Genomic DNA, 124510 nt, shown 5'->3' with positions numbered 1-124510 from the left:
CTTTCGTCGTAGCTAAAGGTGAATTTGCATTTTCTGGAGTTTTATATAAGTGCAACCACATAATATATACACTTCCGTACAATTTGTACTTTTTGGGGAATACAGGTCTGGCTTCTTTCATTCAGCATGACTTCGAGATTAATCTGAATTGTTGTGTGAATCAGTAATTCATTTCTTTTTATTGCTGAGTAGTATCCCATTGTGTAGATGTACTATAATTTGTTGATTTATTCATCTGCTGATGGTCAGTGGGCTGTTTTCAAGTTTTGGCTATTACAAATAGGGTGCTATGACCATTCAAGTACAAGTCTTTGTTTGGAGAAGTATATCTTCTCTCTTGGAAAAATAACTATGAGTAGAATGGCTGCGTCAAAGGGTAAGTGTATGTTAACTTTTCAAGGTTTTAAATATTTTATTTTATTTATTTATTTATTTATTTATTTATTTATTTATTTTTTTTTTTAAAGATTTTATTTATTTATTTGACAGACAGAGATCACAAGTAGGCAGAGAGGCAGGCAGAGAGAGAGGAAGGGAAGCAGGCTCCCTGCTGAGCAGAGAGCCCGATGCGGGACTCGATCCCAGGACCCTGAGATCATGACCTGAGCCGAAGGCAGCGGCTCAACCCACTGAGCCACCCAGGCGCCCTCAAGGTTTTAAATATTTTAAATATTGCTTGCATCATTTTACATTTTACATTTCTGGCAGGGAGGTATGAGAGTTCGGTTTTGTCTACACCCTCATCACAGCTTTGTATGTTCAGTTTTGTTTTTTAATTTCATGTTAGCCATTATAATAGATGCATGTCGTCTCTCATGGTGTGTGTATGTTTACACTTTTATGTATTCACTTAGAGAGAACACGCAAGCATGTGTGCAAGTGGCAGGAGGGGCAAAGGGAGAGTGAGAAAGAGAATCTCAAGTAGACTCCATGTGGAGTGTGGACTCTGACAAGGGGCTTGATCCCACCACCCAGGGTCACGACCTGAAGCAAAATTAAGAATCAGTGGCTTAACCGAATGAGCAACCTAGGCACCCCTCATTGTGGTTTTATTTTATTTAGTTTTTTTTTTTTTTTAAAGATTTTATTTACTTGACAGACAGAGATCACAAGTAGGCAGAGAGGCAGACAGATAGAGAGGGGGAAGCAGGCTCCCTGCAGAGCACAGAGCCCGATGTGGGGCTCGATCCCAGGACCCTGAGATCATGACCTGAGCCGAAGGCAGCGGCTCAACCCACTGAGCCACCCAGGCGCCCTCAAGGTTTTAAATATTTTAAATATTGCTTGCACCATTTTACATTTTACATTTCTGGCAGGGAGGTATGAGAGTTCGGTTTTGTCTACACCCTCATCACAGCTTTGTATGTTCAGTTTTGTTTTTTAATTTCATGTTAGCCATTATAATAGATGCATGTCGTCTCTCATGGTGTGTGTATGTTTACACTTTTATGTATTCACTTAGAGAGAACACGCAAGCATGTGTGCAAGTGGCAGGAGGGGCAAAGGGAGAGTGAGAAAGAGAATCTCAAGTAGACTCCATGTGGAGTGTGGACTCTGACAAGGGGCTTGATCCCACCACCCAGGGTCACGACCTGAAGCAAAATTAAGAATCAGTGGCTTAACCGAATGAGCAACCTAGGCACCCCTCATTGTGGTTTTATTTTATTTAGTTTTTTTTTTTAAGATTTTATTTATTTGACAGAGAGAAAGACAGTGAGAAAGGAAACACAAGAAGGGGAGTGGGAGAGGGAGAAGCAGGCTTCCCACAGAGGAGGGAGTCTGATTAGGGGCTTGATCCCAGGACCCTGGGACCATGACCTGAGGTAAAGGCAGACCTTAACTGACTGAGCCATACCAGGTGCCCCATTCTCTTTTGTGTTAATTATAAATTTATGAAATCCAATGTATTAAGTTTATTGATTTATTCTTTTATGGATTGTGCTTTTGATGATCTAAAAAAATCTTTCTCTAGGCCTTGTTTTCCTTTTCTATAAAATTGGGGTAAAGATAGATTCTAGCTTTCTGGATGACGAAGAAGATTAAATGAGATAATGCTTTAAAAGTATTTAGCTCATGGGGTGCCTGGGTGGCTCAGTCTGTTGGACATCGACTCTTGGTTTCGGCTCAGGTCATGATCTCATCAGGGTCGCAGGATTGAGCTCCATGTTGGGCTCCATGCTCAGCCTGAAGTCCACTTGTCCCTCTCTCTGCTCCTCCCCCCCCCCCCACATGCTTACTTTTTCTCTCTCAAATAAGTAGATAAATAAAATCTTTTAAAAAATAATAGTAAAGAGCACGTGGGTGGCTCAATTGGGTAAGCATCTGCCTTTGGCTTGGGTCATGATCTCAGGGTCCTGGGATCAAGCCCCACATCGGGGTCCTCCTCAGGGGGAGCCTGCTTCCATCTCCCTCACACTGCCTCCTGCTCATCTCTCTCGCTATCTCTGTCTCTCAAATAAATAAAATCTTTAAAAAGTAATAATAATTAAATTTAAAAAAATATTTAGCTCAGAGCCTGGTACATAGAAAAGCTCAGAAAATTATGTGATGTATGCTATTTATACTGCTAATCATACTTTTTCTCCCTAAGCACTTTGATGCTATATCATCTGAAACGTCCTTACCCTCTACATCATCCATCCAAATGCACCTGTCCTATAAAGGTTCACTTAGAGTCCACTGCTTTTCCATAACCTCGGGTCATAAGTCATTTCTCCACCCTGCCACCTCCTACGCTCACTGCACTTTGGCTGTTCAATCTGTTCTGATATTTACCATGTTCTCCCATTGGAAGGCATCGTAGGAATTGTGGTTCCTGTGCTGTCCGTGCCTCCCTGTGCTCATGTCGTCTGATAGTACCCTCTCACAAAGACTGGGCACAGCCATATCATTTGCTTCGATTAATAGGACAGTAGCAAACATGACATAAGTAGAAACCTGAAAGTATCTGAGCTTTGGAAGCTTAGCTCTCTTGCTGCTCTTGAACCCCTGTGACCACTTAGGAGGCCCAGGTACCCCCTTTAGCCCTGGGATGGCTGGCCTCCAACAGACTCGTGAGTGAGGCTGTGCAGGAACAGCCAACCTCCAGCCTACCTGCCAACTGACCAGCAGACTGACTAATCCAAGTGAACACAGGGAGGGAATGAGGTACCAGGTGAATTCCCTTAATGCATATTTACTGAGCGCCTACTATGTGCCAGACTTTGGGAATGCCCCTAGAAGGAGGAGACAGACAGATTACATATGAATGAAGGTAGAGTGCATTTCTTTTCATGATTAGTGCTTCAAGTCAAAACTGGGTCAGGGAACAGAGAGGGAAGGGGGTGATTTCTTCACAGGCTGGATAAGAGAAAGACAAAAAGAAGTAGAAGTGGGGGATGACTCCAGAGTTTTTGGCCTGAGCAGCTGGATAACCAGTGATACTGGGGGTTGAATTGGTTTATGCTGGTACTAGTACCAAAGGGATTGTGCAGTTTATGGGAAGGACAAAAAAAAATCATTCCTGGATAGATCCTGCCAAGGCTCCCTGTGGGCCTGTGCGCCCTCAGACCTGTTCTCGCCCTTCCCAGCTTGGTTTGTGTCCCAGAGTGCAGATGCTGATCCTGGCTATACTCTCCAGGTTCCAGAGTCAGTTCCTTTTTGGCTAGGTTTGTTCAGGAAGAGGCTGCTAGGGGAAAGGCAAACAGGAGGGTACTACTTCTCCCCTTCTCCTCCCCCACCCCCTGGGTAGCAACTCATCTCCAGCAGTGACTGCCTCTCTTCTGGGACTCCAGCTTTGGGCCTGTTGTGGTTTCAACTTCCAGCAGGTGACCCCTTACCTCTGACCCTCCAGCAAGAAGTGGCAGCAGCTTCCTGCTCCAGCTGACCTTTGGGTCGCATCGCCTGTCCAACCAAATCTCTCCATGAAATTCCCTCTTATAAATATGTAAAGTCACGCTGTTTTCCTGGGTTGCCCCTGACGGGGGTGGAGGGTGGGGTGGGGGTGGGGTGGGGGCTAGGCTGAGTACTGACATGAAAACACGCAGGCCCAGGTGAGAAGCAAACACCTTGCACAACCCCACCTGGGCAGACTCATGGGCTCCAGGTGTTTACCAGTCCTCACCTTGGGATTTGCTCGTTCTTGACCTCTGTGCTTTTGTACCAGACACTCCCTGCGTCTGTGTATAATCGTTTTCACACACCCATGGCAATCTCCTCTTCAAATCCCAGCTCAGAAACCCTGACCTCCTCTAAGCCTTTCAACAGTGACTCAGCGGTCCAGCCTCTGGCCCTTGCCTCTGCTCCGCGTGCACTTGCTAAAACGTTACTGGGGAGTGGCACGCTGTCTCTGGCCTCTGGGCTTGGCCAACTGCCCCTCTACTTCTACTCAGTCTTCAAAACTGACTTTAAGAGGCGCCTGGGTGGCTCAGTGGGTTAGGCCGCTGCCTTCGGCTCAGGTCATGATCTCAGGGTCCTGGGATCGAGTCCCGCATCGGGCTCTCTGCTCAGCGGGGAGCCTGCTTCCCTCTCTCTCTCTGCCTGCCTCTCTGTCTACCTGTGATCTCTCTCTGTCAAATAAATAAATAAAATCTTTTTTTTTTTTTTTTAAAGATTTTATTTATTTATTTGACAGAGAGAGATCACAAGCAGGCAGAGAGGCAGGCAGAGAGACAGGAGGAAGCAGGCTCCCCGCTGAGCAGAGAGCCCGATGCGGGACTCGATCCCAGGACTCCGAGATCATGACCTGAGCCGAAGGCAGCGGCTTAACCCACTGAGCCACCCAGGCGCCCCAAATAAATAAAATCTTAAAAAAAAAAAAAAAAAACTGACTTTAAGGGCCACCAGGGGGGCTCGGTTGATTAAGCATCTGCCTTTGGCTAAGGTCATGACCCGGGGTCCTGGGATTGAGCCCCGCATCGGGCTCCCTGCTCCTTTCCCTTTATTGCTCCTGCTGCTTGTGTTCTCTCTCTCTCTCTCTCTAGAGCTCTCTCTCAAATAAAAAATAATAATAATAATAAAATCCTTAAATCTTAAAAAAAAAAAAAGACTTTAAGTGTCCACCTGGGGAGTAAGTCATTTATGGCAGGTTTCCTCCCCAGACCTAGACACAAACTCCCACATTCATGCTGTCATAGGTTTCTGTCAAACCACACTGCAATAATTGTATGCATGTTTGTCTCCATATAAAACGGCCAGCTCCCCGGGGTGGGGGCAGGGGCTAAATCACAAGCTCTGGTCTGGACACCAGTGGTCCTGGTGACTCTTCATAGAACGCATGCCGCTGGCTGCAGGAATGAGCATGGGTTCTCAGTAACTGCTGTAAGCGAGTGCCTTAGGTCTTCCCAGCCTGGTCATAGGCCTCTCTTGGGGGGATTCCTAATTCCTGTGCAGACAGTTGGCACCTCCTGAGGGTCTTATTAGGCAGGAGGAAAGCAGTAAATGTTGTCTTCAGATATGAGTATTTTGTTCATTTCCCTATATGCCACCCTCTTTCTTTCTCTTTCTTTTTTTAGCTTTTATCTCTTCTTCTTTTTTAAAGAGAATTTTTTTTTTTAATTTGTCAGAGAGAGAGAGAGAGCACAAGCAGGGGAGAAGCAGGCAGAGGGAGAAGCGGGCCCCCTGCTGAGCAAGGAGCCAGATGTGGGACTCAATCCCAGAACCCTGGGATCTTGACCTGAGCCAAAGGCAGATGCTTAACTAACTGAGCCAGCCACCCAGGCATCCTTAGGTTTTATTTCTTCTTCTTAATTTTTAGTTTTACTTATTTTTATTTTTGTTTACTTTGCATTTTGAAATAATTGTAAATGTAGAGAATAATTACAATAATAATCCAAAGAATTCCCATATAGCCTCACCCAGAGTTAACTTTCCCCTTATTTGCATTCTCTCTCTCTCTCTCTCTGCCTCCTCTATGTGTCTATATATAGATTTTTTTTTTTTTTAAGATTTTATTTGAGGGGCGCCTGGGTGGCTCAGTGGGTTGAAGCCTCTGCCTTCAGCTCAGGTCATGATCTCAGAGTCCTGGGATCGAGCCCCACATCGGGCTCTCTGCTCCGTGGGGAGCCTGCTTCCTCCTCTCTCTCTCTGCCTGCCTCTCTGCCTAGTTCTGATCTCTGTCTGTCAAATAAATAAATAAATTAATTAATTTATTTTTTTTTTTTTTTTTTTTTTTTAAGATTTTATTTATTTATTTGTCAGAGAGAGAGAGGGAGAGAGAGCAAGCACAGGCAGACAGAATGGCAGGCAGAGGCAGAGGGAGGAGCAGGCTCCCTGATGAGCAAGGAGCCCGATGTGGGACTCGATCCCAGGACGCTGGGATCATGACCTGAGCCGAAGGCAGCTGCTTAACCAACTGAGCCACCCAGGTGTCCCAAATTAATTAATTTAAAAAAAAAAGATTTTATTTGAGAGAGTGAGAGAGATCACAAGCAGGGTGTTGGGTAGAGGGAAAAGCAGACTCTGCTGAGCAGGACCCTGTGATCATGACCTGAGCTGAAGGCAGCCGCTGAACCACTGAACTGAATGAGCCACCCAGGTGCCCAAATGATTATTATTTTTTTTAAGTAATCTCTAGACTCAGTATGGGGCTCGAACTCACAACCCTGAGATCAAGAATCATGTGCCCCACTGACTGAGCTGCCCATGAGCCTCTATACATTAATATTAATATGTTACATGTACATCGTATGTATTATACACATCTTTGAACAACATGGGGGTTAAGGGTATCACCCCCTGTGCAGTCAAAACTCCACATATAATATTTGATTCCCCCAGAACATAACTTCTCATAGTCTACTATTTATCAGAAGCCTTACCGATAATATACACAGTTGATTAACACATATTTGTACGTTATATGGATTACAAACTGTATTCTTACAATAAAGTAAGCTAGAGAGAAGAAAATGTCATTAAGAAGAGAAATACAGGGGCGCCTGGGTGGCTCAGTGGGTTAAAGCCTCTGCCTTCTGCTCAGGTCATGATCCCATGGTCCTGGGATCAAGCCCCGCATCAGGCTCTCTGCTCAGCGGGGAGCCTGCTTCCTCCTCTCTCTCTGCCTGCCTCTCTGCCTACTTGTGATCTCTGTCTGTCAAATAAATAAAATAAAATCTTTATTAAAAAAAAAAAAAAAGAGAAATACAGGGCGCCTGGATGGCTCATTGGTTTAAGCCTCTGCCTTCAGCTCAGATCATGATCTCAGGGTCCTGGGATCGAGGCCCGCATTGGGCTCTCTGCTCAGCAGGGAGCCTGCTTCCTCCTCTCTCTGCCTACTTGTGATCTCTCTCTCTCTCTCTCTCTCTTTCTCTGTCAAATAAATAAATAAAATCTTAAAAAAAAAAAGAAGAGAAATACATAATAAAATAGAAGAGAAAATACATTTGCAATACCGTACCACATTAATTGGAAAAAATCCGCACATAGGTTAAGTGGACCAATGCAGTTCAAACTTGTTTTGTTCGAGGGCCAACTGTGTATGTGTGTATAATGTGTGTGTGTGTGTGTGTGTATATATATATATATATATATATATATTTTTTTTTTTTTTTTTTTTTAAGTAGGCAGAGAGGCAGGCAGAGAGAGAGAGGAGGAAGCAGGCTTCCTGCTGAGCAGAGAGCCCGATGTGGGGCTCTATCCCAGGACCCCGATATATATATATGTATACATATATATATATGTGTATATATATATATATATATACACACACACACATAAAATAATTTTTTATATATGTTAACTGTTTTTCTGAACCATTTGGGAGGAGATAGGATACCCTTCTATTTCTGATCACTTTCTTGTGCATTTCCTAAACATACAAATATTATCTAACTAACAGAACCAAAGTACAGTTACCAAAATCAGGAAATTTAGCATTGATCCAATCCGATTACCTAATTTGCAGACTATATCCACATTTCACTGGTTCTCCTAATAATGTCCTTTCTAGGCACATTTGTTTTTGCCTACCGGGGCTCCATCAGGGCACGTGCTGCCTTCAGTGTCCCTGGCTTTCCTGTCCCCGTTAACCTGGGACAGATGCCCCCTGCCCTTTGTCTTTCAGGCCAGTAGTTTTGTTTCTTCAGAGGGTTCAAATGCCAAACCCCCCCCCCCATGATCCTACCTCTCACCACGCCTACCAAACTCTTCTCATCCAGACCCAGGGGAGGGGCTCGTTTCAGGGTCTCGTAAAACCTTAAATAAACGACGTGAACAAATTCCACTTTGACCACTATCTTGTTAAAATTCCTTAAAAAGTTAACTCGTTGGCCCCAAAGTACCTTAACAAAAGCCAGGCTATATTTCTCCTGACTATTCACTGTTCCTCAAAGGGTTTTATGTGCTGTTTAATGATTTTTCACAAATAGTTTTTCTTGCCCTTAAAGTTGGATTAATTGAATTTTAATTCAGTAGGATCACCCTCTAAAAAAAGAAACACTGGCTAGTCAGGTTAAGGCCTCTAGACTAATTAAGACCTTTTCTAAGCAGAGTAGGATTTTGAGGGGTGGAAAATCCAGCCACACAGCACCTTGAACTCACCTCTGCTTTGGACTATAATGAAAACATCCCCTTCTCCTTCTCAGAAAGGAAACCCACCACTGAGGCCCTCTTGGCTACCTCTACTCATCCAAAGTAGGTAGGCCTAAACCACTCCTGTGGCCTAAGTCAGCCACTTGTGACCCTTTCAGAAAGTTACTCTCATTTAAAGCAAGCAAAAAGGGGCCCCTGGGTGCCTCAGTCATTGAGCATCTGCCTTGGGCTCAGGTCATGATCCCAGGGTTCTGGGATCGAGCCCTGCATTGTGCTCCCTGCTTGGTGGGAAGCCTGCTTCTCCCTCTCCCACTCCCCCTGCTTGTGTTCCTTCTCTCGCTGTCTCTGTCAAATAAACAAATAAAATCTTAAAAAATAATAATAATAAAGCAAAGAAACAAACCCTTTTTATTTTGATTTAAAAAAATGTTTGAACAGGGGTACCTGGGTGGCTCAGTCGGTTGAGCATCTACCTTTGGCTCAGGTCATGATCCTAGCATCCTGGGATCGAGCCCCACTTCTGGCTCCCTGCTCATCAGAGAGCCTGCTTCTCCCTCTCCCTGCTGCTCCCCCTGCTTGTACTCTCTCTCTCTCTCACTGTCAAATAAATAAATAAAATCTTTGAATAGCTAAAACATAGTTGAAATTCCCCAAATACAAAAGACCATAGTTAGAAAAGTCCAGACCACCCTTGGCTGTTTCTGAGGCTCAGGCAGGTTTCCAGGGGGCCTTGAATCCCTTTGTGGGTATGAATTTTACATAACCAATCAGAGGATGAGGTACCAAACTTTGTCATTTCCTCCCAGAATCCTGCTCTCTGTCCTCATGATAAGCCTGGCCTGGACTTGAGTTGAAGATGGCAACTAGATGGACAGACAGACAGACAGATAAATAGATAAAATAACCCGTACTCAGAGCTCTATAAAACATTCCGGCTTCTCTGGCCTCCGAGGGGATGACAGGGGTCGAATGTGGGGCCGCTAGTGACTTCTGATTCCTGATCCATGAGACCACTGTTGGTTTTTGTTTTTTTTTTTTAAAGATTTTTTATTTATTTATCAGAGAGAGAGGGAGAGAGAGCAAGCACAGGCAGACAGAATGGCAGGCAGAGGCAGAGGGAGAAGCAGGCTCCCCGCCGAGCAAGGAGCCCGATGTGGGACTCGATCCCAGGACGCTGGGATCATGACCTGAGCCGAAGGCAGCTGCTTAACCAACTGAGCCACCCAGGCGTCCCCCACTGTTGGGTTTTTCAGGGGTTTTCACTGTTTTTATGAAAGGCCAGAAAGGAAGAAAAAGCCCATTTCCCTCTCTAAGAGAGAAAACTTGGAAAAGTCAGAGGCTCCAGGCCAGGATCAGGCCAGGGGAGGCCCCTTCAGACTATTCCTTCCAGCAGAGCAGACTGAATTTTTTTTTTTTTTTTTTTTTAATTTGACAGAGAAAGATCACAAGTAGGCAGAGAGGCAGGCAGAGAGAGATGGGGAAGCAGGCTCCCTGCCAAGCAGAGAGCCCAGTGCAGGGCTTGATCCCATGACCCTGAGATCATGACCTGAGCAGAAGGCAGAGGCTCAACCCGCTGAGCCACCCAGTTGCCCCCAGACTGAATTTTTTTTTTTTAAGATTTTATTTATTTGATAGAGAGAGAGAGAGAGATCACAAGTAGGCAGAGAGGCAGGCAGAGGCGGGGGTGCGGGGGGAGGGGAAGCAGGCTCCCTGCTGAGCAGAGATTGATGCGGGGCTCGATCCCAGGACCCTGAGATCATGACCTGAGCTGAAGGCAGAGGCTTAACCCACTGAGCCACCCAGGCGCCCCCCAGACTGAATTTTTTAACAGGCAGAAATCAGAAACTCAAAGAACCATTCCTAAAATGACTAGAGGCCATTTACTGAGCCAATTTTTCTAGGGTTGCTAGGGAAGCACTCCTTAACACCACCCTACACGGCAAGCCTTCTTTCATGTTATAGATGTGGAAGCTGATGTCCAGAGAGGGCAAGAAGCCTGCACACAACCACACAGCCAGGAAGTGGCAGAGCTGGGATTTGAACCCAAGAGTGTCTGGTTCCAAAGCTCGAGACTTTCCCATGAACTCATCCTTCTTCCTTTACCACACTGTCGGGGAGGGCTGGACTCAGGATCTCCGTGTGGTGTGGTAGCAGCCCTGCATAGACTTCCTTAACCTTCAATGACCTGGTGCTTCAGAAATGCTCAGCACTGCTCCCAGAGCTTTACAAGTATTACCCAAGTAAGCTTCCAAAGAGGCCTTTGAAGTTCCTGTTATTATGATTCCATTTTACAAAGAAGGAAACTGTAGCAAGAGAGGAGAGTAAGTTTCCCGAAGTTACACAGGAAGTAGCGCACCTGGGACTTGGACCCGGGTAATTGGGCTCTGGAATCTGTGTTTCCTATCTTCCCTGAAGCCAGCTCCAGGAAGAGAGAGCAGACAAGTGGATGCATCATATACAAATTAGGAAGAAAGCAGAGTGGGACACCTCCCCCAAAAAACTGTCTCTTGCCCAGTTTGAGTGATGAGAGTCTCACTGGGAGTCATGCCTGGGCAATGTCTTCACTGGGCCCTTCCCACGGGGACACCCAGCACTGCCCTTCCCAGGGAGCCCTTTCCCACGGGGACAGCGAGAATCCCATCCAAGCAGGCTCCTTGGTCCTACTACTGACTGTGGCAATGGGAGCCATGGGGTCCAAGGACTGGAGGGAGGCTTCTTTCTTTATATAATATATAAATAAGATATATATCTTCTTTTTTATATCCCCTCCCATCCATGCCCATCTGCAGACTTGGAAAGCCTTAACGGAGCTAGAGGCCCCCGAAGATCTGATCTGCCCCCACCTGCAGATGGGGTAATCCTAACTCAAGACTGCTGTCCACCCAGCCTTTCACCAGACATGGGTCAGGCATGAGGAGCCATACCTAGTGGCTTCTCACTGTTGTGGTACTTTCCCATCCCAGCAGCATTTCGGCTGTTGCCTGGGTCCACCTTGCCATATCTCCCAGACTGTTCCCTTGCCAGCATTCCATGCTAATGAAAGCCACAGTAATTAATGGGCAATAGAAAACTGAGTTTCTCAACCTGGAAAATGTGCCAGTTTCAGACACGGAAATCTAGTCATCTTAGTGCTTTCCTACTGGGTTGGAATCTAGACAGGAAAGCAAGAACAGAAAGCTCTGTAAGAAATCATAGCCTTTGCTTCTGAGCAGAGGTACCCCAGCTTGGCGGACGGGGTATCAGGAATGAAAACAGTGCCTTTCAACTCATAAAAATGCGTGTCTGATCATCAAGAAAAATCAGAGGAATCTAGGCAGAAAAAACTTCTCCAAGATCACTGGCCTGGAGCCCTCAAAACTATTAATGTCATGAGTGACTGAAAAGGCTTGAGGAATGTCCTGAATTAAAGAGGACCTATGAAAGGCACGCCTGGGTAGCTCAGTGGGTTAAGCCTCTGCCTTCGGCTCAGGTAGTGATCCCAGGGTCCGGGTCCGGGTCCGGGTCCTGGTCCTGGGATAGAACCCCGAATCGGGTTCCCTGCTCAGCAGAGAGTCTGTTCTCCCCTCCCCTCTCTGCCTACTTGCGATCTCTGTCAGTTAAATAAATAAATAAAATCTTAAAAAAAAAAAAAGGAGGACCTATGACAACCAAATGCAGTACAGGATCCTGGAGTAGATTCTGGACAGAGAGGGAAAAGGTCAATAAAGGGCATTGTGGGGGCAACTGAGAAAATTTAAATATGGATTGTGTATTACTAAATAAAATCATCATATTGTTAAATTTCTTGGGAGCTATAATTCCATTTTGTTACATAGTGAATGGCCCTGTTCTTAGAGATACAGGCTGAGGCATTCAGTGGTGAAGTATCATTGTGTCTGCAACTTAATCTTAAAAGTTCACTAGGCAGATAGTTAAATAGACAACTGGAGGTATGTGTGTGTTGAAGAGAGAGGGGAAGCATGCTAAACCAAATGTTAGCCAAGTGTTAATTGGCGGATCTAGGACATAAGGGTGTTCATTTTTTCCATTTTTTTCTACTCAAATGTTTAATCTTTCTTAAAATAAAAGGGGGTAGGTGAAATTTTAGAAATGCAACTCATAAAGCCTTCTAGAGAATCAATAGCAAATAAAGACCGTTCCCCAGAATAACACAGGCCACACACTGTAATATACATGGTCTTTCAGGGGACTCACAAGCACTAAGGCCTTCTATGGAACCCCCAGGAGCACAGGGCCTGAGAACTGACACTTCCCTGATGAAAGACCCCTGGACAACCTCCTAATACAAACCACTCTCCCTCCAGCACCTGACACCCTCTGCCTTGTGACAGAGACCCTCTTTCCTGGTATTATTTATCTGGAATGTGCCCCCTATGATCCAGTCACCTGCAGCAGTCTCCTGGCCCTCCCCATCAGACCACCTGAAATGAGACTTTCTCCAGGATGCCTTGTTTGAATTCTTGGGTCCTTGTCTCCATCCTCTATTTGGCTTGGGCCTCTTGAGGCTAGGACTTTGTGCTCTGAACTTGACTCCCCACCCCCCATACTTGGCAGTTTCTCTTGCTCAGAATGGGTGCCTTGGAGTTTAGAAATCAGATTGACAGGACCCACAATGAGTGTTTTACACTATGCCAAAGGGAGAAATATGTATTAATGACTTTCAGCCAATGAACGTATTTCCCTGGCCCAATTATGATATTAAACCTTGCCTCAGACTTTTAGGTGTTTCAGGATCGGTTGTGGAGATGAGACAAACACCCTGAGTAGTTAGCTAAGGTAGTATTTTTTTTCACTATTTCTCAAAATTCAGATTCAAGAGACTACATAAACCTCAAAAGAGGATGAAAAAAGGATCCACCTTTTTCCTTCACCCGCAAATAAAGAAATGAGATTAAATGACATATAATGTATAAATTTAAATTTAAATTAAATTTAAATTTAAATTAAATTTAAATTTAAATTTAAATAATGGGCTAAAGAGAAATTAAAACACGGAATTAATGAAATACAATTAGTAAATTAGTAAAATGAAATGAATGTGAATAATAAACCAAAGAAAAGAACGAAATGGGATAAACGAAATAAAATTAAGGAAATAAAGTAAAACAAACAAAACTAAAAAAAGAAACTAAATGAAAAACCAAATAAATATAAGAAAGTGAAAAAAAAATTAATCAGATGAACACCGCAATCATTGAAGGAAACTGTTCGGCAGGATCCCGTTCCGCCGCCCGCATCTTCGGGCTCCCGGGCTGTCCGCCAGAGGTAAAGCTCGGCTCCGGGAAATGCGGGGTCGTCTCGGGTGGGGCGTGACTTTCGAGCCGGGGAACGCGGTTGCGCCGCGTGGAGGAGAAGGGGCCCTCGGGGTGTGACAGCATCCCCGCTCTTCTGGAGCTCGCTCGCTGCGGTGACCGCGTCGCCGGTAGGTGGCGCCCTGGGCCCCGAGGATCGAGTCCGCCTGGCGCTGGCTCTGGGATAGCGTCTGCGCCGGGTGCTCCCGTGCTGCGGAACCCTCGGTCTCCTCTCCAACCGGTGGGCTGTGTCCCCTCCGTAAAAACACACGCACGCACGCACGCATACACACACACACGCAGCCCACCCCGCCCCGCGGGGTCTCTACCTGAGGTCTCTCGGCTCCTCAAAGGAGGAAACGCGAAATGGAGCCCTCGCAAAGCGTCACAGGGAACACTGGGCTCCTGCCGCAAGGGCACAGATGTGGATGCTTCATTCATCCAACGCCTTCGTCTTCCTCGATGCACTAAGTTGTTTTATATGAAATTACTGAAAGCGCTAAATAAAATGGATATTGCAGTAGAAAAAAAAATGTTAACCTGCCTGGTGGCAAGGAAAAGGATATTCGTTCAGAAAGTTCCAGAAGAGCTACCTGTGGCCTGACCGGGGGATTAGGGGGTGGCAGAAGACATTTGCAGGCGGCCTTTCCAGCAGTCCCAGAAGTCTTCGGCCCAGCCGTGCTGGGGGGAGGGGAGGGATGGGGGTGGGGACGGGAACAAGGGGCCGCTCACATGCAAATGCAGCTGTGACAATACGGCTGGGCGCCTCCGCGCCTCCGGGAGGCCGAGGCTGGAACAAAGCATTAGCATTTTCTACATGTGAAAAGCCCGCATTCCTGGGCGGGGAGGCCGCGAGGGCGCCGGCCCCCCTCCCCATTCACACTCCAGACCACACAGAGAGCCTCTCGCGCCAAATGCTCGAAGGTTCGTTTCAGCTTTTCTTTTGACCCGAGCGATGCATACGAAATGTAGATATTTCCCTAAACGCCGGCTTTGACATTTAATGCAATCCTAAGTAGTCTGAAATGTGGACGGGATTAGAAGGAGGCTTGGGGCCCACAGGGACACTTGGCCAAATCCTCCTAAATCCTCCAGGACAATTGTTTGTCACCACACGGATCCCCTTTGCCCCAAATGAGGGGGCTAATGAACTTCGCTACCTCCTCCCGTGGCACCCCACTCATACCAGAGCCTGTATTTCTGCCTTGCTCTTCCTGGGGAGAAAAAGAAGCCAAATGTGTAAATTGCTTGCTTTGTGTAAGTCTGGGTTTGCTTACTCTAGGCTGGGCCAGTTGAATTTCACCACTAACCCACCCATCCTGGGCCACTATTTAAATCTCACTTGATAAGGCTCAGGAGGTCAAGGATGCGGAGGCCCTGTGAACCTTGGGGGTTATGTTAATAGGCCACCCCCACCTTGAAAGAAGTGGGTCTTTTGACACCGCCAGGCCTAAAAAGAAAAAACGTCGCCAAAAATTCTGTTCAGTGGACTTTGTTCATCTAGCACAATCCACACACTGTATAATGTACAGTTCTGTCTTCAAAGTACTCGCAGTCCCAGAGCAGGAAGAAAATCGCTGACAAAAAACAGAACATCCAGTCTGAAGATTTGTTACTATGGGGCTCAACAAAAAAGCTCACCAGCCCAGAACACACCCCAGGTAAGCATGGCTGGCATGAATGAAGAGTTGGGGTGTAGGAGAAATGAATCTCCTTGGGGGTTAGGGCTGCGGACAGGTAGTGTGGGATGGCTAGGATGTTGACATGTTGAAACTGGAAGAGGAATATCTAGGGAATGGGAAATGGAGACTCCTTGGGTCCATGGCAGAGAATCGTTTGGGTGACACCTGGGGCGTAAGGGAGAGGTCAACAGAACTAGGGAGAGCCAACGAGGCTCTCCCCAACTAGGGAAGACCTTCAGGTCTGCCTGAACCCTGGGCAGCACTCAGCACTGCCCTGTAGGCAGTTACCCGCTCGGCTGAGGAGGGTTGTGAGGCAGTGATATTTGGGAGCTCTTCTCATTGGAGGGCAAGGGCCTGGGCAAGGTTGGAAAGAATGGGATGAGAGGGGCGCCTGGGTGGCTCAGTTGTTAAGCCTCTGGCTTTGGCTCAGGTCTTGATCTCAGGGTCCCTGGGATTGAGCCCCACATCAGGCTCCCTGCTAGGTGGGAAGCCTGCTTCTCCCTCTCCCGCTCCCCCTGCTTGTATTCCCTCCCTTGCTGTCAAATAAATAAAATCTTAAAAAAAAAAAAAAAAAAAAAAAAAGAATGGGATGGGAACACAACTACTACACCTCAGATACTGGTATTAAAACCAAGACAACAGGCTCCAAATAGAGTCACTTGTGCTAAGCCCCTCATCACCAAACTGAGCCTCAACCTACTTAGTTTTGTGTTTTCCAGAAATGGAATCTTAAACCAGTTAATCAGGAATCACCTGATCAGCCTTAGTTAAGTAATCTGCCTGATAGATCCCTAGCATCCCTAAAATACTTTGCAATAACATTTTTTGCCAGCATAACTTCCTTGTTCCTATTTCCTTCTGGCATAAGTCTTTCATTTTGTACAGCTCTTCGGGGTTTATCTTTTAACTTTAAAAAAGATTATCTTTTAATATTGGACATATCCAAAGTGAAGATAGTTTACCTAAAGAGCCCTCCTGCTCCTACCAGCCACCTGCAGAGCTATGTCAATAATGGGATAATATATAACGTTTCCTTAATAAAGCAGAAAACTGTTTCTGCTTTGATATCCTATATTGCACAGTGAAAATCATGGAGCTCCCATTTGGAAGTTCAAGGCACTTCCAGAAGTAACAAGGGTCAGGCCCTTAAAACCTCATTCCAGCCCTGTGAGGAGGTACTATCAGTATCCTCATTTTACAGATGGAAATACTGAGGCACGAAGAAGCAAAACAGCTTATTCCAGATCAGGCTTGTCCTAGTATGTGAGAGAACGAAGATTTGAAGCCAGTCAGAGTCTGGCTTTGGGTCCATGAAGTCATTAGTCACTTTTCTCCAGAAGGCTTCCAAGAAGGGGAATGGATGGGAGATTCAAGGGGTGACAGTCACGGGAAGAAGTGTGAAGGATGGCCGGGCTGAGCAGGGTGTAGGCACCAGGAAGGGCATGTGAACTCACTGGTATTGAATGTCCACCAGGTGTAATTTGCAATCCTCACACCGGGTGCTGAGGAAAGCCCCCCTCATTTTGCAAATTGGTTAAAAAGCTCAAGAGATCAAGTCATTGGTCACTTGGGTTGAGTAAGGGGCAGAGCTTCAGCTAACTATCAGACAGTGGAGTGTGAGTGGTAGAAATATCAGGGTATGTTGTTGTGAAAGAATGACACGGTAACAGGCTGGCGGACGGTGTGTGGTGTCCATGCACAGGCAGGCGGAAGTGGGCTAGGACGCCCATCAAGGACTTGGCAGTGTGGAGCTCAGCAGGAGGCCATCCTATGGCATGAGGGCCAGGGGCATAATGCTCCAGCTCTTCTGAGGGTGAGTGCCTTATAGTTTGGGAAACACTTACAATCACATTCTCATCAGGTCTGTAAATTTCTCCCTTTTCAAAGCTGAATGGGTAGTGGAGTTTGAACAGAAGCTGATGAGGCTCTTCTCAAAATTTGCCACCTGAAAGGCACCTAGCTGGCTCTGTCAGTAGAGTGCATGACTCTTGATCTCAGACTTGTGAGTTCGAGCCCCATGTTGGGTGTAGAGATTATTTAAAAGTAAGATCTTGGGGCACCTGGGTGGCTTAGTTGGTTAAGCATCTGCTTCAACTCAGGTCATGATCCTAGGGTCCTGGGATCAAGTTCCATGTCGGGCTCTCTGCTCATTGATATCATGAACCGATTGTTTACTACTAGCAGCCAAATTTTTTTTTTTTTTAAGAATTTATTTATTTGACAGAGAGAGATCACAGGTAGGCAGAGAGGCAGGCAGAGAGAGAAGGGGGGTGCGGGAAGCAGGCTCCCTGCTGAGCAGAGAGCCTGACTCAGGGCTCTATCCCAGGACCCTGAGATCATGACCTGAGCTGAAGGTAGAGGCTTAACAACTGAGCCACCTAAGTGCCCCAAATGTATTTGTTTAAAAAATATTTGGGAGAAAGCATGCCAGTGAGTGGGGGTGGGGTGGGGAGAAAAGGGAGTTGCGGGAGAGCGTCCCAAGCAGACTGTGTGTGGAGGGCTCTGTGTGGAGCCCAATGTGGGGCTTGATCCCATGGCCCTGAGATTATGACCTGAGCCTAAACCAAGAGTCAGAAGCTTAACCAACTGCACCACCCAGGTGCCCCAAATGTATTCTTATTTAACACAGCAACATGGGGCCTGACCGGCCTCATAGCTGTTCCTATTTTCCCAGAAAGTAACCAGCAAACAAGGAAAGTTCTCATTTCTTGAGATTTCTCCAAAGATGTCTTGTCCTCAAGTACAACACCTTTTCCTACTTCACACTACCAAGACCCTGTGGGGTCCTAACCAATTTATGAGGTCCGTGGACTCATTCTCCAAAAAATGTCCAGGCCAAGCAATTCTGTTACTACCCTACAGCATATGAGTGGGTCCCACCATGCTGCTGCTTGTCTGGATGTGGGAAAGCAAAGGCTACAGACTTGGACCAACACCAGTGAAGCTTAAGCACCCTCCTCTCATCTGGAAATGGTTTTGAGAGGCCCACGGAAGCTAGGGCACTGTTTTCAGTATCTACCTGGAAAGAATTTAGACTGTAAAGACAAATTTTAAGAGCAGTGTGGTTATTTATTTTTATTTTTTAAAGATTTTATTTATTTGACAGAGATCACAAGTAGGCAGAGAGGCAGGCAGAACGAGAGATGGGAAGCAGGCTTCCTGCTGAGCAGAGAGCCTGATTTGGGGCTCGATCCCAGAACCCTGGGATCATGACCTGAGCTGAAGGCAGAGGCTTTATCCCACTGAGCCACCCAGGCGCCCCAAGAGCAGTGTGGCTCTTAAAAGAACAGAATCCCTCTGTGCCAACCCATCCCAGTGTTTAATTGGAAAAAGAGGGCACATGGGTGGTTCGGTTGGTTAAGTGTCTTCGACTTGGGCCATGATCTCAGGGCCTGGGATCCAGCCCCGCACTGGGTTCCCTGGTCAGTGGGGAGTCTGCTTCTACTCTCCCTCCTCCTGCTCTACTTGTGCTTTGTCTGTCAAACAAAATCTTAAAAAAAAAAAAGAAGAAGAAGAAGGGACACCTGCATGGCTCAGTCCTTAAGAGTCTGCCTTCTGCTCAGGTCATGATCCCAGGGTCCTGGGATCGAGTCCCACATCAGCCTGCTTCTCCCTCTCCCTCTACTTGCTGCTCCCCCTACTTGTTCTCTGTCGAATAAATAAATAAAACCTTAAAAAAAGTGGAAAAAGAAACTCACCCCTTCTCTGAGTCCTTTATGTGCAATTTCTATTACATCACAGATACCCTGTTCTAGTAGATATCCCTATCTAAAGTGATTGCAGCAACAGAGTAAGATCAAGTTTTGGGTAAATTATATGCTTTGTTATCAAACATTTTCCTCTCCAGGTGTGCAAGTGAGGAAGCATCAGAGTCAGCAGGTGTGTCGTACTTCCCTATCTGAACTTGGTCTCCAAACCAGGGAACTGAAGAGATGTAGACAGCAAGGGACACTTCTAAATAGCAAGCTTTGATGAACCTACCAAACATGATCTCAACCAGGTCACCAATTTTTCTTTCTTTCCTTTCTTAAAGATTTATTTACCGGTGCCTGGGTGGCTGAGTTGGTTAAGCATCTGCCTTCAGCTTTGGTCATGATCTGGGGTCCTGGGATCAAGCCTTCCATTGCGCTCCCTCCTTTGCAGGGAGCCAGCTTCTCCCTCTGCCTCTGTACCCCTCCTCATGCTCTCTCCCCAATAAATAAATAAATAAATAAATAAATAAATAAATAAATAAATAAATAAAAAAAAATCCTTTTAAAAAATGAAATAAAATTTGAGAGTGAGGGAGAACCTCAAGTAGATTCCCTGCTGAACACGGGTCCTGACCTCAAGACCATCATGACCTGAGCTCGGACACCTAATCAAGTGAGCCAGGTGCCCCACATTTTTTTCTAAAAATTTTATTTTTGGCGGTACCTGAGTGGCTCAGTCGGTTAAGTGTCTGCCTTTGGATTGGGTCATGATCCCAGAGTCATAGGACTGGGCCCTGTGAAGCTCCCTGCTCACCAGGGAGTCTGCTTCTCCCTCTCCCACTGCCCCTCCCCCCAACTCATGCTCTCTCCCTAATAAATAAAATCTTAAAAAAAAAAAAAGATTTTATTTTTTAAGGAATCTGTACACCCAACTTGGGGCCTGAAATGAAAACCCTGAGATCAAGAGTTGTATGCTCCTTCAACTGAGCTAGCCAGGTGCCCTGACCCAATTTTTTTTAAAGAACGTCTGTATTATGGCTTTTCCTTCCTGAAGTTAATATACCAATCCTCTGGTCAAATTTTGGCCATGTTAATCCCATAACAGATCTGTCTCTTCGAAAGAAGCTTTTTTTTTTTTTTTTTTAAATTCTTTAAGTAATCTCTACATCCAACATGGGGCTCAAAGTCACAACCCCAAGGTCAAGAGTCATGTGTTCTACTAACTGAGTCAGCCAAGCACCCAGGAAAGAAGCAATTTAAAATTTTTGTTTATATCTGCAAAGGCGTTAGCAATGAACCTTGAGCTCCTTGCTAACAGACTCTAGAACCATTGCCTCTGCCTAGCGGTACAGGAGGAGCATGATCAGTGCCCTGAACCTGGTTTGTAATCTTGAAGCAAGTGATTCCTATCAGACCAGTCATCTCTTCTTAAGCCAATGTTACTGGCCCTATTATACATTTTCTGGTCCTTTTAGTCTTAACCAGGCAGAAAACACATCAACTTCCCCTCCTCTCTGCCCCCAGATCAGCTTCTGGATTGGCTACTCATTTACTGCTGACAGGTATCTCAAGTTTTAAAACTTTAACCTCAGATCTAAAATTGTCCAACAGTTGTGAGAAAGACAAAATGTATTTATTATACAAGACCGTTTTGATAAGACCATGTTTTAATTGCCTATGACATGGATACATCACATAATGGCACAAAATGTAAGATTAAAGAAAAACAGATGAAAATGAGTTTGTGAATCCTTAATTTTAAGTAAGCTTCTGGCAAAAACAAAACAAAACAAAAAACCCCCAAAAGCCAGGGATTAGAATCATTTCAAAATTGTGTCTTCAAAACTAGCACCTTTCACCATTTGCTTTTATTCATTTTGCTGTGATACAACTAAAAAGGCCCATAAGTACTCCCCTGGGTCTCAAGTAACAGTTTTCCAAGAGCAAAAATGTCACTTTCTCTGTGCAGTGAAAGCTGGCATTTGGATGGGCTGGATCGGGTGGACAGGCTGGAACACGGGCTTCTTTCTCATCTCAGACAGTGTTTTCACTGCAGGAAGCAGCTGATTCCTTTTGATGATCTGTAAGGCCAGCTGAGTATTACCTACAAAAACACTTCCCATTAAAAAAAGCATAAACAATACCACCATGTAAAAAGAATGCCATTAACATCATGCAAAGGAAATAAAAGACGGTCTGGGAGAGCAGTGGTCTGCAACATTTCCTGTACACTGCGGCCTCCCATGTCTCCATCCCATCCCCAGAAATTCTGATTTAAGGGACTGGGGGTGCGACCTGGGCAAAAGGATTTTTAAAAGCCCTAAGGTTTTTCTAAGGTATAACCCAGCTTGCAAACTTGTCTCCAGGTAGACTGCATGGAAGAAGCCACTAGGACCAATGCACTAACTCCAAACACACTTTTTTCAGGAGGCCAAGGCCAGGTGGGTGCCAAGCACTTAATGCTATAAACAAGCTCTCAAAAGAGGGAACCAAGTAAGGATTCCCATGGTCAAAAGGAGGCATGACTTAGAACTCTTTATGTTTTTGCTTAATTTCTTCAATTAATGTCTCTTCTCTACTTCATGCTGTTACATAGGGCTCACAGTCTTTTCTCAGAAGCCCCATCCTTAAAGGTTATATGTGCCCCAGAGGTATGACCTGGGTTTAGGTTTGGATAACTGTCAGCAAGAAATGGTTTACTGTAAAATTCATTAATGACATCTATGTTCAAAATATTACAGTGTACAACTCTTAGCAACTGGCATTCTGACTCATGTTCTCAATGCAAGTCATTTGGCTGCCTAAAAGAAAGGTTAATAAGTAGGGATTAATTATAATTGTCAGAAGTTATGCTTTCCTGCATTTTCACAGATAAAAGGAAATATGGTTAAGTCATAAGAAGCAGGAATTTATAAGACACCAAAAACTCCCTAGCTATGTTTTTTTCTAGAAGAACTTGATGGGTAATATCTTCAAGGAAGGCAAAGTTTCAAAAAAAATTTTTTTTTTAAAGATTTTATTTATTTATTTGACAGAGAGAGATCACAAGTAGACGGAGAGGCAGGCAGAGAGAGAGAGAGAGAGGGAAGCAGGCTTCTTGCTGAGCAGAGAGCCCGATGTGGGACTCAATCCCAGGACCCTCAGATCATGACCTGAGCCGAAGGCAGCGGCCCAACCCACTGAGCCACCCAGGCACCCCAAAGTTTCAAATTTGAAGAGATAAATCAGACACCCAAAACCTTGTGCTCTTTGAAGGGATATGGTCCTTTTTTAAAAATTAAACTTCTGGGGCGCCTGGGTGGCTCAGTGGGTTAAGCCGCTGCCTTCGGCTCAGGTCATGATCCCAGGTCCTGGGTTCAAGCCCCACATTGGGCTTTCTGCTCAGCAGGGAGCCTGCTTCCTCCTCTCTCTCTACCTGCCTCTCTGCCTACTTGTGATTTCTCTCTGTCAAATAAATAAATAAAATCTTTAAAAATATAAAATAAAATAAAAATAAAAATTAAACTTCTGGGGCGCCTGGGTGGCTCAGTGGGTTAAGCCGCTGCCTTCGACTCAGGTCATGATCCCAGGTCCTGGGTTCGAGCCCCACGTCGGGCTTTCTGCTCAGCAGGGAGCCTGCTTCCTCCTCTCTCTCTGCCTACTTGTGATTTCTGTCAAATAAATAAATAAAATCTTTAAAAAAAAAAAAAATTAAACTTCTATTTAAGTAAACTCTACACCCAACGTGGGCCTCAAACTCACAACCCCAAGATCAAGATTGCATGCTCCTCCAACTGAGCCAGCCATCTCTGAAGGGATACAGTCCCAACTAGAGAGAAGAATTACTTACCATTTTGCAGTTCAAGGTAGACTGCCAGTAAGATGGCTTCGGGGGGCACCTCTTTAGGATGGATCATCGAAGCCGCCTTTGCTCAAAACAAAAAAGATACCCATGAAAAACCAACAGCTTAGGACACAAACTCCAAGTAATGCTGGGGGTGGGGAGGAAGCCTGCTCATTCCCACGTGACCTCCTAGCAACTACTATCATTCCATTCTGATGTCCCTCAGCTACCTATGATCTCATCCCCATGGGCTAAACCAGACATATAATTTTTCATTAAAGGATTCACTATTTTCCCTTACCAAAATGGGTTTTTATAGGGGAAAGCTTTTCACCTATGTGGGATTCTTCTTCCATGTCTTGGCTCTATTTGGCTTTGGGACAGGTGACCAGATACTCCTGATTCTGCACTCCAGTCATTGGTCCAGGTCTGTTGGTGGCTCTTCACCACAGACATGGTTGCACTTACATTCAAATCTGCATGTCCATTTGTTTGCCTAAGTAACAACTCAGTATTGTAGGTCCCAAGTTCTCAATGTTAGCAATAAGAATTCAAATTTAACAAACTGGTAATAGAGAAAAAAATATACCACTGAGCATGTTCAATGTCCCCATTTTTAAGGACTGAAACAGTACAATTTTGTCAAATAAAATAATTTAACTGTTTAAGCAACATGCTATTCTTTCCTGGATCTGAGAGTCACTTCTCCAGCTAGCAGTCTCTCTCTGACCTAGCCCTGAGAAAGGAAGCCTGGCCTGCTCTGGTCAATCTTTATTCCCTCAGTCTGGGCTTCTTTGGACGGCAGTCTTTTCCTCACACCTTACTATCAACTTGTATCCCCCCATCCAGTTTCAGGTGGTCTGGCTTCTAGGATGCTCTGCTTCTTCCCTTCATTTTATCAGAAAGTATACTTGTATAAACATTTACTGACCAGAGGTTGAGTGCGTGGGTAAGACAGGGTTCTCATTTTGATAATAAACAGGCATGCACACAACTAATAATAATCCAAACAAAGTTACCCAAATGCTAGGGAGAGAACAGAGTGAATGCACTATGAATATGAAGAGAGAAAAATGTTTCTTTTGAATGGAGAGCTTCAGAGCATGGGCACCTGCCTCAGTCCTTGCAAGGTGGATTTTGGATAAGAAGAAAGGGGGGAGAAAGACCTAGTGAAAGAAAGGCCTAGAGAAAGGCCAAGCTGTGAAGATGGGAGATGTCTGGGGGACCAGAAGCTTGCACAAAGTCAGTTCCTGGCAGCCTCAGAAGAGATCTTGAATGAGCAGGGACTCTCTCGTCCACGGCACACCCTAAGTTCTTCATGAATGAAGCAAGGAGGCTTTTATTCCTCTCACCACATCACAGAGGTCTAACAACTCAGTTCAGAAAATGAGATTTTTATACTTCTAGGCCAAGCTTCAAGTAGGCAAGATAATCTTTACAGCATTTTTGGGTATTAAAATCTCCATTTTGCCTCCAAGTGGCTGGTTAACACAGGTCACTTATTGTTCTTTGCGCTGACCACAGTCTGCAGCTTTCTCTAAAATACAGGAATTCACAACAGCAACTTTATGAGACTTGATGGTGCTCTGCTTACTAGCTATTCAGAATGGCTAGTGGCGGGCAGGCAACCTCAGAAATATCTCCATGGAGCCCTTTCCAACTCTTCACATCACTGTCTTGCCCTCCCAGGCAGAGCGGGCCTCCCAATTAACAAAGATCCAGCCACTGGATTAACCTAAAAACCAAGGGATCAAAACAAAACCCCCTTCAGACCCTGAGCCAGGCCTGAGCCCATCTGTCTCTCCCAGAGTGGCAGCCCCCATAGCCACCTGCTGTATGAGAACCTGAGCTAGATCATGCATACTGCAAACATGAGATCGCAAGTCCTGCTGGCTATAGTCAACTCCTTCCCAATCAAGTGGTATGACTCAACTTGCGAGATAATAGCAAATGTTTCCCCGGATAGTCGACCACTTACACTTCTGATTTTGGATCAGAAGTGCCGACCAGATGCCACTAAGTTAACTAAATATCACCAGTGGTTATTTTCCACATGGTAAGATTCTTCACGGCTCTACATGACAAGATAGTCTTCAGAGGAAGAACATTTCCAGAAGCCAACAAATCTCTTGAGAATAGCTTTAATTTCAATTTCCGCTACTCTGAAAAGCCTACCGGGATGTTGGCTCTCTCCTGTGCTGCTGGTGATTATACAATTGAGCTGCTGGTGATTATACAACTTGGCACATATTACAATTCCATATTAAAGTCTTAATATTCTGCATACCCTCTGACCTTGCAATTCCCTTTATAGGCAGGGTTGCATCATGCCTACCTATTTTTACTATCGCATTCCCATGGCTTACCAAGAAGTGCTCATATGCTTGCTGAATTAATATCCCTTTCCGAGTCTGTGATATAGCCTCTGGAATTGCCACTGGTGAAACCTGGCCACCAGGTCCCCTACTGCAGGTAAGGGTCCATGTCCATGACTGGTCCAGGGATGGTCAAGAAACCTAAAAAGGCTCAATCAGAATCTTCCCTGAGACCTACTGATGAAGCATCATTTCAATGGTAGAATTCAGAGGCATATTTTAGTCATATTTAGCCAATCACTTCCTTTAGTGTATGTGGAATTTCTTTGGCACTAGCTGTCTTCTTAAGTCTCCTGTTCTAGTGCTCCAGCAACACAGTACTTATCCTGCTGCCCCATAACCAATGTTGCTGGTTTCTCATATGTCCTTCCAGAGCTCTCATATGCACATACAATTATAAAGCAACTATTTTAAATCTTGGTCTTTCACTTAGTAGGTCTTAGATATCATTTTAGTACACAGAGTTTATAGCTGCAGTGTGTTCAGCTGTATGGATGCACTATTATTTAAGTGATCCCTCATTTAGATAGTTTCCAATCTGCTTTTTTTTTTTTAAGATTTTATTTATTTGACACAGAGAGAGAGAGATCACAAGTAGGCAGAGAGGCAGGAAGAGAGAGGGTGAAGCAGGCTCCCTGTTGAGCAGAGCCCAACGTGGGGCTCAATCCCAGGACCCTGAGACCATGACCTGAGCGGAAGGCAGAGGCTTAACCCACTGAGCCACCCAGGCACCCCTCCAATCTTCTGAAATTTTAATTATTAAAACCATTGGGAAAAATCCTCCATTAAGTGCCTAGGTTCTCTTGTAATAGCTGATCAGTTGTTTACCTTATAAGAATATTTTTAAGCTTGGGAAAGTAATACTCCAATTTTTAACAAATTGACCAGAGCCCCAAACAAAATAACAAAACCCAGAAACTCCAAACCCTTGCTTTACAAGAGGGCGTGGCCCCACCACCTCCAGCCTCACCTGGTGGAGACACTTCCGGGCTTTGTCGTATTCGCTCCTCAAGCAGTAGGCGCTGCCAAGATTAAACAGCATCACCGTCCTGGCAGAGGTGACCGAACTGGGGTAGCACTGAGGGGCCCGCTTCCCAGCTGGGGAAAAAGAGTGTGGACCCTGGTGAAGAGGCTGGGTCAAGAGCAAGGGGGCAACCCAATCTACCACCCCAGCAACTGCTCAGACTGAAGCACAGCACTGCTTCTTAGGCTGACAAATGAAGGGCACAGAAGGCTTGAGTCTCTATCTTTGGGATGCAAGCCAGGCTACTTTAAGTATTTACAGAACTTCTTACTCACTGGTTTCCATTGCTTCATTTTCACCTTTGTCTGATCCTACAAAACATGAAAATAAACCTGAGGGGGAAGGACAACAGAGTATATTTTCTAGAAACCTAATTTTGTTTATGAAATGAAAAATCTGGTATCAAAGCAATCTGTCACGTTATGGTGTTTACTTTTCACATTGCGCAGGTTATATTAGAAGATACCCACCACCACCCCATTCCTGCATAATAATCTTGAATAAAGTAAATACCAGTCTCACTTTCTTAAAAACTTAGGCATGATTTACAACTGACTTTTGAATGCTTATTTCTACTTTCCCCTGGACTGCAGAATCCCTTTAAGAAGAAAAATACAGTATGAGAATCAAAACAAATTTTTCTACTACCAGCCTTTCAAAAGTGAGAATTTATTTATTTCTTTAAAATAGTCTTTCTTGGGGCAGCTGCGTGGCTCAGTCAGTTGGGTGTCTGCCTTCGGCTCAGGTCATGATCCCAGGGTCCTGGGACTGAGCCATGTTGGGTTCTCTGCTCAGCAGGGAGCCTGCTTCTCCCTCTCTCTCTGCCTGCCTCTCTGCCTACATGTGCTTACTTGTGATTTCTCTAATAAATAAATAATTTAAAATCTTAAAAAAAAAAAAAAAAAAAAAAGGTCTTTTTTTTTTTTTTGGGCGGTAAGTAATCTCTACACCCAACGTGGTGCTTGAACTCATACCCTGAGATCAGAGTTGCCCTTCTGACTGAGCCAGCTAGGCCACCCTCTAATGTGAGCATTTAGACCATGTGATAATCAACTCTTAGGTCTATTCAGCCAAAATATGTACAGCCAAATATGTAGAGAGCCAACCTAAAACTTCTTTCCCTTTAAATTTCCACATATCCGAGAAGGCAGTGGAAATGATGACCAGTTCTGATCAAATGTGTCCTCACTAACCTTGGTCCTGCTCATTTGAAGAAATCCCTAAGGAAACATCAGTGACATTCTCTGGGTTCAAGTGAGTAATGGCATCAGATATTCTGTCCAGAGAGATGAGGGCTTCTGCTGCATATAAATGGCCCAAAAACCTAAGATGAAAAGAACAGATTCCAAACTGAGAAGTAGGTCATCATCACAAAACACCCAATGTGTAACAAGATTTGGTGTACACATGCTTCACATATTTCAAATCTTTGAATTGAAATAGAAGTTACAAACGGATCAATTAAAGGCCACTTAAATCTTATCTCTTTATATAAAAGTATCTTAAAATAAACAATAATTTTTATATCAGCTAAGCTGGAACAAATGACACATACCAATTAAGAAAAAAGTTCAGAACTGGCAAATTTACTATTCTATTTATGCAGAAAATAACATTAACGTAAGAAGGGAATGATGTTCTAAAATAAGAGGTCAAAGGATGAATCCTCCAGGCTCTGCTGCTGGAACAGTCAAAAGACATCAGAGTGCCAAATGGGACTGAGAGATTTGGGTTAGATCAACTTTACTTTCTATCCCAAAGTTTCCTGCTTTTCAAGTCATCTATTTTATGCCCATTGATGTTTCAGGACACATACGTATCCTCCTGGCTTATAATAGCCTGCTTCTTCTAGTCTTTTACTTACAGGCCATTTTTCTCTATGATCACCTGATTGATTTTTCAAAACTAAAACTGGATTAGATATATTATACCCTTGCAGAAAAATCTTAATGACTTTTTCCTACCTGAAAACAGAACTTTCTTCAACTTAGAGTTCTCCAAATTTGGTGCCACTTTTCTATGTCCAGTCAATATTCCCACCCCCTCAAAAATTGCTCTGCTCCTACCAGACAGTATCCTGGGCAGGGCACACCTGCTGTTCCCCCATGGCCTGGCTTTCTTGGGCAAGCCTGGCCTCATCTCCACAAGTTAATATCAACTCCTCCTTTAATTTTTAAGATTTCATTTTCAAGTTATCTCTACACCAACATGTGGCTTGAAATCACAAAACTGACATCAACAATTGCATGCTCTACCAACTGGGCCAGTCAGCCACCTCTCTACTCCTCCTTTTAAATGGCCGGCTACATCTCACCTATTCTAGCTAGTCTGCCCCCAAATGAATCTGTCCCCATTATCTCAAGTCCTCAAATTTTAGGCTTTTTTCAATGTAACCTTTTTAGATATTTATACATTTTAACTACTCAAGAGTTCTTTAACTCTTTATTAAGCAATTTCTTCTAATTGCCAGGGGCTACAATGACCTTTCATTTTGCTTCTCTACCAAATACCCTAACAGAAAAGACAACTTTTAAAGAAATCAGTAACTTCAATTATATTTTGAAATAATTTAAAAATTTAAAGTAGTATCTACAAGCCTGTAATCACTACAAAACACACACATATATATTCAAAGAACTACTTTAAATCGTCTTCTGTGAATTCACTTAAAAAACATTTTCCTTTTTTAGCCAAATGAAATGCTTAATGACACCCAAAGACAAGAAATCTTTGACCAGGTATACAGAAAGCAAAAAGCTGTGGGGTAAAGCTGCTGTGGTATGTGAGCTGCCAAATGCAAAATCACCTGCTCGTCTTTACTGGAAGACAAGACAGTGGCCTTGTTATTAATTAAGAAACCAATACTTAGGAAAGAACAGTTAAGAGACTTAAAAAAGAACTCGAGAATTAAAAAAAAGAAATCACCAGACACAGCTTGGCCAATCCCTCAAAAGTTGATAAAGTTGGGCGCCTGGGTGGCTCAGTGGGTTAAGCTGCTGCCTTCGGCTCAGGTCATGATCTCAGGGTCCCGGGATCGAGTCCCACATCGGGCTCTCTGCTCAGCACGGAGCCTGCTTCCCTTCCTCTCTCTCTGCCTGCCTCTCTGCCTACTTGTGATCTCTGTCTGTCAAATAAATAAATAAAATCTTAAAAAAAAAAAAAAGTTGATAAAGTTAAAACCTTCCACCAAATGCCAAGAATCTACTTGGGATTTGAGAACAGTGACCACAATGTCGACCAAAGGATTTGAAAAAGCAGGGAAGATTTGTGTTTCATTTTTGTAAAAAAGAAAAGCAAACCGAACACTGCTCTCATAATGGCTGCACGCACCACAGCCTGAGCGCCGAGTCTGGCGGTGGCAACAGCGCAGGCAGTGGCACCGGCTCTGGGCTGCTACTTCACCGAGTTGGGCGGTGGTGCCCTCAGAGGCAACCCCATGGCCTTGAACTAGAACTCGGGATCCCTCCAGGCCTGAATGTTAGACAAGGCTTTCTGGAAAAAGGGCAGGAGCTTTCTTATAGTTGATTGTGGCAAAGTCTCTTAAGTTACTGGATATTCTCTTAATTATCCTTTTTTTTTGGAGACACAACATATGTTTGGGAAACACTGGCCTGAAACAACTTTAATCAATGTTAATTTTAGATGCTTGTATAAAGTAATAAGTTTTCTTAAAGACAAAAATAAACGTCAACAGAATTATTCCTCAGAGTATGATTTCCTGATTGCAAGCAGTGTACATTATAAACAAAGACCACAAAAAGACAAAAGTAATTATATTTTGGAGATTATAGGTATATACCCACAGGATGAATGAAAAAACAACTGTCCTAACGATAAGCAGAGTATTTGTGGCTTTGAATAAAATTTTTAGCATGGCATCATACAAAGATTCAAAAAATGCTGCATCTCACTCAATATCCATGAAAGGAAAGAGGCGCTATTTAGCAAATTTTAGAATGACAATGACACTAATACTAAAGAGCCATCTGAAGAGTTTGAATAAAACTCATGTAGTCAGAATTCTTATGGCTATTTAAATTGCATTTCTTGGAGCAGATTTATGATGCTGACTAAACTCCTTTTTTTTGTTGGTCTTCCTCCTGAGGACTCCTCTTATTTTGGGGACCCCTTTGTGAAAATATGCTCCAGTCAGGTCTTGTAGCTGCCACTAGACGGTGCAAAGTTCCTGCCTACTGATACTCAGTGCAGCAAACGCTACTTCCCTTAATCCTTGAGATACAGTTAAGGGAAAAGAACTACCAAATTAATGTTTCAGTCAGTTGCTTTGTCTAGATAATATATCCCACTGGGGGAGTAAAGAGCAGCAATATGTACCACAAACTAACTGAAAACCTCCAAACAAAATGACCCTGGGACAGAGGGGGGAAGTCACACTTACTTAAGCGATCCTGACAGCTTGGGCTGCTGAAGAAGTTTATCTGCGTGATTCAAAGCCATAAGGTTATCACCCAGAGCCAGAGCCACGTAAGCACTACAGGCAAGTATGGAGCATCTGAAACACAAAACAGAAGGGCTGAAAACCTGAGTTACAAAATTGACAATGGCTGTATTTGTTAATTAAATAGGGAAGAACACCCTAATTATAGCTGTGACAATCTGGACACCAGGAAAGAAGAGAGGAAGCGAAAACAGTAATGGTAAGAATTAGGATGATGTATAAAACTACCATCTGAGGCACAGTGTAGCTATCTACCCAAACCATCTTTAGCTTCCATCCAACTGACCCCCATCTTCAACAAAATAACCAAAAGGAGTTAAAATATTTAGCCTGTAAAAAAATAATGTAGTTAATGGCCTAGTGAGAATTTACTTCCCATAGAACATTTAATATCCAGAAATAAAGCTCCAGAAGCAGATACTATTCTTTCAAACTCGTTTCACTAAGAAACACAATTAACACACTAAAAAATCCATTTAGCTTACTGTAAAGTGTTATTCTCTGAATCTATTAAGAAGTTTATAGTTCTTGCTAAGCAACAGTATCAAGAGTAACTAAAAGAATTTCATTCATACACGTACTATTACCCTAAATGAATATTCAAGAAAGAAATCAGGCTGAATAAATACACGTGAAGGTAAGAACATTTAAGTTACATTGACTTTGCTAAGTTGAGTTGGGAAGCTAAATTTCTGTTTGGTTTTCTACTTAACAGGCAGCTCATTTATTTATTTATTTATTTATTTATTTTTTTAAAAGATTTTATTTATTTATTTGACAGAGAGAGAGATCACAAGTAGACGGAGAGGCAGGCAGAGAGAGAGAGGGAGGGAAGCAGTCTTCTTGCTGAGCAGAGAGCCCGACGCGGGACTCGATCCCAGGACCCCGAGATCATGACCTGAGCCGAAGGCAGCGGCTTAACCCACTGAGCCACCCAGGCGCCCCAGGCAGCTCATTTAAAACAGGTCTAGCTAAAGACTTGACACTAATAGATCACTTGAATGTTAAACAACTGCTCCAAAAAGCAATCTTAAAATAAACCGGTGTCAAATAGAAATGAGGTCTGAACGGCCAACTGCAAATGACCCAACTTAGATATAGGGTTTTGAGTTATGTTTACAAATTACAGTACATATGTGTATCATTAAGTGCATTCGGGTTGTAATTTCAGTCTAAGGAAGAATGCAACCCCCACGGCCCTGCAGTTTTCTAATAATCTGAAACCCCTGACTAGAAATGGCCTTTCTAAAAGTACAGCTGGGCAAACTCAGAAATAGCCTGCTGTTTCCTCTTCACTGGATGAGTCCTGGTTGTTGGAACCTTGGAAAATTACCCCACTAAAGGCAAAGTAGTCCCCTCAGCTCCTCACAGCACAGAAAAGGAGACTGGACTCCAAGGTGACACAAAGAAATTGAGATTTACGGCCGTAGGCTACAATGGTAGGGGCTGAAAGAGAGCCTAATGTGGTCCCTTGTTTTAAGAAGATAGAGCTTGAAATCCATAGTCATTAAATATATTCTCTAGCTTAGAGTGTGTGATTAGAGTTAGGACTAACATTCAACACCATGGACTCCTAATTCACTGCCCTTCCCATCCTATCATATTGCTTACTATTGGTTCACAAGACTACCTGAAAATGAAGTAGAAAGAAAAGATTACATTACAATTTTCCCAATGCATACATAACTATGCATACAAATGTAGGTATTTAAGCTTGTCTCTTTAAAAGGGAAGAAAACAGAATGTAATTCAAAGTTAAAAAAAATTTTTTTTTTTTTTTTTAGGGGCGCCTAGGTGGCTCAGTGGGTTGAGCCGCTGCCTTTGGCTCGGGTCATGATCTCAGGGTCCTGGGATTGAGTCCCGCATCGGGCTCTCTGCTCAGCAGGGATCCTGCTTCCCTCTCTCTCTCTCTCCCTCTGCTTGCCTCTCTGTCTACTTGTGATCTCTCTCTGTCAAATAAATAAATCTTTAAAAAAATTTTATTTTATTTATTTATTTATTTATTTTTTAAAAGATTTTATTTATTTGACAGAGATCACAAGTAGGCAGAGAGGCAGGCAGAGAGAGAGGGGGAGAAGCAGGCTCCCTGCTGAGCAGAGAGCCCGATGCGGGGCTCCATCCCAGGACCCTGAGATCATGACCTGAGCCGAAGGCAGAGGCTTAACCCACTGAGCCACCCAGGTGCCCCCAAAGTTTAAATTTTTAAAGAAGATTTTATTTGAGAGCTAAGCGCAGCAAGCAAAAGAACACAAGCAGGGGGAGGGGCAGAGGGAGAGGGACAAGCAGACTCCCCACTGAGCAGGGAGCCTGATGTGGGGCTTGATCCCAGGACCCTGAGATCATGACCTGAGCCCAAGGCAGCGGCCCAACCCACTGAGCCACCCAGGTGCCCCAAGTAATGTCCTTCTTAAAGGGATTTTTTTGACAAGCTTATGGTCAATATCCCTGTATTTCCAAGAGCTGTCTTTATGAGCCAGGCTGTCCTATGGCCACAGCCCCTGGCTGGGGCGGAGGGGTTTGGGGGATTGGGTATCTTCTCTCTGATGGAAGAAGCAAGGGCCCAAAGAAGGGAGGCACTGGCTAGTTATCTCCTCTGTGCAGAAGCTCCTCAGTGCTTAGCTCTGTGTTGTGAGATTTGGGTGACTTAATTATCTCTTTTGGCTTATTTGTACTATTTTAAAATGGCAATGAACATTCACTCATCAGCCGGACATAGTATTGCTTATGAAGAAAAGGACATTTAAGGCCTAGGTCTCCAGAGGCCTAAGAAAACCATCAGCTCAGGATCTATATGAACGAAAATCATGAAGTTTAATATCCATCTTCAAATGTTACACGGTTAAAGGTCAGGGCAAAACATAAACTCCTTAAAAGCAGAAGCCCACCATCTTTTGTTTCCTGCACTAACACTAGAGCAATTCCTCATCATCTGCACAGTAGGTGTTTAATAGGTAATCACTGAAGACCACAGATTTCAACATTTTTTGACTTACTGCTCCAGGCATCCAGACCTCTACCTGTCTTGTTGGCTGGCTGCCTCGCTGAAGAAGCCACCTCCTTCCCAGCTCCCATAGTCACAAGAGCCATCCTGCATGCTCTAGGGCCTAGTGTCTAGGATAGCCACACCTGAGGCAGGCTTGCTGGGAAAAGCCTGCCCTGGCCTCTCCCGACAGTAGGGGGCTATTACTGCTCCAGCCCACTGTCAAGCCCACTTTGGGTCCAGAAATCAGTCATGTAAGATGGCAACAGGTTTCTGCTGCCCAGGAAGTCCAAACTGCAGTTATATACCAAGTAAAAATATGGTTTCCTCGACTTGTACCTCTTTCCCCAGAAGATATCCTATAAAATCACAACAGGGTAGAAGATTCTAATAATAATCTTGCTTTTCAAAAATACTTAAATATGTCAACGCAGAACTCTGTGGCTGGCATTTGGATTAAGAGCTGTCAGGATTAAGCAAGTTTCATTGAACAAAACTAAAACTAACATTTATGGCCCCTCTTCCCTTAATGCCTCACAATCTACCCCAATGGCTCATCATCCCCACTCATCCTCCTTTTCCTCTAGGAAGCAACACTCCATTCTGCATAATTCCTACAGAGTGGTAACACTAGAAATACATATAGCTCTAATCTACTAAGCCCCTGGAGAAATCACTTTACTTTAGAGAGTTGTTACTTAAATACTGAACCTCCAACCCCCACCCCACTATTTCCTCGAGTCACTGTCCAATCTGCTTTACCAACCACACAGTGGATTTGACAGTTCATCAGACTGGAAGAACTATACCTCAAGGGAAGAGACACACTAGCTTCCCACCCCCCTATCCGCCCCACGCCATGGAGGATCTGACACAACCCCACACTCTCTTCTCTACATGTGGGAGGAGCTTGCTCTAGGTCCACAGAATGCAAACCCTCGGAAAGGAAGGAAAAAAAAGAAGAAAGAAATGAGGGTAGGGACTTTCCTTAAAGCATCAACTTACAGCAAGGCATAAAAGACTGGACATTAAAATCTGCCAAGCCACATATTCTGTGAGTTAAATGACTCTAAACCAAATGTCTGAAATAGTTTAACCCTTTTTAAAAGAGGCTAAAATGGGGGTAAATCTAGTCAGTCAAAATGTGTCAAAGGAAAATAAACTTATAAAGCAATCTTATAGCAAATATGTTTGAAAAATTGGCCCAAAAATTCCAATAAAGAATTTCTACCAGGGGAGGTGCCTGGGTGGCTCAGTTGGTTGGGCATCTGCCTTCAGCTCAGGTCATGGTCCCAGGGTCTTGGGACTGAGCCCCACAATGGGAGGCTAGGCAGGGAGCCTGCATTTTTTTTTCTCTTTCTCTCAAATGCATAAATAAAATCTTAAAATAATAATTATTTCTTCCAAGCTGAATATGGTACTAGATTATACTATTAAAAAAAAAAAAAAAATTCAGGCACCTGGCTGGCTCAGTTGGTAGAGCTCTTGATTCTTGATCTCAGGGTTGTGAGTTTGAGACCTATAGCAGGCATGGAGCCTACTTTAAAAAAAAGTCTTTCAAGCTATTTCCATTATCTACAGTAATTTTGAAATGTTAAACTTGTCAACTTTCAAATCTTATTTTTTTTTTTTAAGATTTTATTTATTTATTTGACAGAGACTCAGCGAGAAAAGGAATACATGCAGGGGGAGAGGGAGAAGCAAGCTCCCTTGCTGAGCAGGGAGCCTGATCTGGGGCTTGATCCCAAGACCCCGGGACCATGACTTGAACCCAAGGCAGAAGCCAAACAACTGAGCCACCCAGGAGCCCCTCAACATTCAAATCTTACGAAAATTCAAACATTTTTTTACTGCACATGTTTTGTAAACATTTTGCTTTTCTAATAACAATTCTGTACAAAAAGCAGCATACTCACAACACACCCCAAATCCAAAACAAATGGAATCCCAACAGAAAGAAGCTGAAAAAAGTTTTTTCAACCAAATCTAGCATCTCAATGTACCCAGTCCTAGTCTAGGCAGCAAATAAGATTCAGGAAGTCACAGACACAGCATTTTATATACAGAAGGGACCTGAATATCATCCAACCCAATTCACTTATTTGACAGAAAAGTAAGACCTATAGGGGTTAAAGGATTTGTCCAATGTCAGCATTGGCCATATGGGCTTCTATAGCAATGGCAGACCACGGAAGAATTACTTGAACCCTGCCAATATGAACACTACTGATGAGTGAAGGAAATGTCACATGTGCAGGTTCCTTCTTTGGTAGAATTGATTATAGATGCATACATTTTAGCAGGACCATATACTCTCTGTAAGAGCAACAGGATATTCAAAAGATTGTTAGCCATAATTCTGTTTTAGGTATGTCTTACCAGCTAAAATATAACCACTAAGCTAAAACCAAAAGAAACTGAGTTCCTTAGGTACACCAAAACTGACTATAATACTTATGTCATCAACAATTTGTTTGATTTATCCTCTCACAAAAACACTGGGTCATGGGAGGTCCCTGTAACTGAATGGGAAATCATTCACTAAGTGTTATATCAAATTCTAAATGAACTAATTAAAGTTTTATAATTTATACTTTAGAATAACTTAACTGGGTTTAATTAAATTTGATCTGAACACTTCCTTTTATCCATTTTTGAGCCTCTTATTAAAAAAAAAAAGACAATGAAATTTCATTTTTATTCTGTATGCTGTGATTTTAATTTCCCATGCAGACATTTGCCATGTGGGCCCCCAAATTATTTCCTACCCTTTTCCAGTTCTGTTACACTTTTTTCCAAGTTCTAGAGCAGCTCCATTTTAGTTTCACAAATTAAAAGTTCGGCTAACACCACAATCTCAGAATGAATAATGAAGATGTCCTACAATATGCAACATGTAAACATCAGTACATACCTAAGCCAGTTATTTTTTTTTTTTTTAAGATTTTATTTATTTATTTGACAGACAGAGATCACAAGTAGGCAGAGAGGCAGGCAGAGAGAGAGAGGAGGAAGCAGGCTCCCTGCAGAGCAGAGAGCCCGATGTGGGGCTCGATCCCAGGACCCTGGGATCATGACCTGAGCCGAAGGCAGAGGCTTTAACCCACTGAGCCACCCAGGCGCCCCGTACCTAAGCCAGTTATTAAACCACTGTGCAACAACAAAATGTTACTATATGACTAAGCCTATGAACTTACTTCTTTCCTGTTAATAAGGTACTAGCATGTGAAAGAATTAGGTTGAGTCCTTACTTTATATCATATATAAAAATTAACTGAAAAAGAGATAAAAGTCCTACATGTAACAGGTAAAACTATAAAACTCTTAAAGAAAACATAGGGGTTAAACCCTTATGACCTGGAATTTGGTGAAGGACTCTTAGATGGGACACAAAAAGCATGGTCAATAAAAGAAAAAAATAAGGGGTGCCTAGGTGGCTGTTATTTGGCTCTTGATTTCAGCTCCGGTCATGATCTCATAGGGTCCTGGGATTGGACCCATGTTGGGCTGCATGCTCATTGTGGAGTCTGCTTGAGGATTTCTCTCCCTCTGTTCCCCCATTTACATTCTCTAAAATAAATAAATCTTAAAAACAAAAAGGAAAAGAAAGAAATAGGGAAGTTGAACATCAAAATGAAAAACTTTTCCTTCAATTTTGTTTTTAAACCTCAATTAAAATGAAAAAACTTGGGGTGCCTGGGTGGCTCAGTGGGTTAAAGCCTCTGCCTTTGGTTCAGGTCATGATCCTGGGGTCCTGGGATCGAGCCCTGCATCGGGCACTCTGCTCAGTGGGGAGCCTGATTTCCCCCCTCTCTCTCTGCCTGCCTCTCTGCCTACTTGTGATCTCTGTCTGTCAAATAAATAAATAAAATCTTTAAACAAAAAAAATTAAAAACTTTTGTGATTCAAAGGCTACCTTCAAAAAAGTGAGAAGATGATCCATAGAACAGGGAAAAAAAATATTTGTAAATCATGTATCTGAAAAGAGTCTTATGTCTAGAATGTATAAAGCACTCTTAAAACTCAATAGTAAAAGGGTAATATAACCCAATTAAAAAAACAGGCAGAGGATCTGAATAAACATTTCTCCAAAGAAGACATACAAATGCCCAATAAGCACATGAAAAGAAGCTCAACATCATTAATTTTCAGGGAAATGTAAATCAAAGCAAATAAGATACCACTTCACACCTTCCACAATATATAATCAAAAAGATGGGCAATAACAAATATTAGTGAGAATGTGAACTGGAATACTCACACACTGCTGGTGGGATTATAAAATAGTACAGCCATTTAGAAAACATTCTGGCAATTCCTCAAGTGATTGAACAGAATTACTTTATGATCCAGCAATTCTACTTCTAGGTATCTACCCGAGAAACAGAAAAACATATGCCTGCACAAACATTTGTACACAAATGTAGCCAGCAGCATTATTCATAAGAGCGTAAAGACAAAAATAATCAAGGGGTGTCTGGCTGGCTTAGTCAGTAGAACAAGTGACTCTTGATCTCAGGATTTTTAAGTTCAAGCCCCACATTGGGTACAGATATTACTTAAAAAAATTCTTAAAAACGTATTTTTTTAGGGGGGCCTGGGTGGCTCAGTGGGTTAAAGCCTCTGCCCTCGGCTCAGGTTGTGATCCCAGGGTCCTGGAATCGAGCCCCGCATTGGGCTCTCTGCTCAGCAGGGAGCCTGCTTCCCTTCCTCTTTCTCTGCCTGCCTCTCTGCCTACTTGTGATCTGTCAAATAAATAATAAATCTTTAAAAAATAATTATAAAAAAAAAAAGATTTTATTTATTTGATAGAGGGAAAGAGAGGACAAGCAGGCAGAGTGGCTCCCTACTGAGCAAGGAGCTGGATATGGGACTTGATCCCAGGACTCTGGAATAAAGACCTGAGCCCAAGGCAGATGATTAACTGACTGAGCCACCCAGAAGTCCTGAAAATTTTTTTAAAAAAGGACAAACAATCCAAATGTCTTTTAATGAATGAAAGGATAAACAAAATGTGGTATATTTATAAAATGAAATACTATTCAGCTATAAAAACAAATATGATATATGCTACAATTTGGGTAAACCTCGAAAACATCCTCCGTGAAAGAGAAGGCAGTCATTAAAGCCCACGACACTGATTCCATTCATATGAAAGTCCAGAATAGAAAAATCTATAGAGCTAGAAAATAAATTATTTTTATTTTTTAAAAAGATTTTATTTATTTCTTTGAGAGAGAGAGAACATGAGAGGGGAGAAGGTCAGAGGGAGAAGCAGACTCCCCAAAGAGCTGGGAGCCCCATGCGGGACTTGATCCTGGGACTCCGGGATCATGACCTGAGCCGAAGGCAGTGGCTTAACCAACTGAGCCACCCAGGTGCCTCTAGAAAATAAATAGAGCTGGGGAGTAGACTGGTGCAAAGGGATGAGACCTAGAGAGTGTACAGTTTCTTTTGAGGTGATGAAAATGTTCTAAAATTGACTGTGGTAATGGCTGCACAATTCGGTGACTATACTTAAAGGGCAGTGGATGGAGCGCCTGGTGACTCAGTGGGTTGGGCCTCTGCCTTTGGCTCAGGTCATGATCTCAGGATCCTGGGATCAGGGAGCATGCGGTTCTCTGCTCAGCAGGGAGCCTGCCACCCCTCTCTCTCTGCCTGCCTCTGCCTCCTTGTGATCTCTGTCAAATAAATAAATAAAATCTTAAAAAAAACAACAGTGGATTGTAAATTTTAAATGGGGAGATTGCATGTTCTGTGAACTGTATCTCAATAAGTATTTTAAAAATTTAAGGTATCAGTAGAAGTCAATAAATGTTAAATAAGATCTTAAAAGTACACCCTTATAATATAGTCATTGTATAAGAAAATCATTATCTCTCAAATGCATGTGGCAACATTAATACTTAAAGCAGATGGTCAAAATATCAATCCTGCACAAGTGTCTACATTTTTTTTTAAAAAAGAGTTAATTTATTTGAGAGAGTGAGTGAACGATAGAGTGAGTGTGGGCACGTGAGCAAGGGGAGGGGCAGAGGGTGAAGAAGCAGAATCCCCCACTGATTGGAGAGCCTGACACAGGGTTCACTCCCAGCACCCTGGGATCATGACCTGAGCTGAAGGCAAGCGCTTAACCATGCTCCTACTGTCTACATTTTTTTTTCCTAAAGATTTTATTTATTTGACAGAGAGAGAAACAGTGAGAGAGGGAATAGAAGCAGGGGGAGTGGGAGAGGGAGAAGCAGGCTTCCTGCTGAGTGGGGAGCCTGATGTGGGGCTCAAACCCAGGACCCTGGGATCATGACCTGAGCTGAAGGCAGACGCTTAATGTACTTAAAATAGTTTTAATGTATTTAAAATAATCCACTAGGGGCGCCTGGATGGCTCAGTGAGTTAAAGCCTCTGCCTTCTGCTCAGGTCATGATCTCAGGGTCCTGGGATCAAGCCCCACATCCGGCTCTCTGCTCAGTGGGGAGCCTGCTTCCTCCTCTCTCTGCCTGCCTCTCTGCCTACCTGCGATCTCTGTCAAATAAATAAATAAAATTTAAAAAAATAAAGTAAAATAATCTACTATATCTATCATTTCAACATATCATCAATATAAAAAATTTTACATTGTTTTTGGTAATAAGTTTTTTTTTATTTTATTTTATTTTTTTTTTTTTTAAAGATTTTATTTATTTATTTGTCAGAGAGAGAGAGGGAGAGAGAGCAAGCATAGGCAGACAGAATGGCAGGCAGAGGCAGAGGGAGAAGCAGGCTCCCTGATGAGCAAGGAGCCCGATGTGGGACTCGATCCCAGGACGCTGGGATCATGACCTGAGCCGAAGGCAGCTGCTTAACCAACTGAGCCACCCAGGCGTCCCTGGTAATAAGTTTTGAAATCCCTGTTGTACCATACACTTAAACAGTGTTCCTTTCATGTGCTTAGTAGTGACCTGGTAAGTAGCTTTGGTACAGGATTCTGTAAACTTAGGGTCTGCAGAATACATGCTAAATACAAAATGGTTTTTGTGTTGTTAAGAAAATGAAATTTTCCACGTCCTGCTACTTCATAAGTGATATGTAAAGGAAACTGACCATGTATTAATCATTAGTGGTTAAATTATATTTCCCAAAAGAATATATTTTTATTTTATTTTTTTTATTTAAGATGGAGGGAGAAAGAGGGAGAGGAAGTGAGAGAGCACAGAGGGAGAAGTGGACTCCTGCTAAGCAGAGAGAGCCTGATGTAGGGCTCAATCCCAGAACCCTGAGATATGACCTAAGCCAAAGGCAGATGCTTAACTGATTGAGTGATCCAGGCACCCCTCAAAAGAATATACTTAGAATTATATTAATTTTTGTAAGATTTCAAAATACCTTAACATTTTATCTTTTTTTTTTCCAAAAAAAAAAAAAAATTTTTTTTTAAAAGATTTATTTATTTGACGGAGAGAGAGAGAGAGATCACAAGCAGGCAGAGAGGCAGGCAGAGAGAGAGGGGGAGAAGCAGGCTCCCTGCTGAGCAGAGAGCCCGATGCGGGGCTCCATCCCAGGACCCTGAGATCATGACCTGAGCCGAAGGCAGAGGCTTAACCCACTGAGCCACCCAGGCGCCCCTTTTTTTTTCAAAATTTTTTTAGTGATCTCTACACCCAACATGGGGCTCAAACTCACAACCCTGAGATCAAAACTCACATGCTCTACTGACTGAGCCACCCAGATCCCCCAATACATTGTAATTTTAATGAGATATAATTTATATATACTAAAATGCATCACTTTAAGTGTACAGTTTGATGAATTCGAATATATACATGTAACCTCCAGCCCAATTAAGATACCGAACATTTCTATCACTGCAGAAAGATTCTTCAAGTTAATTCCTCCCAACCACTGCTCTGATTTCAATCAACATAATTCAGTTTAGTATAGCTTTGCCTGTCATATAAATGGCATAAATGGAATCATACAGTAGTTTTGAGATTCATTCATATTGATGTTGTGTATCAATAATTTGTTGCTTTTTATAGTTGAATAGTATTCCAGCGTATACAGTGGTTATAATTTAGTTATCTGTTCTCTTCCTAATGGTTACATGGACTATTTCTAGTTTTTCTCTATAAAGCTGCTATGATTTATTGTATGCACAAGTTTTCATTTATCTTGGGTAAATACCTAAAAATAGAATCACTTTTAATTTTGAAAATTTTAAGTCACAGCATTTACTTAATTTAAGGCTGTAGAATGTGTGCACACACGTGTGTGTGTGCATGTGTTTTCCTAACTGAATGAAACTGATGTTTTTGCAGAGCTCTGAATGATTCAGGAACAATACTCTAACAGTGTTCATCTGTTCATCTGAGCCTCACAATTAAAATGCTTAGTTGATTTCTGAGACACTTCCTGATGTGGAGCAAATTTCTGTTTTGTGAGAATATTATTCTGAAAAATATCTTAATTCTAATATAGAATCTCAATTGCTTCAGGTGTCATCTGTCTTCAAAAACATACTTGAAACTTGGTTAGAATGAACATTTTTTAGAAGCCATCTTCATTTATATACAAATGAAAAAAAAAAAATGAAAGTACTCAAGAGGCTGTGAACCCATACCGTAAGAAGTGGCCAGTAGAACACTCATGATAATTTACTGCATATTAGTTATGCTGGAAATAGGAAATGAGGTTTTACATTGCTGTCTTGAGTATCATAGGGCACAAGGGGTCAAATATAATAGTCCATAAAAACTAAACTATACACTAGTCACACACATTTCCAATCACATAAAGAATTCAGGTCAGAAATAGATGAAATCTCTAAGAATTGCATGATTTTAACAGAAAACCAATGTACTCAGTCTCCTTCCTTCTACAGAAGACAGCTGGCTCTTGCCACAGAACTGCCCTTTAACACGCCCAACTGTATTATGAGCTTTTATAGCTTTGAAAATTACGACACAAATCTTTTAGAACTCCCTCCCTGCACCATTTGTCTCCACATTACCATTACTACTGTCTTGCATAGCAGCTCTTTTTATAAATCTACCCTAAGGCTCCTTCCATCTTGTTCCATTTCCTTTCTCCCATCTGCTCCATAAGAAGAAAGGTTAATATATACCAGCAAACCCAACCTTACCTCACTTTATGAGATGGAATTCCCTATGGAGACCCTTTACCCCTTTCCACGAAAATAAGGAAGTAATTTTATTTTCTCTAAAAATCATCAATCCTACTAGGGCACATGGAAAGCAAAGAGTTATGCCATGAAGGGAACAAAATTCAGAGAGGGATTATGCCACTCTGCACATACCCTTCTCTTTAATGCCACTTTCAAAAGGAAAAATTAATTTTACACAGGTCTGCAGCTGTTCAGCCATTAGAGAATAATATACTTGTTAAATGGCATAAAGCCATCCTAAGATTAGTACTCAAAAAAAATTGTAAAAATTAAATCAAATTTAAAAATTGTTTAAAATACCTGATTCATTAAGGATTCTCCTTAAAAACTGTGTATAATGATATTCACTGCAGTATTTGTAACATCAAAGACTGAAACACTAAAAACAGCTAAATAGGGGTGCCTGGGTGGCTCAGTGGGTTAATCCTCTGCCTTCGGCTCAGAGGTCATGATCTCAGGGTCCTGGGATCAGGCCCCGGGTTGGGCTCTCTGCTCAACAGGGAGTCTGCTTCCCCCTGCCTCTCTGCCTACTTGTGATCTCTCTCTCTCTCTGTCAAATAAATAAGATCTTAAAAACAAAACAAAACAAAACAAAAACACAGCTAAATATAAAGGAATGATAAAGTATGTCATATCCATATAATGCAATTCTATTGGTTGGCCCTCAGGGAAGATGTTGGAAACAGAGGACTGGGATAGGTCAAATTTTACTTATACCATACCACATCTTTTTTCATTTTAAGATTTTATTTTTAAGTAATCTATATACCTTAACAGAGAACTCAAACTTCATGACCCTGAGATCAAGAGTCACACATTCTTCTGACTGAGCCAGCCAGGCATCCTATACTCTATAACTTTTTGTACTGAGATTTTTATCACACACAATAACCTACTAAAAATAGATGAATCCCTTAGATAAATATAAAATGTTGGTGGCCCCATAAAGAGAGATATCTCTAGAAAACATTAGGAATACTGAAGGAAAAACAGTACATTTTTTGGGCAAATTAAAGCATTTCCCCTAATACCATACTGGCTGAGCATTATAATCCACCTCTTTCCCACCAGCTCACTTTATACCAAGTATAGTCTAGGCTTTACTTAATTTGCTTTGTTTTTACAAAATTTCATTTAGGACAAAAATCTAGCATGGTGAGTTTTAGTAATATGGTTGGAATTTGACTGCTTTTTTAAAATTCAATTTTATTTCACTCAGAAGCAACATTCTTCTGTATTATTTTGTTAATGCTGTTGTTTCACTGCTAATTTTTTTTTTTTAAAGATTTATTTATTTGAGAGAGAGAGAAAAAGAGCATGTGCATGAGGGAAGCAAACTCCATGCTAAGTGCAGATCACGACCCAAACAACTTAACCGACTGAGCCATAGAGGTGTCCCTTTACTGGTAATTTGTTACAGTACTTTTATTTCCTTGTTATCTTATGGGTCATCCGAGAATTCAAGAAATTTTAATATAACTAAAGATTACTGAAGAAACTTTTTTTTTTTTTTTTTAAGATTTTTTTTTTGAGAGAGAGAGACAGCAAGACAGAGCACAAGCAGTGAGAAGAGGGAGAGGCAGGTTCCCCACAGAGCAGAAAGCCCGGTGCAGTGCTCGACCCCAGGATCCTGGGATCATGGCCTGAGCCGAAGGCAGATACTCACAGACTAAGCCACCAAGGCGCCCCAAGGAAACATGTAATTAACTTTGTCAAATTTTCAAAAACCAAAACTTTACTTTCAAAATCTTAAATGACCAATTCATTTCTAACTGAACTTAAGATTTAATCCTCCATATAATCAGAGGATTAATTCCTTCCTCCTGATAATAAAACTCAGGACAGAGAGGGGTATTAATGCAAAGAGGGAATTTCTGGTATACCTCAATAGCATAAAATAAAGAAATAAAAAGTTGTTGTCTAGGGACGCCTGGGTGGCTCAGTTGGTTGGACGACTGCCTTCGGCTCAGGTCATGATCCTGGAGTCCCCGGATCGAGTCCCACATCGGGCTCCCGGCTCTGCGGGAGTCTGCTTCTCTCTGTGACCTTCTCCTTGCTCATGCTCTCTCTCACTGTCTCTCTCTCAAATAAATAAATAAAATCTTAAAAAAGTTGTTGTCTAGGTGAGAATGGTGCATAGAGCCCTGTGCTCATGGACAGCAATGCCCTGTCATAAACACACTGATCTGACAGGATATGATCAGGAAAGGGCACATCTTGGGGGCATCTGGGTGGCTCAGTCAGTTAAGCGTCTGACTCTTGATTTCAGCTCAGGTCATGATCTTGGGGTTGTGGGACTGGGCCCTGTGTCAAGGCTCTGCACTCAGTGTGGAGTCTGTTTGAGATTCTCTCTCCCTCTGCCCCTCCTCCTGCCCGCACAAGCACCCTCTCTCCTTTTCTCTCTCTCACACACAAAACAAACAAATGTATAACTTACTAATTAATGAATGATTATAATTATTATAATTAATGAATCCCTTCTCTTTCAAAATAAATGAATAAAAATCTTAAAAAGAAAAATGAAAAGGGCACATCTTTATTTAAATGGGGGAAAAAAGAGAGAGAGAGAGAGAAAAGAATACATCCACCGGCCAATCTTCCTCCAAAAATACTAGGTATGCAAGGAGGGGCATTGCTAAAATTAATGAAATATCTTCCTTCTTAAAGAATTAGAAAAAACAGATACCACAAAAGAAAATAAAAATCATCAGTTATTCCACCATTTAGAAATAACCACCATGAAGGTTTTGACATAGATCCCTCTAATTATTTTATGCAAATAAATATATACATGTTATTTTATAAAAATATAATTTTAAACTGTTTAGACCTAAAATCTTAACATTTTATAGTTGTTTCATGTTTGATCTGAAAGTTAAATGAAGTTAATCAAATGAATTATACTATGAAAAATTACACACAGTAAAGATAGATCCCTACCTTAATTCATTTCTATAAAATACATTCTAGATGAAACATATTTAGATTGGTGGTTGTGACAATGCTAGAACACATGGGTGAATTATTTTCTCATCCTTGGAGGCAAGAAGGCCTTTCTATTCATTACATGAATACTTATGAAATTCTGTTTTACAACTAAGGCCAATTTCTATAATATATAAGAACTCTTATAAAAAAAAAGGATGAAAATCCCAGTATGAAAATGGTAAATTCTACAAATAGGCGGTTCACAGAAAAAGAAATGCAAGCCATTAGTAAACCTTGGCATCAGACTGAGCACCTTGAGCAGACTGAAAGAAATGCAAAATTTTAAAGTGATGTAAATTTTCACTTCTCAGGGTACTATCACAAGAAAAAAAGGGACACCCGAAATATCACCACCTATTAACTAAGCTACTAATTAATATCATTTTCTCCTAAGTGTTGGACATCTGCTTTAAAAAAAAAAAATATTTATTTGAGAGAGACAGAGAGCATGCCAGTTGGGGGAGGGGCAAAGTGAGAGGGGGACAGAAGTAGACTCCCCACTGGGTGTGGAGCCCCATGTGGGGTTTTGATTGCACAATCAAATATCAGACCTGAGCTGAAATCAAGAGTTGGACACTCAACTTACTGAGCCACTGAGGTGCTCCTCACCATCTACTTTTGTTTTCTTTGTTTAATTTTATTTATTTATCTGCTAGAGAGAGAGAGAGCACTTGCACAATCAGGTAGAGTAGAAGTTAGAGGGAGAGGGAGATTCAGGCTCCCCAATGAGCAAGGAGCCGGACACTGGGCTCAATCCCAGGACTCTGGGATCACAACCCGAGCTGAAGGCAGTTGCTTAACCAACTAAGCTACTGAGGCACCCCTTATTTTTGAAGACAGTGATTTTTCCCTCTATCTCTAATTTCTCTGTACCTTTCACAAGGCTAGCACTGTTAAGAAAAAAATGGGAATAAATGCAATGTTTCCAAAAGTAATCCATCAATTTACAATGCTACCAGCAACATATATACGTTTAAATGTACTTTTGTCAATTTTGTGCAGTAGGCAAAAACATAAGAAATCATAGCTCTTAAAAAATAGTAATAATTCTGGGGCGCTTGGGTGGCTCAGTGGGTTAAAGCCTCTGCCTTTGGCTCAGGTCATGATCCCAGGGTCCTGGGATCAAGCCCTGCATCGGGCTCTCTGCTCAGCAGGGAGCCTGCTTCCTCCTCTCTCTCTGCCTGCTTCTCGGCCTACTTGTAATCTCTGTCAAATAAATAAAATCTTTAAAAAAAAAAAAGTAATAATTCTAATAAAAGAAATAATGGCTCTTTTCATTTTAATTTGCAATTCTATTACTGAAATCATTTTTTTAAAAAGATTTTATTTATTTGACAGAGAGAGAGATCCCAAGTAGGCAGAGAGGAGGGGGAAGCAGGCTCCCTGCCGAGCAGAGAGCCAGACGCAGGGCTTGATCCCAGGACCCTGAGATCATGACCTGAGTGGAAGGCAGAGGCTTAACCCACTGAGCCACCCAGGTGCCCCCTACTGAAATCATTTTTAAAAGTAATGCTGTATCCTTCAGCCTAGCTCCAGAAATAATATGAAGAAATTATGGTCAAAATATATCAAATTAGTTGAAAGATAAATTTATAGACTTAAAGTCAGCTAACTCTAAGAGTAAAAATGAAGAAAATCACACTCAGACTCATCATAGTCTAATTGCTAAAAAACAGAGGTAATCCATAGATAGAAAAATGGCACCTCCGTACAATGACTATAAACTTCTTATCACAAATAACAGAGGGTGAAGATAATGTAGTGACTTCTTCAAAGAACTCAGTGAAAGGAAAAACAAACTACCAACCGAGAGTTCTATTTTTAGCAAAAATATCCTCTAAGAATGAACATGAAATAAAGACAATTGTAGATTTATTTATTTATTTACTTATGGACACAGAGAGAGACAGCCAGAGAGGGAACACAAGTAGAGGGAGTGGGAAAGGGAAAGGCAGGCTTCCTGCCAAGGAGGGAGCCCAGTGTGGGGCTCAATCCCAGGACCCTGGAATCATGACCTGAGCCAAAGGCAGATGCTTAACAACTGAGCCACCCAGGCACCCAACAACTGTAGATTTAAACAGCTAAAAGTATAAAAACAAAAACCAAAAAACCTAGGAAAATTAAGACCTATATTGTAAGAAATGTTGAAAGAAGAGCCTCAGAATGAAGAAAAATGGTATCTTATGGAAACCAGAATCAGCTGAAAGTGGTAATTATGTTGCTGAATATAAAAAATGGCTTTTCTCTTTCAAGATTTTATTTTTTTAAAGATTTTATTTATTTATTTGACAGAGAGAGACACAGTGAGAGCGGGAACACAAGCAGGGGGGAGTGCACAAGGGAGACGCAGGCTTCCCGCTGAGCGGGGAGTCCGATGTGGGGCTAGATCCCAAGACTCTGGAATCATGACCTGAGCTGAAGGCAGCCACTTAATGACTAAGCCACCCAGCACCCATCAAGATTTTAAGTAATCTCGGGGCGCCTGGGTGGCTCAGTGGGTTAGGCCGCTGCCTTCGGCTCAGGTCATGATCCCAGGTCCTGGGTTCGAGCCCCACATCGGGCTTTCTGCTCAGCAGGGAGCCTGCTTCCTCCTCTCTCTCTGCCTGCCTCTCTGCCTACTTGTGATTTCTCTCTGTCAAATAAATAAATAAAATCTTTAAAAAAAAAAAAAAAAAAAAAAAGATTTTAAGTAATCTCTACACCCAACATGGGGCTCAAACTCAGAACCCCAAGATCAAGAGTTGCATGCTCCACCAACTGAGCCAGTGAGGCACCCTAGAAGTATTCTTAGCAAAATATTAATAAATTGAATCCAACAATTTATAAAAAAAATAACACATTCTGACTAGCAGGGTTTATCACAAGATTGAAAGGTTGGTTTAAGGGCACCTGAGTGGCTCAGTGAGTTAAACCTCTGCCTTCGGCTCAGGTCATGATCCCAGGGTCCTGGGATCGAGCCCTGCATTGGGCTCTCTGCTCAGCGGGAAGCCTGCTTCTCCCTCTCTTTCTCTGCCTGACTCTCTGCCTACTTGTGATCTCTGTCAAATAAATTAAAAAAAAAAAAAAAAAAAAGGTTGGTTTAACATTGGACATTCCATCAATGTAATTCATAACATTAACAAAGATTGGAAATAAGGTACACTAGTTGCTATACTAATTTTGTTTAGATACTCACTTTAAGTTTTCTAATTCTTGTTTTCTCAATGGAGAAGAAGGTGGAGCTGGAATGAATTTATCTCCGTCATGGCTTTTACTGCTAAAATAAAGATAGACTCTAAATTATGAAAAGCAAATAAACAATTAAATATAAAATTGTTTCTCTCTCCCCACTCACATGCAATTGTTTATGCCAAACATAAAGAAGAGCCAAAAACAACAAATGCAAAATGCTTAGTAGGCTGGTATCACCAGTGTGTTAAAGGTATACTGTATTTCAGTTTCTTTCCCCCAGTACAAAATAGTGTTTCTAAAAATTTCTAATTGTAAATAGTATCTCTACAAAGGAAACGACTCCTGTATTTTCACACGTTTCTTGGTCTTCTGATTGCTTTTTATCAACTACAGTAAAACATAACCCCCTGATGGAGGAAAAAAACAAAACCCCCCGTAATTTTGTTCCAAATTTTCTTTAATACATATATTTCTATCAAAATCAAGAAAAGACACTGGAATGAAACACTTCAATTTAAAGGTGCCATGTGCAAAAAGAACTTTATATATAATGGTGTTTTATTATTATCAGAAGTTCTTTTAATTTCTAGAGACTGGTTAATATTTAACTTATACTAAAAAACTAGAATCTAACAGAAATATTCTGGAGGTTAATGGTTTATGGGATATTACGAGAAAAGGCATAGGTTAAGAAGAAAGGAGAAGTTTTAGGATTTAGGTATTTTAACAAACGTAAAAACTCTGAGAGCAACAGGATTTCTTTACAAATATTCCTCCTGTTAAAGAAAAGCTGTTTCTTTCCACTTTTCTAAGGTTCTCTCCTCAGTCTTCAAATTATTTCTCTCTTCCAGAAATACTTAACATTCATACTTTCCTTTCTTATTATTCAAAACAGGGGATTTAGGAAATTCAGGCTCCAGATTTTAGGAATTCATCTAAAGGACAAAGAGGCTTACTGATGAAGTCCTAAGGGGTTTCACCAAAGGGGGCCAAAGGGATTAGAATACCTGCAAGTTTCACTGCTTTCACTGCTTTCCGTGTTCCCACCTAATTGATTACTATTTTTAGACCCATTTTCCTGCTTTGGATCTTGCTGTTCTTCGGGTAAGAGCAACAAGGCATTTCTGAGACAAATGGCTGCAAACTCCATACTGGCTACAGGAATGGCTGAAGACTGTCCATCACTTAAAAAAACAAAACCAAATTAGCTAAGTAAATAACTTAAAAATAAATAAGACTTTTCTAGTATCAGGAAAAAAACCAATAGAATTGTGAATGAAAATTTGCTGACAGGTAGAAATATGAAAAAAAGCAGTTACAAGAGAATCCTAAAGAACCTAAATCCTAAATATTACATATAAAATTTTAAAACATATGAATAATATATAGCAAGTACACACATCACATAAATTGTATCTCTAGGAATGGGATTAAGGATGGAAACCAGTTTAAAGGTTATCTGTAATGTTGCTTTTAATGTAACAGAAGAGTTATAGACAAGGAAGATTATAGTGAGGACCAGGGCAAGTACAGTAAGAATTGGAAAGAACGTAGATAATCACATTTGAGTCTCATTTTGGTTGATCTCATTTTGAAAATACTTCAAAGTTTTGTCTTATAATTTTTTTGAGATTTTATGTAACCTTCTATTCTTCAATACACCAAACTAACCTTTATTAGGAAAAAAAAAGGTGAAAAGCAGTAGTAATTTTGAAATTGTAGGAAGATGATCCTTCATCTTAAGCCTTTAAAAGAAAAGTGCTTTATAGTTGAAATAAACTAAGACCAAACTATTGTGTGCCAGTTACTATTATTAAAACTTTTAAATGGCAGTGGAACAATTTTATTTTTTGGAAAAGTAAAACTACAGCAAATTTTTTACAAAGCTTACTACTTTAGGGACGCCTGGGTGGCTCAGTGGGTTAAGCCGCTGCCTTCGGCTCAGGTCATGATCCCAGCGTCCTGGGATCGAGTCCCACATCGGGCTCCTCGTTCTGTGGGGAGCCTGCTTCTCCCTCTGCCTCTGCCTGCCACTCTGCCTGTGCTCGCCCTCTCTCTCTGACAAATAAATAAAATCTTAAAAAAAAAAAAAAAAGCTTACTACTTTAGAAATAACAGCAACTCCAAATTGGAATCTTTATACAAGATAAAAATGTTCGTATTTAAAAGTTATTGAAGGTTTACATGTGACAGCTTTATAATGCTTTGGTTACTTTGTGTATTATTAGTACTTTTCTTTCTAAATACTAAGAATTAGTTTTAGGGACTATAAGAGAACACCTAAATAAAAAGCATCAATGATAAATTATATAATAAATTATATAAAAAGGAAACATCAAGATGCCCTCTTCTGGACATTGTGAATAATGGTACTGAATAGACCAGGGTCTCTTAGGCCATCAACAGTTTCAGCACAGATGTGATAAAATGAAATCCTGTATCAGGTAATACTCACTGTGAACCTATACACGGGGATGTATTTGTTGAAGTAGCAATAAAATCTAGCTACAAAGTGGTTCCTCCCATGAAGTGATAAGTCTTTTGCATATTTTTATACATAAATAATATTATGTGAAACAATGTTAAATATCTAGACTTCCTCTTTGCAAAATACTTACTTATATACAGTATTCTGTATGGACTGTGATGCTAGAACTATTTTACGATGATAGCCTTGACCAACAATAGACTGTACAATTCCTTTCTTACTCGGAAGGCCTTTAGTTTCTTGTTCAGCAGTCTACAAAATACAAATAATTTCCAATTAATTTAATGCAATTGTAAGACAGAATATGAAAAATGATCTAATACTTTTCCAGTTACTCTAAGGAAGTTCCTAAGATCCACTGATGTGGAGAGAAGGATGCTCCATACTGAAGGGTAGTTAGTACATGAAACAGGAGGTCTGTGATACATGCCGTATTTTAATATGAAGTCTGAGGTAATACTAAGGAAAAAAGGCAATTCAAGAATGACTCAAGCATTTCTTTAGAACATTCTATATCCCAGGGACCATGCTGCATATTACAGTACTTTGACATCAGAGTAAGGAAACACAGGAGAGCCACAAAAACTCAATGAAAAAGGGAAACAGCTCTATTTTCCAAAACACAAATCTTGTCCTTCTTCATTGGTAGCATTAAATTGTCAACAACTTCCAAACTTGGACAAGCTATATGTTGAAATTTACATGGGCTCAATTCTTGCCTTCTAGGAAATTAAAATCCTAAAACCCTGTAAAAGAAAACAGTAAAAGCTACTTACACATATATAGTATTTTAGGATATTTCACTAAGATGCATCATCTTACTATGGCAAGTTAATGGTGGGTGTCAGCTGCCTTTACCGTCCCTTTCACTCAAAGTCTGAGTTACCTGCAGTGGATTTCCAATTAGTCATATAAAGTCAGGCAGATTCTCATATTCAGGAATAAACTGGAGCCAATCCATATGAACTCAGAGCTAAACTCTGCCCTGCAGAAAGTCCTTCTCTAAGCATAATGTTTCTGTACTGTTACTTGTTGTTCCTACTATAAGTTTATTATGGTTGTACTTCTATTTATGACTTCTAATAAAACAAGGACTCACTTGCATATTCATTTTAAACAAAAATAATACACAGTGCTTAAAAAATACAACATGCTTAAAAATACAACAAAACTGTTCTAAGTAAAAAATATTTTAAAAAGATTTTACTTATTTATTTGAGAGATAGGGAGAGGGAGAGAGAATCTGAAGCAGACTCCACACTAAGCACAGAGTCCAATGAGGGGCTCGATCCCACAACCGTGAGATCATGACCTGAGTGGAGACCAAAAGTTGGACCGTTAACCGAATGAACCACCCAGGTGCCTCTCTGATTGGAAATTTTGTGTCGAGGAGGTAGCCAAGCAACATTAATGAAAAATTACAGAATGTGGATATTCTGAACCAGTACTGGGAGGGACTTCCATTCTGACTTCTTTTCCTAGTGGTGGTGATAAATTTAGAATGATTCTGATTCATCCATACATACTTTTTTTTCTTTTAAGATTTTATTTATTTATTTTGACAGAGAGAGGAATCACAAGTAGGCAGAGAGGCAGGCAAAGAGAGGGGGGGAAACAGGCTCCCCTTTGAGCAAAGAGCCCTATGCAGGGCTCGATCCCAGGACCCTGAGACCATGACCTGAGCCGAAGGCAGAGGCTTAACCCTCTGAGCCACCCAGTTGCCCCAGATTCATCCATACATTTTTTCCTGATCTTTAAGGTCATCCACACAGATCAGATGGCTAGATGTGAATATGTAATATATGAAAACAAAGATGGAATGGAAATAAAAATCCACAACAATAAACTATACTTTAAATAATACACCAATAGCCAGAAAGTGTGTCAGATGAGTCATGATGTCGAAGAATCATATGTAATTAAAATATTACTTTATATTGCCATAACAGGAATAGCACTCAACATATCTGAGTTTCAGAACTAAGAAAAAAACCCAGCACATTTCATTTATATATTTTAATAGTCTTCTCTTAAAATTGCTTAAATACCTTCCTACAATTAAGTCTACATTCTACAATGAGTAGATCTCTCATATATTATACCTACCCAATATGCGTAAGCCCTGCTTCTGCTAAAAGCAGGTCTGAAGCAATGAGCATCACATAAACAGGACATAAATCATTTCAGCATCACCAATTTAACAATTAATTGGTTCTTATTAAAAAATGAATTTATCTACTTATTTATTTTTAAAGATTTGAGAGAGAGACAGAGTGAAAGAGCACACAAGAGAGTGGAGGGGCAGGGGAAGAAGCAGGGACCCTGATCCCAGGACCCTGGGATCATAACCTGAGCCAAAGGCAGATACTTGCTTAACAGACTGAGCCACTCAGGCACCTCCAAAATGATTTTATTTCTGAAAGTACAAACTGCTTTGTTCAATATTCCTTCTATACTGAGTAAATACATTTTATGGAATTTTTTTTTTTTAAGATTTTATTTATTTATTTGTCAGAGAGAGAGGGAGAGAGAGCAAGCACAGGCAGACAGAATGGCAGGCAGAGGCAGAGGGAGAAGCAGGCTCCCTGATGAGCAAGGAGCCCGATGTGGGACTCGATTCCAGGACGCTGGGATCATGACCCGAGCCGAAGGCAGCTGCTTAACCAACTGAGCCACCCAGGTGTCCCCATTTTATGGAATTTTATTTGGAGTTTATATTATTTATCGGGATTTTGTTTTCCGTTTTTCTTGTTTTTTTAAGATTTTATTTATTTGAGAGAGAGAGAGAGAGAGCAAAAGAGGGAACACAAGCAGAAGGAAAGGCAGGCAGAGGGAGATGCAGGCTTCCCGCCAAGGAGGGAGCCTCATGTGGGGCTCGATCCCAGGACCCCAGGATCATTACCTGAGCCGAAGGCAGATGACCAACAACTGAGCCACCCAGGCGACCCTGTTTTCTGGTTTTATTCAGGATTATTTTGGGAGTTGTTTTCACTGTCTTTTAGGGCACTTCAGATCCTTTTTAGAAGGGGAAGTATAGACATAGATAATAATTATTATTATTTTTTAAAGATTTTATTTATTTATTTGACAGAGATCACAAGTAGGCAGAGAGACAGGCAGAGAAAGAGGAGGAAGCAGGCTCCCTGATGAGCAGAGAGCCCGATTCAGGCCTCGATCCCAGGACCCTGGGATCCTGACCTGAGCCAAAGGCAGAGGCTTTAACCCACTGAGCCACCCAGGCGCCCCTAGATAATTATTTTTGGTAAAGTCCTATTTGTAGCACAAACTGAGTGTTTCAAGATTCACCAAATTATAGCAATCAAGTCATCTTTACCATTTAAAAAAATTTTTATTTACTGGGGCACCTGGGTGGCTCAGTCCATTTAGAGTGGCAGCCTTTGGCTCAGGTCATGATCCTAGGACCCTGGGATCGAGACCTGCGTCATGCTCCCTGCTCAGTGGGGAACCTGCTTTTCCCTCTAACACTCCCCCTGTTTGTGTTCCCTGTCTTGCTGTGTCTCCCTCTCTGTCAAATGAATAAGTAAAATCTTTAAAAAAAAAAAAAAAAAAAAAAAAAGACTTTATTTATTTCAGAGAGAGAGTGTGTGTATGAGCAGTAGGGAGGAGCAGAGGAGGGAGAGGGAGAATCCCAAGCAGACTCCACACTGTTGAGTACAGGGTTGGATGCAGGGTTCCATCCCATAACTCTGAGATCCCAACTGGAGCCGAAACCAAGAGTTGGATGCTCAACTGACATAGCGATCCAGGGCACCCCTACCATTTTTTAAAAATCAGAAATTCTGGAGATGTGTAGGTGGCTCAGTTGATTAAGTGTCTGCCTTTGTCTCAGGTCATGATCCCACAATCCTAGGATTGAGCCCTGCACTGGGTTCCCTACTCAGCATGGAGTCTGCTTCTCCCTCTCTGTCTGCCCTTCACTGCCTTTTGTGCACACTCTTTCTTCTCTCTCAAAATAAAATCTTTTTAAAAAAATTAGAAATTTAGAACTTTGTATAAGAAAATTGGGGGGCAGGAGGATTTCATAATAAAATCCATAGAATGAATACAATCCTAAAGGTACTATTTCTAAAAATAAGTAATTTTAAACCTTACTGTATTTCTCTACTCCTAAGAAGATCTAACTCCCTGGTTTCCAGTAACTGTCCAAATGAGAGGTCTCCAACCTTTACATTCATCAATGGATTAAAGAGTAAGAAATTTCTAGAGATTGTTTTAAAAAAGTATAAATACTACCTAGAATTGTCAGTTAATTTAAGATTTATCCAATAAGAAAGTTGTCTTTTAGGGTGCCTGGGTGGCTCAGTGAGTTAAGCATCTACCTTTGGCTCGAGTCATGATCCCAGGGTCCAAGGATTGAGTCCCACATCAGGCTTCTTGCTCAGCAGGGAGCCTGTTTCTCCCTCTCCCTCTGTCTGCTGTTCTCCCTGCTTGTGCTCTCTCTCTTCAAATAAATAAAATCTTAAAAAAAAAAGTTGTCTTTTAAAAAACAAGTCACACTTAAATAAATGATTAAAGCCCTTATCAAAGATAGCACTTATCTCTTCCCCTAGTGGTATATACATACCAAATCATAAACTACTTCAGTATCACGTGTGAATACTGCCAGGCAAACATACTTCTAAATGTTAGTTTTTGTAGCTGTTTCTCAGGAAGTGCTGTTCAGCAGTAGAAGGAGTGCAAAAACATCTATATCACCTATGGCAGGCAAACCTCAGGTGCCAGGCCTCCCAATCTCCACACAGCCAAAGAGCACAGCAAGGGTGGGGGGTGGGTAGGAAATGGGGTGATACAGGCATCTGGTAATTCTGATACAACCTTTCTTCTACTCCTACTGACCACTCCCCACTTGAGATTCCAAAGGCTTCCACCAACCACTACATGCAGATAATCTAGGCAAGGACACCCATGTAAACTGGCCTATTTCTCAGTCGCTGGTGACAAAGGTGTGAGGGAGACAGCCTGATAATCCATGAACTCTGGACCATTTACTGAATCAAAAGTAAAGCCCGTAGGCACCGAAGGAAATGCAGTGTTGTACAGTTCTTTCCACACTCATGGTCTTAGTCCTACTCTAACTACCTGATGCACATACCATACTCAGGCCAGCAGATGATATGGCCCCTGCCCCAGCAGCTAGTAGGTCACTGTTCCAACAGATATGGCCCTCTCATTGGCTTCACCTCTTTAATGTGACTGCTGATATGGCCTGCTATACTTTAAGAACCAGAATGTTAACCAATGACTTTAAGAAACTAAATCTTTTATCCAATTGTTAAAGAACAGACTATCTTTATAAATTCCCTGAGAGTTATAAGAGAATGACGTCTTGTGTGTTTCCAAGTATTTTTTGTTTTCTATGCAACAAGCAAGGGGAGGTTATAGGTTCAAAAAGATATCCAAGGAGCACTCACCCCCTTATTTGCAGCAATGCAGCATTCAGCCAGCCTTAGCCAGAGGCGGGGATTTGCATGATAAACCTGAACAGCTTCAATCAGACACTCAAAGGCAGCAAGAGGTCTTCCAATGTGAAGAAGCTGAATGCCACAGTTATATAGCAGCTCATACCTCTTGTTGGTTAGTAAAGTACACAGGGGTCTTCCCGAAAATTTCTTGCCTAATGATACAAATTAGGTAAAAAAAAAAAAATCATTAGATTAAAAATAACAGTTACATTGAAAACATTTATTCTGTAAAATACTTAAATACTACCTTGTTTAATACCAAGGACCCCAGTGTGAAGTTTTTGCTGTTGTTGTTTTAATGATTTTATTTGACAGAGAGAGCACAAGCCAGAAGAGCAGCAGAGGGACCTGGAGCAGACTCCCCACTGAGCAGAGATTCCCAACATGGAGCTGGATCCCAGGAACTCAGGATCATGACCTGAGCCAAAGGTAGATGCTTAACCAACTGAGGTGTTCTGGCCCAGTGTAAAATTGTAATAGCTCTCTGCTAGTGATGATCCTCATCTTCAATCCCACAAATATTCTCCAGAGTCATCTCAGTTGCTTGTGAGATGTCTTTTGACATGTCTTTTATTTGCCAGCTCCCCAGGTAACAATGGTCCAGACAGGAAAACAAAGGACCCACTGACTTCTATGAATCTTAAACCACCTTGCTACCTTTTTTAGAAGATTCACTTTCCTTTTTTTTTTTTTTAAAGATTTTATTTATTTATTTGACAGACAAAGATCACAGTAGGCAGAGAGGTAGGCAGAGAGAGAGGAAGGGAAGCAGGCTCCCCGCTGAGCAGAGAGCCAGATTCGGGGCTTGATCCCAGGACCCTGGGATCATGACCTGAGCCGAAGGCAGAGGCTTTAACCCACTGAGCCACCCAGGTGCCTCTCACTTTCTTTTTTAACTTTCATTTTGGTTAACCATTTTATTGTAATGTGTTTTTTTTTTTTTTTTAATTTGTCAGAGAGAGAGAGGGAGAGCGAGCGAGCACAGGCAGACAGAGTGGCAGGCAGAGGCAGAGGGAGAAGCAGGCTCCCTGCCAAGCAAGGAGCCTGACTCGGGACTCGATCCCAGGATGTTGGGATCATGACCTGAGCCGAAGGCAGTTGCTTAACCAACTGAGCCACCCAGGCGTCCCTGTAATGTGCTTTCTTAGCCAGAAGTATTCTGCTAATGTTAGCAGGGGTCTGAGAACCTTACTATGAAAATAAAAAATATATTGTATCTATGACGACTATGATTTACTTGCTTATTCGAAGTTTCACAGTCTATAACAAAATAAGACTACTTATAATTCTGGATACACATTTCATCAGTATTTTTATGTTTAAAAAAGCTAAATAATTGATTGATTTTAAGCATTCCAGGTCAAGGATCCATAGCATATGAATATTAAAATAAGAGACTTCAGGAATTTGCTCAAAGATTGTCAGGTGCAAAAAATTAAAAAAAAAATAAAGACTGTCAGGCTGCCTATAACATCCCATGTGAAACCTTGGAAAGAAGCTATAATAAAACTAGTTTAGGGGCACATGGCTGGCTCAGTAGGTAAAGCATGCAACTTTTTTTTTTTTTTTTTAAGATTTCTTAATTTATTTGACAGACAGAGATCACAAGTAGGCAGAGAGGCAGGCAGAGAGAGAGAGAGAGAAAGAGAGAGAGAGAGAGAGGAGGAAGCAGGCTCCCTGCAGAGCAGAGAGCACGATGTGGGGCTTGATCTCAGGACCCTGGGATCATGACCTGAGCCAAAGGCAGAGGCTTTTAACTCACTGAGCCACCCAGGTGCCCCAAGCATGCAAATCTTAATTTCAGGGCTGTGAGTTCAAGCTCCATGCTGGGCATATAGTTTACTTAAAAAACAAAAGAAAACAACAACAACAAAAACACCAAAAAAAGTAATCAAGAAATCTTAGCAACATACTTTGCTTTGTAACATTATCCCAATGGATTACTGATTTTCAAATCCATGAAAAAGTGAATGTAATTTAAATTTCCTTGATAATTACTCCTACCACCTTGCTATTTGAAGTGGCCATATCTACGAAAGATCCCCAGAGTCAATCCTGTTGGTCAGGGTCAATGTTAATTGTAGGCAGGTGCCTATGGGTGCATTTTGACCAGACACTGATCACCAGGTATTCTTTTTTTTTTTAATAATTTTTAAATTTTTCTTTTCTTTTTTTTTTTTTTAAAGATTTTTTTTATTTGTTTATTGGACAGAGAGAGATCACAAGTAGGCAGAGAGGCAGGCAGAGAGAGAGAGGAGGAAGCAGGCTCCCCACCAAGGAAAGAGCCCGATGTGGGGCTCGATCCCAGGACCCTGGGATCATGACCTGAGCCGAAGGCAGAGGCTTTAACCCTCTGAGCCACCCAGGCGCCCAATTTTTAAATTTTTCAATAAACATATAATGTATTATTAGCCCCAGGTGTACAGGTCACTGAATCGCCAGGTTTACACACTTCACAGAACTCACCATAGCACATACCCTCTACCTATTTATTCTTTAAAGAAAATTATTTTTAAAATTCCAGTATAATTTACTTACCATGTTATATTAGTTTTGGGTATACAATACAGTGATTCAACAATTTTTTTTGTGTTTTTTTTTTTTAATTTATTTTTTAAAATTATTTTTATTAACTTATAATGTATTATTTGCCCCAGGGGGTACAGGTCTGTGAATCATCAGGCTTACACACTTCACAGCACTCACCATAAGTGATTCAACAATGTTATACATTACTCAGTGCTCAGACGCTTGATCTTTAATATCATGCTCTCAAGTAGTAAAATACAAACTGTCCACCAGCAATGGGCTCACCTGGATCAGTGCTGCCTGCACTGAGCTGTGCACAAACATTGTCATTCTCCTGTAGAGCCTTTTTAAAGTAGAAAATTCCCAAATTGTGCTTGCTCATGGCAAAATGAATGCAACCAAGATTATTCCAGAACATGCATCTCAAGCATTCACCTGACAAAAACACAAATAAATTTGTCCAAAAATGTTACAGTTGACAAATGCCACACTAGAATTGGCAGTGCAACAGCAATTCCACCTAGTCCTTATGGAAAAGTTTACAAGGCATCTGAAATCCAGGACATCTGAAAATTTTCTAAGCTCCTTTCCTTTTAAAATCTTTTATTGGGGCACCTGGGTGGCTCAGTGGGTTAAGCCTCTGCCTTCGACTCAGGTCATGATCTCAGGGTCCTGGGATCGAGTCCTGCTTCGGGCTCTCTGCTCAGCAAGGAGCCTGCTTCCCCGCCTCTCTCTGCCTGCCTCTCTGCCTACTTGTGATCTCTCTCTCTCTCTGTCAAATAAATAAGTAAAATCTTTTAAAAATAAATAGAAAATAAAATCTTTTATTAAAGGTGATAAACCAAACCTACCCATTGATTTTGTTAGCCTGCTCAATCTCTTCTTCTGATTTTTAAATAACTATAGGCAAATAATACAATAATGCAAAGGACAAAAAGTAACATTAGTAACATTATACACATTGCATCCACACAACAAAATTTTATGTAGAAACTTCAAAGAATCAATAGATATGGAAACAAACTAAATGAGTAGCAAGAACACATAAAACAGAATATATAATATCCTACTTTTGCTTGTTAAAGTCTCCACTGTTCTTTTAGTTCACATTTCTTTAAATATCACTGGCTGAACATCTATCTTCTCAAGCTTATTACGCAATTGTATTTCTTTCTTTCTTTCTTTTTTTTTTTTTTAAGATTTTATTTATTCATTTGAGAGAGAGAAAGTGAGAGGGAGCATGAGAGCTGAGAAGGTCCGAGGGAGAAGCAGACTCCCCATGGAGCTGGGAGCCTGATGTGGAACTGGATCCTGGGACTCAGAGATCATGATCTGAGCTGAAGGCAGTGGCTTAACCAAATGAGCCACCCAGGTGCCCCAGGCATTTTTACTTCTTATCCTGTAATACACACACTGCTTCTTTCTGCTCTTCACCCATTTTTAAAACTTTGGTTATGGATGTTTTTCCTATTGGTTACCTGTTAGTATGCTACAGAATCCTGTCGCATCTGTTTAAAATATTGTCCTCAAAGCCAGTGTGTCACCTGTCTTTCGACCTGCTTCAGTGTGTATGTATGTGTGTTTAATCATAAAAAGTTTTATATTTTTATGTGGTGATATTAATCATCTTTCCTAAACTCTACGGTTCTTGCATTTTGGATGAAATTTACTCAAGTCTCCCCCCCCACAATATTAAAATATTCAAGTTTTCTTTAGCTGCTTTTATGATTTTTACATTTCAACCCTTCATTTCTCTGGGTTTTATTTTGGTGTAATGAAAGCAACCCAACCTTTAGTTTTCTTCTTGTAAACTGCTTCCAAATACTCCAAAACAATTTACTGATAGTCTTTTCCACAATGATATAAAATGCCGGACTTGGGGTGCCTGGGTTAAGCATCTGCCTTTGGTTCAGGTCATGATCCCAGGGTCCTGGGATCAAGCCCCGAATCAGGCTCCCTGCTCAGCAGGAAGCTGGTTCTCCCTCTCCCTCTGCCCCTGGCTTGTGTTCCCTCTTTCACTGTCTCTTTGTCAAATAAATAAATAAAATGTTAAAAAATATAAAAAAATAAAAAAATAAAATGCCAGACTAGACTGACAAAATTAACACTCAGGATAATCAATGCTTAATACTAAAATCTAAAGATTCTCTTCTGATGTGTATTTTAAAAAGACAAATAGTAGACTTCAGCGGAAGATAGCAGGATATACATTAAAATGTCTAAAGGAGGCTGCCGCTGCTAGTGGCATTGTGAGCAATTTAAGAAATGCTCTAATCACAAATCTTCTCCAACAAGCATATTTAATCAGCAGCAAAAACTACATTTTACAAATGAGAAATGAATATTTTAAAATTAACAACTATGGAAAAAAAAAATTAACAACTATGGAAAAGTATTAGTACATAAAATATATAACTACTATATAAAAATCTTTCCCGTTAGATCGTTTTTTTTTAAGATTTTATTTATTTATTTGACAGAGATCACAAGCAGGCAGAGAGAGAAGGGGAAGCAGGCTCCCCGCTGAGCAAAGATCCCGATGTGGGGCTCGATCCTAGGACCCTGAGATCATGACCTGAGCCAAAGGCAGAGACTTTAACCCACTGAGCCACCCAGGCGCCCCCCATTAGATCATCTTAACTGTTGACTAGTCAACTATATGTCCTGCTCCTCACACCACTGTAGAGTCTAACAATATATTTTTTAAAGATTTTATTTATTTATTTCACAGATAGAGATCACAAGTAGGCAGAGAGGCAGGCAGAGAGAGAGGGGGAAGCAGGCTGCCTGCAGAGCAAAGAACCTGATGCAGGGCTTGATCCCAGGACCCTGAGATCATGACCTGAGCTGAAGGCAGAGGGTTAACCCACTGAGCCACCCAGGCGCCCCAAGCCTAATAACATTGATTCTGAAATCTGTATCAAGACAACCCTAAGCAAAATTTTCTCAAAGGATACTGAATATTTAGTCTGAAAGATCATTTCAGTGTTTGGTTGTTATGGGCCTCTGAGGGGAAATTATGACAATAAAAAAAGCAAAAACAAAAACAGAATATCCAAGAGAGGGGCACCTGGGTGGCTCAGTGGGTTAAAGCCTCTGCCTTTGGCTCAGGTCATGATCCCAGGGTCCTGGGATCGGCCCCACATCCGGGCTCTCTGCTCAGTAGGAATTGGCTCTCTGCCCCCTCCCCTCTGCCTGCCTTTCTGGCTACCTGTGATCTGTCAAATAAATAAATAAAATATTAAAAAAAAATATCCAAGAGAACTGTATGGAACAAACTGCTTTTCTCCATCTTTTACAACCCCACTTAACAGAATGGATAAGGGGGGGGGCAGTGAGTATGTCTGCAGGTATGCTTTTTTTTTTTAAAGATTTTCTTTTATTTATGTATTTGACAGGGAGAGAGAAAGAGAGAAAGCAAGCACAACAAGGAGGAGCGGCAGGCAGAGGGAAAGGGAGAAGCAGACTCTCTGTTGATCAGAGAGCCCGTCTTGGGGCTTGATCGGAGGACTTTGTGATCACGACCTAAGCCAAAGGTAGATGCTTAATGGACTCAGCCACCCAGGCGCCCTTGCATGTGTGTTCTGTCTTCGTATCTGAATAGAATCTAAAACAAAACATCCCAAAAAACTTATTCATCCATTGCATTTTAAGATTTTATTTATTTACTTATTTGAGAGAGAGCATGCACATGTGAAGGTGAGGAGGAACGGAGGGGGAAAGAATCCTTAAAGCAGACTTCACGCTGAGCACAGAGCCCCACGTGGGGCTTAAACTTACAATACTGAGACCATGATCTGAGCTGAAACCAGAAGTCAGAGGGTTAACCAACTGAGCCACCTAGGCACCCCATCCTAGCATTTTATTTTATTTTATTTTTTAAAAGATTTTACTTATTTGAAAAAAAAAAAAAGATTTTATTTACTTGACAGACAAGGGATCACAAGTAGGAATAGAGGCAGGCAGAGAGAGAGGGGGAAGCAGGCTCCCTGCTGAGCAGAGAGTGCAATCTGAGCCACCCAGGTGCCCCCCATCTTTGCATTTTAAACTTGGGATAAAACATTTTCAAATGTTTGACTTCACTTCTTGAATAAATGGATTTTCCTCCTTTCTCCCCATAAAACAGCAATGATGTGAATTTAAAAGAAAACCTCAAATTTTACCTTTCATTTTACTAACAGTATTAAGCAACTCATTAAAATTTTCTTTTTTAGACAGGGAGAGAGGCAAAGGGAGACAGAATCGTAATTAAGCAGGCTCCACACCCAGCACAGAGCCCAGTGCAGGCCTTGATCTCACTACCCTGAGATCATCACCAGAGCCAAAATCAAGAGCTGGACGCTTAATTGACTAAGCCACGCAGATGCCGCTCCTCATTAAAACTTTCTTAAAAGGGTTGCCTGGGTGGCTCAGTCCCTTAGTCCTCTACCTTTGGGTCAGGTCATGATCCCAGAGTTCTGGGATGTAGTTCCCCGTCTGGCTCCTTGTTTGGCAGGGGGCCTGCTTCTGCCTCTGCCTGCCGCTCCCCTTTGTTGTGCTCACTGGCTTGCTCTCTCTCTCACTCTCTGACAAATAAATAAATAAAATCTTAAAAAAAAAAAACAACTTTCTAGGGACGCCTGGGTGGCTCAGTTGGTTAAGCAGCTGCCTTCGGCTCAGGTCATGATCCCAGCGTCCTGGGATCGAGTCCCACATCGGGATCCTTGTTCATCGGGGAGCCTGCTTCTCCCTCTGCCTCTGCCTGCCATTCTGTCTGCCTGTGCTTACTCTCTCTCTCTCTCTCTGACAAATAAATAAAATCTTAAAAAAAAAAACAAAAAAAAAACAACTTTCTAAATAGAGAACAGATAATGATAATTACCTTCTTAACTTTATGGAAATTTTTTTTTTTTTAAGATTTTATTTATTTACCTGACAGACAGAGATCACAAGTAGACAGAGAGGCAGGCAGAGAGAGAGGGGGAAGCAGGCTCCCTGCTGAGCAGAGAGCCCGATGCGGGGCTCGATCCCAGGACAGTGAGATCACCACCTGAGCTGAAGGCAGTGGCCTAACCCACTGAGCCACCCAGGCGCCCCTATAGAAATATTTTTGATATAGTTAATAGTCTAAAAAATCATCATATGCTCACAGCTTTTATGGGAGAAAAGGGAAAAGTAAAAACATTATCATCTCATTTCCTTAAAAGATTTCATTTCACAAAGTAAAAGCCCAAGGACCTTATGTCCTGGACATAATTTGTTGGCTGGTATTAAAAAATGAAATGAAAGAAAGCATACGTGAAGTGAAAGAAAAGTTTACTTTTAGAAGCTTCGTCTAAAATGGAAATAAATAGGGGTACCTGGGTGGCTCAGTAGGTTAAGCATCCAACTCTTGGTTTTGACACAGGTTCTGGGATCAGTCCAGCCTCAGGCTCTGCAACCAGTGGGGAGTCTGCTTCTCTCTCTCTTTCTCCCCCCACCCTTCTTTTGGCCCTCCCCGTGCACTCTCCTCTCTTTCTAAAATAAATAAATCTATCTATAAAATAAATAAAGTGGAAACAAATAATAGAATAAGTTCTAAGAATTTTTTGCAGCAGAAATAATAAAACATTTCATTTTTTAAAAACTAGCAAAAATCATACTGAAGAGCACTGTAGGAAACAAACAACAAAAGAGAGAAGAGCCAGGAAGACAATACTAGAATTTCACAATTTTCTTTTACCTGTTTTCATGAATCCTGGATGTTCAGCAATGTTTGAACTATTTAATAGCTTCACAGCTTTCCGATAATTGCCTCTTAAGTATTCAAAATTGCTTTTAAGAAACAGAGAGGGCGCAGACTGTAAAGAAAATATAAGTTGCTTATATTTTGTTTTCAGATGTCTATTGTGAGATAATAATCATACTGCTGTATTGGCATATATTCAAGAGCATAAATGAATCATTTAAGTCCTGCTCACAAAAAACTGTAGCTTCACAATTTTTCATTGCTTTCACGTTCTAAAAAATTAAACCTATCAGAGAGCACCTTATCAACTGAATTAAGGGTCTGCCTAAAAAAATACATACAGTATATATGGATAAGAATACAGTCTGCAGATCATCAACAGACTGCCTTCATCTATTATACTACTAACTGGAAGCCAATTTAATTAGGTCCTTCAGTTCAATGAAGGTTTAGAAAGACGGGAGGTCTCCCTTATTTTTTAGGGTAGATGCACATTCATCAGAACCCAAAGGGATACAAATAATCCAATGCCTTTCCAGAGAGAAAAAAAGAAGTATCATTCTATGGATGGAAGAATTACCTAACAGAATGCCTTATTTTCGAGAGCTCATCTTGCTTGTGACAAATTTCACATTTTGGATGGCAGATCATGTTTCACTTCCCCTAAGAATCCTCCCAGTGGAGGATCATCTGTATCATACCTATTTATTTACTTTTTAATTTTTTAATTAACATATAATGTATCATTAGCCCCAGGGGTACAGGTCTGTGAATCACCAGGTTTACACACTTCATAGCACATACCTTCCCCAATGTCTATAACCCCACCACCCTCTCCCTACCCCCCTCCCCCCGGCAACCCTCAGTTTGTTTTGTGAGATTAAGAGTCTCTTATGGTTTGTCTCCCTCCCAATCCCATCTTGTTTCATTTATTCTTTTCCTACCCCACAAATCCTCACATTGCCTCTCAACTTCCTCATATCAGGGAGATCATATAAGTGTCTTTCTCTGATTGACTTATTTCGCTAAGCACAATATCCGCTAGTTCCATCCATGTCGTCGCAAATGGCAAGATTTCATTTCTTTTGATGGCTATTGTGTATCATACCTATTTAGAATGCAAAAGCATGCATAGATCTACAGACTGAACATTCATCTAGGAGGACATCAGGGATCCTGATTTCATCATTTATTCACTTTAGCTTAGCTATAGGCTTTTTTTCTAAGTCCTTGTTCATGCTTTGCTCTGCCTCCACGTTGAGGAAACAAGGGCTTCCAAAGCTTATTCCAGGTAGCAGTACTTCCTCCTGATTTAGGTGTTACTACTACCCTGCATTACAATGATTTATGTTCCTGTTTCTCTCTTCCCTGTGGCTACGGCTTCTGTTAAGGCAAGGATCATGTCTTTTATCTCAAAAAGATTTGATAATGGTTAGCTGGCTAATTAGGTTTTCCCTCTTAGCCTCAAGCCTACCCTCCTCAGACTTTGGCTATAATTTGTTCTCCTCAAAAATCACTTGAGTACTGACCCAGTGACTAATGTGGACCCTGCCTAGATTTCTAGGGTCACTTTTCCTGAACCATTTCTACTACAAACTATTGTTTGTAGTACAAACTACTACAATACTTCAAAACCAAACTATTTCTCTTTATGACTTCATACTTAAAATATTAACAGTTTTCCCAAAAGCATCAAGAATGTTCATAATTCTTTCTCCTCCACCATCTTAAAAATTATGTTATCAGTGGAGGAGTGGGGTGGAGGGAGTGGAAGGAAGGAGTAATTTTATCTCAAATAATCTAGCAGCATTAGTCAAACTGAAGGTACTATCAAGCCAAAGATCATTTGGAAGTTGCAGGTTTGGGATACAGCTGAACTGTATGTACGTCTTTAATAAATATTTTGGTATAAACTAAAAAAACCCGGAAGTGTCCAACAGTAAATGTTTACGTGAATTGTGATAAGCCATTTCCAGAATACTAGATAGCTATTTAAGATGGTGGTTTTGAGGGCTACGCACCAAGATAAATACTTGCTATAATTTTAAGTGAGAAAAGTATTAAATTATAGCCACAGTATGATCACCACTTTACATCCCAATGTCAAGCTCTATATCTAGTGGTATATATATACATATACAGTATAATAGACTAAAATAAATTATTTAAGACTGACAAATACCTACTATCCAACCAAGAAAGTTTTAGGACATAAAAGTTACAAATTGGAAAAAAAAGAAAAGAAAAATTAAGAGGAAACTTACATTTCCAGCTGTGTTCATGACTGACTTGATTTCCCTTTTGCATGCTTTCAGGGACTTCATTTGGATATAAGCTCTTACTTTATACTGTCAAAGGAAAATGCTAGTATGTGAGAACTGTGATGGTTTTACACACACTGGAAGTTTTACTTTCTAATTAAATGAAAGTTCAAACCAACCTATTTACAACAGTTTTCAAAAGCAAGTTTTAAATTATCTTAAATAACCTATTTTTCACTATACTCTTAGAATACATTCTAAAAAACAAAAACAAAAAACATGGTAGAATAAAATTTATACTTAAATTCCAAGCAAAAACACTAAAATTTTCAAAAATATTTATATTTTAATTCCATATAATTAATGTACAGTATTAGTTTCAGTGCACAATATAGTGATTCAGCAATTCTCTACTTCCTACCATTTTTTATCCACACCTGACTAATTAAGAATTAATTTTAGTAGTCTACAAACTGGTTTTATCATCCAATACATTCCCCGGCCATTTCACTCAATCTTTCCTTAAGTAATTAAAAGAAAAGATGTTGTATTATCATTTTAAGCAAATACAATTAGAAGGATAAATATGCTTTTAAATTATAATACTTCAAAGCCAAACAAATATACATGCCTTGAATTATTTACTATTTTCAATGATCTATCATATTCTTCATCATTCTTAATTATTAGTAAATATACGTGATGCATAACCTCTCTTAGAATTTATGCTACCTGATGTATCTTTGATTTTGCAGCTTCTATTAGGGCTCCACTTTCAGCTTTATGATTCGATCCATCTTTGTTGGTGTTATTACCAGTCTGTAGGGTGGTTAAACAAAGTTAATCAAAATTAATTAAAAATTTTTTACCATAATTTAAATCAGTGATTTATAAGTGAGCTGATCTGAATCACCTAAAACATTTTAAAACTACAGAATCCCAGGTCTTACACCCAGAGATTCAGATGTAATAATATGGAGCGGGTAACAGGAAAAAAAAATTTATTTAAAGATTTTATTTACTTGACAGAGACAGTGAGAGAAGGAACACGGGCCGGCAGACTCCCCACTGAGCAGGGAGCCCTTACACAGGGCTGGATCCCAGGAAGCCGGGTCTTGGTCAGGACCCAGGTGAGGACCCAAACCAAAGGCAGACACTTAACGTCGCACGCCCCCTTCCCTTTTTTTAAAGAAAACTCTACTTTTGAGAAACTCTCATTGAAGATAATGATATACCAGGTTTAAAAAGCATGGATATTACTCAGGCAAACTCAAGATTATCTTTCTGAACCCAAAACAGATGTCATTTCCTTCTTTATTTTTTAACTTCCTTTTTTTTTTTTCCTTTTAAGATTTTGTTTATTTATGTGTCAGAGAGAGAAAGAGAGAGAGACAGGGCACAAGCAGGGGCACCTTCAGGCAGAGGGAAAGGGAGAGGCAGGCTTCCCATTGAGCAGAGAGCCAGATGCAGGGCTGTATCCCAGGACCCTGGGATCACGACCTGAGCAGAAGGCAGACGCTTAACCGACTGAGCAATCCAGCAGCCCTTTTCTAAACTTTTGATGTTTACATTTTAAAAAAATGTAATGATCGGGTGCCTAGGTGGCTCAGTGGGTTAAGCCTCTGCCTTTGGCTCAGGTCATGATCTCAGGGTCCTGGGATTGAGTCCCGCATCGGGCTCTCTGCTCAGCAGGGAGCCTGCTTCCTCCTCCTCTCTCTTTCTGCCTGCCTCTGCCTACTTGTGATCTCTCTGTCAAATAAATAAATAAAATCTTTAAAAAAAATTCTTAAAAACAAAAACAAAATGTAATGATCAATGTCTACATTTTTAAAAAAAGATTTTATTTATTTGGGGGGGGTACCAGGGAGAGGAAGGAGAGGGAGAAGCAGACTCTCCACTGATGTGGGGCTCAGTCCCAGGACCCTGCGATCATGTCCTGAGCCAAAGGCAGACACTTAACTAACTGAGCCACCCAGGTGCCCCCATGTCATATAAGCTTTTTCTTATATAAACACTGCCAACATCATACACTAGATTCCCAGTAATACCCCAAATCCTTCACAATGTGACCAATATTTGAGTTGCCAATCTCATCTCCTGATCTCCTATACCTACATTTTTCAGGTATACTATGCATTTCAGATTACCAGATATTCCTCCAAGTACCACTCTCACACCTTCTGTGATGTTTTCTCTGCCATGACAGTTATTCTGCTCCATCCTTCTGCTTCTGACTAGTTGAATTATATTATATTACATCTTTCAAGGCCCAAATCAGACATCCAAACTTCTCCAAGATAATTATTTATTTATCTGAGGAGGGAGGGCAGAAGGAGAGGCAGTGAGAATCTCAAGCCAACTCCACACTGACCACAAAGCCCTACATGGGGCTTGATCTCATGAACCTGAGATCATGACATGAGCTAATATCAAGAGTTGAACACTCAACCAACTGAGCCACGCAGGCACCCTTAAAACTTCTCCAAAATCATACCTACCCGCCTTCCTCCCAGTGCCTGGAGAAATGCTGCCCCATCTTTCTCCTCTCACACAAAGTGTGAACTACAAGGTTTTTATTTTTGTCACTTTAGTATCTAGCAAAGGACACAAGCATCTGCTGAACAGAATTATATTTTTATCAACTCATTCATAAGTACTGAATATAAAAACAAAGTATTTTACCACACAGTGTTTAGGAATAATGCTAAGATGATTTAACTCAGTTCTTTTCTATCCACATCTGTTAAATTGTAAAAAGTAATGCTAATGTTTATTTTTAAACTTAGAGAACTTACACAGGTAGAAAGAAAGGTACTATTAACAATCTGTTTTCTACAAATAATCCTTTTTTTTTTTTTTAAAGATTTTACTTATTTGAAAGAGAGAGTGGGAGAGCACAAGCAGGGGGAGCAGCAGGAGAGGGAAAGGGGCACCTGGGTGGCTCAGTGGGTTAAAGCCTCTGCTTTTGGCTCAGGTCATGATCTCAGGGTCCTGGGATCGAGCCCCGCATCAAGCTCTCTGCTCAGCAGGGAGCCTGCTTCCCTCTCTCTCTGCCTGCCTCTCTGCCTACTTGTGATCCCTCTCTCTGTCCCCAGTAAATAAATAAAATCTTTTTTTTTTTTAATAAATAAAATCTTAAAAAAAAAAAAAAAGGAGAGGGAGGAGCAGACCCTGAGCAGGGAGCCTGATCGGGGACCCAATCCCAGGATCATGACCTCAGCTGAAGGCAGACGCCCAACCATCTGAGCCACCCAGGAGCCCTACAAATACTCCTTTTCTAACAAAAGGGCAGGAACAGAAAGAGAGAATGACCATCCCTTGACAGCTAGAGGACAAGCAAAACAAAAAACAAAAGGGGCACCTCATGGTGCCCACCTCTGTTGGCTTAGTGGAGCATGTGACTCTTGATCTCAGGGTTGTGGGTTTAAGTCCCATACTGGGTGTAGAGATTACTTAAAAATAAAATCTTGAGGCACCTCGGTGGCTCAGTCAAGTGCCTGCTTTTGGCTCAGGTCATGATCTTGGAGCCCTGGGACCAAAGCCCACACTGGGCTCCTAGCTTGGTGGGAAACCTGCTTTTCCCTCTCCCTCTGGCCCTCCCCACTGCTTGCATGTGCACACTCTCAAATAAAATCTTCAAAAAAAAAAAAATTAAAAATACAAATAAAATCTAAAAATAAAAAACCGATGAGAACTAAGAGTATTCTTAATGTACACCAAATCCCTTATTCCAGAATACATCATAAATATGCACTTTCTAAAGAACTTAAATGATGAAATTTTCTCTAGTGAAAGCTGCCCTGTCTATCCAAATTATGGATTTCTATTGTCTTAATTCTACTCTTTACATCCAGTAAACTGAACATTTCACCCGTGAAAAGATGCAAACACACTCCCTTAGTAAGTGGAGAAATTAAGACTACTATGAGATACTACTTTACATCCATTAGGATGGTTACAATGGTTTGTTTTTTAAATTTTATTTATTTATTTATTTGACAGACGGAGATCACAAGTAGGCAGAGAAGCAGGCAGAGAGAGAAGAGGAAGCAAGCTCCCCGCTGAGCAGACAGCCCGATGTGGGGATCGATCCCAGGACCCTGGAATCATGACCTGAGTCAAAGGCAGAGGCTTTAACCCACTGAGCCACCCAGGTGCCCCAATTCTTCTGATTTTTTATTTACTACAAAAATTTTTAGGGGCACCTGGGTGGCTCAGTTGTTAAGTGTCTGCCTTCGGCTCAGGTCATGATCCAGAATCCTAGGATTGAGCCCCAAATCAGGCTCCCTGCTTAGTGGGAAGCCTGCTTCTCCCTTTCCCACTGCCTCCCCACCCCCCTAGCTTTTATTTATTTTTATAAATAAAAAAATAAAATCTTAAAAAAATATATATTTTTAAAATTGCGGTATAATTGACGTAAACACTATCAGGTATACAACATAATGATATTTGTATATATTGTGAAATAAATAAGTCTAGTTGAAACATCTATCACTATACTATACACAATTACAAAAGGTTTTTATTCTTGTACTGAGGACTCTGAAGACCAATTCGCTTGGCCATTTTCGAGTATGTAATACTACAGTATCATTAAGAATAGTGGTCATTCTGTATTGAATTACATTTCAATAAAGCTGTTAAAATATTTAATAACTCAAAAATATTAACCATAAATTTTAATCTGATCACCTCAGAACTCTTACCTCATTCTTCCCATTTTTGTTGTTGCTGCCTTGTGAAATCATTTTTTCTAGGACAGCAAGAAGATGCAAAGCTTTCTCAGCTTGATAGGTTAATATATATAGGTCTACAAGCAAAAAACACACTGCTTGGGCAAATTTTTCTTCTGGGGGGAAAAAACAGGAAAAGAAAAGTTATAATCCAAAGTGAAGCAAACATTTCAGACCACTCCTCCTCAGAAAGTTCTAAAGAGCAAAGACACTTAAGTCTTTATTTGAATGAATGTTCATCACCTAGAGCCGTGCATGGAACAACTTACAATACCAACAATGCTATTCTATTCCACATCTCAAGGCCTCTCGTTGCAGTGACAGATACTCCTTTGACAAAAAGTATCTACCAAACACCAATGCATGAAATGAGGAGTATTACTTTAGGTAGAAGGAAGCCCTAATTCCAGTACCCACTTAGCTACTTACTAGGTATGTGACCTCTACATATCACTGAGCTAATTTTTAGACCTCAGCTAGCAGACCTGTAAAATGGGGAGAATACTTCACCTGCCTGAAGGCAGGGGGGGGTGAGCCAGATGATCTTCTGAGGTCCTTCCAACTCTGAGGAGGATTTCAAAGGAGGAAGAGCCCAAAAAGAGAGGAAGGGTAACCAGTTATGTCACACTATTTTCCTTTCCTTTCAGAAGAAAAAATAAAAAATAAGGTTTAAAAAAGAATGCTAAAATCAAGAACAGAAAATTTCAAAAGCCCTTAAAAGCTTCCTAACAAGTCCTCCTGATTCCATTCTTGCTCTTACACAGCAAACAGAGTGGATTCCATTTAAAACTAAAATCAAGGTGGTCAATGCACAAAGGGCCAAGGGCTTCCCATCACTCTTAATACACTAAGTCCTTACCTAGGCCACAGGACTTTACCTATTCTGCCCTTTGCTACTTCCAACTTCATTTGCTTCTGTTCTCCCCACCTAGCTCTAGTCACAATGGACTTCTGCTGTTCCCCTCTCACCAAACTTAAGGTCGTAGCAGGTTCTTTGCATAAACTATCACCTCTGGCCGGAATGCTTCCCCCCTCAAGAGCCATGTGGCTCACCTCTTCTCTTCACTCAGGTCCCTTTTCAAATACTGCCTTATCCCAGGCCTTCCCTGATTGACTTATCTAAAAATAATGTTCCCAATCCATCTCCAATCTTCTTACCCAATTTTAGCTTTTCTTCATGGCATTCAGCTATCTCACAATTTATATTTATTGTGTTGCTCTCCCATTAGAATATAACCTTAATGAGGGTCAAGACTTTATTTCATTCACTGCATTATCTTCACATCACAGAACAATTTTGGTCCACAGTACATGCTCAATAAATACATGTTGTAGAAGAACCAAGTAGTGATATTTTTACACTTTTTAAAAAAAGATTTATTTATTTTAGAGAGTGAGAGAGAGCTCCCACACGAGCTAGGAGAGGGGCAGAGGGAGAGGAAGAGAGAGAATCCACAAGCAGACTCACCGATGAGCATGGAGTCTGATGCGAGGCTAAATCCCAGGACCCTGAGATCATGATCTGAGCTGAAACCAAGAGTTGGACGCTCAATCAACTGAGCTACCCAGGCATCTATCTCCCTAGTAACGTTTTTAAATATAACAATAACGGAGGGTGCCTGGCTGGCTCAGTTGGAAGAGCATGCAACTCCTGATCTTGGGGTTGTAAGTTTGAACCTCATATTGGGTAGATATTACTTAAAAATAAAATCTTTAAAAATAACAATAAAATAGGGGCACCTGGGTGGTTCAGTGGGTTGAGCCTCTGCCTTCGGCTCAGGTCATGATCTCAGGGTCCTGGGACCGGCCCTGCATCGGGCTCTCTGCTCGGCGGGAGCCTGCTTCCCCACCCCCCCCCTCTGCCTGCCTCTCTGCCTACTTGTGATCTCTGTCAAATAAATAAATAAATAAAATATTAAAAAAAAAAAAACACAATAAAATAAAAAAGAGCAATAATAATTTTCAAGGAATAAAAATGGATCTGAATTCTACCTAGTTGGTTGTTATATTCCATACTTAGCCACAGTATAGATCAACAGAATTTTATGAACTGTTCCAGAATTTCTAAAAACCAGCTTTATAGGGGCCCTTGGCTGGGTGGGTCAGTTGGCAGAGCATGTTACTTTTGATCTTGGGGTCGTAAGTTCAAGCCCCACTTAGGTGTAGAGATTACTTAACAAAAAACAGAAGACCTCCCTCTCAGCTTTATAGAAAAACATAGAAGTATAATGCTGATTTCCAGTTTTATAGGGAAAGGTCACAATTTACACCATCTTCACCACTGGTGTTTCCCTACCCAATCTGTCCAGCCACCATGGCCTCAGTACAGAAGAGGAGCACCATGAAAATGCCTCTCTAGATTCACAGTAAGCACTGTTCAAAGGCTGACAGCAAATAGGGATCTTCTAACTCTTCCCAAAGTCCCACAGAGAAGCCATCACACTCTACTTCTTGTCCTGTGGGGGACCACATCAGCACTCAGGTGTTTATAATAATCAGGAACTGGCATTAGTGTTTTGAATTCAAAAGAAAGTAACATGGAGAAAAAGACAAAAATCACAACTGAATTCTGCCTGCCTGTGGACTGGAAACAAACAGGCCTCTCTAACAACCATTTCCTGAACCTGGCTTTGCTGCTTTATTTGCTCCCTCTTTGTTCCTTTGCCCTCACCTTTCTTACTTTACTTACTCAAGGCTAGTAACCATAAAATAAGTAACTTAAGATACCAAGAAAACGAACATAGTCTGTACTATATATTCTATGATTACCCACAAAAATGTCAGTAAGGCAATGAACAAAATATTTCACTGTCCCTTAACATCCCTGAACATGCCTTAATATACTGCTCAAATAAGAATGGATTGGGTACACTAAGTGGTATCTAAAGAGCAGAGAAAAAACAAAAATCATGAAGTCTTTCCAATCAGAAACAATTTCTAAGTTGTTTTTTTTTTAAGATTTTATTTATTTATTTGACAGACAGAGATCACAAGTAGGCAGAGAAAGAGGGTGAAGCAGGCTCCCTGATGAGCAGAGAGCCTGAAGTGGGGCTCGATTCTAGGACCCTGAGATCATGACCTGAGCCAAAGGCAGAGGCTTAACCCACTGAGCCACCCAGGCACTAAGTTTTTTTTTTTTTTTTTTTTAAAGATTTTATTTATTTATTTGACAGAGAGAGAGAGAGATCAGAAGTAGGCAGAGAGGCGGGGGGGGGGGGGGGGGGGGGCGGGCGGGTGAGGGAGCAGGCTCCCTGCTGAGCAGAGAGCCAGATGCGGGACTCCCTCCCAAGACCCTGAGATCATGACCTGAGCTGAAGGCAGAGGCTTAACCCACTGAGCCACCCAGGAGCCCTCCCCCTAAGTTATTTTTAAAAACTGAAGGGTGAGTAGGGGTGCCTGGGTGGCTCAGTGGGTTAAGCCTCTGCCTTCAGCTCAGGTCATGATCCTGGGGTCCTGGGATCAGACTGCCCATCAGGCTCCCTGCTTGGTGGGGAACCTGCTTCTCCCTCTGCCTCTGATGCTCCCCCTGCTCCTGTTCTCTCTCTTGCTCACTCTCTCTCTCAAATGAGTGGATGAGATCTTTTAAAAAAAAAAATTGAGAGATGGGAAGGAAATGCTAAAAGAAAACCTGGGTTCATCTAAAAGTGATGTCATTTTTTATCTTTTCTAGCTATCAAGAAAACCTGACACAGCTTTTTTTCTTTCTTTAAATACTAACAGGTAATTCCCTGATTTTGGTTAACTAGGTACAAGGACCAGAGGCCACTGCAAGTATGAGAAGACAGGGAATTCTTTTTTTTAGAGCGGAAGAGGAGCAGAGGGAGAGAGAGAATCCCAGGCAATCTCCATGCCCAGTGCACAGCCCGATGTGGGACTTGATATCACAACCCTGAGATCAAGACCTGAGCTGAGATCAAGGGTCAGACACTTAACCGACTGAGCCACCCAAGACCCCCAAAGATAGGAAAATTTTTGACAGAACATACCAAAAGGTTCTATGAACTGGTAAAGTTTTTCACCAACTGCTATCGCTTCCGTGTACTGCCGCAGATGATAAAGAATGACTGCCTGATTATAATACAACATGCTGTTCTCCACATCATCTAATCCATCCATTTCTTCAACAGCCGAGTGGACCTATGAAACAAAATCAACAAAGAATATGTTCTCACACAGTAAGAAAATAAAGAGCAAAAGTGAAAGGATCTATATGAACAAACGGAAACACAGGCCATTTCTTACTCTGAATTTTTCCATCTTTTCTACAGGACCTCTAGATTTTAATTATTCTCACATATTCAAAATTATTTTATTCATAATAAAATTCCATTAAGTAAAACATTTTCGTGGACTTTATGTAGTACCTAGCACAAAACAAGGCAAGTCTCTTCCTTGCTACTGTGACAGTATCATCAATGTTTTAACTGCCAGCATGGCTTCCAAATTAGTCTCCCACTTTTTAGTCTCTCTGGGAGTGGGCAAAACTCAAAGACCTTTCCTGTACGCACTATGTTATGCTCTATGTATACATAACCTTGATTTCATTTTGTAAAAACTAAAGTAAAATTTAAACATTAATAGACAAGAGCTAACTACTTAACTATGTGCCAGGCCCGCTGTGTTAAACCTTTCATAAAGAATACCTCATTTAATCCACACTATACCTTGAGGACAGAGAAATTATTATCATTTCCATTTTATAAATAAGGAGACCAGCACAAAAAGCTTAATTATCTTGCCTAAGGCTTTATAGCTAGGAAGTATATTTTCTGATATTCCTCTTATTTTCAGGTTTTGTTCCTGGAACTAAAAAAAAAAAAAAAAGTTTGAAGTAATAAACAACAAAAATAGGCTTTTAATGGCTTTGCTAAAACACTAACATTTACATCTGGTACCAGAAAAAAAAAAAATCACACCATTTTGCATTTTAAAACTAATGATTATCTGCATGCTCCCCCAAGCTGAAGCAATAGGCTTGCAAATTGTTTTTTTTTTAAGATTTTATTTATTTATTTGACACAGAGAGAGATCACAAGTAGGCAAGAGAGGCAGGGAGAGAGAAAAGAGGAAGCAGGTTCCCTGCCAAGCAGAGAGCCCGACGCGGGGCTCGATACCAGGACCCTGAGATCATGACCTGAGCCGAAAGCAGAGGCTCAACCCACTGAGCCACCCAGGTGCCCCTAGGCTTGCAAATTTTAATTTAGTTTTGCAAACACTTTGTAATTTCATTTAACACACAAAACTGGAAACCTATCTGTATTAAAACCAATTTTTCTCTGCCACTGGTAAGATTGGAATAAATTATTGTTTTAAGGTTTATTTATTTGAGAGAGACAGAGTGCACGTAGAGGAGGGAGAGAGGAACAGCGAAAGAGTCCCAAGAAGACTCTGCACTGAACTTGGAGCCCTACATGGGACTTGATCTCACGATCCTGAAACCACAACCTGAGCCAAAACCGAGTCAGACTCCCAAACAACTGTGGCACCCAGGTGCCCCTAAAGATTGGAACAAATTATTGAGCAATGTTAAGTAATTAATTGTAAGACTGACACTTCCCTATATCAAGCAGTGAGAGTATGATATACATGATGAACTTAACTTTGGTTTGGCTGATGGCAAGGAACCGGAAGGTTCATGATACAGAGTAATTTGTAATCAGACACCTGTGACTTCAGTCATCCATATGATGAGCTTAAATGTTAACAACTGGTCCTCTCTGACCACAAGCACTTGCATCTCCATTAGTTTGCAGATTCTGTATAACCTTCGCTTACCAAGTCACAGTCTTGAAGTGACTAAAAATAGTCTCTTTAGAGAAAACTCAATTTCCAAAGAAAAACAATACTTGCTGGTGGTAATATAATGGAGAGAGAATGAACTAAGAAAAGGTTAATTCTTAGCCAGAAAAGAGGGGTCTGGACAAATTAAGGAATTCTGGATTAAAAAATGGTTGAACATTCAGCTACATGAAATAGCCAAAGTAGCAAATGAATAGACAAAGCAGATTACTAGTTGCTGGGCACTGGGAGTTTGCTGTCAAACAGCAGGGACTGCTATGGGTTTGTTTTTTAAGACTTGTTTTTTGTAAATAGGGACACCTCGGTGGCTCAGTGGGCTGGGCTTCTGCCTTCAGCTTGGGTCGTGATCCTGAGGTCCTGAAGTCCCACACTGGGCTCCTTGCACAGTGGGTAGCCTGCTTCTTCCTCTGCCTGCTACTCCCTCTGTTTCTGTGTGCACGCAAGTACTCTCTCTCTCTCTCTCTCTCTAGCAAATGAATGAATAAAAAAAAATAAATAAATTCTTTCTTCTTAAAAAACAAAACAAAAAAGAAAAGCACAAATGGTTGAACATATGACATAAATAACAGCAACATTTTCTAGGACTTACCAAAAGCATCTAGTAATTGCTCCAGCCAGAACAAAAACTACTTGTTAAATGAGATAAAACATCAATAAAAGTGGAATAGGTTGTAAAGGTATGTAACTAGGCCAAGAACATAAGACTCTGAACCGAAGTGTGATTTAGAGAAAAGTAGGAGACACAGGTACAAATACTTCTAGGTTTTAAGAGAGTTGGAGGGCATGGGGGTGGGGATTACTGAACCAGCCTTATCAAAAATAAAAGCAAAAAGGAAAAAAAAAGAACTAAGGCTGGTGAAAGGATTTCAAAACTGTTTTCTTGGCTTAATAAGAAGTCTGCAGGAGTCTCTTACCCTAAAAAGGGTTTTAAGGATGAACTTGTGCTCCACGACCAAATAAATATTCCCTGGAATAAACAGTCTATGGGGTCATAGGGTATGTGTACTAGATATCCACAAACATCATCTTTCCTTTGATTCTGGAACTCCAGATAAAGTCACAGTTACTAAGCTAGAGAAATACAGAAATGTGATGTCACATAAATGTGTGAAGAATGGGGTAGCTATGAAAACAGTCTTGAAAGTCAGATGGTCTGGGGGTGCCTAGAAGGCTTAGTCTGTAGAACATGTAACTCTTGATTTTGGGGGTCGTAAGTTCAAACCCGCATGTAAAATTTACCTTAAAAAAAAAAAAATCAGGTGCACCTGGGTGGCTCAGTGGGTTGGGCCTCTGCCTTCGGCTCGGGTCGTGATCTCAGGGTCCTGAGATCGAGCCCCGTATTGGGCCCTCTGCTCAGCAGGGAGCCTGCTCCCCAAACCCTGCCTGCCTCTCTGCCTACTTGTGATCTCCCTGTCAAAATAAATTAAAAAAAAAAAAAATCTTAAAAAAAAAAAATCAGGGGCGCCTGGGTGGCTCAGTGGGTTAAAGCCTCTGCCTTCGGCTCAGGTCATGATCCCATGGTCCTGGAATCGAGCCCCGCATTGGGCTCTCTGCTCAGCAGGGAACCTGCTTCCCCCTCTCTCTCTGTCTGCCTCTCTGCCTACTTGTGATCTCTATCTGATAAATAAAATCTTCAAAAAAAAAAAACTATATTCATTAAATAAAAAAATATATATCAAAGGTCTGATTCAAATCTTGCTCCTCCCCTCTCTGGCTATATAAATTAAAATTATTAGGCTCCCTAAATCCCAGTTATACAACTGAGATAAAAGTACCTATCTTAAGGGCTGAATGTGAGGATTATTTGAGATAAAACATAAACAGCACTTAACAAGGAATTTGGAATCACATAAGTGTTTAATACACGTTGGCTATTATTCTCATTTTCTTTTCTTGAAAAAGAAAGAAATTATATTTTAAAGTAATCTCTACACCCAAGGGGGGGGGCTTGAACTCATGACCCTGAGATCAAGAATTGCATGCTCTACGGATAGAACCAGAGGGTATTATGCTAAGTGAAATAAGTGAATCAGAGAATGACAATTATCATATGATCTCACTGATATGTGGAATTTGAGAAACAAGGCAGAGGATCATAGGGGAAGAGAGGAATAAAAATGAAACAAGATGAAACCAGAGAGGGAGACAAACCATAAGAGACTCTTAATCTCAGGAATCAAACTGAGGGTTGCTGGAGGGGAGGTGTGGTAGGAGGATGAGGTGGCTGGGTGATAGACACTGCTATAGTGAGTGCTGTGAATTGTGTAAGACTAGTGAGTCACAGACCTGTACCCCTGAAACATATACATTATATGTTCATAATAATAAAAAAAGATTTGCATGCTCTACCAACTGAGCCAGGCAGGCACCCTTATTACTCTCATTTTCATTGAAGAATTATAATAGGGTTGAAAAATTACTCCTGTAAAGAATTAGGAAGAGCACGAACAGGTTACTTATTTCTAACAATACCAAGTTTGGGTGATACTGCAGGGTAGCTTTACTCCTATAAAAAAAATTATAAAGGTCCTGAAGGGGTCTGTATCACATATTAGGGTGATACTCTACCATACAGTGGTACTCATGAACAAGGACAAAGGCTCGAAGAGGTCTTAAGTGCTTCTACAGCATGAAGCAATAATTAGAAGCACAGGCCCTTGAGTCAAACAGGACTGGGTTGATGGAGCTCTCTTCATTTAAGAGACTTGTGTCTTTGGACAAATTATATAAGCTATCTGTACCTCAGCTTTCCCATCTGTAAAATGAGAAAAATTATAGTAGCTGTTTCATAGGACTACTGGGAAGAGTAAGTGACATGTTGCATATAAGGTTCTTGGCAGGGCTTGTTCCATAATAAGCAATAAATGCCTGCTATCTGATCCTATCATCATCATCAGCCGTCTTGACTATCAAAGCTCTAACTCTGTGATCTGAGAAATGTTGCTGCTATGACCAATGACTAAGACAAGCCCCAAACCATATATAAGTCAGAATATCTTCTATTTAATCAATTAATCATGTCCTGATCCAACGTGCTAAAACAATCTTAACATTATTATAAATAATCTGATCTTTGCAGTTATAAAAAAGATAATCTCAGTAGCTAAGCTTTTCATATATTTCCACTTTAATTTTTTCTCAAAACTCCAAAACTCATTCAAATTTGGTATATTAGTCTATTCTGTTCAATTTAAAAATACAACAGAAAATAAAATTATACAACATATCTTTCATTTCCTGGAATAATAATTTTATATAAATAAAACTGATGCAAATGTTTTAGATACATTAGAAATTATGCTATCAGTATCAGACATGTCCTATTAATTTTCCTCAAGTATTTCTACTGGACAATTGAGAGACTACTACAGTACTTTTACAGCTAAATTCATTTGTGTATCACCTGATTCTTCAGCTGGTTAAGCGTTTGTCTCAAACTATCTGTTGTCGTTTGGTTATTTTTAAAAAACTCAGCCACTGCTGTATTCAAAATTATTTTATAATCATCTTTGTTTACTTCTTGTAGGCAAGCAAGGTGTTGCAGACAGGCATCGTAATTTCCAGCCTAAAACAAACAAACACAAAAACAGACAAAATTACATATCAGCTTTAAAACTATACAATCATTTCCAAATATATTTCACTCTTCATTGTAAAACTCTTTAAAGGGGTGCCTGGGTGGCTCAGTTGGTTAAGCGTCTGCCTTCGGCTCAGGTCATGATTCCAGGGTCCTGGGATCAAGCCCCATGTTGGGCTCCCTGCTCAGCGGGGAGCCCGCTTCTCCTTCTGCCTGCCATTCCCCCTGCTTGTGCTCTCTGACAAATAAATAAAGTCTTTAAAAAAAAAAAAGTTAAAAAAAAGACAAACTTTAAAAGACCTACAACAACAACAACAACAAAAAAAAAAAAAGAAAGAAAGAAAAAGACCTACAACTCCCCCTAAGTATACTAACTAAAGTCACTAGGTGAAGCAATATTCATATATTAATTAAGAAACTGGGGAAGAAAAAAAGAAACTGCATATGTCGGGGCGCCTGGGTGGCTCAGTCGTTGAACATCTGCCTTTAGCTCAGGTCATGATCCCAGGATCCTGGGATCAAGCCCCGCACTGGGCTCCCTGCTTGGTGGGGAGCCTGCTTCTTCTTCTCCCACTCCCCCTGCTTATGTTCCTTTTCTCACTCTCTGTCAAATAAGTAAATAAAATCCTTTAAAAAAAAAAAAGAGAGAGAGAAGGAAACTGGGATATGTCAATTATATCTCAATAAAGCTGGAAAAAGGGGCGCCTGGGTGGCTCAGCGGGTTAAGCTTCTGCCTTCGGCTCAGGTCATGATCTCAGGGTCCTGGGACTGAGCCCCGCATCAGGCTCTCTGCTCAGCAGGGAGCCTGCTCACCGCCCCCGCCCCCGCCTCCTGCTCTGCCTACTTGTGATCTCTCTCTCTCTGTCAAATAAATAAATCTTAAAAATAAAATAAAATAAAATTAAATTAAAAAGCTGGAAAAAAATTGCAGACATTTCCTAAGGCTCAAACTCAAACACCAATACTTGTATAAGACACATACATAGACACATAGGTATACCATACACCTCTATATATGCATAAAACAACATGACATACACAAATATATATATATATTTATTTATATATAGGTGTATACTGCTAGTAGGACATAATAGCTGAGGGAGCCAAGAAAGGTAATATGATTAATTATTCTAATTTTTAATTTCCAGTAAATATACTTTGAATACCCAAGTATCAAATTCTTCTGCTTACATGTATATAACTTGAAAATTAAATAAGGTTTACTTTCATATAGTTTAATGTCAGAAAAGTTAAAGTTTTGACAAGAAAACTTTGGAGTTCCATTTTAAAGCATATTCGAGAAAAAGAATTGAACAAAGCAGTGAATTAAAAAGAATGACCCACATATTTACAAATCTAAGTTTTAAAGACTTAAAAAGGACTATGAGAGTTAAACATGTTTATGAAAACACAAAAACTTGGTAATGCCTCCAATTACTCCCATTCCTTTTATCATATTTAAACTCTAATTTTTTAAATATTAAAACTAAACCTACTCCCTAAACTTAATTCTTGAATTACTACAGAACAAAAATTTTAAATTTAAAAAATTCACTGTGAAAAGATTCATATTCGACAGACCCTAAAACTACCGCCAACAGAAAGAAACCACTGCTTACTGTGAAAGCTTGGAAAGCACTGGTGGACAACTCCTTCTCTTGATCAGTGATCCCAGAGGACTGACTTGTCCCTTCATGTTTCTCTGCTCCCTGATCTGCAAGCACAAAAGTTTCACAGTTGTTTAGAAATAAAGTTATACAGTGAATGTGCCCTAGTTTTCTTTTGTCTTCTTCCTAATGAAGTTGCTACAGTTAGGACTTTCTCAACTATGATGGCATATTAGTATTATAGGTGAGTTAGAAGCCACTCCTCCAAAAACTTAAAGAAATGTTTTCTTTAGCCATGGTCAAGCACAATGAAAACCCACCATTGCTTATGTAAAGATTACAGCTCCGTCCATCAGGACACTTGGGCTGAGAATGTTGTGTTCACTTAAAAAAGTTAGATCTGCCCCCCAGCAATATATCAAAGTCCTACATATTTCGGAAGCTACACTTCGGAGACAAAAGATAAATATATATACAATACCTTCAAAAAGTTTATCATCCAGTTGGAATACAGTAACATTTAACAATTAGAAAACTACTTTGATAAGAACTCATAGTTAATTTCTAGGTCATAGGCTTAGGAATCCAAAAGCCAAGATTAGCACATTTAAAAAGCTTCCTTAACATGATTAAGTATCCATATACCTTCTAAGAGTAATGATTACTGCCCCACAAATCAGTACTTCAAAATTAGACATTTTTTATTTGAAAACCAAATTCCAAAATAAACATAAAAATCTCCGCTAAATCAAGTTTCAAACTACTCGAGTTCAATACTTCTAACTGTTCTGACAAATGCTTCAAAACAAACAAACAAAAAAAAAACCAGAACTTTTTCTGCAGTGCCTTGGTGGCTCAGTTAGATTGAGTGTCTGACTCCTGGGTTTTGGCTCAGTTCATGAACTCTGGGTGGTGCAAATGAGACCCTCATTGAGCTGTCTGACTGGGGAGTCTGTGGGAGATTCTTTCCCTCTCTCTCAAAATAAATACATCTTTTAAAAAAATTTTATTTATTTGTCAGAGAAAGAGCACAAGCAGGGGGAGCAGCAGAGAGAGAAGCAGGCTCCCCACTGGGCAAGGAGCCCGATGTGGGACTCAATCCCAGGACCCTGGGATCATGACCTCAGCGGAAGGCAGACACTCAACCCACTGAGCCACCCAGGTATCCCAAAGAAATACTTTTTCTTTCACGAAAGAAGCAGCATCATTGATCCCAACATTTGTGAGCACAATGCAGTCAAAGGATCCCATCTCTTCTTGTTCACAAGAGATCTTTCTGGACTAAGCCTCATCTATATACTGTGGCAGAGATTTTTAGGGAGAGGGGCTGGCAGAAATCTTTCTTTTCCTTAGGATTTGGGGCCTTGATGTCAGATAACTGACAAGAACCTAAACCATAATATCACACTCTGGAGACAGCATCATGCTTATCCAGTTTTCACAAACTTTGAAGTTTCCTCTGTAAAATTAGATGTAGTAGCCACAAAACATAGTTTCCATTCAATACTAAGAAACATACCTGAGCTCTTAATTACTCTTTAAAGGAAAGGAGACAATAAAGTCATAAAAATTAGTAAGAATAAATACTTCCAGGTAACCACATCTACAGAGCTAATAAAAATGCAGCATCTAGGGGCACCTGGGTGGCTCAGTGGGTTAAGCCTCTGCCTTCAGCTCGGGTTGTGATCTCAGGGTCCTGGGACTGGACCCCGCATCAGGCAGGGAGCCTGTTTCCCCCTCTCTGTCTGTCTTTCTGCCTACTTGTGATCTCTGTAAAATAAATAAAATCTTAAAAAAAAAACACACACACACAAAACACTCCTCATTCTTGAAAAAAAAAAAATGCAGCATCTAGTGTATCAAGGGACTGTAAAAAAAGTTAAATCCTTTAAATCTTTCAGCCTTTTTCACATTTATTCAATGCCATAATAATAATAATAAAGATTATGCGAACAGGAATTGCAGGGAAGGGAGGAAAGATAGCACCTTGAGAAGGTATAGCCAGCTATAATGCCATGGATTATTTTAACTTCATTTAATCTTAAATTACTCATGATATTCCTGCTTTTCCCTGAGGTACTAAACTCAAATTAAAAGTTGTACTTAGTCAAGATCAGTCTTTAGAAACTGTCCTCTACAATTTACAAATATTTCCCACTTAGAAAACTCTCTTTGGGACGCCTGGGTGGCTCAGTGGGTTAAGCATTTGCCTTCAGCTCAGGTTGTAATCCCAGGACCCTGGAATGAGTCCCACATCTGGGTCCTTGCTCAGCGGGGAGTCTGCTTCTTCCTCTGCCGGGCTCTGCCTGCTGCTCCCCCTGCTTGTGCTCTTTCTGAAGGAAGGAAGGAAACTTTCTTTTGATTTAAAAAAAACCACCAATCAACTTTTCTAATAATTTTTTTGGATCTTTTTATTCTCCAACCCCCTCCCCCAACTTTTAATTTTGAAAATTTTCATACCTTTTTTTTTTTTTTTAAGATTTTATCTATTTATGGGGCACCTGGGTGGCTCAGTGGGTTAAGCCTCTGCCTTCAGCTCGGGTCATGATCCCAGGGTCCTGGGATTGAGCCCCGAATCGGGCTCTCTGCTCAGCAGTGAGCCTGCTTCTACCTCTCTCTATCTGCCTGCCTCTCTGCCTACTTGTGATCTCTGCCTGTCAAATAAATAAATAAAATCTTTAAAAAAAAAAAAAGATTTTATCTATTTATTAGAGAGAGAAAGCAACCACAGGTGGGTTTTGGGGCAGAGGGAGAAGTAGACTCCCCAGTGAGCAGGGAGCCCGATGTGGGAGTTCAACCCCGGCACCCTGGAAAAATGACCTGAGCCAAAGGCAGACGCTTAACTGACTGAGCCACCCAGGTGCCCCAGGTGTAGACATTACTTGAAGCATAAAATCTTTTTTTTTTTTTTTTTAAAGATTTTATTTATTTGTCAGAGAGAGAGGGAGAGAGATTGAGCACAGGCAGACAGAATGGCAGGCAGAGGGAGAAGCAGGCTCCTGCTGAGCAAGGAGCCCGATGCGGGACTCGATCCCAGGACGCTGGGATCATGACCTGAGCCGAAGGCAGCTGCTTAACCAACTGAGCCACCCAGGCGTCCCATGAAGCATAAAATCTTAAAAAAAAAATAAGTAAAGACACTGTTAAATAGTTTTTTCTTTAGAAAGTCAATGACAATGAGTTACTGTTAACCTGTTTTCACAATACACCTGTTTAGCAAAACTTTTACGTATACAATAACAGTAAGGATCAATTACTTTATTTATTTACTATTATTATTTTTTAATATTTTATTTTGGGGACACCTGCTGACTCAGTTGGTAGAGCATGTGATTATTGATGTGGGGGTTGTGAATTCCAACCCCATGCTGGGTGTAGAGATTACTTAAAAATAAAATCCGTAGGGGTGCCTGGGTGGCTCAGTGGGTTAAAGCCTCTGCCTTCAGCTCAGGTCATGATCCCAGGGTTCTGGGATTGAGCCCTGCATTGGGTTCTCTGCTCAGCAGGGAGCCTGCTTCCCACCCCCAACCGCTACCCTGCCTGCCTCTCTGCCTACCTGTGATCTCTGTCAAATAAATAAAATCTTCAAAAAAAAAAAGGAGTTTAAGTTTCTATTTTCCATCATTATCCTTCAGGAACTGTAAAAGCCTCCTACAATCTTTCAAGCAAAGAGAGATGCCAACTTTAATATAATAAACAAGCTAGACTCCAAGGCTGACAAGAGACTCTGAAATTGTCATTTCTACAGATATTTTGGAGAAATCAGTGCAAGAGGTAGCCTTTCCCAAGGCTACCAATCATTATTTTATCTGCACTTTTACTTCAAGATAAAACTGTAAAACAAAAATACTCCAATGGGTTTACTATTTTTATTTTCCTTGTTATCTTTCTGCACCTTTCAAGTTTTCCGTATGGAATGGGTGTTACTTTTGTAATCAGTTTTTAAAACATTATTTGTAACTTCAGAGTTCTTACCAGAAAGAGTCTGCACGTAATTCCATAATGTGTCTTTATTTGTCCAAAAGTAGTCTCCATTGCCAATTGTAAGAGTGTATGGCCGTTCATCCATAAGTTTGACTTTCCTTCTACTCTGGCCTAATGAACATGGCTGACCTTGCACGCGCACAGAGCTCTTAGGAGCAAAAACCTTGACACCCTTTAAGCCAATAGGCTTCATTTTGAACCAAACAATTGCCTTTAGGTTTAAAGTAAGTAGAAAAGAAATACACTGCTTTTCAAAAACTGAAAGAAGTCAGTTAACTGAAAGCACAGACACATTCTAATACAGAATGTTAACAATTCAAATCTGATTGGAGGAGGGGTTTCCACACAAGCTACACATTTTAAAATACAGCTCCAATGATGTTCAAGAAAAGACATTTTTTTCCCCATAGGAATAAGGAATGTTAAAAACTAAGGAAACCTACTAATATGGTCACAAAGTAGTGTTGATGACTTTGTGAAGGCAAGTTTTAAAAAAGAAGAATGCCATTTCAAAGAAAAATCATTCAGGTCTGTCGAAGTCACTATATAAATAAAGTTCACATAGTTCACGCTGTTTTCTATCACTTGGACAAGTGTCTCTGACTTATTGAAACCCTACACATATAACAGTTGATTATTACATAATCAGAGAAATCTGTGACGAGCAATGCCTCAGACTTGAGCACCCTGTGCAGCACAACAGAAATAAAGGAAGAAAATAATCAAGAATTAACAATAACATGCTTTGTGGAAGATAGGCAAACCAGACCTCTATCATGCTGAGTATTTTTTTCTTATGATTTCATTTTTAAGTAAATCTCTACACCCATTGTGAGGCTCAAACAGCCCCAAGATCAAGAGCACACTCCACTGACTGGCAGCCAGTGCCCCTGCTGGGGAGTATTTTAATTTTCATATTGGAGAGTAGTTTTTATGTACAGAAAAGAGATTTACTCTGGTTTTCAAATATTAATACCTGATTTATTAAGGCTCTACATTCAGAAAGCCTAGATTTCCCTTAAGCTTTTATATTCAACTTAGACTTTTTTTTTTTTTTTAAAGATTTTACTTTTAAGTAGTCTCTACACCCAATGTGGGGCTTGAACTTACAAACCCAATATATTTTATACACACACACACACAAATGTGTAAACTATGACTGGATCTTAGTTTGAAAAGCATACCTTTCTTTTTTTAATTGAAGTTTAATTAACATAGTGTTATATTAGTGTCAGGTGTACAACAAGTTGACTGAACAAGTATATACATCACTCAGTGCTTGCCACAGTATGTGCAGTTAAAATGTTAGTACAGTACTATTAACTCTATTCCCTATGCTGTACTTTACATCTTTTTAACTTACTATTATCTTTTAACTGATACTTTGTCAGGTAAGCACAGCCTCTTTAAGCCTTTAAATAGCATTTCTGGGACAACTGGGAAACTTAATATATTCAAATATTAATTTTCTAAAGTATGACAATGGTTATACAAGTGAATGGTCTTTTTTTTTTTTTCTTTGAATGGCCTAATTTTTAAAAAATGCATGGTGAGGGGCACCTGGGTGGCTCAGTTGGTTAAGCATCTGCCTTTGGCTCAGGTCATGATCTCAGGGTCCTAGGATCGAGCCCTGTGTTGGGCTCCCTGCTCAGTGGGGAACCTACTTCTCCCTCTTCTACTCCCCCTGCTTTTGCTCGCTCTATCAAATAATAAATAAAATCCTGAAAAAATTGCATGGTGAAATATTTAGAGATGAATATTTAGAAATATTGATATTTAGAAATATTTAGAAATGATTCAACACTAAAAGCTGTAGCTAGAGAGAGAGGAAATAAATACGGCAAAATGTAACAATTGTTCAACTAGGTGGTGAGCATATGGATACTAATTTTTTCAATTTTTTGGATGTTTGAAATCATCTAAAATACAAAGTTGAAAAAATATCAAATATGCATGGATTCCTCACAGGACCCTAAAGAAAGCAAATGGTAGAAGAGTACTGCATAGTTTATTTCCTCATCCGCATAGACAGATAGATAAAGATTTTATTTATTTATTTGAGAGAGTGTGAACATGCATGGATGCAGAGGAGCAGAGGGAGAGGGAAGGGGGAAAGAATCTCAAGTAGGCTCTGCCCTGAGCATGGAGTGGGACTCGATCCCACAACCCATGAGTTCATGACTTGAGCCACAAGTCTGAAGCTTAACCAACTGAGCCAACCAAGCAACCCTGCATATATATACATATGTATGTATATATATATGTATATATATGTATATATATATATATTTAAGATTTTATTTATTTATTTGACAGAGAGAGAGATCACAAGTAGGCAGAGAAGCAGGCGGCGGAGAGAGAGGAGGAAGCAGGCTCCTTGCTGAGCAGAGAGCCCGATGTGGGGCTTGATCCCAGGACCCTGGGATCATGACCTGAGCCGAAGACAGAGGCTTTAACCCACTGAGCTACCCAGGCGCCCCTGTTATTATCATTTTTATGGCCATTCTGGCTTAAAATTTCAAAGCCATCTATAAGTACCCTTCTCCTGATTTCATATTGCCCATCAGGTCTGATCTTTCCCTTATTCATATTATCAATCTTTTCCTATCAAGCCTACTACAGCCAGGCTCATAGTTCAAATTCTCAGATAAATTCTAATCTAGGATTTTGTGTCCTAACTCTAGCCATTTTCTCCTTTCAGATAACCATAAAAAAAATAAGGTCAAATAAATCATCCTAAAACACTTGATGGTATTTTCTTAGTCAAAAATGCTAATAAATGGGGATGCCTGGGTGGCTCAGTTGGTTGAGTGGTTGCCTTTGGCTCCAATCATGGTCCCAGGGTCCTGGGATCAAGTTCCGCATCGGGCTCCTTTCTCAGCGTGGAGCCTGCTTCTTTCTCTGCCTCTGCCTGCCACTCTGCCTGCCTGTGCTCTCCCTCTCTCTCTAACAAATAAATAAATCTTAAAAAAACAAAACAAAACAAAAAATGCTAATAAATGGATGAAATCTTTAAAAAAAAGACAAAAAAATAAATGAAATAAAATGTTATTAGAAGTTAGGGGGTAGGGTGCCTGGGTGGCTCAGTTGTTAAGCATCTGCCTTCAGCTCAGGTCATGATCCCAGGGTCCTGGAATCGAATACCACAGCAGGCTCCCTGCTCAGCAGGAGATCTGCCTCTTCCTCTTCCATTCCCTCTGCTTGTGTTCCCTCTCTCACCATCTCTCTGTCAAATAAATAAATAAAATTTTAAAAGAAAGAAAAAGAAGTTAGGGGGCGCCTGGCTGGCTCAGTTGGTAAAGCATGTGACTCTTGGTCTCAGGGTTAAGTCTGAGCCCCATGTTGGGTAGAGAGATTACTTAAAAATAATATCTTAAAAAAAAAGTTAGAAAACTGTCAGAACACCCATCTTACCAATGAAGAAACTGAGGTTCAACTAAGAACCTTTCCTAAGAAGCAAGGCTTTCTGCTCACCTTACTATACCCAATTAGTCACGAATTCTGCCAGTTTTACTCCCTAAACATTTCTCATATCTGCCTCTCCTCACCATCCTACCAACCCCAAAGTAATACTAACCCACATTTAAAATAAAATCAGGGCCTCAGATGATGTCATTTTAACCTTTACTAATGCTGAGACATAGATACTGTTATCATTCCCATTTTACACAGAGGAAAGCTGAGGCTTAAAAAAAGGGTCTTAACATTTAACAAAGGAGTGCATGGGTGGCTCAGTTGGTTAAACGTCTGACTCATTTATATATTTATTTGAGAGCACAAGAGCAAGCGAGCAGGGGAGGGGGGCAGAGAGAGAATCTCAAGCAGACTCCCTGCTGAGATCAGAGCCCCACATGGGGCTCAATCTCACAACCCTAAAATCATGACCTAAGCTGAAATTAAGAGCTGGACACTTAACCAACTGAATCACCCAGGAACCCCAAGTGTCTAACACTTGATCTCAGCTCAGGTCTTAATCTCAGGGTCACCGAGTTCAAGCCCTCTGTTGGGCTCCATGCTGGGTGTGGAGCCTACTTTATTTTCATTTTTTCTGAAGATTTTATTTGTTTATTTGACAGGCAGAGATCAGAAGTAGGCAGAAAGGCAGGCAGAGAGAGGGGGAAGCAGGCTCCCTGCTGAGAAGAGAGCCCCACGCTAGGCTTGATCCCAGGACCCTGGGACCATGACCCGAGCCGAAAGGCAGAGGCCTCAACCCACTGAGCCACCCAGACACCCCATGGAGCCTACTTTATTTATTTTTTAAAGATTTTATTTATTTGACAGAGATTACAAGTAGGCAGAGAGAGAGAGAAGCAGGCTCCCTGCTGAGCAGAGAGCCCAATGTGGGGCTCAATCCCAGGCCCCTGAGATCATGACCTGAGCCCAAGGCAGAGGCTTAACCCAATGAGCCACCCAAGCGCCCCTGGAGCCTAATTTAAAAAAGAAAATTTGCCCAAGGTGACACGGATACCAAGTGGTGTCTTGGTAGGATGAACCCAGGCTGTCTGGTTTCAATTCCCTTGTTTTTAACTTCTTCATCAGTTCTCACCTAGCTCCGTTAAAACATAAATCAGGTCACACGATGCTCTTGCTGAATCTCCCAATGGCTTCTGATTACAATGAACTCAAACTGACATAAGCTAGCCCCTGACACAACTGAATTCATCTCTTTTATGTTCCTTTGCTCACTACACTATAAATACGTATCGAGTGCCTCCTATATGCCAGCCCGTGTTCTAGGCACTGGAGATAAGAGCAAGACTAACACAGATAAAAGTACCTTTCTTCGGGGTGCTTATAGTCAAGGGGTCTTCTCACTCTCTTTAAACATTTTCCAAGGGGTCTATACATTTGTTGCTCCTCTTACCTGGATCATTTTTTTCTCCACATGGCTGGCTCTTTATATCCAGGGTCTCTGTTCCAGTGTTACCTCTAAGAGAGCCCTTCCTTTTCAAAATAGGGTTCTTGCTCTCAGTTATCCTCTGTCGTCCTACTCATCTTCCTTTTCTTCACAATATTTATCACAACTTAAAAATCACAATTACTGGGGTGCCTGGGTGGCTCAGACGGTTGAGCGTCTGCCTTCGGCTTGGGTTGTAATCCCGGGGTTCTGGAATTGAGCCCCGTATCAGACTCCCTGTCAACGAGGAGCCTGCTTCTCTCTTTTATTCCCCCCACTTGTGCTCTCTCACTCTGTCAAATAAATAAAATCTTTAAAAAAAAACACAATTATTTATTTTGTTTACCCTGTCTTTCATACTACAAGCCTCATAACTACAGAGTTACGTTAGTGCCTGGCAAAGCAGGCCATGGGTAAATATTTACTGAATAAATTAATATAACAACATTAGCTGGCTTTAGCTATTCTCTGGGCTTCCAGTCTTGTTTCATTCAAATCTACCCCCTCCCACACTGTGGTCAGGTCACTTACTTTCTTAAAGGCTTTCATGGGTTTCTTTTCTTAACTAAGAATAAGCACACAATATCCTCCATGACAAGGGCTCTGAGCTCAGGAGCTCAGAGATGAAGCAGCATATAAACTAGACCTTGAATGAAGACACAGTTTACCAGATTGAGAAGAGAAAGGAAGATACCACTTTCTCTTCTTTCTTACCACTCAGAAACTCAAAAGAACACAATGCTTTTCAAGAGAGTCATTTCTGGTGTGAAGAACTAGGTGTGTTGATATAGAAACATTAGCTGGAAACAGACTGTAAAGTTTCACAAATGACATTAAAGAGTGAGGATTTGATGCACAAGAGATGGTACAATCTTACAAAGTTTACAGGCATGGGAATGGTGTGTTCCAATTAGTGTTTTAGAAATAAAAACATAGTAGTGAGAATAATGGACTGGAAAGGAAGAGAAACAAACACCAGTCAGAAGGCTGCTTAATGTGAAACACACCACATTAAAAAATAAAGGCTAGAATCACAGCAGGTGAAAGGGGGATGGAGAGGAGGAGAGATTCAAAGGAATGATATTAAACACTCATCTACTTAATACAAATTTAACATTATCTAGGTAAGAATTTCCTACACTGTGACCCATAAACTTCAACTAAAGACACAGTCCCAAAACGCCCTGGACCTTATTCTTCCACTACACATATTACACAGCTATGGTACCTGGTTATATTACTTACATACTACCAAATGGATATGCTACTATGTTAGGTGTCTCACAGACTGAGCAGTAGGTCCTCAAAGGCAGGGAGTATGTTCTATTCATTTCTTCAATATCCAAGCCAGTGCCTCGTACTTAATCTTTGTGAGTGAATGAACAAGTCAAAGAGTGCTTTATAATTGATAGAACTTGGAAACTAGATGCGCTTTAGGCCTAAAAAGGTCATTCCAGGGAGGTGCAAAAGACACCGGCAAGAAGGAAAGGTAAACCTGAGAAACAGATACTGCCTTCAATTAATAAGGAAGATGTTGGGGCGCCTGGTGGCTCAGTGGGTTAAAGCCTCTGCCTTCGGCTCAGGTCATGGTCCCACGGTCCTGGGATCAAGCCCCACATCAGGCTCTCTGCTCAGCAGGGAGCCTGCTTCCTTCTCTCTCTCTGCCTGCCTCTCTGCCTACTTGTGATCTTGGTCTGTCAAATTAGTAAATAAAATCTTAAAAAAAAAAAAAAATAAGGAAGATGCTGGTCCGCTTGGTCCAGCCTTGGACAAGTCATGCTTATTTCCTGCCTGGAACATTCTCCCTATCCATCCTACTCCTTCCACATGGCTCTCTCCTTCATTTTATGTGGGGTTATCTGTTCAAACACCCCCCCCCCAGCCCTTCTGTGATCAGCCTACCTGAAAACTCTATAGCATACTCCATTATCCTCACTTTGTAAACCTTTTCTCTATTGTTTTCTTCTCAGTTTACTGAAGAAACTCAACAATTTTATTCATCTGTACCTATATGAGGATTGGCTCACTTTTATTTCAAATCAAGTCCATCTGTCAGTTATTGAGATCAAAACCTACAGAATATAGAGACTGTCTTTTCTTTTTTTCTAAATTTCACTGCAAAAAGTCTTAAGTTGTTGCCCACTTCTAAGATCCGTCAGTTAAGTTCTCCCAACATAAATGAGATGCCACATAGAACATTAATTTCTCAGAAGACACATATGGCAGACCGTCCCAGTAGGCAAGAAAGAATTTCATATACCATAATGGAGAAGTTTCTAGGAATGGAGCAGTAATCCATTTAAAAAAAAAATCGAGATTAAATTAATTAACTTTAAGGAACTACGGGAGAATAGGTTGCAAACACAAGATATTTGAGAGCACAGAACGAAGAGAGACAGTCCAATTTTATGTCTACTTAAGTAGTTTTCACAAAGCTAATTACATAGGACGTCGCAGACCAGAAGCAGGCTTATGTGGGGCGAAACAGCCCAGGTGAGTCTTATCCTGAGCCAGGGGACACAAGGCAGCTGTGTGCTCCAGAATGAACTTTACCTATTCTGCCTTCCCCATTGGAAAACCGAAAAGCCTGTGAAGTGGTTAAATAAATTTAAGTCAGATATTCTGGAGAGAGGCGGTCAGTAGTGACTTCATACTGCACGTGGGTAAAAAAACCTATAGATCTGGGACCCAAAGACTCACATTTGGGACGGCCGTGGGAGAGGCCGGGGGAGAGAAATGCATACCCAGATTCAAGTCGCCCTCGTGTCCCCACCAACTCCGCGCCAGGGTCGGCCCACCCCTGCGTGTCCCACCGCTTCAGCACACCGGGCGTGGGCACCTCACCTGCAGGCTTGTCTGCAGCCATCTTCCTACCCCAGCTTATGTTCTTCCCCGCAGGTGGCGTGGCCTTGACTCCAGCTACCGTGCCGGCTGCGATCCTGAACCTCGGAAGACGAGTCCACCCAGGCTCCGGGCCCCTGGGTTCCGGCCTGGGGAGTGGGCTGACGCGGGCTTAGGAAGTGACGAAGGCTACCTCGCGTCGTCTAGCAACAAGAAGCAGCGTCTCTGGCCGGGTAGCCCCACAGTCTCCTGCCAGACACTGCTTCCGCTGCACGGTTTCCCGGTATACACCACTTCCGGGGGCCGCCGCCCGTGTGGGAACTGCAAGCTGGTCCCGCCCCACGCTGGCGTCCCCCGAGCGCCCCGCCCACGGCGGCGCGCGTGTGTGCGTACGCGTGCGCGCCGGGCCCGATGGATGCTATCTTGCGGCTGTGGGCGTGTGCTGGGTAGCGTGGGCGGGGTCTGCACGCGATTACCTCTGGCTTATACTACTTAAAATTCTGCAGTGTCCGAGCTTTCCTCCCGCTTTTTACGTAAAATCACAATTATAACACTGTGTGCTGAGCAATGAGCCGTGCACTTGGCCTGTACGCTTTCAGGCCAAGTACGATTTCTCCCAATTTTGTGAGAAGGCACTGTTGCAGTTCCCGTTTAAAAACAAAACATTTTATTTTAGAATAGTTTTATATTTACAGAACTATGGCAAAGATGACTCATAGAGTTCCTGTATACTCCTCACCTTGTTTTCCGTGTTGTGAGCACCTTAAATTTTGACTAAGTAACTGGTACATCCGTCACGTCTAAGAAACGACCTTGATTGGTATAACAAAATAATAATTTAATTATTATTTTAAAATATTTCTTAAAATCTACTTTTTAATTTCACCAGTTTTCCCCAATGCCCCCATTCTGTTCCAGTATTCTGTCAAGGACACCACGTTATATTCGTTATGTCTTCTTATGCTCATCTTTTTTTTTTTTTTTTTAAGATTTTATTTATTTATTTGACAGACAGAGATCACAAGTAGGCAGAGAGGCAGGCAGAGAGAGAGGGGGAAGCAGGCTCCCCGCTGAGCAGAGAGCCGGATGCGGAGCTCGATCTCAGGACCCTGAGATCATGACCTGAGCTGAAGGCAGAGGCTTTAACCCACTGAGCCACCCAGGCGCCCTTCTTATGCTCATCTTGACTGTGATAGTTTTTCAGATTTTTCCTGTCCTTGATGATTTTGACAGCTTTAAGGAGTACTGGTCAGAACTTTTGAATAATGCACATCTGATTTTATTTATTTTGTTCATGGCTATGAAGTTGGCACCCAGACATTCATCTTGTCAATTCAGAACAGAAGCAGTCAAATTGTCCCCAGGCATAGCTGGACCAAAGGAGGAACGCATAGGCCTAGCTAGCTTCAAGGGATAGGAATGCCTGCCTGCTTTAACTTCAAAAGCAACCTGTGGGACAAGTAGTTAATCAACACTACCCGAGAGATACAATTACCAAATATACCTAATGAAATCTTTAACATGAAGAAAAAAGGTATATTTTAGATTCTAAGTATTTTGAAATGGAAAAGACCTACAGAGGATCAGAAAAAGTGGCACCAGGACACCAGGACACCCGCTAACTTCATGGGCCTTCAGTCAACAGCATCTACCTTCTCAGGACACCCCAATTAGCAAGGATCCAGCGGGGTAGTTACTTCTATCAGAGGGCTAAAAGTCTCAGCAGAAGAAGGAGGGGGAAGGGGCTAAAGCGGGGAAGGAATGCGTTTCGTTTTGCAGAATAAGCAGTTCCAGCCAAGGAGACTATCCAGCTAGGTGTTTCACCTGGTAGCCCCTTACATGAGCCAGTTTGAGAGGGACTGGAGCTGAGGATCTGTGCAGAAGCCCCACTGAATTGTCTTTTTTAAGATTGCATTTATTATTATTGTTCTTGTTGTTGCTGCTGCTGTTGTCGTTGTTGTTAGAGAGGGAGAGGGAGAATTTTAGACAGCCTCCACACCCAGCACAGAGCCTGGCACAGGGCTCGATCTCAGAAACCTGAGATCATGACCTGAGTCAAAATCAAGAGTTGGACACTTAACGGACTGAACCACCCAGGTGCTCCCAAGACGATTTTATTTTTAAGTAATCTCTATACGCAATATGGGGCTTGAATTTACAACCCTGAGATCAAAGAGCTGCATGCTCTGTTAATTGAGCCAGCCAAGAGCCCCATTATTTATTTGTTTGTTTGCTTATTATTATTATTTATCCCCCTGAGTTGTCTTGAAGTTGCCTTTAGTTCATTATAGTACTAATATTTCCTCCTATAGGCAGGGTTTTCTGCCATTTTTAGAACATACCTATACGCACTAGCATGTTAATGTGTTAGACAAGCATAGTTGAAGCAGAGTGTGGGTAATAGAATATGTATAAGTTTCTTAATCTACATGCAAGCTACCTGTCCCGCCGGTAAGACAGTGACTAAAAGCATCCTGTGCTAATCCATGGGAAGATAGTGCTTTGAGAACTGTCTCCTTACACATAACAAGTAATAGAAAGTTCTTTGTTTTTGGAGTGCCTGGGTGGCTCAGTTGGTTAAGCATTTGCTTTGGCTCAGGTCATGATCTCAGGGTCTTGGGATCAAGTCCCACATCAGGTTCTCTAGTCAGCAGGGAGTCTGCTTCTCCTCGCTCTCCCTCTGTGTTCTCCTCTCTCTCTCAAATGAATAAATGAAATCTTTAAAAAGTTTGAAAAAAAAGAAAGGTTCTTTGCTTTCAACACTTCTTTGGGATTTGTGCATCCCAAGTGTACCACCCATTGAGTTCAGTTACAGTTAGACTAGGATTACGGGGTTTTAGGAGGAAAACCAGAGGTGACTTGCCATTCCCATCACATCAAGTGAAGAGTACATGCTAGCAAATGATGATGTTAACTGTGATCACCTGGCTCACATAGGGTCTGTAAAATTACCTCCACACTCTACTCTTTGGAAATGAGTCATTAAGTGCAGTTCACACTTAGGTTGGGGTGTGGAGGATGTTTTAAACTCTACCTCCCGTGGTGAGGAGTATGTATGTAGATAATCTTCTCTAAGGGAGATTTGTCTCTTCTCCCCCATTTAGTTACTTATTTAATCATAAATCTCATGAGTATGGACTCATGACTATATTTACAATCCAATATTAAGTTATTTTGTTGCTGAAATTGTTTCAGCTTTATTAATTAGGAGCTTTTTCAGTAGGCTCTTGTGTCCCTTTTAAGTGGTTGCCCACTTTAAAAAAAAAAACACCTCTTTTATTTACATTAACGTTCACATAGAAAAGTGTGCAAATCATAAGTACATTTATTGAATTTTCAACATATCCACATAACTAGCGCCCAGAGAAAGGACAATAAACTATCTGTAAGTAGAGGACCCCTCATGCCTCCTCCATTTCTCCACAAGGGTAGTCATTATACTGATGGCTAACACCATGGATTAGTTTCACCTGTATTCAAATTTAATACAAATGGATCATACAGTATATATATATATATATATATACACATACATACACACACACATATACATATAATTTTTAAAAATATTTATTTATTTGAAACCAAGCTGTGACTTGCTCTGACCAACGGAATGCAGAAGGGACGGTGAGCCAGGTTTGGGTCTAGTCCTTCAAAAGTATTGCAGCTTCCACTTTTCCTCTCTTGTTCTTGCCACCAAGGTGTAAAGAAGCTCAGGCTGTCCTGCTGGAGAGAGACCACATGAAGGAGACCCAAGATGCCCCAACTGACAGCCAGCACCAAGGTTCCAGACATAAGAATAAAGTCTTCTTCTTTTCCTCTTTTTTAAGATTTTATTTATTTATTTATTTGAGAAACAGTAAGCATGTGTGAGCTGGGAGAGAGGCAGTGGGGAGGGAGAGGAAAAGGGAGAGGATCCCAAACAGACTCTGTACTGAGCACGGAGCCTGACACCGGCTTGATCCCAGGACAGTGAGATCATGACCTGAGCTGAAACCAAGAGTTGGACGTTCAACTGACTGAACCACCCAGGCACCCCAAGAATGAAGCCTTCTTGAATCTTCCAGCTCAACTTAGCTACCAACTCAATGTAGTCACATGAATGATCCCATCTAATACCATATGAAGTAGAAAAGCCACTCAGTCAACCCCCAGAATGGCAAAAAATATTAAGGCATTGTTGTTGCATTTTTAAAATATATTTTTAAAAATTAAGATATAATTAGCATACCATGTAATTCACCCTTGTAAAGTGTGCAATTCTGTGGTTTTTAGTACATTCATGATGTTGTACAGTCATTACCAATTTCTAAATTTTTTAAAAAGATTTTATTTTTAAGGAATGGCTTATTTTTAAGATTTTATTTTTATTTCAGTCGGTTAAGCGTCTGACTCTTGATTTCAGGTAAGGTCATGATCTTAGAGTGGTGAGATCAAGCCCTGGGCTCTGCTCTGTACTGGGCCTCGAGCTTGCTTGAGATTTTCTGTCTTCCATTTCCCCTCTGTCCCTCCCTGCCTCTCCCTTTCAAACATATGCACGCTCTCTCTCAAAAAAAAAAAAAGGGGGTGGGTAGGGGAGAGCCGGTGGAGAGGGAGAGAGAGAATTCCAAGCAAGCTCCACACCCAGCTCAGAACCCCAGTCGGAGCTCAATCTCATGACCCTGAGATCATGACCTGAGCCAAAATTAAGAGTCAGATCCTTAACCTTCTGAGCCACCCAATTGCTCCCCAACCTTATTCTTTTGCATGTGGATATACAAGTTGTTCTTCTAAACTGCTAAATTTGAGGGTGTAACAATAGATAACTGAAACAGCATCTCCCAATTCTTCATTCCCCATCTGGTTCAACCAACCAACTGAGGTATGTGGATTCTACCTCCTCCATTTAATGGATCCTTCCATTCTCACTGCCACTCTATACCCAAGTAATTATTGCCTCTGAGACAAATGCCACAGCAACCTTGTCATCCAGTCTTTCCCCTTCCAGAATGTCTTCATTTAGCCAGAGATAGATGTCCATACCCATTTAAGACACTTCCTTGCTTTTAGCCCCAGTTCCAAACTCCTTAAAATGACTTTTAAGACACTTCATGACCTGCCTATAATCCCTTTTCAGTTTCTATCCCATAAACACCCTCTTTTGTAGCTAATGCCATTTCCTTCCCAGGAAACACGGGCATCATTTTCTCAAAAAGATGTTCCTGACTGCCAAAGACTACTAACCATTTTCAAATCTTCTCTTGCACTACGGAAACAATCTCTTGATATGAATCCTCTCTCTGTCACCTCAGCTGTAATCTCCAAATACTGTCTTTAAATATCATCATTATATTGATGCTTAGCAAGCATGCCAATGAATGCAGCATGTGTATGAATGCAGCATGACTTTAAGATAATGAGAATTCTGGGATGCCTGGGTGGCTCAGTCGGTTAAGCATCCAACTCTTGATTTCAGTTCAGGTCATGATTTCAAGGTTGTGAGATAGAGCCCTGTGTCAGGCTCTGCACTGGGTGTGAAGCCTGCTTAAGATTCTGTCTCCCTAAGGGAGCCTGGGTGGCTCAGTGGGTTAAGCCGCTGCCTTCGGCTCGGGTCACGATCTCAGGGTCCTGGGATTGAGCCCCGCATCGGGCTCCTTGCTCAGTGGGGAGTCTGCTGCTCTCTCTGCCTCTGCCTGCCTCTCTGCCTGCTTGTGCTCTCTCTCTGTCAAGTAAATAAATACATAAAATCTTAAAAAAAAAAAAAAAGATTCTGTCTCCCGGGGCGCCTGGGTGGCTCAGTTGTTGGGCGTCTGCCGTCAGCTCAGGTCATGATCCTGGAGTTCTGGGATGGAGCCTGGGATCGGGCTCTCTGCTCGGTGGGAGGCCTCCTTCTCCCTGTCCCTCTTCCCCTGCTTGTGTTCCCTCTCTCACTGTGTCTCTATCAAATAAATAAATAAATCTTTTTTAAAAAGATTTTATTTATTCATTTGTCAGAGAGAGAGACACACAGAGAGAGAGAACAGAAGCAGAGGGAGAGGGCAAGGGAGAAGCAGGCTTCCCACACAGCAGGGAGCCATAGGCAGGGCTTGATCCCAGGACACTGGGATCATGACCTAAGCTGAAGGCAGAAGCTTAACCCATTGAGTGACCCAGGCATCCCAATAAATAAAATCTTAAAAAAAAATTCTGTCTCCCTCCTCCTCTGCCCCTCTCCCTACAAAGATAAGAATTCCCCGGTGTATTAGGAGTGTTGACACTTCTAAATGGTCTTTTTTTACATATTCTTTTTTTTTTTAAAGATTTTATTTATTTATTTATTTATTTGACAGAGAGAGACACAGTGAGAGAGGGAATACAAGCAGGGGGAGTGGGAGAGGGAGAAGCAGGCTTCCTGCGGAGCAGAGAGCCCGATATGGGGCTTGATCCCAGGACTCTGGGATCATGACCTGAGCGGAGTCAGAGGCTTAACCCACTGAGCGACCCACGTACCCCTCTTTTACAGTTTCTTAAAGAGGTTTTGCAATGATTGTTTCTTTTCATCCTCAAAATTATTGTAATACGGATATTCAAACCCATTTTAAGGGTGAGGAAATTGGGGCTCCAAGAAGTAAATCTATGAATCATTTTGCTTAGCTAATAAGAACTGGAACTGGAACTTGGAAAGAGTTCTTGGACTCTAGACCTGTTCTTCTTCTTCTTCTTCTTTTTTTTTTTTTTTGATACAAAGGGCTAAATCAAATGTTATTCCCATAATCAAATTTCTGGTGGAAACTACAGATTATTTTGCAAGTAATTCATCACAGTGAATACATAATTACGAAGAAATATTTCAAAGATATGAAAGCATATATTTCTACCCATTTTGCCAAAGCAGTCACATCCAAAGGGATTGACATCAAGCACCTGTCCCAACTTAACTTTTCATTCACAATCTGTTCAAATCAAGCTGCTAAGGAAAAACTATTTGCTAACTTAAAGTGTGCCAGTAATCATTTGACCCAAATCTGGTGAATTTTGTGTGACCCTGAAATGGATCCAAACAGTGCTGAACACTCACTTCAAGTGGAAAAATTTAAGGAAGTGCCAAAAAATTCAGTAATCAAGACGAACAGTATTTTGAGGCAATATTTTTTAAAAATCAGGAATTAATATATTCATGATGAGCAGTATATCAATATTTTAAGTAATGATGGGTTTAAAGTAAGTAAATACTGATTCTTCCTTTTTCTCAGGTTTCAGTATGTCTCAGCCCAGCGCTGTTACTGATCCTGTTATATTAAAATTTTCAATTTTTTGTTCTTTGTGGATTTTTTTGTATTCATATTTATTTCAAAATATTGCATTACTATATTATTTATCTTAATTGCTTTCTAAGTTTTTTGACACTCCATTAAATTTTGCACCCAAGGTCAGTGCTTCACTTGCTTTATCCTATGTGTGGCCCTGTATCCAAAGGCTATGTCACCAGAATATTTGGAGCACAGTGGCATTATCCACTTACATCTTACAGATGTACAAGTTAGGATAAAGTCTGGTTTTGTATAGTTGGGTGTATAAGTTAGTTTTGCTTTTAAAGTGTTTCATTTAGAGTTATACTTGGTATATGGTATACAGAGTGCGAGATACAATTTTAAGCACAGGATGCCCAGTTAAATTTGAATTTCGGATAAATATTATTGTTATAAATATATTCCAAATATTGCATTGTTTATCTGAAATTCAGATTCAACTGGCATCCCATGTCTCCCCTCCCATTGCCTAACTCTGGCAACTCAAGGTATTCAGGAGTTAAGAACCATTTTATTTTATCTTATTTTATTATTATTATTATTTTTTAAAGATTTTATTTATTTAAGAGAGAGAGAGAGAGCTAGAGGGAGAAAGCATGAGAGCGGGGAGGGTCAGAAGGAGAGCAGACTCCCCATTGGGTAGGGAGTGGGATATAGGACTGGATTCTGGGACTCCAGGATCATGACCTGAGCTGAAGGCAGACACCCAACCGACTGAGCCACCCAGGTGTGCAAGAACCATTTTGAAAAGAAATATGAGAAACAAGAAAATGTAATGTTAACTACTTAACTTTGAAACTAATGGGTGGATCCTCTCTGCCCTCAGATCTCATTTTTGCCCTTGCTCTGCTCTGCTTTGTATCACCGGGCTGACTCCTTTCTATAGGCTATTTCCCACGCTTCCAAGTTAGCTGACTTCTGGCCAGGTCCAGCCAATGAGAGGCATCATTGGGAACTCGGAAGGCAAGAGGAAGGGAGAAACCAGGGGTATTTCTCCTCTTCTTTCTCTGCCTCAGGTAGTCTTTCTGGCAAATTCTTCCCTCAACAGGGATTTGCTCAATGACCCCAGCCCCTGGACTTGATTTTCTGCAGCTTCCTTTCTTCCCGCGCCTTGTTCCAGCAGGGGGCAATAGTGGTGTCCGGCCCTTTTAAGGGCTGAGTTGCCTCCTTGCCTAGCTGGGTTTCTGGGCCCCTCCCTCCAATTCCCCGTATGAGCGGCTTTCCCCCTTTTTTCAGTGCTTAGAGTGGTTTCTGTTTTCCTAGTTAGACTGTGACCAATAGAAATCCTTTGGCGGGGATGCTTGGGTGGCTCAGTGGGCTAAAGCCTCTGCCTTCAGCTCAGGAACGGGCCCGCCACCAGGCTCTCTGCTTGAGGGGGAGCCTCCCTTCCCTCTCTCTCTGCCTGCCTCTCTGCCTACTTGTGATCTCTGTCAAATAAATATAAATAAAATAAAATCTTATTAAAATCATATAAAATATATATAAAATATATAAAATCATATAAATAAAATCTTAAAAAAAATCCTTTGGCAAAAGACTTAGAAACAACATACTGAGTTGGGGAGTCCCTTCTCATCCTAAGCCCTCCTAAAGGATGTTCAATATTTCTTCTGGAGGCGTCCTACAAATGGCATTTAGATTTGTGTCTTTATCATTATTTCTGAACCACTAATATGCAAATACAAGATATTATTGCTAGAAGTATTTTTTTTTTTAAAGATTTTACTTATTTATTTGACAGAGAGGTCACAAGCAGGCAGAGAGGCCGGCAGAGAGAGAGGAGGAAGCAGGCTCCCTGCCGAGCAGAGAGCCCGATGCGGGGCTCGATCCCAGGACTCCGAGATCACGACCTGAGCCGAAGGCAGCGGCTTAACCCACTGAGCCACCCAGGCGCCCCATTGCTAGAAGTCTTAATAATATACGTGGGATTTCACAATTATATCTAGTACCTTTAAGATAATTAATCTGGGGGTACCTGGGTGGTTCAGGTAGTTGAGAGTTTAGCTCAGGTCATGATCCCAGGGTCCTGGGATCAAGTTTCGCATGGGGTTTCCTGCTCTCTGGGGAGCCTACCACTCCCCTGCTTATGCTCTCTCTGGGCCTGTCAAATAAATAAATTAAATTAAAAAAAAAAAAAAGGGAGAGAGAGTGAGAGAATTATTCTATCATATAGCCTAGTGTTTTTCATGACTCTTTGGCGCCACCTCCAGTGGACATTTCTAATTTACAAGTGAAGAAAAAAATTTATGTGTGTTAAACACACTTTAATTCTCTAAAATATGACTTTGAGATTATTTCAATTATAAACACGGGAAAATTAAGTAACCAGGGTTTTTTTAATCCTCATCATCATAATTATGAGCTATTTCACAAACAAATAATGAAGAATATGACAAGTTTATTTACCACTCAGATTTAACAATGTTAGTATTTGTCACATTTGCTTTGAATATTCTTTTGAAAAATATGCAAATCATTATTGGAACAGATGAGTCCAGTTTATGTTCCCTTCCTGATTGCATTTCCTTTACTCCCCTCCCAGTGATACCCACTATGCTATAGATAGTATGTATCTTTCTAGTCCATGTTTAAAACATATAAATAACACATTATTAATCATTCAACTTTATATAAGTATTGCACAGTTATTATCCTGAAACTTCCTTTTTTTAACCCAACACCATAGTTTTGATATCAAAATATATATTTATAAAATACATAGTATTCATATAAAATATATTTATACAAATATATGTTAAAATATGCAAAATACAATTTATATTAAACTATATAGTGTATTTTACACTGTTCAGTATTCTACTAAATGATTATCACTTCAGTATACTTTTGTAGCATGATTCCTAAGTAAAAGTCTTATAAATAATATAGGCATTAATTATCTCATTGATGGAAATCTGCAAGTAGGATGTTCCATTGCTAGATTAGCGACTCAGCAATGTCAGGATGTAATTTGGCCTCCCTGGGATCCTTTTTGTCTTCCTCTGGTGGTCCTAAAATAACTGCCACAGCTGTGCTCTTGCTTGCCAGTCCAAAGCAGGAAGGGAAGGAAGGGGAGCAAAGAAGAATTCCCATTTTCTAGCCTTATTCTCTATAAGATAGCAACCACATTCCATCAATGATAAGGCACACATTTTTTTAACTACTAAAAATCCCACAATTCCAACACTTAAAACTGAAAATGCTTTCTTACACCTTAAAATTTTTGTTTTATACTCTTAAAAATAGCCCTTTAAACTTAGACACAAAATTTTTAGAATTAGGGACACCTGAGTGGCTCAGTGGGTTAAAGCCTCTGCCTTCAGCTCAGGTCATGATCCCAGGGTCCAGTGATGGAGTCCCGCTCAGGCTCTCTGCTCAGCAGGGAGACTGCTACCCCCTCTCTCTCTGCCTACTTGTGATCTCTCTCTGTCAAATAAATAAATGAAATGCTTTAAAAATTTTTTTTAGAATTATATATTACTCTTCAGTACACAAAATGCGAATATAGAAGTGAAATAAATTAGTTAAGGGTATTTTCAGGATGTCTTCTCACCAGAGTTCCACTCTAAATCACTTTTCAAATCAGCACCTTCCATGTCCATGTTTTCCCCCATAATGTTACCTTCTGTGCCCTAAAGAACACTGTGTCTCATCTCCTCACAGAATGTTGAAGACCCATTCTGCAAGTTGTAATTCTAGTACTTTCTTCATCTTACAAGATTTCATAAAGTGTAGGTTTTCAGATCATGTTTGCACACATGCAGGGTTGATGAACCCACTATACCAGTCATCCCATGGCAGTGCTCGTGAGATGCTATCAACTGTGAGAAGACTGCCAGCTTTAGAAATGAAAGAAAGATTGTGTGCCTTGGCATCAGTGAAGCATGGTGGAACTTCCCTGGACTCTCACTCTTTCCCTTTGTTCTCATTGGCAAAGTTGTGGCCTGCCTGCCACTGCATCAATTACTTGTCAATTATAAGAAGAAATGAGATTCCAACTCGTACCTTGGATCCATCATACCGCAGTCACAAAATATTTCTGTGAGGGATAAATAAAATTAGGATTTTGTTAACTAGGAGGAATGGGTTACGGCTGCTGGGACTTTACCCGGTTTATCCCTTCTTTTATTCACAGACATTGAACTCATCTCCAGTTTGCATTTTACAAAGCACAGCCCTCTTGAACATGTGCATAGCCATAAGAGTTTCTCTAGGGTATATACTATCTACAATGGGATTTAGCTGAATAATGGTGTACCCATATTTTCAGGATTTTTACTGTAAAACTTCCCAAATGTGCCCCAAACTAGAAAATATAACAAACCCCATGTGTCCATCCCCTAACTTCATTTAACCATAGACTTGTTTCATCCACCCCTTCCCTCCGTTGTATATTTTGCTGGAGTATTTTAAAGCAAATCCCGAACATTGTACCATTCACCTCTAAACACTTCAGTATGCAACTCAAAAAGAAATCTTTAAATATTTTCTTGCGTGACCATGATGCCATTATCACATCTAACAAAATGCAAATAATTATTTAATATTATTCAATTACCCAGCCATACTGGGTAATCGAAGCCAAATTTCTTCGATTGTAATAAAAATTCTTTTTGTAATTTCTGTTTAGAATCAAGATCAAACAGGATCCATTTTATTTGGTTGTTATGTCTTGTGTTTCTCATAAGCCTTTCAAGTCTTATGTTTCTCTTAATCTAGAACAGTCCCCTCCCCTTTTATTTTTCCTTTCATTGACTTGCTGATGAAATTAGAGTCTAATATAAAGTCCCTCCTTTGACATCTTGTGTATTGCTTCCTTGTGGACTGCATCCTTTATGCTCAATATTTGTTGTGGACTAGGGGTCAGTTTTAAAGTTTTGATTGCATTATTATAATTATTTTTTTAAAGATTTTATTTTTAAGTAATCTCTACCCCCAGCGTGGGGCTCAAACTCACAACCACAAAATCAAGACTTGCATGTTTCACTGACTGAACCACAGGTGCCCCGGTTTGATTTCATTATGACTTAAATTTTTTCCCCTGAGAAGCTTCACTAAGCGGGGCTGTGTACTTTCTGTACCCACATCACGAGGCATGGGATGTTGGTTTCCTCACTTTTTGAGACTTTAAGATTGATTGTTGAGTTCGGTTGGTGACAACCTGTTTTTATACATTTCCTATCAGTTTTTCTTGTAGTTGTCTCAGCAGCATTAATGACTAGTGCCTGAATCAGTTATTTCACTAATGGTTGAAACAATTTTCTAACTTGGATATGCCTGCATTTGTTAACTAGAATCAGGGCTAAGCAAGTACCTCCTTGAATTTTCTACCCTAGGCCCTTGATTCACCTTACCCTAGTCCCAGCCCTATCTAGAATTCTTCTGTACTGAAACACGTTCCCTTATCCACAGGGTATTAGGTTATACTGAAGTTTTATTTGTATTAGAAAAGCAGAAATGTTTAGTTCTTTTCCTATAATTTTCAGAGGAATAAGTTGATGGCCTGGCTATCTCCAGGACTATTTCCTTTCTAAAAAAATTACTCTGAACTCATGACTTTTTATATACTCAATATGTTTTAATCAACTGCAGTCCTTACCCTTTTTGAAATTAAAATTATTCCATGTGTGCCTGTGGAAGTGCACGACCCTAATGATTTGTTTTCTTTTCTTTTTTTTTTTTTAAAGATTTTATTTATTTATCTGACAGAGAGAAATCACAAGTAGGCAGAGAGGCAGGCAGAGAGAGAGGAGGAAGCAGGCTCCCTGCTGAGCAGAGAGCCTGACTCGGCGCTCGATCCCAGGACCCTGAGATCATGACCTGAGCCAAAGGCAGCGGCTTAACCCACTGAGCCACCCAGGTGCCCCGATTTGTTTTCTTTTTAATTCTACCACTCATTTAATCCCTTATTTAGCTGTTGTTATGTTTGTGTTTTAGATATACCCTCATGTTCTCCAGTATCTTTGCTCATCCTTGCTTCCTTTTTAAAGAAATAGCTATATTGAGATATAATTCTTATACCATACAGAATTCATCCACTTAGAGTGTACAGTTTGGTGGGTTTTAGTATCTTACAAAGTTGTGCAACCATCACCATTATATAATTCCAGAACATTTCATCACTTCCTAAAGAAACACTGCATGCATCACTGGTTCTCTCCTGGTCTTCCATGTCCCGGTTCCTGGCAATCACTAATCTGCTTTCTGTCTCAAATTGACTATTTGAGGATTGCCTCTTCTGGACACCTCACAAAAAGAGAATCATACAATATATGCCATCTGTGACTGGCTTTTTTCGCTTAACATGTTTTCAAAATTTGTCCATTATTGTAGCATATATCAGCATTCCATTCCTTTTCATGGCTGACGTCCAACATGGGGCTCTAATTCATGATCCTGACATCAAGAGTCACATGTTTTACCAATTAAACCAGCCAGGTGCTCCTCTTTGTCCATTTTAATGTTCTTAATTTTAAGAATTTAATTTTTAGGGGCTCCTGGGTGGCTCAGTGGGTTAAAGCCCCTGCCTTCGGCTCAGGTCATGATCCCAGGGTCCTGGGATTGAGCCCTGCATCAGGCTCTCTGTTCAGCAGGGAGCCTGCTTCCCCTCCTTCTCTCTCTATCTCTCTGCCTACTTGTGATCTCTGTCTGTCAAATAAATAAAAATATTTTTAAAAATTTTTTAAAAAAGAATTTAATTTTTAGGGCGCCTGGGTGGCTCAGTGGGTTAAAGCCCCTGCCTTCGGCTCAGGTCATGATCTCAGGGTCCAGTGATGGAGTACCGCATCAGGCTCTCTGCTCAGCAGGGAGACTGCTACCCCCTCTCTCTTTGCCTATCTCTCTGCCTACTTGTGATCTCCCTCCGTGTGTCAAATAAATAAAATATTTTAAAAAAGAAAAGAAAATAAAATTTAATATTTAATATTTTATTTTATTTATTTATTATATATTATTTTAAATATTTATTTATTGTTTTAGAGAGAGAGGAAGAGGGAGAGAGAGAGCGTGGGGGGAGGATAGAAAGAACCTCTAGCCAATTTCTCTCCGAACACAGAGCCCAATGACATGGGGCCAGATCCCATGACTCTGAGATCATGACCTGAGCCTAAACCAAGAGTCAGTCACTTAACCAACTAAGCCACCCAGGCACCCCATTTATATTTTAGTTTTAAAAATTTTTGCTTTCCTTTCATCTGGAACAGCCATCATCCAGTAATTCACCAAAATGACCAACACAAAGGGAAAAAGGAGAGGTGCCCACTATATGTTCTCTAGGCCTTTTAGAAAAGATGGAGTTGTTCCTTTGGCCACATACATGGGAATCTACGAGAAAGATGATATTGGGGACATGAAGAAAATGGGTGCTGTTCAAAAAGGCATGTCCCACAAATGTCACCATGACAAACTGGAAGAGTCTATAATGTTACTCAACATGCTGTTGGCATTGTTGTAAACAAACAAATTAAGGGCAAGATTCTTGCCAAGAGAATCAAGGTATGCATTGAGCATATTAAACACTCAAAGAGCTGAGCTAGCTTCCTGAAACGTGTGAAGGAATATCACCAGAAAAAGAAGGAAACCAAAGAGAAAGGTACTTGAGTGCAACTGAAGTGCCAGCCTGCCCCACCCAGAGAAACACATTTTGTGAGAACCAGTGGAAAGGAACCTGAACTGCTAGAATCCATTCCTTACGAATTCATGGCATGATAAATGTAAAGAAAATAAAAAACCTCAAGACAGTGTAAAAAATTTTTTAAAGATATTTAAGGGGTGCCTTGGTGGTTCAGTCATTAAGTGTCTGCCTTCAGTTCAGGTCATGATCTCAGGGTCCTGGGATTAAGCCCTGCATCAGGCTCCCTGCTGGGCAGGAAGCCTGCCTCTCCCTCTCCCACTCCCCCCGCTTGTGTTCCCTCTCTCTCTGTGTCTCTCTCTGTCAAATAAATAAATAAAATCTTTAAAAAAATTAAAAAAGAAATAAAGAAAACGTGAGAAGGGGAGGAGCAGCAGGAGATGGAGGGACAGAATCTGAAGCCGACTCCCTGCTCAGTTCAGAGCCCAATGCAGGGCTTGATCTCACAACCCCAAGATCATGACCTGAGCCAAAACTAAGAGTCAATTGCTTAACCAGCTGAGCTACCCAGGGGCCTCTTAAAATTTTTAATGTAATCTCAACCCCCAATGTGGGGCTCAAACTCATGACCTTGAGATCAAGAATCTTATGTTCTTCTCCAAAGTAGATACCCAAATGGCCAATAGACATATGAAAAAGTGTTCAACATCAGTTGGCATCAGGGAAATAAAAATCAAAACCACAATGAGATACCACCTCACAGTAGTCAGAATGGCTAAAATTAACTAGTCAGAAAACAAGAGATGTTGGAGAGGATGCGGAGAAAGGGAAACCCTCCTACACTGTTGGTGGGAATGCAAACTGGTGCAGCCAGTCTGGAAAACAGTATGGAGGTTCCTCAAAAAGTTGAAAATAGAGCTACCCTATGACCCCCACAATTGCACTACTGGGTATTTACCTCCAAAATACAAATGTAGTGATCCAAAGGGCCCATGCACCCCAAAGTTTATAGGAACAGTGTCCACAATAGCCGAACTATGGAAAGAGCCTAGATGTCCATCGACAGTTGAATGGATAAAGATGTGGTTCATATATACGATGGAATATTATGCAGCCATCAAAAAACTGAAATCTTGCCATTTGCAATGACATGGATGGAACTAGAAGGTATTATGCTAAGCGAAATAAGTCAATCAAAAAAAGACAATTATATGATCTTACTGATATGTGGAATTTGAGAAACAAGGCAGAGGCTCATAGGAGAAGAGAGGGAAAAATGGAACAAGATGAAACCAAACAGGGAGACAAACCATGAAAGACTCAGTCTCAGGAAACAAACTGAAGGTTGCTGGAGGGGAGATAGGTAGGGGGATAAGGTGGCTGGGTGATAGACAGTGGGGAGGGTATGTGTTGTGGCGAATGCTGTCTGTTGTATAAGACTGATGAATCACAGACCTGTACCCCTGAAATAAATAATACATTATATGTTATTAATAATAAGTAACTAAATAAATAAACCCTAGACACATGGGTTTGTTTCTGGGCTCTCACATCAAAATTTCATTGATTTTTATGTCTAATCTTAAGCCAGTACCATACTGTCTTGATTACCATTACTTTGTAGTGTATTTTGAAATGAGGAAATGTGAGTCCTCCATGTTTGTTCTTTTTTAAGATTGTTTTGAGCTTTTCAGAAGCTCTTGTAATAAGATGTGCAATTTAGAATCAGGTTGTAAATTTCTACAAAGTCACCTGGGATTCTGATAGAGAATGCATTGAATCCATAGATGAATTTGGGGAATACTGTCACCTTTATAATATTGTCTTCTGATCTTCTGATATATAAAAATATGGACTTTTTTCAATTTATTTAGTTATCTTATGATTTCTTTCAGCAATGTTTTATAGTTTTCAACATATAATATTATACTTGTTTTGTGAGTATGTTTCTAAGAGTTATCTTCTTTTTTTTTTTTAAGATTTTATTTACTTGACAGAGAGGGAGAGAGAGAGTGCAAATAGGCAGAGCAGCAGGCAGAGGGAAAGGGAGAAGCAGGCTCTTTGCTGAGCAGGGAGTCTGATGCAGGGCTCGATCTCAGGATCCTGGGATCATGACCTGAGCTGAAGGCAGACATTTAACCGACTAAGCCACCCAGGCAACCGAGTTGTATTCTTTTTGATGCTATTTCAAATGAAATTATTTTATTAATTTCATTTTCAGATTGTTCATTGAAAGTATATAGAAAATATTTGATCTTGTTTTCTGTAGCCTTGATGAAAATAGAATGGTTTCTTATTTCTAATAGTTTTTCGGGTAATTCCTTAGGATTTTCTCTATTTAAGGCCACATCATCTGTGGGCAGAGATAATTTTACTTCTTCCCTTCCAGTCTGGATGCCTTCTTTTATCCTTGACCAATTTCCTTGACTAGAACCTTCTATTACAACTTTGAACAGAAATAGCGAGGTGGACATCCTAGTCTTATTCCTGATTTTAGGAGGAAAACATCCAGTCTTTCTTTTTTTTTTTTTTTTTTTTGTAAGATTTTATTTATTTATTTGTCAGAGAGAGAGCACAAGCAGGGGGAGCAGCAGGCAGAGGGAGAAGCAGACTCCCCACCAAACAGGATGCCTGATGTGGGATTCTATCCCAGGACCCAGGGATCATGACCTGAGCTGAAGGTAGACACTTAACCAACTGAGCCACCCAAGCGTCCCAAAATCCAGTCTTCCGCCATTAAATATGTTAGTTGTTAAATATGTTAGTTGTGAGTTTTTATAGACACTCTTTTAAAAAAAGATTTAATTTAATTTATTTATTTGAGGGAGAGAGAGCATGAGAAGGGGGAGGGTCAGAGAGAGAAGAGCCCAATGTGGGACTCGATCCTGGGACTCCAGGATCATGACCCAAGCCAAAGGCATTCGCTCAACCAACTGAGCCACCCAGGCGCCCTATAGATACTCTTTTGTCAGGTTCCCTTCTGTCCCTGTTTGTTGAAGTTTGTTGAGCGTTTTGTTTTCCTGACAAGGTGTTGAATTTTATCGAATGCTTTTTTGTGTTTATTGAGGTGATCATGTGATTCTTTTTTCATTTTAGTGATATGGCATTAAAATAATAAATAAATAAAATAATTATATTAAACCAAACTCACATTCCTTGGATAAAATCTCTCTTGGTCATGGTGCACCATTTTTATATATTGCCACTTGGTTTGCTAGTATTTGAGGGGCTATGTTTTTCTCTTCATGCACTTTAATTCCTACTTTTAGGTTCTAAATTCACCAATAGAGAATGAACCTGTAAAACCCGAGGCAACCCACCCCTGACTGCAGTAACAGCAAAACCCCAGGGCCATGTTCTCTGTCTATACCCCTGATCTCACTGTATAGCCCCGGATGAACCATGTACCAACCCTCCAGGACTTGTCAGTAATAAACCTTATTTTATTTCCCCAGCATTTCCTCATGGCTGTTGCTGACTTGCATCTTGTAGTCGTAAGAACACACTGGGGAAGTGGCATTGCCTCCAGGCATTTCTAGCCAGGACCTTTCCTCTCTATAGGTTGGCACCAACATGAAACAAATGGCTACTGGGAAGGTATGGTTTGTTAACTCTGACATCTGGATGCTCTCACATGCAGTATGTGTTCCCTGTTTTTTTGTTTTTGTTTTTTTGTTTCAGCATTAATTCATGCTTTCTTGTTTCTTTGCATGTACCGTAATTTTTTTCTTTTGGTCAGAAACTGGACATTTCCGATAATATCGTAGTAACCCTTCCAATAGGGCTTGCTGTTGTTATTTGCTTATTTATTTGTTTAGTGACTGGCTGGATCATTTTAGCATACTCTCCTCTCTCTCCACCCTCCCCTTCACCTGTGGTAAACCTCTAATGTTGCCCTCATCATCCCTAGTCACTCTGGGATGTGGACATTTTGGCAGGGCTTTCTTTAATATCTCTTCCTTGGACCGCACCACTGTTAGACTCCACTAAATTGCCCACTGGTTACTCTATTATTTTTGGCAAAGGCCTGGTGCAAAAATTGCTCTTCAGATGAAACCAGTGCAATTCAGGCTCCTTTGACAGAATAGAATTTTTTTTTAATGACTTTGTTTATTGTGGGACACCTGGGTGGCTCAGTTGGTTAAGCAACTGCTATCAGCTTGGGTCATGATCCCAGAGTCCTGGGATCAAGCCCATATCGGGCTCCCTGCTCGGATGGGAGCCCACTTCCCCCTCTGCCTCTGCCCTTTTCCCTATGTTCTTGCTCTCTGTCTCTGTCTCGCAGAAAAATAAGAAAAATAAGTAATTCAAATCCTTTTTTTTTTCAAGATTTTACTTATTTATTTATTTTGAAAGAGAGAGAGAGGGAGAGGAAGAATGTGCTAAGGGAGGAGCAGAAGGAGAGAGAAGATCTCAAGCGGACTCCACACCACGCGCAGAGCACTGAGCCAACAGAAGACTTGATCTCAAGACCCTAAGAGCACGACCTGAGCTGAAGTCAAGAGCCAGACACTCAACCTACTGAGCCACCCAGGTGCCCAGACAGAATGGTTTTTTGAGAGCAGTATTTGAGTTTATTCTGATCCCAGGTAGGCTCTTCCTTCCTCCCTTTCCCAGGTTTTCTAGCTGGCCTATACTTTACCTACATATCTAATAAAGATGTCATTCTCCTCTTAGTTGCCTGTCACCACAATCTCCACTGTTTTTGAGAGAACCCTCAGGCTTGAACTTCTCCGCATGGATAGCAGATAGTCAGTGTCTTTGGGAATAGAGTAAGAGCTGTCTTTTTCATCCTGCTTCTTTCCTTAGGCAAAATCTCTGAGCCAGTACTCCGAGGGGGGATGGGAGACAGTGGCACACTTCTCTCCCAGTGACACTCTTTTTTTTTTTTTTTTAAGATTTTTAAAAAATTTATTTATTGGACAGAGAGATCACAAGTAGGCAGAGAGGCAGGCAGAGAAAGAGGAGGAAGCAGGCTCTCCACTGAGCAGAGAGCCCGATGTCGGGCTCGATCCCAGCACCCTGGGATCATGACCTGAGTCAAAGGCAGAGGCTTAACTCACTGAGCCACCCAGGCGCCCCTCCCAGTGACACTCTTGCCATAGGAATTGAGCACTCAGTAGAGAGGGGGTAGTAACATCACATCTTCCTGGCTTGCCTCTTCCAGCTTGGAACCACTGCCTGGTGAGCAGAAGCGAGGACAATCAGAGCTGTGGACTCCCAGAGGCACCACATCCAGGGTAGAGCCTCAGTCCTGTGAGTGAGAACTGGGCAGAAGAAAGGAGCCCTCATTTCCCAGTGACACTCACAAGAAGTAAGCCTCCACAAAAGGTTGATGGGGACCAGACAGAAATGTTGATGTCCTGCTGCATGTAGGAAATAGCCCTCCAACTGTGGGGAGAGGGAGTGCTGTGTTCTTTCTTGGCTGTACTGGTCCTGAGTGTTCATCTTGCTGAGTGGGAGTGGGGTAAGGAGGAGCAGGTCTCAGCTTAATTACCATAGACTCTTAGTAGTTGTACTGAATTTTAGTAGTTTTTATTTTGTTTTGTTTCAGTAAATTAATTTCTTTCTTTTTTTTTCTTTCTAGTAAGTATTTTTTTACAGGCTATATGTCCGAGGGACCATTTCTAGAGATTTTATTTTTATTTTATTTATTTTAAGATTTTTAAAATTTATTTGAGAGAGACAGAGATAGTGACAGACAACACAAGCAGGGAGGAGGGGGAGAAGCAGGCTCCCCCACTGAGCAGGGAGCCCAACATGGAACTCAGTCTCGGGACCCTTACACCATTACCTGAGCCGAAGGCAGACACTTCACCGACTGAGCCACCCAGGTGCCCCATTTCTAGAGATTTTAAATGATTTTGTTTTTTGCTTTTTCAACAAGAACCAAGTTTTTTATTTGTTCATTTTGAGCACGTGAAGAATTCCTTGACGACATCCTTGGTCTGAGAGTCTTTGCCATAACCACCATACAACTCCAACGAACCACTTTGTGGGGTTTTCCCTGTCAACTTTGCGGAGGCCTACCCATCTACCCATCCCCCTAGTTTCTTGTCATTGGCCTTAATGAGGTTGATTTGGTGTTTAGCACCAAAGGCCTCCACCAAACTGACAGACACAGCGTTATCCCAGCTGGATGCAAGCGTACAAATGTGGGCTTGGAGCTTGTCTAAAGCTTTGGCTGCTTAGCGAATTCCACATGCTAGGCTGTTGTGGAGGAGGATGGTCTTCTGCACCTCTTGCAAAGCAGAGTCCCAACACCCATTCCACTGCCAGCTGCCATGCCTTCCTCAGCCATGGCAGTGGGTTACGGGTGGAGTCCAATCTGGAGCACACCTGAGCCTCCACCTCCCAGAGACTCGGTGGCAATGGTGGGGAAAGACAAACACTGATTTTTTGCTTGCTTTTTAACAAAATCTTCACTGGTTTCACTGGTGAATGGGTCTACAATGTCTTAATGTTGCTTGTGGAAATCTTCCCTTACACTGTGGTTTCTTGCACTATACCTCCAATTTCTTAGTTTCCTTTCCTTATTCTAGAAGTCCAGAATATGTTTTTGTTATAATTTTGTTAAATTAATATTTGCTGAAGAAATGCAAGATGTCAGTGTTGCCATGGTTCAACAAAAGATTAGGAGGGAAATTGAAAGAGAGGATTATTACTCACAAGATCTGGAGGAAGTACATAGCATGGGGCAAGGGTCCACTTGAGCACTTGGAAAGGTCAAGGCAGGTGCAGGCAGAGAGGGAGAGGACTTGGGGCACATGCCTTTATCATTCTCCATGGGTAGGGAGGGCTTTGGGGATTCTGGACTAAGGCTGAATTGGTCAATTCAAACCCAAAATCGTGTGGTCTGGGGACGCCTGCTTCTCCTTCTCCCTCTGCCTTCTGCTCTGCCTACTTGTGATCTCTCTCTCTCTGTCAAATAAATAAATAAAATCTTAAAAAAAAAAAAGAAGGTGCACCTGGGTGGCTCAGTGGGTTAAGCCTCTGCCTTTGGCTCAGGTCATGATCTCAGAGTCCTGGGATTGAGCCCCGCATTGGGCTCTCTGCTCAGTGGGGAGCCTGCTTCTCCCTTTCCCTGCCTGCTGCGCTGCCTACTTGGGATCTCTCTCTCTCTCTCTGTTAAATAAATAAATAACATCTTTAAAAAAAAAAAAAGAAATATAACTCCATCCTCATCTGTATTACTCCATTCCCATTCTCCTCTTCTTACTACCCCTTTCCAAGCACCCCTTAAACCAGTTTCTTAAATTTTTTTGTATTCCCTCCCATTAAAAGAAATAGTGTAATATATGAATCTGTCTGAAGTAGAGACTGTTAGCCACCTACCCCAACTTGTCTTCATCTTCCAAAGTCCTACAATCTCTGATTTTAGCTTGTCACATAACTGCCTAGATCAAATGCTCCCATTTTTCCAGTCTCCCATGCAGCTAGGTGTAGCCACATGGCTAAATTCTTGCCAGTGAGATGCAAGGAATTAAAATCATATGGCAGTTTTTGGAAAACCGATTTAAAGGTTGATACATGTCTTTTTCTCTCTCTTGCTTTTCACCTTAGTATTCCATCCTGCTGTCTAGAATGTAAATGTGATGGCTGGAACTCCAACAGCCATCTTAGACCATGAAGACAAACGTTCCAGTGAGGCAGGGGCAGAAAGCTTGAAGAGCCTGTGTTCCTGATGATATCTTGAAGTCTCCATACTAATTCCAGACTGGATTTGTGAATGTATGTATATGTGTGATGATGAAACCTTATTGCATGCAAGACTTACTCATTTTTTTTAACTTTATTTTTAAAAATAATTTCTACACAGTGTGGGGCTCAAACTCACAACACTGAGATCCAGACTCACACGTTCTTCTGACTAAGCTAGCCAGGCACCCCAAGACTTATTCATTGTTAACGTGGATTGATTTTCTTTCTTTCTTCCCTCCTCTCTCTCTCTCTCTTCTTTCCTTCCTTCCTTTCTTTCTTTTTTAAATATTTTATTTGTTTGACAGAGAGAGAGAGAGCACAAGCAGGGGGAGTGGCAGGCAGAGGGAGAAGGAGAAGCAGACTCACTGCTAACCAGGGAGCCTGATGTGGGGATCAATCCCAGGACCCTGGGGTCGTGACCTGAGCCAAAGGTAAGTGCTTTACTGACTGAGCCTCCCAGGTGCCCCTAATTTGGATTTTCTATTACATGCAGCTGATACTAAACCTAAATGATTCAGTATCTAATTCAAACTCAGCATGTAGATCTAGATCTGATTTGATTTTTGCATATATTTTAAATTTATTGTTTAATTATTTACAATCCCATGTAAATCCTGTAATAGGTCAGAATGAAAGCAATAAGTTTATGTTAGAACCCTTACGATCGTGGGGGTGCCTGGCTGGCTCAGTCGGAAGAACATGCAACTCTCGATCTCGGTGTCGTGAGTTCAAGCCCCACATTGGGTGTAGAGATTACTAAAAAAATAAATAAACTTAAAAAGAAAGAACCCTTGGTATTGTAATACAGTCAGGATTAATATATAGTTGGTGTTGACTGTTATTAAACAAAACGAGACTGAGACAAAGTGAAAGTTATTTAAAGCTTTATTTTATGCCAAGTATTAGAAATCAGACTGATCGGCCAGGGGAATGAGACTGAAACAAAATTAAAGTTAGGCAAAGCTCTATTCTATGCCAAGCATTAGAAGTCAGACTGACCAGCCAGGGCGGTCTCTGAAGAGAGCGACCACCCCCAGCTTACAGGCTCAAAAATTGACTGACTGACTGGTCAGGGCCGTCTCCTAAGAGAGTGACCCCTCCCAATCTTACAGGCTACCTTTTATTGGGTAAAACCGTAACCCATATTTTAGTATCTTAACCCACCGGGTTTGTGTGTCTCTTGTTGATTGGCTAGTTTTATCTGGTCTGGTGACATGTTATTCAAGATTACTATATACCAGGAACTGTTACAAACAGTACTTTTTGGGAAGGCTTAGTCAGTTAACATATTCAGTGTGAATAATAAGATTGTCGTCCTTCCCAAGATGGAGTCACTTTGGTTTGGGCAAGACCTTCTCACTGTTACAAACAGTACTTCGTACTGATTAGATGTCTCCATCTGGCCTGACTCGTCCTTGTATTCTGGGCTCTATTATCAGGAACTAGCCGACTACATTTTACTGGTTTGCCGGACTTGTTTCTAAGTAAGTTTCTCTGGGGGAGAGAGTCCATTTAGGTTTACTGCACAAACAACAAAATGGCTATTTAGCCAACATGGAGTCACTCTGGCTAAATAGGTTCTTACATTGACATGTGTAGTTATGCTGGTTATTTAATGGCTATCTCCAGTGGTGAATGAGAAGGGTCCGTGCCATATTAGTTGTTAAGTATTTTGAAAATCACCACAAATAAGAATTGCATTCACTGATATACATATTAAACAAATAGTTATGGAATGTATTGTGTTAGGTGTTGATGAAATAGAGAATGAAATTGAACACTGACCCTGTCTACTTACACACCAATGGAGGCCACTGACATTAATCAAAACAGTTGTGTGTATATACATATGAATATACATCATGAAAAATGCGAGGTAGAAGGATGAGAAAAATGCTCTGAGAGTACATATTTGTAAGAGCGGGAAGCTTAAAGATTAGGGATTCCTTGTCAGAAGGTCAGGGACAGCCTGAGGAGACTGAGATCTGAAAGTCGGGAAGAGTTAAAAAGGTAAAGGGAAGAGCAGATACAAAAGCCCTGTGGTGAGAGGGATACTGGTGTGAGGGATAAACACATGTTCAGTGTGGCCTGAACAGAGAGAACTAAGCACAGATGAGGTCCATGAGGCAGGGAGAAACTAGATGCCTGGCCATACAAGCCATATTAAAGAGTTCCATAGGGATCATAATTACTGAGATATTTTCCAAGTTTTTGCTATTTCAGTGTTACAATCAACATCTTGATATATATAACTTTCTTCCATGGCATGACAGCTGTGCAGACATATGTCAGAGAAGGTACCGATGGAGGAAAAACCAAATGCAGACACTCTCTGGGTGAATTAAATAGGGTTTCTGTCCTGTGGACATTCTCCTTTCCAGTACCTGCTGTCTCTCAGTATAGTCGTGTCTCCTCCTTCTGGAACTCCCAGGCCATTAGGCAGGTACAGACCTGTACATCTCAAGATTGTGAATGGTTTCAAGTCTTTTTGTGGTTAGGAATGCTGAACCATAAAAGTGAGGTTATGAGGGATGCCTGCCTGGCTCAGTTGGTGGTGCATGCAACTTTTTTTTTTTTTTAATGTATTTATTTGATAGAGAGAGTGCGCCACAAGCAGGGGGAGTGGCAGAGGCAGAGGGAGAAGCAGGCTCTCCACTGAGCAGGGAGCCCAGTGCAGCCCTCGACCTCCCGACTCTGGGATCATGACCTGAGGCAAAGGCAGCTGCTTAACCAACAGAGCCACTCAGGTGCCCCAGGTGACCCTCATTAAACTTGGAGTTAAATAGGGGCGCCTGGGTGGCTCAGTGGGTTAAGCCGCTGCCTTCGGCTCAGGTCATGATCTCAGGGTCCTGGGATCGAGTCCCGCATCGGGCTTTCTGCTCAGCAGGGAGACTGCGTCTCTCTCTCTCTCTCTCTCTCTCTCTCTCTCTCTCTCTGCCTGCCTCTCTATCTACTTGTGATCTCTCTCAAATAAATAAATTAAAAAAAAATCTTAAATAATATGTACTAGTACTCTGGGGCTCCACTTAAGTACGCTCAGCACAAATAGTCCTCATTCATTACCCACTCTGACCTCAGGTCAATACAGGTGGTCCAAAATATTCCTGAATAAAAAGCTGTGTACCCAGAATAAGGCTCAGTTCCTGGAGCTTGTGGATCATTCAACACATTCTTAGATGAGATGGATGGCCTAGTGGGAAGAATCTAGGGTCAAACCAAGAATCATCTCTCATCATCTCTATTCTCAAGAAATGTTTCCCACAACCTTTGCCCATTTCTACAGAAACTGCTAACACATGCTAGCACCCACATGGTCCTCAGTTCTCCACATACTTCCCACATATGTGGCTCGCTTTACAGATAAATTGGACAGTACTAGTTTAGACCTTTGACTTGGTTGGCTTACTGACCCCCAACTTGAAAACAAATTTACCATTGACCACCAGGTGGCACGCTGTCCCAAAGCACAGTATACCACATTTAGGGTAGGCATTTGAAGACAAGCTTTCCTTGAGAATGTCTGATCCGACCTCCCTCAGGAGTGTCAAGTTTACATATTGTGGATTCAGTCCCGATATGAATCAATCAATCAATCAATCAATTAATAAGATTTTATTTATTTATTAAGATTTTATTTATTTATTTGAGGGAGAGAGAGCATGAGCAGGGCAGAGGGGCAGAGGGAGGGGAAGAAGCAGACTCCCTGCCCAGGAGGGAACCTGACACAGTGCTCAATCCCAGGACCCCAGGATCATGACCGGAGTGAAGGCAGATGCCTAACTGACTGAGCCACCCAGGTACCCTCCAATATGAATTTTAAAAAACCTTTAAACAAGTAACCATATAGTGAAACTGGTTGTGGTCTCTCACTCTGTTTCTCCCCTGACCATTCTGTATGTATTGTCTACCATGTATTAGCCACTTCCTTTCTGTAGAAATGAGTCTTATGACTTCTTTTTTTTCTTGTGATTTACTTCTGTCTGGACTACCAAATATCTCTGAACATGCCAATCTCATGAGTCTCCTCCTTAGTTCAGCTGGTTTGGTGTCAGAACTTTGCCAATGGGGAGTAGCCTTCCACCTTTGCCCTTTCATGTATCAGTATAACAGAAGGAAGAACAATAAGACCTCAAATCCTTTCCCTTAAGCAAGTACAAGGAGGCCAATGCCAAGCTATTTATAGCAAGCAATGCAAGAGGAAATAAATCAAGATACCTTTTCTCTGTAGGTAAATTGATTGTTCTGGTTCCTTGTTGCTTTTTCACTTCCTTAGATGATTGTAGCCAAATTTCGCAAGCCCTGCAAGCAGCTTAACCTTGCTCAGTGGCACTGAATGCTAGGAAATCTGACCCAAGTGTCCTTCCATCTTGTCCCATGGGGCTTGCAGTGGACAAGTCTTGCTATCTGATTTCCTGTCATGGCTTTTTGCTTTATTTCATGTCCCTATCATTCTTGATTCAAAGCATAGTCATCCCACAGTATATATCAAGACCCCTTTTTGAACTGTATACAGGCCACTCTGTGAAGGACTTTGCCTCTGGCAGAGTATTAGAGGATGCAGAGGATTTGAAAGTAGGGAAGATGGAGGAAGAGATTGACAGGTTAGTTTCCATGAGAGACAGCAGTCCCAGCTAACCCACCGGGAAATCTCCTGCTGGTTTGCATTCTCTGTTAACTCTTCTGAGAGAAAAAAACAGAAACTGAGAAATGAAAGTACGAAAAGATACTTTGTGCTAACCTACTTTTTTTTTTTTTTTTTTTTTGGTCTGTGGGATTCAAAGCAGTTCTTGTTTTCTGATCACAAACCTCGGGCTTATCAGTGGATAGTAACGCAGAAACAACATAAGGCTCTGACTTTATTCCAAGTTTGGCAAATAAAATGACAGCAGCTGAGGTTACCTATGAGAAGTCACTAGACAAAACAGACTGTCGCCTTGACCTAGGGTAAGAATGAGGTTGGCAGAAGGATGATATTAGGAAATGAAAAGCAATAGGTTAATTCAATGAACGGTGGAAATAAAGGAACATAGTGACTGAAGGAAGATGGAGAAGTGAAGGTCAGAAGTCCAGGTCCAGGGCACCTGGTTGGCTCAGTGGGTTATGCCGCTGCCTTCAGCTCAGGTCATGATCTCGGGGTCCGGAATCAAGTCCCACATTGGGCTCTCTGCTCAGCAGGGAGTCTACTTCCCAAGCTCTCTCTCTTTCTGCCTGCCTCTCTGTCTGCTTGTGATCTCTGTCTCTGTCAAATAAATAAATAAAATCACACACACACACACACAAAAGTCCAGGTCCAGCACTGTCCCGGAGAAGCAGGTGCCCCGAACTTCAGATTTGACTGACTTCTGCATGGCAAATATATTATAATGGCTGCTATTTTCATCTAGGCCTCCTTTTCTTTATCTGTAAAATGAGGGGATTAAACAAGACAATGTGGGGAGAGATGTGAAAGATGTTGAAACAGAGCAAAATGATTACCAGGTGTGTTTAATAGAAAAGCAGGTGGATATTGTCTAAACATGCCCTTCTGAGTGATCCTTTTGTAAGTCTATGAATTGTAGATGGTTGAGAGCAATGCAAAGGGCTCTTATCCACAGACATGCAGATAAATTTTGATGTGTGGAAATGCAATTGGGTTCCCTTTGTCCTGGAGTTTTTCTAACTTTGCATCAATTTATAAATTCATTTCAGTGTTACTGACTGCATATATATGTGTGTGTGTGTGTACATATAAATATTTGAATTATTCTTTGAACCAATTGTAATTATCTTAGTCCTCTAACTTGTCAATGAGTTAAATAACATCTTTGACCTGTTCTTATTTTATATTTGCATGAGTCGTGAAATTATCCTGTTTAAAAAATATCCACTAATGACAATTGCTCAAAAGTCTAATGATCACTTGGGGCACCTGGGTGGCTCAGTGGGTTGGGCCGCTGCCTTCGGCTCAGGTCATGATCCCAGGTCCTGGGTTCGAGCCCCGCATCGGGCTTTCTGCTCAGCGGGGAGCCTGCCTCCTCCTCTCTCTCTGCCTGCCTCTCTGCTTACTTGTGATTTCTCTCTGTCAAATAAATAAATAAAGTCTTTAAAAAAAAAAAAAGTCCAATGATCACAAATTGTTTTGGTTAAGAAACCATATATATATATTTTTTTGACCAAAAAATAACTTTTAGTAAAATATTATGGTGAAAGTGATAAATTGCTCAACATAGTCCATGGTTATATTTATAACCAGAAATATGGACCAAAGAGATCAAGTGTTTTTTTTTTTTTTAAAGATTTTATTTATTTATTTGACAGAGAGAAATCACAAGTAGGCAGAGAGGCAGGCAGAGAGAGAGGAGGAGGCAGGCTCCCCGCTGAGCAGAGAGCCTGATGCGGGGCTCGAACCCAGGACCTGGGATCATGACCTGAGCCGAAGGCAGCGGCTTAACCCACTGAGCCACCCAGGCACCCCAAAGAGATCAAGTGTTAAAGAGTAATAGGTTTATCAGATACTGCAGGTGTCTGCTCTGAGTCACGTAGAACTCATGGTCGAAGGTGCTTTCTGAGCAGTAAGTTTGTTGGCCAGGCTTGCATCTGAGATTGCTCAGAGTGAAAAGGCTCGTCCATCATAGAAACTCTTGGCCTCTATTGCTTCTCGGCCTTTTGGCTAAGATCAAGTAAAACTCTTGGCCTCAGCCTTACTTTGGTAATATGCCTTTGCCATGTGCCACTTGTGTCCTCTTTGGGCTTTTTGCAGAGAGAAGTGGCTGTGATTTATTGAGTTCCAAGAAATGATGGTGGAATGGGATTTGGCGTGGGCAGCCTTGAGGGAAAGGGTACATATGGGAGAAGGAATTCTCATAGGAATCTTCAGGAATCTGGAATAAATCTTATTCCTTTCCTTTACTGTGTATCTTTGAAAAGCTG

General features: G+C 41.1%; 1 protein-coding gene and 2 pseudogenes across 5 annotated transcripts; 1 reads left to right on the top strand and 2 right to left on the bottom strand.

Moving 5' to 3' along the window:
• Positions 1–20787: 20787 nt before the first annotated feature.
• On the bottom strand, positions 20788–95359 carry CNOT10 (CCR4-NOT transcription complex subunit 10). Of its 5 annotated transcripts, none has more exons than XM_047741473.1 (19): positions 95066–95359; positions 83353–83447; positions 81557–81718; positions 76341–76491; positions 72328–72470; positions 68354–68440; positions 67625–67708; positions 65355–65472; positions 59939–60088; positions 57074–57276; positions 51772–51893; positions 50161–50337; positions 49158–49238; positions 30795–30908; positions 27589–27719; positions 26671–26727; positions 26342–26469; positions 23003–23078; positions 20788–21277 (listed from the first exon to the last, which is right to left on the bottom strand). In XM_047741473.1, the coding sequence occupies exons 1-19, from the start codon at positions 95085–95087 to the stop codon at positions 21126–21128; spliced, it is 2253 nt and encodes a 750-aa protein (XP_047597429.1). In that variant the 5' UTR covers positions 95088–95359; the 3' UTR covers positions 20788–21125. The 5 variants fall into 5 exon arrangements, with proteins under 5 accessions (XP_047597429.1, XP_047597419.1, XP_047597415.1 ...); XM_047741463.1 differs by lacking the exon at positions 95066–95359 and adding an exon at positions 87316–87580 and having other exon boundaries at positions 49158–49235; XM_047741459.1 differs by lacking the exon at positions 95066–95359 and adding an exon at positions 87316–87579.
• Positions 95360–109552: 14193 nt separating this feature from the next.
• Positions 109553–110037, top strand: LOC125106818 (60S ribosomal protein L21-like; annotated as a pseudogene).
• A 5769-nt stretch (positions 110038–115806) lies between these two features.
• Positions 115807–116201, bottom strand: LOC125106815 (40S ribosomal protein S12-like; annotated as a pseudogene).
• Between the last annotated feature and the right edge of the window lie 8309 nt (positions 116202–124510).

Source organism: Lutra lutra, chromosome 1, assembly GCF_902655055.1.
Source record: "Lutra lutra chromosome 1, mLutLut1.2, whole genome shotgun sequence".
NCBI lineage: Eukaryota > Metazoa > Chordata > Mammalia > Carnivora > Mustelidae > Lutra > Lutra lutra.
The sequence above is the reverse complement of the archived record's forward strand: the minus strand, read 5'-3'. Positions and strand labels throughout refer to the sequence as shown.

Bases quoted from the DNA above. Each gene is read 5' to 3' on its own strand.
- CNOT10 (XM_047741459.1), bottom strand. From the start codon at position 87,517: ATGAAGCCTATTGGCTTAAAGGGTGTCAAGGTTTTTGCTCCTAAGAGC. The intron at 76,492-81,556 runs GTGATACACAAA...TTTGTTTCATAG, and splicing joins TTAACCAGCTGAAGAATCAG to GTCCACTCGGCTGTTGAAGA. The intron at 67,709-68,353 runs GTAGCATAAATT...TTCCTTTGACAG, and splicing joins CAAAATCAAAGATACATCAG to TATAAAGTAAGAGCTTATAT.